The sequence below is a fragment of the Embiotoca jacksoni genome, unplaced genomic scaffold, assembly GCF_022577435.1.
Source record: "Embiotoca jacksoni isolate LCO1_2020_lvr unplaced genomic scaffold, fEmbJac1.0.p SCAF_51, whole genome shotgun sequence".
NCBI lineage: Eukaryota > Metazoa > Chordata > Actinopteri > Embiotocidae > Embiotoca > Embiotoca jacksoni.
In genome coordinates this window covers 855001-972500 of record NW_027185405.1, presented here as the reverse complement: position 1 = coordinate 972500, position 117500 = coordinate 855001, and the positions used below count along the sequence as shown (strand labels likewise).

The 117500-nt window shown below is 43.1% G+C and overlaps 5 protein-coding genes across 6 annotated transcripts in view; 1 reads left to right on the top strand and 4 right to left on the bottom strand.

Annotated features, from left to right (window-relative positions):
* Positions 1-3769: 3769 nt before the first annotated feature.
* On the bottom strand, positions 3770-20130 carry LOC138211944 (insulin receptor substrate 2-B). Its single transcript, XM_069172149.1, has 2 exons — positions 15754-20130; positions 3770-8611 (listed from the first exon to the last, which is right to left on the bottom strand). Exons 1-2 carry the CDS (start codon positions 19973-19975, stop codon positions 8607-8609), a joined length of 4227 nt encoding a protein of 1408 aa, XP_069028250.1. The 5' UTR covers positions 19976-20130; the 3' UTR covers positions 3770-8606.
* Positions 20131-27549: 7419 nt separating this feature from the next.
* On the bottom strand, positions 27550-36418 carry gc2 (guanylyl cyclase 2). Its single transcript, XM_069172115.1, has 23 exons — positions 36077-36418; positions 35722-35850; positions 35432-35611; positions 35203-35320; positions 34786-35087; positions 34532-34663; positions 33883-33986; positions 33650-33768; positions 33287-33371; positions 33054-33150; positions 32762-32884; positions 32301-32381; positions 31706-31882; positions 31420-31576; positions 31133-31282; positions 30519-30667; positions 30190-30353; positions 29891-30083; positions 29624-29798; positions 29376-29474; positions 29193-29287; positions 29030-29109; positions 27550-27682 (listed from the first exon to the last, which is right to left on the bottom strand). Exons 1-23 carry the CDS (start codon positions 36416-36418, stop codon positions 27550-27552), a joined length of 3384 nt encoding a protein of 1127 aa, XP_069028216.1.
* An 11277-nt stretch (positions 36419-47695) lies between these two features.
* Positions 47696-54991, bottom strand: rasl11a (RAS-like, family 11, member A). Its single transcript, XM_069172255.1, has 9 exons — positions 54836-54991; positions 53803-53994; positions 51528-51584; positions 51345-51427; positions 50507-50547; positions 50291-50420; positions 50030-50105; positions 49544-49620; positions 47696-48636 (listed from the first exon to the last, which is right to left on the bottom strand). Exons 2-9 carry the CDS (start codon positions 53957-53959, stop codon positions 48490-48492), a joined length of 768 nt encoding a protein of 255 aa, XP_069028356.1. The 5' UTR covers positions 53960-53994; positions 54836-54991; the 3' UTR covers positions 47696-48489.
* A 1167-nt stretch (positions 54992-56158) lies between these two features.
* On the top strand, positions 56159-69911 carry usp12b (ubiquitin specific peptidase 12b). Its single transcript, XM_069172148.1, has 10 exons — positions 56159-56301; positions 60296-60376; positions 60731-60814; positions 62311-62440; positions 62957-63231; positions 63668-63744; positions 64050-64133; positions 65459-65656; positions 66260-66338; positions 69370-69911. Exons 1-10 carry the CDS (start codon positions 56254-56256, stop codon positions 69469-69471), a joined length of 1158 nt encoding a protein of 385 aa, XP_069028249.1. The 5' UTR covers positions 56159-56253; the 3' UTR covers positions 69472-69911.
* A 6759-nt stretch (positions 69912-76670) lies between these two features.
* arhgap36 (Rho GTPase activating protein 36) overlaps positions 76671-117500 on the bottom strand; it is a 43475-nt gene continuing 2645 nt past the window's right edge. Inside the window, exons 1-12 of one of the 2 annotated variants that reach the window (XM_069172194.1) lie at positions 104153-104306; positions 97939-98095; positions 93217-93285; positions 85540-85850; positions 84010-84202; positions 83691-83746; positions 82932-83082; positions 82199-82347; positions 81633-81803; positions 81067-81155; positions 80702-80928; positions 76671-80078 (exon numbers count right to left, since the gene is read on the bottom strand). In XM_069172194.1, the coding sequence (XP_069028295.1) occupies positions 79723-80078; positions 80702-80928; positions 81067-81155; positions 81633-81803; positions 82199-82347; positions 82932-83082; positions 83691-83746; positions 84010-84202; positions 85540-85850; positions 93217-93285; positions 97939-98074 (1908 nt within the window). In that variant the 5' untranslated portion in view covers positions 98075-98095; positions 104153-104306 and the 3' untranslated portion in view covers positions 76671-79722. Of the gene's footprint in view, positions 80079-80701; positions 80929-81066; positions 81156-81632; positions 81804-82198; positions 82348-82931; positions 83083-83690; positions 83747-84009; positions 84203-85539; positions 85851-93216; positions 93286-97938; positions 98096-104152; positions 104307-117500 lie in introns of those variants that run through there. The other variant, XM_069172193.1, reaches the window with a different exon arrangement.

Below are 117500 nucleotides of genomic sequence, written 5' to 3'. Positions count from 1 at the left end.
AAACCCTCTCACTCCGCTTCCTAAATAGGAAAAACTTCCCAGGATGTGAGGAGGAGGAGGAGGAGGAGGAGGAAGATGGATGTTGTTGTCGAGTGTCAGCGAGGTCAAGCCTCCCCGCTGGGTGACATGGAAACGAGATGCGGTCAGGTGAAACTGTGACGCATCCTCCTCTCATTAGGGAAAGCATGTGTGTGTGTGTGCGTGTGTGTGAGCGTGTGTGTGTGTGTGTGTGTGTGTGTGTGTGAGCGTGTGTGTGTGTGTGTGTGTGTGTGTGTGTTAGCGTGTGGGTTTTCACGGACCTCAGATACTCTCAATGACGAAGATGCCAATAGCTGGAAAGCTACTTGCGTACATCAGATCTGCTCACTGTACACACACACACACACACACACACACACACACACACACACACACACACACACACACACACACACACACACACACACACAGCTTGTTGTTTTGAAACTCTAGCAGCGGTCTACATCCCCAGAGGGTCCACTGTTTCCCCCATCAGTAATGAAACTCTAGCGGGTCACATGCTGGTGTTGAAATGCCCCCTGCTTGGTCCACTGGAACCTCATCATCCACACACACACACACACACACACACACACACACACACACACACACACACACACACACACACACACACACACACAAGGTTAACGGTTTCAAGCCGCTCCATCGGCTCCTGACAGATGTGGATGAGTCGGCCTCCTGAAACCAGGTGATGTCATCAGAGCTCCAAGACACCGAGGCAGCAGTTGAACATGTTTTACCTTTAAGTTGCCTTCAGGAATTAAAAGTTGCAAAATAGCATTGTTCATTGTTGGTTTGACGCCGCTCTTCGTCTGAAGGCGTCTCTGAGCTGGATGTTGTTTCAGGCGCTAGCAGATGAACCGTTACTCTCTACTCTGTTCTTTTCTCTCTCTGCTCTCCTCTCACCTGAAACCAGCCGAGCTGCACTCATGTTTTTTGCGGTCGGGTTCTCCGATGAGAAGAGTTTTAATCAGGCGCAGGAGTGACAACACCTGTGCAGGTGAAGCAGGTGAGCAGAACCTCCATCCAGTAAACATGCAGCTACATCAGTGACGATTAGCCGTCGTGCTTGTATCCTCCTGGTGAACGTAAGTTTAAATTCTCCTTTTAAGCCTTTGAACCTTTTTTTTTTATTATTATTTTGGGCTCCACAAACTTTATCGGAGCTTCTTTTTTTTTTTTAAAGCTCCTGAATACTCTGCTACCGTCAGCAGCCAGAAGCTGATGAGCTTGTGCGACTTGGTATTTGTTAGCCTGTCTGTCGCGTGTCTTATCTCAGTGGAAGTTTTTTCTGACAAAGTGTGTAAAATAAATACCTAAAATGTGAATTTACTGAGAAAGGTTGGATATCTTTTAAAAAGCGGTCTAAACGGCTCCAGACGTCGTCAGAGAAAGTTACTAAATGACTCCAAAAGCAAGCAGCTGATCAAACAGTTGTATATCATAAATAAAATGTCCGCTGGTTCAGATTAGATGAAACATTTTAAACCAACTTCTTCAGGGTGTCCAAACTTGTTTTCAGAGGGTCAGATTTGATCATGTGAAAATGCCAGCAGTCCCTCCTGACACTTTCTGAACCATAAAAGTTACATACAAACACACTTTTCCATCACAACTGTATTTGCAAATGACACAACAATTGTCATTTCTTCAAATGAAAAAAACAACAAGTCTTGTGCCGTTCTTTCACATCTAGAGAGTCAGATTGACATAAAGAACAAACTGTCTGGAATACCTCAAACATCCATAAATATCTTCACCTCAGGTTCATTTTAAACGGGACTCATTACGGGTGATGAAATGTTGTCTGTTAACATTTAAAGTTCAAAACATATGAAACTTTCACACGAGATCATTCAGAAATTCATCTTTTGTTTGACAGATGCCGGCGGGTCATAAATACTACGTTTGAAGACGGAAGCTGCGGGCCGTTTAAAATCTGACCTCGGGCCGCGATCGGCCCCCGGGCCGGATGTTGGACGTTCCTGAACTACTTAAAGTAAGTCCCTTGAGTTTGACCTTTGAGTCTGTAAATTCGTCAAAGATCATCGTTATCTTTTTTAGTGGTCAGCATCGTGAACCGTAGTAGGGTGTGTGTGTGTGAGTGTGTGTGTGTGTGTGGGGGGGGGGGGGGGGGCAGCACAATTTGCCATTTCAGTGGTTATTTTTGCCACAGTGTAATTCAGCCAAGGTTTGGCAGCATCCTTAAACAACAACAACAGACCCAGAAGCTATCAGAAGCTGGCTGTGATTAGGAGGTGACTCCATCGGCCAGGAGGCTTCGGGCATCACATCAATGTGCCTAAACGGCAGAATTAAAACATCAGAGGCCTATTTATAACCTCTGAAACCGAACTGCCTAATCTGCTCATGAAGTAACTCAGGGCTTCGTCTCATGAGCTGATGACAGACTGTTGTAGTTTCATCTCCGCTGCTTTTAAAGGACCGGAGGTATCTCCTGTCCGTCATCAGCTTCTGTTCATGACCTTCGACTTTCAGAGGAATCTGAAACTGTTTGGTCATTTCATATTTTCATCCGATTAAAGACTTTTCGAAAAAAAATGTGCAGGATGGATCAACTTCAGTGCAAATAACGAGGACGATGTCGTTTCTCGGTTCTCGCCTCTTCTTTTGTGAAAATTTACTTTAAATTGTCCCGAATAAAATGAGACAAAAAGACGATGTCCAATGGACCAAGCAGCTGTCCATCAAAATGGAAGCAGATTTGCCAAAACTTTTTATTTATTTATTTTATCTATTTAATATTATATTGAAATGTCAGTTTTCAGCTGATTGAACTGTGAACTGCTCCCTTTAAAAAAAAAAATTATTAAAAAATCTTGGACTTCCAGTAAAAGGGATGCGGCGTCTTGGGACGTTTACTCATTGACTTCTATTAATAAACCAGAGAAACGAAGCGGGACGCCCGCCTGCTGTGGTCTGTGGATCAAAACTCTCCTCGGCAGTTCAGCTCTCATGACCGAAGTGGACTTCGGATTGTTTTGACAGTTGGACTTTGGGATGTCGTTGGATAAGCAGTGTTTGTCGTCCTCTGGAAAATAAAAAAAAATAACCTCATTTGCAAAAAGGGCTTCAGGAATGAGGAAGCAGACATTTGTTTTTTTTGTCAACAATCAGCTTCTTAACGGGTTTCAGGGGCCAAAAGGTCGAAGAAAACACACCAATAATTATGGGAGCTTTGTATTCGGGACAACGGTCCCTTCAGAATAAAAGCCAACAAGTGTTCTAAAGATCTGCAGATAAAATGAATATAATTGGGTGGATCGATCTGCAAATTATCAACAGGACCAACATGGGGGGGCTTCAATATCCTACATACATCTTTTATTTGGATATTTCCTGTGAATAAACGTGGCCTTATGGTGCTGTGGAGGTCAGTGTATTAACTTATCGGTACCCTGCTTACGGACATCAGCAGGGATTTCTTTTTTTCACATTATCAGTGAAATATTGGAAGTTTTTATCAGAATAAAAATGATCAGGGAAATTTCTCAAACTTTAGCGGAACCACATCCTCTTGTGACGACAGCAACTGTTATAATGTCGTGTTTCGGCTTTCATAAAAGAATCGGTGTGGTGAAATATATTCCAGAGTCACATGCATTAAAGCAAACACCCGAACAAAGATGAACTTTTCTGGATTTTTTTTTTTTTGTCTTCGTAAAACGAAGGTGACGTAAAAAACAAAAAAAAGACAGCCGAGACCACGGCGGTTACATGAACACATTTTTATTGCAATAGCTCTATCGAAAGCAAAAAAGTTTTGATAAATATAAACACTATGCCGATGCTCAAATCGCCTCTGAGTACCCCTCCTACCCCCCTTTTCGCTCCACGAGGAAAAAAATCAAATAAAAGAAATAGAGAAGACATAAAACAAACAAAAAAAAACAAACAAAAAACAAAACAAAAAAAGGGGGCGGGGCACCTGCCAAGGTGCCGATCATAACATGAAAAAAGCGACAACTTGATTTTTCCTTATTTACACAAGGAGGATTTCCATTTCCAACAGTTTTCTCTTCTTCTTTCTTTTTTTTTTAGCTCTTTTTTTCTTCTTTTTCATATAGAGGACGTACGTCGCTGAAAAATAATGCACATACGAAGGATACACACCTCCACAGTATTTTTTTTTTTTTTTTTTTTTTAACTCTTTCTCTTTCCTGTAAAGCTAATAAACAACAGCATTCAACTCAGAAAATAAGAACACAGGTAGCAGGGTAGAGTGGGATTGGCTTTTTTTTTCTCCCCCTCCGAAGTTTCAGAAAAGAGTTCGGGAGGGAAAAAAAGAAATTCTGACCCGCGCCTGATAGCAGGGCAACGATCACCATCTTCATCCTCACGTTTGCCATCGACAGCATTTCCAACTGTTAACTGTACTACACAGCAGCAAATAAACTGTAATATAGTTACAAAAAAATAAACATTAGGCAGGTTGTAACCCATTTCTTTATACAAATAACTGCAAAATGCCTATGTACTCTTAAAAAAAACTACCCTTGTGTCGCTTTGTATTCAGAGAAGCCCCGATACAGCAAAACAACCAAGAATAAGATGATTTTTTTTTTTTTATTTCCCTCTGTAAACTAGAATACAAAATAAATCAAAAGATTAGAGGAAAAAAAAAAGGAAACAAAAGTTTGCATAATGATGCAGTACCCTAAGTCTTCTCTGCGAGGATTATATATATTTATATAGATATATATATATATATATTACGTAGGTCTCCTTTCTTTCTCATTTCTCCACCCCTAACAAGAAAAACATCGAGGACAGTTTTGAGGTTGAATTGTTGCCAAAATAAACACAGATTCTGTGTAAATTAATTCAGTTATGACAAAATAATTACACACCAAAAAAAAAAAAAAAAAGGGGGTAAAGTTCAACATGAAGGCAATCCGACATGAACGACATTTTTGAATAACGCTTCAAATAAATTAGGGGGATTATTAACAAAAAAACAAAAAAAATTCCCCTCAAAGTTCTCTAACTACCGTTTTTTTTGCCATAGCAGTAAAAACCCAAAAGCAACGCGTTGCTGTAGCATAGTAAGTACACCAAAACATTTTGCAAACATAAAGAAACTCCTCGTTTCTTTCAGGCCGCTGCAGCCCGAATACTCTCATATCCAATTATTATTATTTGTTCGTTCAAACAGGTCGGAGGGAGGCGGGGCAAATGACAATATCGCAAATTGTCCATAATGTACATATAAGACACATCACTGGCTTAAAATCTTTTATTTGGATATTCAGGCTTAGTTTAAATATCCCGGCCCTCCAGAGGGCGACGAAGGGGCTTCCTCCAATTCTTCTGTTTCCCTACAGACGTTTTAATATTGACCTCCACGGACACAGAAAAAAAACAAAAAAACGCTTTAAAACCCTCCTGACGCGACGACCATCTCTCCTGAAGATACCGTTGTTGTTCTTTTTTCAAATCATAAGAGCGATTTGATGAGAAGGTAGCCGGGACGGCGGAAAGGAGGGAACGCGTTTGGAAATAATCAGTTTTAATGGGAGCAGCTGATGGATGAGAATCTGTGTCGGATTAAGACGTAGATTACAGTAAAGAGTTGGTTTATGAGCGAGTCTGACCGTCCGGTTCAAACAAACTCAGCTGTCAACAATTTGGATTATTCAAAACTGTAAATTGGACGTCCTTCGGGTGGCGGAAGGACATTTTTCTAGATTTAACCGGTAAAACAAAAAAGCTCAACGATAATTAAAATAATAAATTGATGCAGCCACCTTTAACCGACATGTAAACGGAGACGTGACGCTAAAATCAAACCGTTGAATCATCACGAGCTAAAAAACTAAGAAAAAAACAAAAGCTGTTTTTTTTCCATTGATTTTGCAACAGATTGGAAAATCTGTTTCTGTATGTTTAGATTTTTTTTTTTTTAACCATTTAAAATGCTTTAACGTCACCGTGACTCCGACTTCCACACAGTGACTGGAAACCTGAATGAACCAGATGTGCAGAGTTCGCTGCATCTGTGCTGTTCGGCTGTCAATCACAGCAAACCGCCCTTCACTTTGAGATCAGCCGCACCGACCTCGAACGGCGTGACGGAAACCCACCCACGCTGCTCTCCACCCGGGTTCACCATTCGTTTGTATGTTGTTGTTGTTGTTTGGTGGAGATGCCTCTGTCCATCCCGGCTACGCGGCCCTCGTGGGCGGAGCTCTGCTGCCCTCGTGGGCGGAGCTCTGCGAGGACGACGAGTCCCCGACACAAAAGGCGCAGCGAGAGTGACGGGACTTCATCTGTCCGAGCAAATTTAAAACAACACGCACAAAAAAAAGAAAAGAAAGAGAGGGCTGACGAAAAGGGAACGAGACGGGAGGAGAGAGAAAGTTAGACGAGTGAATTCTGAACAAAAAGACAACTTGAAACTCTGCTGGCTGTCAGTCGGCGTGGCGACACATGAAAACAAGGCGTGGGAGAGTGGCGCGATTAGAAATGCTAAATAAGGGCGTATCGGTGTGTGAGAAGCTTCAGCTGAGGTTGTGATTGGTGTGTGTGTGTGTGTGTGTGTGTGTGTGTGTGTGTGTGTGTGTGTGTGTGTGTGTGTGGTTGTCATGGGGTAAGTATGTCCAGTACGCTGCACCTGGAGCCGCGGCTCAGGTTACTGGAAACCTCTTTACTCCCCCGACGTGTGTGTATACGTGTTTGTTGTGTGTGTGTGTGTGTGTGTTTGTTATGTGTGTGTCTGTGTGAAAAATCCCGGACGTCATCAAGAGACGCTGACAAAGAGCCGAAGCGGCGCCATGCAGGAGTTACCCTCGCCTAAATAGGGCTGCAGGACTGATGCGTTTGCGTATGAGGGAGACGCCACATGTCTTCATGACGTACAGGGGTGTGTGTGTGTGTGTGTGTGTGTGTGTGTGTGTGTGTGTGTGTGTGTTTGCATGCCTACAAAGTACAGTATACAGTTCACTTACATGCTCTTGCATTTCATGTGTTTGCATCCAGTCTGTACTTTGTGCTTCTACCTTTCACAGTGTGCTTTGTTTGTTTGTGTGTGTGTGTGTGTGTGTGTGTGTGTGTCACTCTCCCTGAACTGTGCTACGGACCGTTCGAGGTAAAACTGAATACGTAGAAGAAGAAGAAGAAGTGCTTGTATCTGCTGCAGCGTTCAGCGAGCAGCCGGGCGGGAAAACAACCGAATCACTCCGTTAGCGCGGAAGTTGAATAATTAGCCTTTTTGTTGTTGTTGTTGTTGTTTTGTTCAATCCATACGAAGCATAAACATTTCCCTGGGTGTTACGTGAAGGATTATTTCATCAGGAAGTAGTCCCACACGTTAACACCTTCTAAAAAGGACAAATAGTTGTTGGGTGTAACGTGTTAATTTGCGACCTTTCGCTGGCGGATTGTGTTACCGTCGGCAACTAAGCTAAGCTAACCAGCTGCTGGCTAAGCGCTTCATATTTAACATAACGATTCAAGAGTGCAATCAATCGTCTTCTTTTAGCCCTCGAAAAATCAGGACTTTTTTATTCTTGTTTTTTTCCTTTTCCAGCATTTGGGACGTCGTAGCCGGCGTTATTTCCCCGCTCCGCCGCGCGCCATCAGTCAAGGAAGTAAACACAGAAATGTAGCGCAACATTTGTACCTGTCGTAACACATAAATAAGATGCACGAAACATAAACACGAGGAGAGTTTCCCATACTGGCGCAGTATTTGGCCGCCGAGGTGCGAGAGGCGTGCATAAAGAAAAAAAGGGTGATATCCAAAGAGTACCGGTTCTGGAGTCGTACCTGGGGACGAGCGCGCTGCTCGTACGATGCCGCTCACAAGCTCAAAATGGACCCAGCCACAAGCTCGCACCGATTCAGAGAACAAAAACAGAAAAAGAAAAAACAAGAATCCGGGAAAGGAATTTAAGAAAAAAAATAGAACATTTTCAACACGACGTCGTTCAAAATGTAAAAAAGTGTACGGTGTTCGGGAAGGATTACACGTGGGGGTAAAAAAAAAGAGAATTAGAAATGATTATTATTTGAAAGTTCAATGCAACAAAAAGTTCGTACCGTAATGCCTTTGCTTAGATTTCAAACTTCCCTTTTTTTTCTTTCTTTCTTTAATACCATGTGGAGAAGCAGGAACGTCGAATAAAACAAAAATAAAAAGACGATCTGCGGATGTCAAAGTTCACCGTCTGTTGGATCGGGAGAGAGGGGGGGGGGGCAGCGTACACTGGCAGCATTGAAGGTGAAGGAGGGGTGGTGGTGGTGGGGGTGGTGGGGGTTATTATTTAAAAAATAAATAAAAACAGGACAAGAAATGCATATAAAACACAAGAAAAATAAAAGATGAAAAAAACAAATCTGCGAGCGTTTTTGTCGCGTGATGATGTCGTCGTTGTCGTCTGCATCCAGGGAGGGAGCGAAGTGAAGGTCAGAGGTCACCGGTGTGGGGTGGGGGGGTTGGGTGGGGGGGGGTTGGAGGCCAAAGGTCACAGGCAGAGTCGAGCATTCCGAGCCGACAGATGAGGAGGAGGAGGAGGAAGAGGCGGGACGTGGCGGACCTCCATCGCTCAGTCTGAAGGAGAAAGAAGGAATGAAAACACGATTATTCAATAATGGAAATAATCAGACGTTCGTTCATTAAAGAAACAGTGAAGCAGGAATGCAGTGTTTGATTATCAGTTATTTTTGGACTTTTTGTGAAGACATTTTGGAGATGTGAGGTTTCCTGCGTTTGTTGCCACGCAGACACCAACAATCCCCGTTCCTTCGAGGTCCCTGAACACAGCGGTGACATCAAACGGCCGAGCGCGTTCGTCCTCCCCGTCCCCGTCCCCGGCCTCGGAGACGCGGCCCAGATGTTCGGGCGTCTCGGCTCCTACCGCCCGTCGTATAAAGACACGTGTTCGTCTGCTGAATGAGAGCGTGGCCGGCGAACTTTGGATCGCGCTTCGCTGCCAGCAGACACACAAACACACATAAAGTTTGTTTCCTGCTCTCGTGGCCGGCGCTGCGGCTCGGCCCCGGTTGACCCGAGCGATGGCCGCCGTCCAGCTGGGTTATTCCACTGAGAGCGAGGCTTTTGTCCGACACAACAATGTGAGCGGCACGCCACAATACGGATGCTTTGACAGAGGGCACTGCTGGAATGCTGCGCCGCTGTTCGGTCGCCACGGGGACGGACGGACGGACGGGAGGACAGACGGGAGGACACGGAGTCAGCATGGCTTGAAAACAATCTGATCCGACTAAATTCAGACCAAAGAAACAACACGGACATTCAGACATACAGACGAAAATCGGATATTTTCCCTCTTAAATATCTCCATTGATAATTCAGAGGACGTCCTTGAACGCAACACATAACGTACTTCGAACGCATCCCAGACCTCCAAACGTGCTCCAAGCTGATCCGGTCTCACACCGCTGCTCATCGGATCGCCCGGGAAACATGCAACTTATTTATGATCAGCGGATGTAACGTGTTGATATTCATCCCGTTAAAAGGATAAAAAAAAAAAAAGAAAAAGGATTTGATACAAACTATAAAAGCAGAAAGTTCAGCTTTCAGTCGAGCGGCTGAATAATTCAGTAGTTTTTTTTTTCAGTGTGGCTTGAACTTTTCTGAATCATCATTCTTACATTGTAAACAACAAGCTCTGGCAGCACTGTACTTAATTATGGTCGTGGGAGGGATGTGGGTGAGAGAGAGAGAGAGAGAGAGACAGAGAGAGACAGACAGAGAGAGAGACAGAGAGAGACAGACAGAGAGAGAGACTCTGAGGTCTCTGGGTTTCTCTGCCGTCCAGCCGTGGATCAAAACAACGCTCTGGAGGACACGAGCCGGACTGACCTGAGCTGACCTCTCTCTCTCACACACACACACACACACACACACACACACACACACACACACACACACACACACACACACACACACAATCGGGTTATAAAAACACCTGCATTAGCCAACAGCTTGTCGTTGCAACACATGCAGGTGTCTCTCTGTCTCCCCCCCTCTCTGTCCTCGCCGACCCTCTCCCTCTCCCTCTCTCTCTCCCAGCTGGGACAACAGATGAAAGGCATCATGGGAGTGAGCGGCGAGCGTAGGGTGTTGACCGTGACAGCTGGAGCGACAGCCTTTTAAGTGCAGATCGAGGAGCAAAAGGAGGACGGGAATTTGATCCGGGGGGGGGGCGCTCGATTCCCTCCCTGCATGTCGGGTCAGAGTTTGGATTCTGGAGCTGGTCGAGGCTCCAGAGGCTCATTTTGTGTCTTTGTGCTCTAAAAGCAGCAAAGGTTGTCAAAAATCTTGTAAATAATGAAACGAAACCTCCTGATGAATCATGAATTTATGTTAATATCTTTGATGATTTGCCCGTTTATGTGATGCTGCGTGCAACAATTCTGTCATTCTGGCCTGAAGGTGGCGCTACACCAGGGAGCTCATCAAGTGTTCAAACTGTAAAGAGTTAATCCTGCAAGCGTCATGAATTGCTGTTGATTTATTAACGGAGTAACCGTGACGTGACCGAAGGCGCTACGAGGAAGTTTCAGGATGCTGATAACCTCCGACGATGATCTACAAAAAGCTTCAACCGTTAAAATCAAATCAGATCCCAACAAATTCCTCCAAACCTCCACGTTCTGATAAAGTAACTTCTTCTAAACATCTTAAGAGAGACAGAAAAAAAATTAATTCTTCACATTGTTCAAAGTTTTCTGATCAACTGCAGTACGGAAACTTTTATATATATATACATATTTTTTAGATGTCAAAAAGTCACCAGAAAAAGGTGTGTTAAAATGTCCAACACACACACACACACACACACACACACACACACACACACACACACACACACACACACACACACACACACACACTCTAGTAAAGTTATCCAACGCCACATTCCAGTCAGCGGAGAGCGTCTCCATCGTTACCGCGTCTGCAGGAGGCAGCGAGACAAAAGCTTCCGGAGACGGCGGGAGCTTCGCTGATGAAGACCGCCGCTGAAACTCCACGCAGCTCCGTGTTTAGCTCCATTTATTACCGACCACACGCGCACCGAAGCTCTTTTACAGTTTAATCAGCGCCCGTGACTTTTATTTAAACTGCATGACTTAAAAACTTACAATAATCGCATTAATACATTAAACTCAAGTTTCCAGCTGCATAGAATTTGCAGCAGATGAAAAAAAAAGTTACATTTATTCGAAGACTTTCCTGCAAAATGGAGCTGCTTTTATCGTAGATTCATCTTTTCTTTATTTTTTGGGGGTTAATTGTTAATAAGGTGTCAAAAAAACTGCGCATTAAATGCCAAAGTGTTTGAAAGGGTTTATTTCCTCCAACCAACTGTTGAAAAGATCATAAGAGGCAGCAAACTTTCAAAATCCACAGGCTCAAACTGGAGAATATTTACTAGTAAATATTTCAGCAGTACTGAAAACTGAACAAACAGCAGCTTTTAACCTCAAATGTATAATTTCGGAAACCCCCTCCTTAGATTGTGCAACACTCCAGGAATGTATTGACCAATGGGAACCCTGCTGGCGCCAACATGCTCAGAGTTACAGGTTCAATTCCCTGTTTAGCTCAACGGACAGGCCACGGCCGGGTTTATAGACTCCCGTGCTCCTCGGCGCGGGCCGCCCGAGCTAAAAGCACTTCTACGGTGTCGGTCCTGTGAATTAAAGTGCTCATTAAACAGCCCGGGAAGTTTTAAGATTGGAGACTAAAACCGAGCAAAACTCGAACCTCCAACGGGCCGCGAACGCCCGGCCCAAAATCTAAATTGCTTTGTGTGCACGCCTGATGGTTAATAATTCTAACATCTGTGGGCGTACATATCTGGATATTTAAGAGGAGGCCGCTGCACGTAACACACAGTGAAAAAAAAAGAGAAAGGTGAGGGAGGCGGGAGGGGGGGGGGGGGGTCCTGTTACGAGCAGCGCATGCCTCCGACCGGCCCATAAATTCATGTCAGTCTGGAAATAGACCTGTAAATATAGACGGGCCTGGAGGTGGAAATGAGAGAGGGAAAGGGCAGCTTCGTACAGCCTCCCCCCCACGTCTTACTCCCAGATAACCCCCCTCCCCCCGCATCCCTCACACTCCGCCACCTCATCGCCGCCCGGCCCGGGACTCCAGGGAGAAAAGGGCAGGTTCCCACCGCAGTCACCGAAAACCGCCTCTCCGTAACGTTTTAACGACACATCTCTGTCCTGACCCGACTTTAACCTTCTGCCACCTGACAAATGAGACTGTGTGTGTGTGTGTGTGTGTGTGTGTGTGTGTGTGTGTGTGTGTGTGGGGGGGGGGGGGGGGGGGGGGGGGGGGGGGGGGGAACGGTACGAGGCTAACGACCTTAAACACATGACAGAGTCCTCAGTGGGGGAAATATTCACCGTCTGCACCCAGAAGAAGTCTAAAATATTTACATTTATTTACACTGAAGGGATGCCGAGAGGAAATTCAAGCATGATTATTGACAAATCATTTTAAACCGTGTTCAACAGGTCGGACCTGACAAGAAAACAACAACATGCACAATCCACAGTGTGAATGTTACGAATAGGTCGGGATTCTTAAATTCATGCAACTTTCATGTTATTTCTCTTGATTGTATTGTCACTCGTTAGTAATGAGTTACAAATGCACCTAAAAGCTGTTTGCAAACCGCCATTAAAACGGTGAAATGTGGAGAAGAAGAACTTTGCTCCGGTAAAACGTGCGTGGCTTTCCAATAATAGTTATTACAAAATGCCATGAAAGAATCACCAAACAAAAAGTAGCCGAGTTTGAGACTCTTTCTGTGGAAAGACGTGACGTGCCTTTTTCACCGTTTTCTGACATTTTGTCGGCAAACTGACAGAAGCGATCAGTGGAGTAAATAATCAGCGGATAACTGAAGCTGCCTCAGCTGCCGTCTGCAGCCTGAAGCTGCCTCGGCTGCCGTCTGCAGCCTGAAGCTGCCTCGGCTGCCGTCTGCAGCCTGAAGCTGCCTCGGCTGCCGTCTGCAGCCTGAAGCTGCCTCGGCTGCCGTCTGCAGCCTGAAGCTGCAGCGGATTCAAAGCTGAACAAAGCTGTTCAGGTCGCTGTTTTTTCCTTCTGCGGCTGATGTAAACACAAACCTTTCTCGTCTTTTAATATTTATAGCAACATTTCACTGGCTCGCACAAAATCTCCTCACCAGCTGGATGAACCCTCCCACCCCTCCTCCTCCTCCTCCCTCCCTCCATCCCTCCCTCTCTCCCCCCAGGGTCAAGGATCCAGGTGTGCCTCCATCAGCTCAACAGCGCAGCTGAGAGGAAGTGCATTCCTGAGTGATGATGATGCGTTTCCTCTCGGCCCCGCTGTGTGCCTTGACACGCCCGCCGTTGCAATTACGGTGCCACATCAAAGGCTGCCTGCCATGACTCAGCGGGTACAAACACACACACACACACACACACACACACACACACACACACACACACAGATCGCAGACTGTAAACACGCCCCAACACACGAGACCATTCGTACACCGTGAATGTGGATTAATGATTAATGTTACTTTGAACTGCACGAATCGACACACGTGCACACACACACACACACATACACACACACACACATACATACACACGTACACACATACACACACACACATACATACACACGTACACACATATACATACACACGTACACACATACACACACACACACATACACACACACACACACATACATACACACGTACACACATACACACACACACATACATACACACGTACACACATATACATACACACGTACACACATACACACACACACACACATACATACATACACACGTACACACATACACACACACACACACATACATACACACGTACACACATACACACAGGCTTACAGCTTAATGAACCTGCTGGCAGCGCCTGAAAAAACTAAAGTACACAGACAGACAAACAATAGGATTTGTTTGAGCGCTTTGACAGTCAGTTGATCTCCTGCGTTAGCGAGCACAGATTCAGCACTGATTTACCACAGACACGCACACACGCACACGCACACACGCACACACACACACACAGCGCGGCGATAAACAAATGAGTCAATCGGCGCTCTCAGAGAATCCTGACTCACGCTCACACAGCAAGAGAGAAAGAGCGACGAGTCGGGGAGGAAGCGAAGAGGAGAAAATGAGGCAGGAAGTGAGACGATCAGAGAGGAAGTGAAAGCCAGAAAACAGAGTCCAAACATCCGATTGGTCCTCAAACACACCGTCTGCGAGGGTCAACACAGCGTTCGTTCTCTCTCTCACTCACACACACACACACACACACACACACACACACACACACACACACACACACACACACACGTCGTCCACAAACCGCCGACGACACCGACTCGGTTCTCCTTCTCAAGCTGCTTACAGGAAAAACAAAAGTGATGGAGGCGGGAAACATCTGGAATTAAGAAAAGAGCCACAGGCCTCAACTCTAATTGACTTTAAACTGGAACCACAACATAAATGATGGATGTCGTTCTTCTACAGATGAAAAAAAAGAACTGCAGTGATTTGTTTAGATTTTTTAAAAACATTACACAACTTTCCAGTGTGTCAAACTGGAGCACCACAAGTTCAGGCAGCGGTGACTGTAGATCACATCGACCAAAACAAAAAGGCAGCTTTAAGAGTGAGTCAACTTTCAGCACTGCATAAGACGTAAAACTGTATGAAGACGACATAAAAGTGTAGAAAAGTAGTCAGTTACTGAAGTTTTGGTGCATCTGAGCCGAAAAATGTAAAACAATGTTGTTAATGTGGCGACGGATTAAAAAAAAAGGAAGAAAAAAAGGACTAACCAAGAAAATGACCTGCAGGTTCCTCGATACTGAAAATACTCACTGGTAGCACCCGACAAACTAACGCTAAGGGAACACCTCTAATAATCAGGACCGTCGCTGAACGACTGCCAGGCTCCTGCACGTCGACGTGTTTCATGTGTTTTGCCGTCACACCAACTCTTCCCGCTGGCAGCGGATTCTTTCATGTTTGGTTATAAATAAATATATTTAGCTCAAAGACGTAAAAAAAGCGTCTCAAGTGACAGACAAAAGGGTTTTAGACACACAAACACTCTGCATGCATGCTGACACAAAGAAAACAGCAGCACGTGCACCGACAGGCACGCAGAGACACGGCCTGCTGCAAAGACAGGAAGTTAGGGACGTTTTCTTTGTTGTTGTTTTTTTTCGGCATGGGGGAGGAGGGGGGGGCATTCTGTCCACACTTGACCTCTGATGAACCTCGGGTTCATCCAGCGAGCTGATGCGCGTCGGCTCCGAGACATCGGCTCCCCGGGACGGACGTCTTCAGAAAGACGCCGCCTGAACGCAGCCTCGTCGAGATCACAGAGACCCGACTCAAAATAGATTCACTAGAGGAGCTGCAAATTGATATAATGTGACTAATAATAGCACGCGGCACTCAGGGTTATTTTAGATTTCAGTGAGAAAAAAAGAAAAAACCCTCAACACGTATTCTCTTTTACTCACACATGAAAAGCTCGATCTCACACACAAAGCAGGAAACTGCTTTTTTTTTTTTCTGGCTGGCTGCTGTGTTAAACTCCAGGAAAGCAACTAAAGGTCAATCAAACAGTCTCTAAGAGCTGCAAGTGGTGATTTCTAATACAGATGGTCGGCTGCATGTAACTCACCCTTGGTTGTCGTGGTGACTCCATCTGATTTGGTGAAGTCTATACTGGCGTAGGCTCCGTTCTCCGGAAGAGGCACCGTCCCCACCGCGCTCCCGTTGCTGCTACCGCCTCCTGACGTCATGGCTCCCGAGTTGCTCCCGTCCTCCCGCAGCTCCAAGGCAATGTAGTTGAGGCCGTTCTGGTAGCCGACAGACATGTTCCTGCACATTCTGCTGGCCCCGGGCCCCGAGGAGGAGGAGGAGGAGGAGGATGCTGAGGCCCCGGAGGCCGAGCCCATTTCCGTGGATCTCGTCGAGGCGTGGTGAGCCGACGAGTCCTCCACGCCCTCCACGGACATCCACACGCTGTCGAAAGATGCTGAACTGGCCCACCTGGAAGCCGGACCCTCCGTCAGGTAAGATCCGTTGGGGGCTGCGGGGTTGGCCAGAGTGGGGTGGGTGGCTGAGGACGAGGGGCCCAGTCCTCCTCCTCCGGGGGGAGTTGAATTGGAGGAGGAGGTGGAGGAGAACGTCTCCGAGCTGTGCCTCCTCCTGCCTTGGGGGTCGGCTCGAACCACCTTGGGCTCCAGCTGGTGCGCTGGCGCCCTGCTGGGGCTCGACGGAAGGAGAGGAGGGGAAATGGATGAAGAGGAGGAGGGGGCGTGGCCATAGTGTCCCTCTATCACACAGAGATGCTGCAGCATGGCCGTGGGGCTCGTTTGCGTCCGCTCACCTCTGCTGAGGTTAAATGTCATGTCCGTGTAGTCGTCCCCTATCGACCTCCAGTGACCTCCGGCCTGGACGCCAGGGGAGGCCAGAGCCCCGGGGTTGCTAGCCAGGGGTCGGATGTAGCTGGGCGGGTTCCAGGGGGCGACGAGGCTGGGCCTGGGTGACTGGTTCTTACCCAGACACCCGGCGCTGTCCTGCTGGTCCGCCCCCACCTCCACGCTCATGTAGTCCTGGTGAGTTTGGGGCTGGGGAGGGGAGCAGCGGTGGTCGCCGGATCCCAGGGAAGGCGCTTCGTCTTGGGCAGAGAGAGGGTAGGCGGGGGGCTGCTGTTGGTGAGGGTAGTGATCACCGAACTCGATGTTGATATACTCTCCTGGACTGGAGGGCCGTTCGGACGAGCTGCCGGTGGCGGGGACTGAAGTCGAGGTGCCTGCAGACGACGTGGAGGGCTCACTAACCCGCAGCGGACCGTGGAAACTCCTTCTGCCTAAAGGGAGGCGGTTGGGCCTCACAACACGTCTGTCAGCCATCGCTGCAGTCGTATGGTGAGCTCCGTAAGGCGGAGGTGGGTGAGAGGGAGTGGAGGCGCTACCGCCTCCCCCACCCCTCTTCTCTGGTGTTGATAGTGAAGCTGTGGCAACTGATGAATACACGGGCTTGGCAGGAGAACTCATAGGAACGTACTCCCCGTACTCCTTCTCGTCCCGCTCTCTGGTGGGGGCCTTGTAGGAGCGAGGGAGAGAGAAATAAGGGCTATAAGACTTGGGGGTGCCCTCAGGTGTGCCGGGTGTGTAATACCCGCCGCTCCCTTCATTTGAGAGCTTGCGCCCTCCACTGCTGCTGCTGTACGACATGTCCATGTACTCCCCGTTCTCGGGTCTCTCTGCTATGCTGTCGCTCCCACTAGCAGCGGCCATGCTGGAGCTACTGTGAGGGCTGGGAGAGGCCTGCACCGGGGACGGGGAGCTGCCGCTGCCCCCCGGGAGCATCATCATGTAGCCCAGGGAGTCTGTGGAGGCCTGGGACTGGAGGTGGTGGTGGGCCGAGCGAGTTGCTAAAGCTGGACTGTGGAACTGAGGGGAGTGGGAGACGTGATGGGAATAAGAACTGGGTTGCATAGGCATGTAGTCGGGGGGAGTGTCCCGTGGCGACGCGGCCACGCCGCACATCATCGGCATGTAGCCGCTGTCTTCCTTGGCAGATGAGGAGGAGGCGAGGGGGGGGCGCTCGGCACCGGCCTCCGTCCGGGAGAGCGTGGAGGGACGGCTCTGCTGGCTGTGCTCCGAGCAGGAGCTGTAGTCGGAGCGGAGCGAGGACGAGGAGGAGGACGGGCCGCCGCGGAGCAGCCCGATGCCGAATGGTAACACCACGTCTGCCCCCTCGTCCAGGGAGAAGTTGGTCTGGGTCATTTTCTGATAAACGGCCACTCCGAAGCCGCCAGTTGCACCTCCCGCAGGCCTGGAGAAAGAGTGGGTCCTCCTCCTCAGCGACGACGAAGAGAAACGCTCGTCCTCCGTCGTGGACGTGCTCTCGTCGCGCGGCGTGTCGCCTCCGCTGTTGTTGCCGGAGCCCCCGCCGGTGCCAAACACCTCCCGGTTCCAGCCCATGGCCATGTAGTCATTTAGACAGTTCTCCTCTCTGATTGGCGGGGTGTTGCCCAGAGAGTCGGGCGTGTTGCTGCGCACCCTGAAGTACCGGAAGTCACCGGGGCTGGAGCCGTACTCGTCTGAAGAGTTGAAGCCGCCGTCGGACGGGGAGCCGCATATGGAGGCGCTCGACGGGCGGGTGAGGGTGTCGGACACGGAGCCGTGGCCGCTGCTGGAGGAGACGCTCACGGGGCTGGTGGTGGAGGGGAAGTGGGAGACCGGCAGCGAGGCGGAGCGGGCGTGATAGGTGGACGACGACCCCGGGACGGCTCGGACGTAGCGCCCGCCGCCGGTGTTGGTGCCGGCGTTTCCTGTGGCCACACCGCTCCCGCTGCTGCCGCCGCCTTCCTGTCGGCCGTGATGGGCTCGCGCCGAGTTCAGGTGAACCAGACTTCCGGTGGCGGAGCGGAACGGCCGGTTCATCGTCCCCTCGCCCTCGCTGGATGTACGGAAGCGGTAGCCACTGGCCCCGGAGCTTTTACTCGACGGCGGCGTGCCGACCACAGACTCCGTCCTGGACCGGCGCTGCAGCCCGGTCTGGCTCGGTGGCAGGTTGCCCAGGTGGCGCCGCGTCGTGATAAACGACATGGGATTGGAGCCCGACGACTGGCTCTTGCTCCTCGGCCGAAACTCAGCGAAAGCTTTGAGGGCTTTCATGGTCTCCAGGATGGTCTCGTGCATGTTTTGGGCCACCACAGAGTCGTCCACCTGCATCCATATCTCCCCGGGCCCGATAGAGGAGGAGCGGCCCACCTCGATGAAGAAGAAGCTCTCCGAGTGTCCGCAGCGCCGGATGTTCATCAGCTGGAGGTTCACACACGGGGTTTCAGAGTTCAATTTAACGAGGTGAATGGTTTTAGTTGAGAGGCAGAGCCGGTACACACCTGTGAGGTTTTTAGTTTGACCCAGTCCTTTCGGTTTCACATTCACCTGCCACACCTCTTTAAACACAGTACCGGGGGTGACCGTACCGTACCCGTCATCTAAATCATCCGAATCCAAGTGCCCTTTTTTGCCCTCGCTCATCAGCTCGCTCACGGCCACGTACCAATCCTCCTGCTCCTGCTCGTTCTCGGCCACAATGGCAAAGTACTCGTCCTTAGTGTAAAGGGCAATGAGGTGTTTGTTTTTAGAATCCGCCCTTTTGTTCACCGTGAAGCACTGGTAGAGGTAAATAACCCTTTTCGGGGGAGAAGGGGCGACCGCGCCGCCGCTGGCGGCGGCCGCGGCGGCAGAGCGCAGGCTGCTCCTGAATTTCTTCTCGCTGTCGTAGTACTCCAGGCGGCTCGGCCCGAGGTGGCTGGCAGCCCGCAGCACGAAAAACCTCTTATGTCCATGTTTTTGCTTTCTTAAATAGCCACATTTCCGAATATCGTCCACAACGTCCGAGGTGTTCGCGACGTTCACAGCCGCGTATACATGGCCGCCGCTGCTGCCGCCGCCGCCGCTGCCGCCGCCGCCGCCGCCACTGCCGCTGCCGCTAGCGGCAGAGGAGGCGGCGGGGTCCTCGGCGGTGTGTACCTGGCTGAGAGACGAAGCTTTCCTGCCCGGGGACTCTGCGATGTTTTCCCCGGAAAGATGCTGCTGCGGAGCCAGCTGGTAGTGATGGTGCTGCTGCTGATCCTTTGGCGGGTGGTGGTGGCCGAGGTGGGGATGGTGGAGGTGGTTGGAGGGCGGTAAATGTTGATGGAAACGAGAGCCGCCGCCGCCGCCTCCTCCTCCGCCGCCGATATTAATTAACGGGGAAGGGGGTTCCCCGACCGAGCCGTCTCCGTTTGCGGCCGCGGATTTCGTACCCACGTCCCTCTGCTGCGTCTCCACCATCAACATCGCTGCCTTACCTTCCTGGTAATTCGTGAAATTTGCCATCAGAGAACACAATCAAAGGTCACTTTACCAGCGAGCTGATCCGAGCGGACCGAGACCCCATTCTTGTTCCGGGAGACGAGCTCCCGAGTCCGGCTAGGCCAGCTAACGTTGACTCGGCTCAGATTTGCAATCTTCCGAGACCGGCTTTGTTATTCCGTCCTCCCCCCCTCCGTCCCCCCCCCCCCCCAAAAAAAAAGAAAGAAAAAAAAAAAAAAAAAGCCAGTCCCTTTGCCCTTTTAGCAGCGAGGCAGGTATTCCGATGCGGGCTTCTTTTTTTTTTTTCACGAAATAAAGCCCTCCGTGAACAACATGACCACGTTCACCCGGGCTTCTGGTCGGGAGGGTTCGGCTAGCTCGGTTAGCTCCGTTCCCTTCTCCTCCTGTACACAACTCTGCCACAGCACAAACAACACATGACCCTCTGCGTCACCGAGCAAACGGGAGGAACAAAGACTCGTCCGCGGGCTCTGATTGGTCCGTCACTTTGACTGGCATCCGTCGACAGGGGTCGGGACCAATCGCTTGTGAGATATTAGTGCTTTGCGTCAATGGCTCTAACCAATCGTGTTGCACGGTTGTAGACTCCTTTTTATTTTTGTGTTTTTAATGTAAATGTAACGAATATACAAACAAAGCAAGAAATAGAGAAGCAAAGATAAGACAAAAAAAAAAAAAAAAAAGGTGGAGATGTTATGGTGCAATCTAAAACAGCCATTAAGCAATAAACGTATCATAATACTGAAACGAAAAATAGGGAAGTTTAAGAAATATCAATCAAACAACACAAAAAGGCAACAACTAAAAAAGGAACCGTCAAGTAAACAAACAAGGAGAACAAAAACCAAGTCAAAAAACTTTTAAAAGTGCCAGATATAGTTGCATATGTTTATCTTTGGGCTTTTCTATTCATTTTTATCCATTAACTTTTATTGTAGATGCTTTTATTAAACCTTATTCAAATCCAAAAACAGCCAATTATTATTCTGGCATTAAATGTTTTCTCCAAAAATAAAAAGTACTTCAAAATATTCAGAAACACTTTTAGGTATTTACCGGTGGTGCAAGTAGAAGAACAACTTTAATGAATTACATTAAAATGATTTCAAATGTGTGCTAACCGGCAGAAAGCAATCAACGTTACACCGGCCCCTCGGCCTCCCGTTGACCTCTGAGAGTGATATGAAGTTGTTTTGTTTGTATAGGGCAGCTACGGGGCGCTAAACATTTCGTAAGAAAGCGTGCATGAGTGACAGCCGAGATGAAGACCTTTCTATCGTGAGTAATCAAGGAGGACTCCCCGCTGTGCCCCGGGGGAGGTATCCATGTTCTTCTACACCGCGAACAACGTCACGCTCGGCTTTCCGAGCCTCTACTACACGTTGCGTGCAACAATCCGCTGGCAACCCACTTTGATCCCAAACACCTTTCAGCATCATGAGTGGGATCGTGTGCGGTGCAGCTGGCCCCGGAGGGAATCATACCCTCGACTCTATGCAGGGCCACCTGTCGGTCCCTGAATGTGTCCCCTGGAAGTGACAAAGACCCTAAAAAGTCATTTCGGGGCAGTACACCTCTGTGTGTGACTACAACGTTTTAGAAAATCATACAACCTTAAAAGAAATATGGAGGATGTTTTCTCCCTGTGAACAAGAAGAGAAGGTCAAAATCAGTTCAGCTGGTAAAACAGTTAGGAACCTGTCCTTTCAGTCGCATCACATGACCTTCCTCAAATCATTGAACTGTCCTCGTTGCCTTAAAAGTCTTATAATTCGTTTTTTCTCAAAGAGTGTCTCCAAGGTTATGAATTGACTTTGAGTGTCAGTCCTCCGGAGCCCCTAAAGGGTCACGAGGGGGGAGGATTTTTTTTTTTTCAGGACTACTTTTGCGTTCCCTCGTGATACTTTTCTTCTACCGTTGGCTCTGAGCCTGAATGTGTCCAGCTGCTCTGGTCCTCATGAACAGTGTGTTGGTCCACGTCAGCTGTAACACTCAGATGCTACGGGAATTAGAGACGACGTGACCAGTTCATGCATTTAGTACTCATCGGTGTTAAAAGGCCGATCCCCTTCTTGTTGTGAGCAGAGCTGCAGCTGCTCTGTCTGCCGTGGATGAAGCTGAGGTTATGTTGGTGATTGTTTGGACTTTAACTGCTGCTGTGGTTCAGGCTGTAGTGTTTTGGATATTTCTAGATGTTACTATTTGAATGTGCGATGCTTCTGCGACAGTATGTGTTTACAACCAGTAAAAACGAATGTGTCCAAAACCAAGGACTGAAATCAGCTTTCTCATTCGTAGCTTTGAAATCAGCGTTTAGGAGAGGCAGGTTGAAAGGAAATGACTTTGAGCTCTGAGCTACACGGTTTATGAATATCTAGTCCAGGTTTGACCCGTCTAAGTATAGTCATTTTAGATCCGGACCAGGACGGACGTGGTCCACCATCACAGCTGCAGTATCTGAGTGTTAAAATCCTCTTTCAGTTGCAGCGTTTGCACACTTTCAGACTTCTGTGCAAAACTCTGCAGCTATTTAACACATTAGATCAGATATGTCCTGTAACCAATGAAGATCCGGACCAGGTAAAGGGATCAACTTCTGTTTTGATGGAGGCTCTCTGTTTTCCAATGCTCCAAGCTTGGCTATAATTTGCAGTATTCACCTGGAAATGAGGCTAAATGATGGAAAACTGGATATATGAAGGTTAACGTTGATGTAGTGAGCAAAGGATTGTCCCATAATTTAATCAGGCAGTGTTACTGGATCATTGTCTTGTGTAAGCCTGTTTCTCTCTCTCTCTCTCTCTCTCTCTCACTGTTTCACCTCTTTAACCTTTTGTTCCGGAAAAACTGGACGAGTATTATGACAGCCAAAATATCAGCCTCCCAAATCTCTCTCTCCCACAATGACGGCGAGCTACCAGGCGAGCCGACGGGCAACCCAACTCTTCCCGGGGGGGAGATATCAGCTGCTTTTCAAAGGAAGGCCGGTTCCCGCTAACTTCTGTCTGGCGTGAGACCAGTGAACCCCCCCCCCCCTCTCAACCTTTCATCCTTTCATCTGCTCACTCCGCTGCCGGGAGAGATCAGGTGAACTCATGTGGCCCTTCGCTTCAAGTCTCACGTTTAACACTCGCGGTGGAGCATGCAGCGACTCCGAAATGATCCCAAACCGCTGTCAGAAACACGCAACGCTCCCTCGGTTCAGGTTAAAGTATGAACATTGTGTTTTTGCAGTGACTCCACCGTGAACTACCGCTGAGTGATGTTCCACATAAAAGGTTCCCCCCCCCCCCCCCCCCCCCCCCCACACACACACACACTCTTGTGCAAAACAGGCCGCTTTGACATGTTTCTGAGAGCGTTTGCAGGCATTTATCTGCTGGCCGGAGTCGTGTGAGATGACAGAGACGTTTACAGGTGTTTGTTTGCATGTGTTTCAGTGTCAGTGAAGCCAGGAGCCGTCGTGTGGCCTTAATGATGCAGATTTGTCCGGTGTCAGTGTGCTGACATCTGTTGTTTTGGGGGGTTTGCAGACGCATTGGAGGAAGCTTGGAAACTCTTTATTTTATTCTCAAACTTCTTTGACCTGAAAAATAGTTTCATGTAATAAGGAGGGAGGAAAATGTGTCACCAACACTCTTCATTAAAGAAATAAAAGACACAATGTGAGCTGTTTTTTGAATGTAAATAAAGTAAGTTTAAGCTGCAGTTACAAGTAGAGGAAGATAACCTTAAAATGGATTCATTAAAAATTGTGTTTTTGAAGTTTGTTTTTTTACTCCAAAATGAGTCATCTAATCCAGGTAATGTTAACTTTTCTATTCCTCAGTGTTTACTTAAAGTTAAAATAAAACAGATTATAAAAACACACAATGTGTTTAATTCAAATTTCAAACACAATATCATCCTCTTTTCTCTAATTTAATTTCTTTTTTCAAGTTTAGTTGTATGCTGTTAAAGCTTTCGGCTCGATGTGCGTGTTCGACAAGTTTGTGTTAATTCAACTGAAAGTCTGCTTGTGAATATTCGCCATGAAACCACATAATCGTTGGTTGATCTGCTTGAAAACCAGACCTTCAAGTCCTCCCCTTTCCCTTTCTTATTTTACTTGTAGGCTGAAATGCTACATTTACAGACCTGCAATCTGGAACCAGGTGATTTTGAAACATAGAAAAACTTTAGGTAGGGGCAGATTATGACAATCTCCCCCCCCCCCCCCCCCCCCCCCCCCCAAGGGGTTCAAATAAATAATATTTCTGTAAAAAACAACAACAACGTGTTGAAATTGTCATTCACTTACATCATTTTATAATTATTTAGCATCTATGTTGCTGATTTAGTGTTAAATCAGTTTACTGCTTCTGTTCCTACCATCTTTACCGACAGCTGAGGCTTGAACTAGACCTTTAATTTATTCTCCTCTCCTCCCTTGCTTGACAGTTAACGTGACACAGCGCCCTCTGCTGGTCAGACCTGTGCCCTGCAGCCGGTCCACTGTTGCTATTGTACTTGCAACAAAGGAGCGGAGCCAACAAAGCTGGAACACACACACAGGAAACACAAAGGAAAGCATGCTTCCCTTTGTTACAGACCGACCTGTTATTTCAGAAGTAGCACAGTTGCGACATTGCTGCTGTTGCTGTTGACATCGCATTTTAAACAGACACACACACACACACACACACACACACACACACACACACACACACACACACACACACATGCACCACACACAGTTTATCAACTGAACTGGGAGGAAATTGTTGAAATCTTCACATGTTCAAAAATTAGTAACATTCAAACTTCCACACCTTTTATGTATCTCGAAGTACTCGTGTTGAAGTGGTTGGAACTAATTAGTGAATTAGCCTTTTGCAGTAATTTCAACTTTATATCTATTGTGGGGTTCTTTAGAGATGGTGCATTAAGTTTCCAGGTGAATGAACGATACCGTGTAAGCGAATCCACATAAGAGAGTCTCAAGTCTCTGTGACACTCTTCTGCACAATAAAAGATATATAAAAGACACAAAATGTATTATTAAAACTGAAAAACGCAATATAGAGAAATTCCACCGATGACTCATGATGGATGTTCAGAAAAAGCAACAACTTTGTTGATAAATTCTCATCATGTTTTGAGTCTTGAATATGTTCACGTGGATAAAAATGATCTGATTATCCTCTATTTGAGATGAGAAATCCGAAAAACGAAGCAGATTTTGAGGGTTTGTGGACTCGAATCTTTCAATATAAAACATTTAATGAACAACATTTTGAAATATTAACTAAACTTGATCTACTTTTACTCATTTAAAGTTCACACCAATGACAAATTTAGCAGCTGTGGCTTATTATCTGCACTGATGTATTTAATCCTTCATCACCAATATTGCTGCTGCATATTTCCTATGGATCAGAACAAATCCTTAAACAAGAGCTTGGTTTCTGTAGAATTCACTGTATTTACTGTACGATGGTAAAACATCCCTGTTGGTCTGACGGGGCTCTGGAGGTCTTTCACGACAGCCCGATGACGTGCACATGAATAATCCAATCTAATCTGACATCTCCTTTTCCTCCATATCCTCTAATCTCTTCAATCCATATTCCTCCTTCCTCTATCTCACTATAATGTAATCTATACAAACCCACTTCTTTCCCCCAAACAATAAATATTGTTGCATATTTTGGTAAATTCATGGCACGAGGAGTTTTGCGTTTGACTTTTAAATACATACTAAAAGCACGTGGTATTTTAAAAGCTTATTTTGATATTATTTTAATATTATATTAGGGTGGCATCTGCTCTGTAAATCCACCACTTTGCTCAAGACTCAAACGTCTCATCAACTATGATGAATTGAAGTTAAATCATAGTATTTTGTACAGGGCCATTTGTTTTCTCCTCCTCGGAGGAACTAATTACTGCCGCATTGTTGTTCCGCACGTAATTAAATAGATAAACACCTCTGAGGTGAAGAGCCGAGGAAGTTCATCCTTCTGTAAGTTCAAAGCGTTCAGAAACCAAATATAAAACCTGAAAACGTTTGACCTAATGAAAGTGATAAACTCCCCACGACCCGAATACAATGATAACAAATATAACTTTCTTTGAGATTTTTCAAGTGCATTACTTCAATATGCGCTGTAAATGTATGAAGTGTGTAAGTGCGCTTTTATAAGTGAACAAATTTAAGTTTTTACGACGCTGCGTGCTACATGTCACCTGACGTATCCGACCGGAAACAGCATGCACATGCGTGTGTGTGTGTGTGTGTGTGTGTGTGTGTGTGTGAGTACAGTAAAGAGTGCTTTAAGATGCCTCTATGGACACACACACACACACACACACACACACACACACGGTGAGGATGAGCAGGGATAATCCCCCAGAGCACCCAGGACGCCATCTGTGGCCTGAAGAAGAGTTTATTCTCCGTGTGACCACCAGGGGGCGCCGTGGGCCTCTTTAGAAACATCTCAGGGTGAAGACGAGAATATTTACAAGCACCAAAACGACTTTATTGCGGTTGTTTTATCAGGCAGGTTTGGTTAGAACATTAATTATAAGATAAATCAGAGTGTCTCGCATGCTGTACTTTCAGGATTATTTTCAACTACGAGTACAAAATAAAACTTCACTTGTATATGGATGATATTTACATCAGTACAAGTCAGGTCAACAAAAAAACAACACCACAGCTACAAGATGGGAAAACGTTGAAGAAAAAAAAAATCAACATGATGAGCCCTCAGATTCAGATTCAAACTTCAATAATTGAATTAAAGCTAAAGATTACAGCTGCACTGCACTGGAACTTAATGTACAAGTTGCACAGAACCAACCTACATTTGCAACTGATGCTTATTTCTGGGCTTTTTTTTTGGGTGCTGATATCGTTTAATCAAGTGTTTATTAGTAGAAGTAGAAGATGTAACTTTTCTCTATTTTTTGACCAAATATGTGATCAATCTACAGATAAAAACGACCACCAGATTAATCAATACTGACAAAATATTGCCGTGTTTGAGGTGATTTTTTTTGAATGACGTCATTTCCTGTCACCTCTCTACTCTTCATTGTCCAAAGAAGGCCAAAATTGGCCACCAATACGACCTACCTAAACATAGTTTATATTACTGGGGGTGTCTTTTCTAATATCCTCTCCTCCATCCTCCATCCTCCTCCTCCTCCTCCTCCTCAGGTCTCCTCTTCCTCGAAACGAAGGAGGAGGAAATGAAGGGAGATTAGCTGCGTTCTTCTGCTGCTGACTGGCCGTTTCTGCAGATCCCCGCTTTGCTGAGTCACCAGCCGTCGGCCACCAAACACACTTCCACGTCGGGCTTCATCTCCACAGCTCGTGCAGCTAATACACACAGACCAGACAGGCATGGCGACACGAGCCTCGTCCTCCTGCTGCTAACTCGGTGGGCGGCGAGATGTGGGGATGATTTCCCAGTGAGGAGTTTCAGGCGTTGTGCTCTCGGAGGTCCGTGACGGCGCTCTGGCTCACGGCTTCACAGATAAATCCGACCAGAGCGCCACTTCAGGAAAAGTTGTGAATTACAGCTCGGTCAGTGATGCGTCATCATGACGTTGCCTTCGTCCTCCTGCAAGAAGAGCTGAGTCAGGACGCGGACGTGAGCGATCTTCTTCACCGCCTTGTGAAAAGCCTGCTTCACGTTCTTCGACTTGCTCGGGGCGACGCTGATGCGGAGGAGAGAGTCAGGAGGCAAGACGGAGAGACAATTAATGCAAAATAGGAAAGGAAATATTTTATTCTCGAGAAGTAAAATCTCGTGACATAACTTTGAACACTTAAGAAGGTTATTGTGTCCCGCAGCTCCAAGCACGCTGCGTTCATTAGCAACCGGAACGCTTTCTGAACATTTTGATCACACCGCGTATATTTGGGACAGAAGTCCGATCGTAACCGTCTATTCAGTCTGATAACAGTCAGATTAGGTGGTTTTGGAAAGATTTTCCCCCTCAGCTGGTTTTCCACTGAAGGTGTGAAGACCTGAAGTTGATAAGAGGTTTTCGAGCGCCAGCAGCCGTGACAATTTCTTTAAAAAAAAAAAACACAAAAAAAACTTGTGAAGTAGAAGAACTGAGTTTTGTCAGTGACAAAAAAAGGTTTCTTTTTCATTTTCTGGACAAAATCCCCACATCCGCCCCTCCAACCGACTTTAGATGTTGCTGCTTTTGTTTGCATTCGCTTGTATCTTGACTGCAAACACGACCCATTTCAAAACCTCACAAGAAATCTGCTGTTGAAAACCTTCAGCAGGAAACTGTAAGAAAAGAGCCAACAGCAAAACGGAAGAAATGTACACTCAGATGTTACATTTCTTTCCCACTTGGACAGTTTTCTATATCTCCAATAATTCTGAAGAATAACGAGGGATGAGAGCCGTTGCACCAGAACTCTTTTTTATGACCAGCTGCTTCTTGTTGCCAGGATTTCTTCCTAAACTTTGAACGGGTCCAGTTTTTAAGATGCAACAAAATGCTAACAAACCGCAGCAACACCTGCAGACGGTTCGTCGCCAAACTATATTTGCACAAAGGACGTTGCCGACCAAGCCAATAATGTTATACATTTTTTTTTCATAATGCATAACATTACCTCAGTTTTTCTTCTTTGCAAGTAGTTCCTGTTGTTGTTTCTCGGCTTTCAGTTTCTTGTACTGGGCTATCTCGGCCATCTGCAGCCCGTGGGCCATTTGCCTGTTGAGACGAAGCGGAACAGCATGATCACAGCACACACACACACACACACACACACACACACACACACACACACACACACACACACACACACACACACACACACACACACACACACACGTATACTGTAGTATATGTGCATTACAGTACTATGACCTACAGCCTTTTGAATGTAGTCAGTACTGGGACATCTATCCTAATTTGGTGGGCAGACCAGTGCAGGACTTGGTGCTGGTTGGGAGGAAATGAGGACGTGGGGGGGGGTAAAAAGAGGAAAAAGGGGAACTCAGAAGGAGGTGAAAGGACATTTGTTGTTACCTGGACTTCAGTTCTGGAGGAACAGGCAGAGGTTTGGTGAATCCTTCTCTCCCTACCAGCCAGTACGTCTCCTCTATTCCTTTCCCCTGAGAAAGAGACGGTGAGACAATGAGCGACTGCGTCGTCTCTTCATCTCATCATGTTGTAATAATCATTTGAAGGCTTGTACCCGGACTTCCGTCCTGCCTCTCAGCTCCACCTTGTAGCCGAGATTTAGCTCCCGCAGGACCTTCACCGTACTCTGGTGGACGTGGATCCTGTAGGCTGCAGAAAAAAACAAAGCGGACATGATCATTTCCATATTCAGGTAATCTCCCACTCCTACTTTTTCGACTGGATGTCTGTAGCTTACGCATCCCGCTGGACTCCATCCGAGAGGCGGTGGTCACCGTGTCTCCAAACAGGCAGTAGCGAGGCATCGTGAGACCCACCACTCCAGCTACACATGGACCTACCACACACAGAAAGTCGTGTTTCAGTCGCTTTTTATCATCCGTGTGACCGCCGGCAGCAGCAGAAGCAACCTTTGGCGGACACCTTCACGTCGTTCGAATGTCGTGTCAGTAGCAAAATGCCGTGAAACTTCCCTTGGTTCCTCACCTGTGTGCAGTCCGATCCGTATCCTGACAGGAACGTCAGGCATGTGCCTCATTTTAAAGGTTCCCACAGCGCTCAGGATGTCAAGAGCCATGTTGGCTATTTCTGCGGCGTGGCGGTTGCCGTTGGAGACGGGAAGACCCGACGCCACCATGTAAGCATCACCTATCGTCTCCACCTGGAGCAGAACGGAAGACAATAAGCGACAACGTCGTGAAATGAGATTTATTGCCTGAAAACACCACAGAAATGGACAAAAAAAAAAGTCACCTTGTAGACATCGTGGTTTCCTATGATGGCGTCGAAGATCGTGTAGAGGTCGTTGAGGAGGTCGACCACCTCTATGGGTTCGCTGTTGGCCGAGATGGTGGTGAAGCCGACGATGTCGCTGAAATAAAGCGTGACGTGGTCGAAATATTCTGGTTCAACCGTCCCGCCCACCTTTAAAGCCTCAGCCACAGACCTGGAGTCAAAAAAAACAACACAAATTTGAAATGTACGCCCAGCCAAAGTAATAATTTATTATTTTTTGCAGGCTTTGCATTCGCTGCACGTTTTAATTTACTTACGGAGGCAGCATTTGGGTCAGCAGCTTCTCCGTCTTCTGTTTCTCGATCTCCAGCTCCTCAGTTCGCTCTCTGATCAGCTCCTCCAGATTAGACGAGTACTGCTCTAACATCCTCAGCATGGAGTCGATGATGTTGGTCTTCTTGCCCTTGTTGATGTTCTTAAACTTAAAGGAAAAAAGAACGTGACAAGAAACACCCTAAAAACCACCAGTTACCCGAAAAACGTCTCAAACTTTGTCAAAACAAAAACGATGCTTTGTAGTCCAAAACAATAGAAACATTTCAGCGTCTGAATCAGAAACCATAAATTAACGTCCGATTCAATGTACCTGGTCGAAGATTTCTTCAAAGGCCGGCCTTTTTTCTGGCTGTTCGTTCCAGCACTGTTTCATCAGCTGGATGCACTCTGGCGGAGCGTAGTCCGGACTGACCACCGGACGACACAGAGGAGGAGGCTTGCGGAGCTTCTCTATTATTTCTAAAAACACAAAGACACACCAACTGTCGTGTTCGAGATGCTAATATTGATCATTCAGTCAGACGCTTTGATCCAGTGAAACTTCTTGACAACTATTTCAGTGATAGAAAGTATTAACTTCAGACATTCATGGTCTCCAGAAGTTGAATATCATATCCACGTAGAGATTACATAGATGTACATGGATGCCTTTACAAGACTGAAGGCAAACAATACATTATTTTAGTGTGCAACCCTGAAGCTCCAAATACGATGAAGAGCTTGTAGCCATGCTTGCAGCAAAGCTATTGCTCATCCTAGGAAACTGAATGCACGTCAGCTGAAAGCTTAAAATCGTAAAAATTTTAATAAATGTAATAATCGTAAACTTCACAAAAACAACATTTGGAGGGTTGATAAAAATGCCAAGAATGAACGTCTACGGCGCTGAAGTCTCCGGTTTGCGGGAGTTTGTCGGTGTCTTGCCTGCATCGGAGAGTTCCAGCATGCAGAAGGGAGGTCCTCTGATCACCACCTCCTGCATGATGATGGCGAAGCTGTACACGTCGCCGTGTAGAGTCCCGTGGAAGCCCGGCTGCCCGCTCCTCAGGATCTCTGGAGCCGTCCACAGCATCTCTGGAACACGCAGAAGTGCATGAGCTCTCTTCTGCAGTGACAACTCGTGCAAAAGATCTGCAGCACGACGTCCAATGCACCACTTTAGGTTGCAAAACTCTCTGCAGAGCTGGACCTCGGTACACAACGCGCCTCACCGTCTGGACTTGGTTCGATGTAGGGGAACCTCTGAGCCTCCAGGACCTCGTTGTAGCTGTAGTCTGTGACTTTGAGGACGAAACGTCCGTCCACCACACAGTTACGGGACTTCAGACGGGTGTGCGACACTCCACGGTGGTGGAGGTACTTCATACCCTGAAAGAGAAAACACATTTCTGCTTTTTTTTTTTTTTTTTTTATCTTATCTTGAGGGGCCCGGTAATTTGCTGCCCTACAAATATCACACGCCACGTTCCTCCCATCTACTCCTGCTCCGACATTCACCTTAATTAGATCCAGCAACAGGGACGACTTGAACATCCAGTCCAGCTTGACGTCGTCGTTCAGCAGCAGGTCCTCCAGGCTGCCTCTGGAGCAGAACTCGGTCACGGTGGCGAACACGCCGCAGTCATGAAAGAAGCCCAGGAAAGGGTTGATGTTCTCGTGACGCATGTCCTTCATCTGCAGATAGAAACAGTTGGATTTGACTTTTCATTTTTTTGTGTTGCCCAGCCAATATGGGCTCACAAGACTTGAGACAGCGACAACAACTGGATGACAAGGAAAATCTTAATATACAACTCCATAAATGGATCTTTAGTAGTATTTACAATATAGCTCAGAAAGAGAAAATATGGCAGCAGCCTCTCTTGGCCAATAATAATTGTGAACTCTAAATCTAACTCAAGCCTTTAACATATTTTATAAATCAATCTGCATCTTTGCAACCAACACAGTGTCATCAGTATATAACTACATTCTGATTTTTTTGGGGTGCTTTGGGCAAAACAATAAAGTAAATTAAAAATCATGCTTGGGTGTAAATGTAATATTCTTTAAACTAAATATGTTTGTTTTTTGTCTCAGCAATGTCACGTACCAGTTCGAACAGATTGCTGGTTTTGGGGTTGATTCTGCTAAAGGACCCGTCAGGAAGTCTCTTCAGCCACGCCCAGTCCCCCTGGTGGAGAGAAACCACATTACGCATCTTTTTCAAGCTACTAAACTCAGCTGACGCTGCCACATACAGTAAGTGTACCCTTTTCACTTTTAGGGTTGTTGTTTCTTTGCACTGGAATTGAAGAATTAAGGTTGATAAAATATAACAAAACAGTCAAAAGTTTGAGTCAGTTGCAGACTGGAGTTCAGAGTGTGCACCAAGGAGGAATCTTGAATCAATGGGGGCCATATTTGAATGCCTCCATGCTGAACCATTGGTGTGCGTGTTTTGTGACTGTCTCAGACTGTTGACCACTTTTCTTTTCTTTTTTTTCACATCTTTGACTGTTTCTTTAAAATGTGTAAAGCATTCTACTTTAAATCTCAAACTGACTGTTTCACCTCAAATATGACGACATTGGAGTTTTCGTAGGTGGCCGGGGATTGGGTGGAGACTGGTGAAACGACACTGTGTTCAGACACACTCTTCACACCGCTGGCCTTGCTGCCGTCCATACTCAGCTTCTGCAGAGAGCAAAGTGTTTCTAGTTTTCAAGTTTGAACCAGTTTTAACCTCCGTAACACCAAAAACAACCAGACTGTGGATTTAATTAATACATCTAAAATGACCAAAACAACTTGCATAGTGTTACTTTTAGAACAAAGAAAAGCAGGGTGCCAGAGAAAGGCTGACCTTGTTGCTAAGCGACGGGTTTATGAATGTGACATCAGCCAGAGTCAGCAAGATCTTGTTGGGACCTCTGACCAGTCGGATCTGATTGACGCGTCGCCTAGGCAACATGAGACAAGAAAGGTTGTCAGTGCTGCAGTACCAACCTCATAACTTCTTCACTTTCAACCTGGAAATATTTGTAATCTTTAGACCTTTAGACCAACAGGCTTTAAGTTATCCTGCTGACTTCGTACCTGATGCAGTAAATGAAAGCCACACAGGAAAAGGAGGCGAAGATCGCCCCAAGGAACATGCTGATGGTCGAGTACAGATCTATACCTGCAAAAGAGAAAGAGGAGTTCCTTCGTCAGCAAAGGAGCTGCTGTCGAAAGAGCTCACGAGAACTTGAATAACTAACCACTAAAATCCAATAGCTGCGTTGTGAAAGCGAGTGTGCATCTAAAACTGACACGAAAGTCTTCTACTGAAATGAATTAACTCGAACAAATTTTTGGGGGATTGCACAGACAGGAAAGTTTGTTCATAGAGATCTTTGTTAAAGATCCGCTCGATAAATGAAAACATCCAGAACTCCTGGATGTGTGTTCGCTCCTCACCCCCTGAGCAGATGACTCCGGGTGTAAACCAGCAGGAGGCGTCTCTCCTGGGTCCGGAACCTCGAGGGAAGTGGATCTCTCGACCCAGGAAGCGAACCATCCCGCCCTCCGTGTTGATCCTGTCAAGCAGTTTGATCAGTGGTTCATTTCTGAGCTCCATCTGCACGGGTTCAAGCTTTCTCCCGCCAGGCGTCACTCTCATGTCTGAACACCTGATCTCAGCCGTTTCATACCTGTATGTTGGCCTCAGCTCCCAGGAGAATCCGTCCGTGTCCAGTATGAGGTAGTCGAGCAGAGCTGCTCCGGAGCTGTTGGTTTTCATTGGATGGCTGAAGCCCTGCAACGGAAACCAGCTGGGTGTCTACAAGGGTCCATTTTATTGGGCTTTTGTCATTTTATCGCGCCAGGAAAGTTAAACCAAACAGAAAAGGAGTTTTACACAATTATTTAGGAGTACCATCTAAACAGAGCTGGAGAGGAATGTTATGAAATAACTTAAGAAAATCCAACAAGGGGATGTATCACGGAAAAAACAAGATGCAGAAATAATTTAACGTGGAACACTTTTACGTACAATTCAGACACCAAATTACTTTTGACTTTGTCATTTGGCTTCCACCTTCTTAGTACGTTGTCGAGGCTATTTCATATTTTGTATTTGCCTTCAAACAATGCAATATTTACCAAATTATCCTTCACACACTTTTACCTTTGTATGGAAGACTCAGTACCCTGAAAAACAGCACTTTTCTACTGTTTGGACGTTCGTCTAGAGACTGAACACAAATCTATTTTCCCCACGTTGTACTGGAGGATATCCTTCTCCAATTTTTCTAAGTCCTGAACACTCAGTATGATTTGATTTCCCGGAGCTCTCTGTACCTGGAAGTCCAGGTTGTTGGTGTATCGTGCCAGGTTTCCTCCGGACATCCACTCCCTGGACTCCCGAACACGATGCACTGCGTGAGCCATGAACAGGATTGAGTTGTAGATGGTACCAAAGAGAGGAGACACCTGCAGCACACACAAACACACACACACACACACACACACACACACACACACACACACATCTCAGCTTCAGCTGCAAAAAACAAAAACCCATCGTTTCCGACATCGTTGCTTCCGTGGCTCACCTGCTGTGGTTTTAGCGTCCTCGCCACCTCTCCGCTCTCCATGGCCTCCGTGTAGGCCTCGTAGAAGGACGCCTCGGGCGAGTCGATGGTGACGGTCAGCACGGCGTCGTAGGCCCGCAGAAATTTGCTGTTGCTCTTCAGAACCGGGAAGGTCACGTTGCGGTAGGGCAGGCTGTAGAGCAGCGCGTCGTAGGGCACGAACACCAGCGAGCCGTCGATCATCTGCATGTCGTAGGCGGTCTCCAGGAGGAGCTTCTGGACCGTGCCGCCAATCAGCGCCGAGTGCATGCAGAGGATCACAACTGGGAGAAGACACGACACTCAGCTTCAGCATTTTATGTCTAATAACTACCTGAAAAGATTACATCCACATTATACATGGTGAGTTAATTCCACCGTGGTCAAACCGGCGCTGACCTCGTATTTCTCTCATCTTGCGGAGCTTGGCCAGAGTTCGTCTGATGCCGTGAGGTGTGTTCTCCATAAAACTGACCAGTCTGACCGCCATGCCATGGCTCCTCAGGGAGTCAGCCACCTGGACAAGACGGAGAAACGCAAGCCAAAAGGAAACGTATGAACTCACAGATGTACAATATCTGCCCTGCAACTCAAAACCAAAAGCTGGAGGAAATAAGGAAATTCAAACCTTGGTAGCTGTGTCCACCCAGATGTCCTCTGAGGAAGAAATGATGGCAACGTGGGCCCACCTGAAGTAGCTCAGGATGCTGAGTAGCACCCAGGTGGGCCTCGCCATGGAGCGAGCAAAGGTCGGGTGGCTTCGAACATCGTCCAATTCGTAGCCGACACAACCCCAAGGAAACAATGCCTGGAAGAGGAAATGAAGATGTCTCTCCAGGAAAACATTCAGTTTCTTCACATTTCTAATGTGCACACAGACGCACCTAAAAATACACTTCCCCCAAAGTGCCAACCTACTTTGTTCCAGCCTTTGCTCAGCATTGAAGCAGCATCACAGTAGCCTGGGTTGACGGGTCCAATGTACCCGGAGGCTTTTGTGTGGAAACCCACAAACCCCTTCAGTGCCCTCGACGTCTCACACGGCTCCTGAAGAAAGATATCCAATCAGGCGGTCAATCATCCGCACACCGATTAAAGCCCATCAGAAAAACACAGGTCAAAGTTCTACGTCAGATACTTCGCTTTGTTTTTTGTTTTTTTGTACACAGATGTTAAACTGTGTGAATTAAAGGATTTATAGATCGCAGCGCACATGAAGCTGATGGATCTACTGGACTTAAGGAGGATGAAGTTGAGGTTAGTTGCGCGCTACCTGCAGCACCACATAGTCGAAGGTCACAGCGTAGGCCAGCGACGGGTCCCTGTTGATGCGGTTGACGGCGAGCTGAGCCGCCACGCTGGGACGGGCCTTGGCAAAGAGAGGGTCACACCCCCACGGTCCCACCACCCCAACCCGGAACCAGGCTGCCCCTGCTGGGACGGGTAGGAAACACAGGCAGGCCAGCAGAACCAGGAGGAACCTCAGGAGGCCACGGTAGGAGGGAGGAAGAGGAGAGGAGGGAGGACGATGAGGGAAGGAGAAACGGTAGACGTCAGGAGATGTCTGCTTCCATATTCGAGGCAAGGAGACGAAGGCACGGCGTTGTTGTCGCATCTCGAGGCTCGCCACCTCCGGAGCTCACAGGACGATGGGTGAAGACGGTCTGAAGGTGAAGGTGCTGCTCCCCTGAAATGAAACATTTAAATAAGTAACGAAATATTGGATTATAATATTGGTTTTATCTACTTCCCCTAAACCTTCCTGTCATGTGACGTCCTACGTTTTCTAGGAAGACCAATCTTGTTCTCGACCTGACGATATTTGAGTTTCCTTAAAATCGAAGTCACCATTGTAATTTAAAAATCAATCAAACTAAGCTCCGATTCAGAACTTCTTTTCTCCTTTTTCTCTCTAAGAGAAAATCGAGCTCAGTATCATGCAGGAGTAGTTTTAGTTACTTTAAACGGTGAGACTGTTCCTGGCTCAGTCAGCTACAACAGGATTATCTGGTGTGACCCTCTCATACCTGTACTGGATCATAATCCTCATGTCCAAGACTATGCAGAAGAAAAGTTGTCATTTCATGGCATTAAAACAGCCTGAAAACATTTGGACTCTTAGATTCTGCAGTTTTTAGAGGATTTATGAACCTCGGGGATCCTGCTGTATAGATTTTTTTATTTAATGTCTCTAACTTCAGTCCCAGTTTTGTTTGCTGACTGACGTACGTGGACTTTATATTTTCTCCTCTCTCTGTATCTAGGGTTAGGGTTAAGGTCATAATTAGTTTTATTTAAGGGTTCCTACCGTGCATTGATGAGATGGACGGGTGTTTCGTCCCTCCAGGGCAAATCTTCTGCACCAAAGATCCACAGTAACGACTCGTTTCATCACTTCTCCTTTTAGTTTAGGTCCCAAAACGATGTCCTGTAATCACTTCTTCGTCGTCACTGAACAAACGCTGTCACTGCATTATGAGAATACAGACGTGGAAGTCAGTTGGTGTGTCTGCAGGAGGTTCAGTGTGTCAGAGACGACCTGGAACGAGTGTGTGACCTGTCCTGTCAGATTATATCAAATCCAATCAGGACCTTTGTAGCTGTAAACTGCACTGACTGAGTAGTGGAGGAGAAAGTGATGCTCGTTATCATCATCATTGAAATGTTATATTTTCATACATATTAGCTGCAGTCTGTGATTCATTTTAAAAAATGTCCTTTTTTATGGACTTTTGTGAGGAGTATTTGTGTGAAAAAAACTTTTCCTTTCCTATTATTTTAATACAAGTTTCCTCAACATGTGATGCCATTATTAGTTTTGATTTAACTATGACAACTTTAACTTAAAAACTTTAAAACCAAAAAATGTAAACTTTTATAGATTAAATATTGAACAATGAATTACTTACATTTGTTACATTTAAGAATACAGCTATTGAGTTTCATTTTGTTAAATGTTCAAACTAGTAGGCTATTTGAACATTTAAAAATAATTCGATTACATACATTTTTATGCTATTTATAAGTATTTATTTGACAACAATTTCTGAAAGTGTGAGGTAAAAAAAACAACTGCCAGCACTCCTGTTATAAACAACAAATAAACAAATTACATGGACGATCGGCACTTTAAACTTCTATAAGATTATAATTCGGTATATTTTGTATTTTTTTATTGATGTTTACATTCATATCCACCCGTTCTGTTAAATTTAAACAAACCTTGTTCGACAAAACTTCATTTTTCAGTTAATAAATAGAAGTATATATGTACTGTATTTCCACGCACAGTGCGGAGCTCCTCTGAAAGCTAGAGGGCAGCACGATACAGAAACAACAGCCGATCGCCCCAGTCCGTCCTCTGTTGGAGTTTTCAGTTAAAAAACAAAACAACAGTGGTACTTCTTCAAACCCAGACTGGAGCCAACATGAAGCAGATTCTGCCAGGTTTTTTTTTTTTGGCTCCACTGAGTCTCCCCCATTCAGTGTGCGAGGGTGATAAAAGTTATTGCACAATGTGGCGCCTGCACATTTCTACAGGCAAAATGTCATTGCTTTGGCCTTTTTTTATTGAGTTGACAGATTTAAGTAGATTATCTCACTCACCATATTGCTGTGTTTCTTTGCCAGGTTCACCGTCACGTTTGGATTCAAATACACATGGAAAAACTTTCCTCGAAATATCAAAAGCAAATTAAGCTAAAAGCAACATCAAGGCAAATTAAAATACGTTTCTGTTTAAAGGTTTGTAGCTTTATAAACAGATATCTGCCGTGTGCTTTATCTTAGAGGGGATTTAAGCCAAAGGCATCTTTCCAACGTGTTTACATAATAAAGTTACACCGCGTTATTATAATTTCTTTCTCTAAACTCAACTCTTGCAAAACCCAAAACAAATCAGTCCAGATGTGAAGTCCTGACCAGCCAGCGCACATGCTAATAGAGTCATGCTGATGAAAGACATGCTGATTCAACACACTTTCAAAAACTCCTTTCACATGATTGATGGTACACAAATGAAACATAATAGGCTATGAGAGCAATTTACATCCTTTATGGTCGGCTCCATCACCTTGGAGACGGTTTAGTTGTCATTATAAGACCTCCGTTTGGAATCAGTGGCTGATGAAGACTGACGCAAGTCTACAGCAGAGTTCAACCCGAGGTCACTATGCCATTCAAACGGTCCCCTTATATCCAGGTGTTGACAGTCTCTGCCATAAGTAACTCTTTGAATCGATCACGACCTCCCTCTTTTCTGAATGGCACTTATCTTAATGAAACGGCCACTTGGCGGGCGCTGACGGAGGGCCCCTCGTTCTCAAGACTGACCGGCACCGCGGCGTGCAGAGGTGGACAGGTCGGAGGGGGGTTTGGAGGGGGGTTGGAGGAGGGTTGGAGGGGGTTTGGAGGGGGGTTGGAGGAGGGTTGGAGGGGGGTTGGAGGGGGGTTGCAGGGGCCGCGGCGGACGTAGATGGGACGAAACTAGTTTTTTACATTCCATCAGTGGCGACAGCAGCTGCATACATACAGGCCTTCAAGCTGACACAACGCTGCCTCTGGAGGCCTTGTTGGATATAAGTGGCTTTTAAAGGACGAAAAGCCCCCAAACCAAACAAACTATGTGAGAATTTCTAAGTGAGTTTTTTTGTGATAAAAATTAGCAAAGATTTGACAAAAAAAATTGTATTTAAAAAAACAAAACACTTACTGATAATGACTAATATGTATCGCTTCCTATGATAATAAGCATGCTGCATATCACATAAATATAGATCGTGGGCAACATCTGTTAGTGGAAAAAGAAAGAAAGAGCTTTTGTTGTCACTTAATGGGCCCATTCATCCACAATATCAACCTTATTTAAGACGGTTACATTTACTTTATGTAAATATTTACTATGACGTCCTCCTTGCAAAATTTATTGTGCAAACAATTTCAGGGAATTTATTTAGGGAATCTTTATGTGAATATTTATGTTATTAACGAACAAGCGGTAGTACGGGGGACAGGATTCATTCCCCAGTATAAATGCTTCTTGTACATTAGTATATTTAAATTTCACATTGGCTCGTGTTGAAACATCCATTCAGTGCCTTTCTTTTCTCTCAGTGGGCCTCAGTCAGTCTAAAACTCTGACTTATCTGATGGTGGCTGTAATTTGAAGCCACATCAAGGCAGCGATGATGAAAAGTCAGAAAAGAAGAGTGACATGAATGAGAAATGAGAATGAATAGGAAAAAAGAACAAGCCCTACCACCCAATGGAAACCACACGCAGGTTTAAAAAGAACATTTCAAAGTGTTGGAGGTCACAACACGACGCTCCGCAGCTCAAAAAACTTCACCAAGGAAATTTACTTTTACTGTGTCAGTGAAGTGAACTTCAGAGACAACCTCACTCAAAGAATTTCCTCTTCCCTGAAGGATATGTTTGATAAATCAGCGAGCGTGACTCATCCTCCCATGTCGGCATGTTTATCTTGGAGAGATGGAAAGTTAGAGGCGTGATGACGTAATGATTTGGCCGGAAAAGGCCAAATTCAAAAGTTTGTTTCTCACAGAAGCACACAAGAACATGATTCCTGTATTTCTCTTTCTCCTGTCTGTGATGGTTGAATTTCTTCGGCTTCATTTCACTCCACCAGATAGCGAGGAGGCTGCCAGTACAAGTGGCTGTCTAGCACACAAAAACACTCACACAAAGTTGTCGTGGTTGCTGTTTATTTGTTATGGCAACTAGAGGATCTCTAAAACTTCTTTCTAATCTCCCTCTTAACTTATGGAAAACACAGAGACAGCACTCATCTACAATATATCATGAAAACCTTTTTGTTCACCTTGAGAATTCACATTTTCTAAAGAATTTCCTGCAATGATTCCATTTTTTTTTGTATTTTTTTTGGGTATAATATCCACTGAGGAATAAAGCAAACAGACTGTCCAGGAGGGACTGAGATCAGACATGAGAGTTATATCACAGTGGTTTTATGACTTCAGGTGATCTATTGTAGGTAAAAGAAAAATAATTTTTTAAACTCCTTAAATCTTCTCAACGTTTCAATGTAGACACATGCTTATTAAATATATGCAACCAGGTGGAAAACTCTTTGAACGACAGTATATGTTGAGAAATACCTCCGAAAAGTGATGTGCTTCTTATAGCTGTGCAGAGACATGTTCATTTTGGCACCTGATGTTGATTTCATTTTAGTATTTTGTTGATAATTATAATATAATTTTTGTCATTTAATTTGATTTGATAAAAACCAAAATATTACATTTTAGCCTGTCTAAACCGAACCAAACTGAATTTCCTGCATTACGTTACCCGCCTGCTAGTTTGCTAAGTCGTTAGCCGCTGTGGCCTCGAGACGCCGCCCATGTAGCCGTTGCATAGCAACAAATCTGAGGTCTGTTGTCTCTATTTTTGGCCGCAAAGCTCCCAGTGGGAAACCCATTCAGCCTCCCATTTCCTCTCTCCCCGCCTCGCCGTGTCTCTCAGCCATCCTGACCTCACGCAGCGTTTCTGGAGACGAAGCGGGACATTCAGGGACCAACAGTGGCTGAAGGGACAGTTTGTCCACACAGATCTTTGTTTCTACGTTTGCAAAGGATTCCTGCTGTGGTCCTCATATCCAAACATATATCAACAGCTTCTTTTCCAGATTTCTCTCTGTCATCTTGGCTCGCATCATTGTTTTCCAGATAAGTTCATGATTTTTGATTCATCAGCATAAATCCCGTGTTGCTCTGTGCTGGATCGCTCTCAAGGAAAGCAGCTTAATTGATGAATCATGAGAAGTAGCTGGTGGGTAACGATGTACTTTAACAAGGCCATTAAGAAACTTTACCTCTTCTCCAGATGATTTGTTTAACCTTTGCTCCCTTACGTCAAGGAGTCTTTAGCCTCTTTTCCACCGCTGCTACCGGCTCCACTTGCTCTCTTTTGGTTTTCCAAAGGTGACATGAAAACACTGCAGATCCATGAACTCTGTGGTATTTCCCAAAACTCCCTATTCTAAAAATACATTTTGCTTATCGTAGTGGCAAACAGCCAAATACAGAGAATCAATGCGACCACGATGCCACTACAAGGGGGAACAGTGGAAAACCCAAATAAAGAAAAGTCGCAGCAGTGGAAATTTGGCCTTTGTGTTTTTATGTAGGTCCGATCTTTTGTGAAAAAAAAAAGAATTCAATTTGACCCTTTGAGTCGATGTAAGAGCTGCTTTACTGACTGAGGAGGACCTCAAAGGTGAAGGTAGCGTCACAAAACATCTGACCGAAACTGGTCAACCAAACCCTGAACTTACAAATTGCAGATCAGAACTTCTTTTGCAGCAGTCAACATGTTGGAGGGCGTCGTCAGGGTGTTGTTGATGAAAAGAGGGCCGTAAAGATGATGCATCATTTTGCTCGAGTGGTCTTGGTGGTTTCAGGATTATTCTAATTTAGTTCAACCTGACACATCCCATGATAATATGCCCGTTGTGGCTCTACGGGTTGGTGCTACTTTCCACCTCTGTTGTCGAGACTCAGGATAAAAACGAGGTCACACAAAATGACGGGGCAGAAAGTGCAACCCTGCAGCTTTTCAGGAAACGCTATTTATGCATGAATCATTTTTTTGTTGTGGAGTTCGACTGAAAGTAAACAAGATATTTTCAACCTGGGACGGCCATTTTGCTAACTACTGGAATTATCCTCCAGTCATGAAAGATAGAAAGCCCAGTTTCCGTCCTTTATGGTCCCATTTTGTGTCATTTTTCCACTGTCATTGTTGATTTACAGCATAAAAGTTATAAAAGTCTACGGTTACACGTGTTTAAATCCTTTTTAGGATATCATTTTTACTACAGATTATAAAAACTGTTTTTTTTTGTTCCTCTTTTGACTTTTTGGCTCCTTTTATGGCCACCTCTTTCCTTTGTTCTAGATATAACTCTCCCTCTTAGGGACTGATTTAGGAAAATGTGCGGTGTTCTTGATTTTTATCATCTAAAAGCAGCGCTGGCCTTTCTCGCTGGCATTTGGCTGCCACTCATAATGTTACTGTTGTCGGGCAGCTAAATATTTCCTATCTTGTCTTGTGGTGAAAGCAGACGTGTTCGTTTGTTTTACTGTCTGGACAAACAACTGATAATCTTCCTGTTTCTATGTCTTAGTTTTATCTGCCTGACTTTGTCTCCCTTCAGCGCCTGTTATCTTCCACCTCTCCTCTTCCTCCCCGTTTTCTGGCAACGCTCTCCGTCACTTTAATGCTTATTTTTTTCGCCTTTACAGTCGGCCATTTTCACCGTATTGATCGCTCTCTGTTTGTCTCTCTACCTCCTTTGTTTTCTTGCTCCCTTTCTGGTTCGAGGGTCTCGACTTCATTCCAGACACGACCTTAACTTCCTGCCGCCTCCTTACAGATAACCGAACAAGCCAACACACACACACACGCACACACGCACACGCACGCACGCACGCACGCACGCACACACACACACACACACACACGCGTGCATGCACACACAGCTGGTTTATGTCCTCCACGCTGCTGCTGATGAAGTGCTTTCCCATAGTGGTCACCAGAAGAGTACTCTGGGAGGGGGGTTAGCGGCTGATAAGATGACATCATTCATCTCAGTCTGGGTTTTTCTCTTCCTCTCTATTTTCTTTCTACTTGCACATTTGGTTAAGTGTCATGTTTTGTGGCTCTGAAGCTAAAAACCCACTTGGCGGGGGTTATAGGGAGAGATAAAAAAATTTTTTTTATCTGTTTGGCGCGTTAAAAGTCAAGACTTCTTTAAAGTTATGCAACTGTTGTTGTCATGGCAACAGTAAGCGTGGTTTTTAAAAAGCTGTTCCACGAGTCTCCTGCGCTCGTGTCTGCTGTTGTATCAAAACCATCCGCTCAACATCTCCTCTGATGAAGTACAAAACTCACAATAGATAGACGTCATCTGAACCGGGTCACCAGATGGTCGTTACTTATACAACAGTCACATACTTCAGCAACACGATGCCAAAGGTCAGATTGGGTGTTGGCCTTTGCTCTCGCTTTCCCGGCACCAGTCTTTCCACATTTAAACGTCTTGTGTCTTTGTCGCCAAAAGTCAACAAAAAAAAAAAAAGAACATTTGTTACATGTCACCCCGGATCTGAGTAAAGGTGTCCCTTTGTTAGCCCGTACAGCTGTCAGCATTGGGACATGATTTTCCTGTTTTTACCAGCACCTGGTTTTAATGCGTTACTCCCGTCACAAGTTGGTGGTAATCCACCTAAAAGCTGTCTGCAAACCCACGTTAAACAACATAAAGAAGAAGGCAAATAGTTGATAAATAATCGAATAGTTCTGAGCAAATTTTGAATAGTATTTTTGCTTGAAATGTCCATCCCCAGTATTTTGTTTCTCCCCTCATGCTTGTGTAGTCATGAAACCGACTTTAATGCACCAGAATCCTGGAATTACTATTACTATTACTATTTCTGTCAGAAAGCTTTCTTTTTGGGGCAGTAAAGGTTTGTGCCGAGCAAGCTCATGAGTGAACCGAATGTTCAGCAACAGATGAGTTGAGGTTTTCATTCAACAGTGAGAGCCAACAGCTGCCAGTGAAGCGCTTTAAGTCAAACACTAAACGCTGTAAAGGAGACTTTAGGGAACTGGAGGAAGGTTTTCTGTTCTCTGTCTTACCTGGAAAGATGAATGACTTCCATATGCCACCGGTTGACCAACTGGCATGAGCTGCATGAGCGTGCGTGTCCATAGACTTAGACATGTGTAACTCCCTCTTAAATCCTCCCCCTGTGTTCTCTGCTCACATTTCTGTACAAGCAGCGCCGTCTGCCAACTCCAACTAATATTAAATCACACTTCAAACGTACGCACGTGTGGTCAAATCCCAGCAAAGTCTGGTATGCGGCGATGTTTTCTTGTCCCAAAGGGATTTTCATTTCTTCAGTGCACAGAAAAAAAACAAGACTCAAGAGTCACACACACACACTACCGGTCAATGCTTTGTTCATTTTTCCTGGATTATAATCATGAATAAAAACTATGAATGGATATGAATTTTACTCGAAGGTCTTCGGACCCAAAAGTTGCTAGTAAAGAGAGTAAAGTGGAAAATTTTGTTAAATTTAGACTTGACAGAAATATAAGTTTAGTCCGTTTAAAGAGGTTTTTCCCAACGTGTAATATTCGCGTCAGACATGTGTTATTATGATTTGCAATATGTTTTATCTGTGGACGAGGCTGGATTCACCGAGCAAGGAGGGCAACTCTCCAAGCTTCCTTCATAGCCTATTAACTTGATATTCATTTATATTGATATCCGTATTAACCCCAAAATGCCACTATTTGAGGCCCATAATATAAATATTGATTAATTTTTTTATTTCGTATTCCATGCAATAAGAGGACGCTTTTTGAACGGGAGTCTATTGAGGCCGGAGGTTTTTTTGGAGCCAGCCCCTAGTGGCCATCTGTGGTATTGCACTTTAAGGTACTTCAAGTTTTTCTATATTGCTTGTAAGTGTTGCCAGGTGATTGTTTATTAATCTAATTATTTCCTCTCTAGAGTACTTGCTGTTTTCTGCGTACTTGGGGAAATGATTATACGGTCATAAAGGCCGGCAGGGGCCGGTGGCGGCTCCTCAGGAGCTTAATCCGGTTATTTCTGCAGGGCTCCCTGTGTATGTGGCTACGGTTTTGAATTCTATCTCCCATGTGCATTTGGACGGATTAGCAAGGATGCTCTGTTTGACACCATTATAAGCTCAGAGATTTGCTTTGGCTCTTTTAATAAGACAAACAGCTGCGTTTATGTGATGCATTACTATGGATTGTAAGAGCCGTTCATTTAGTAAGAATGCCGATGTAATTTTAGATTTTTCTTCCTGTTGAAACGGAACCCAGACGTTCACCTCGGCTCTCCGTGTCCTTACCCAAAAAGGGAGCAGCTAGCGGAGGTTCCGTTTTTCTAAATGCAGCCTCCTAAATGTCCCATTAACTCTTCATTCATCAAATAAACTCACATTAAGTCCATTACGGAGCAGATCACTGGCAGCGAGGGGAAGAAGGAAGGAATTCCTCATTTATTCATCTGAGAACGGAGGCACACTTGCTCCAGTGGCACACAGGAAGAAGGTCTTTAAGACGGACTCGGTGTGTGTGTGTGTGTGTGTCTGTGTGTCTGTGCGCGTGTGTGTGTGTGTGCGTGTGTGTGTGTGTGTGTGTGTGTGCATGTGTGTATCTTTGTGAGGACCAGATTGTGATGAGTTTGGGAGGGAGGGTGAATTTGGAAAGTGAGGACAGACTTTCGAAAGGGTCTTTGAGTCTTAATGTTAGACAGCTGGTTTTGATGGTTAAGTTTATAGTACAAGGCTGTCAGTGAGTGTCCCCACAAAGATAGAAAGACAAATGTGTGTGTGTGTGTGTGTGTGTGTGTGTGTGAGAGAGAGAGACAGAAAATGAGATTTTCTCCTACTTTTCTGCTACTTTAAGTATACTTTCCATGTGTTTTCATTCTCACACGCACACACACACACACACACACACACACACACACACACACACACACACACACACACACACCTTTGTCTTGGCATCTCAGGATCCTCAGGAGTGCGGCTTCATCTTCATCTCAGCTTTCTCCGAGACTCTGATGAAGCCCCGCTGCTTTTAAAAGGTCAGAGGGCAAAAGGTCACTAGTTGGGGTCAGCAGACAATTTCTAAAGTGTGTGCTTCTCTGTGTGTGTGTGCGTGTGTGTGTGTGTGTGTGTGTGCGTGTGCGTGTGCGTGTACTGCCGAAGGGTTTAGAGTGGCGGTTCATTGACCAAGAAAGAAATTCCAGATGCGAAGGAATTTGTCTTTTACTGGGAATTTTGTGTGTGTTTCAGTGAGTGGAGAGGTCATGAGAACAGCAGAAAACACACATACGCACACACACACACACACACACACACACACACACACACACACACACACACAGAATACACATGGTACAAACAACATACACCCCAACTTTTTTCCATACTTGGGCGAGATCCCGACTCCTCACCAACTGATTTTTCCGCACTGATTCCATGAATTCTTTCACACTGTTGGGTTTTGAACCACGAACACGACGGTGAATTCGGGACTCGTGTTTCCTGCCACTTTAAGCTCAACGTGGTGTCTCGTCTTGGTCCCGAGAATCCCGTGACCCGCCCGCAAATTCCTTCTCGTTGGGAAGGAAAAGGCCTCCGGAGCGACATAAACCCCTCACAACACTAAAACCTTCCCTCCCAAAAGCATTAGAGATGAAACGTGTTAAAGGTGCAATCACACCTCCAGTTCGGATCGTTCGGACTGAGCTACGGTGGAAAAGTTTACGTCGTCACAGTTACAATCAAACTAGGACTCGTAAAGGAGTTGCATGGATTCAGAAATGCAGCGTTTACTGGACACAGTTTTGCCAGCCTGTCGTCCTTCTAGATTTGAGAGATTTTAAAGATGAATGTCGGCGGTTTAAAACAAATCTGATCGACGCTTCTGTTTATTGACTCAGCAATTAAACATGAAGAAACAACTGAATTCTCTGGAAATAACTGGCTTGAAATACATCAAATTTAATTCAGTTGAATGATCAAATTCAAATGTTTTTAATCCAATTTAGATTTTCATGTTTGAAAAGGAAATTTATAGCAAAACTAAATGTTCATAATGGAATGACTGAATCCCGGTAAAAGTTAGGTTTCATGTTCAAGTTTAAATCTGCCAATTTAAACATGAAAAGGACATTTTACATTTAAGTTCATGATCTTTAGAGTTTTAGATGCTCTGGAAAACACTGAAAACTTGTTTTACATTTTTAGTTTTTAGGTCATTTTAAGCCTGAACAAAAAAATATTAAGACACTGACTTTGCTTGTATTTTTTTATTGGCAGCCACGGGGTTCTTTATAATTATCAGAAGCTTGTCCTTGGTTTGTTTTGTTATGGCAAGGTTTCCGTCCTGCAGTCAAAGGTCAGCATTTGTCTGTGTGAAGCCTCGAACGCTTTCGTTTTGAGGTAATTTCCTGTTTTTGGTTGAAAACTTCATGCCTGCAAATTCTCATGTGGATCGACCTGAATTTTCAAGAAAAAATATAAAAGACATCTTTTGAGTTTCATTTAATTCCCTCAACAAAAGACAAAAATCTCCATTAAAACCAAAACATAATGAAACCATAACTGGTGAGATGAAATAAAGTTACATAAATGTAAGTCTTTATTGTTTTAAGGTTTTAAATTTCCTTCAGTCATGATGCATTCAGGGATTTTCAACCTCAAAAAAAGGAAAGACATGAACTGCCCCCAAAGTGCCGTAAACTTTTGCTGATAAACATGTGGAGTTTTCTAACACAGCGCGAGCTGTTTGTTTGTCAGTCTTGGAGCGGCGACCTTGTTGTACTTGAAGAGTCCAGAAGAGAAACCTCCTCTCACTTCTCCGTCTTTATCTGTGCATGTGATGAGGACTTCTCGTGCTCTTTGAAACACTTTGAAATCCCTTCAGACGAGTTCAGCCGTGCTCTTCTTCATGCCGTTAAAGGCCTCGGACCTCAAACTTAGAAGTCACAACTCTTCGATACCTCCTCTTGTCATTTTTCCACAGGAGCCCTTCGTTCCGCCTCGTTACCGACTGCGTGTCCTCGTGTTTTTTCTTCCCCTCCTGTCGTCAGATGGTCGTGGCTGATTTGACTTTGGAGGACAGGACCTGCCTGAACCTCCTCTTCAGCTCCTGCATGTTGGGAGACTTGGGTCTGGCCAGGTGGAGGCCTCCCCTCCTTTTCTCCCCATTCCCTCCTCCCAGCGCTCGGATCACCTGGAGGACGGAGCGACCCGCCAAAATAAGAGCACACACACGAACAGGTCAGCTCTGCTCGAGCCACAACGTCAAGTCAGGAGATTTTCATAAGAAAAATTACAAACATGTTGACATTGTCAATCAAATCTACATATTTGTTTGTGTTTATGTCTGTTTATACTCAATTGTCATAACATGTTTCTTATGTTAAAACTAATCAAAAGTATCTGCTGGAGGAGAAGAAGGTCCCGTTTCAGAATTTTTTTTGAAAAAAGAGATGAATTATATTTTTATTTTAATAACAATGTGAAAGAGGATGCTCGTAGTAATACACCTATAGAGGATTATTACCTGAATCTGCTGCTGCCTTTGGATTTACATACTTTTATATGGAATTCCAGTTCATTATTTGACTGTTTTGGATTTGAGTCGCAATATTTCTGGTTCAACAAGTGACCCCTCTCACACTACACAAAGTCTGTAATCCATTGTTGATGTAAAAAATATATTCAAATACCTTAATTTTCCTGGATAAATTAATTCAAAGTTTTGGGAATCTTTTCTCTTCAGCACAGGAAAATGAAAACAGGAAGTTGAAACACAACCAAAAATGCATCGAGCTTCTGGGCAAGAACTCTTATTATTCCACCAGAAAAATAAATATACAGAGCGAATAGTCTATTGTGGGCTGCTGCAGTGCCCTTTTCCGACCAGAGACAAACATGTGGTATTTCTGTATTCTCCGGGCATCAGTGGGAAATGGTCTGTTCAGTATGAGCTCCCCACCGAACGTGAAAACCCGTAAAGGTTTGGTGCACAACGTCCGGATACATAGATGAGGAATGATACCCGTCGTCGTTCGTCAGTCCTCATCAATCCAACATTTCAGGACTAACAAACTAAAACACAACCAAAATGTTCTCACCTCCTGACAGAGATGCAGGAAGGCGGCGTGGACGCCCTCGTGGTTCTCTCTGGCCGAGGCCTCGAAGTAAACACCTCCTGTGAACAGAGGCAGCGTTCAGATCTCATCATCCTGATGACACTCAGCGTTCCTTGTTCATTAGACAACACGGTAAAATTATAAGGAAACAAATCAGTAAAATTCTGCCCTGTATTTTATCTTAATTTCTCGAGTTCACGTTCATCTCGCTAACTCCTTCCTGATGACATCGTGCAGGATCGTGAGCTGTGATTGCTCGGTGACTAACGAGTAGTCTCGCAGATCAACGTATAATATTTATAACTCCATGACTCGACCCGGTGAACCATCTGTCATACTCTACAATCAACATCAACATCTTCGTCTGTCAGAGTTAAACTCTCAAACATTATGATCACGTCTTCCTGTTTTTTGTGTTTGGTTCAGAATTTGAAACGTGATTGGATGAGCATCCAGAGGACGTCCCACCTAGTGAAGCCGCCAGCGTCTCGCCTTCGTCTGCGGGCACTTGTCGGGCTCGGAGCAGGTCGCTCTTGTTTCCAACCTGCAGCAGATTACAGATTACAAAACGGATTAGACTGTAGGATTATGGTTAGTCCGTATTGGCTGCTCCGTGTTGGGCTAAAAGACTTTTGTACTGCTAAATGAAAGAATAAGCACGCCGTTTAAAAGGAGACAACACGATGACACATTATTTTACATCAGGAAGTCTGGACTTCAAACACCGACCAGTATGACCGGTATGTTCCCGGAGGGGTGTATGCGTCTGACGTGCTGGTACAGCGGCTGAATGGTTCTGTAGCTGTTGTGGTCGGTGATGGAGAAGACCAGCACGTAACCGTCCGCCCAGTAGATCGACCTGGAAGTTTAGTCACGACGAGGAAAAAGTTTAGGTGATGTCATCGAGTTTAAAAATCAAAAAATTCCCTGTGATTTGAGTCTGACCTGTTGATCTGCTCCTGGCAGTACAGGCCTTCAGCATCGTCCTGCAGAAACACAGACACGTACCATAATAAGCAATGGGAAAATCTCCTCAGTCGTTTTAATGACACGTTTGAAGCAGTTTAAAGTGAGCAAGGAGGAGGAGATTTTACTGAGAAAAGGCTCATTTACAAGACACGTGTATTTATGGCCAAACACCAGCTGTTTCCAACTTCAGACTCTCGACCCTCTGGACTACCCAGTTGTCAAGTTCAAACATTTGAAGATGAAGCCCTGCGTTTTTTAACACGGGAACCTTCTCGACCTCCCGGCTCTCTCGCCACACCAATTACTCCCGTCTTAATCTCCGAGAGTCGGCCCGGACCTCCTCGCCCGCCCGTTATCTCCCGACAGTGAAGGAAACGAGCGGCTCGGAGGCCCGGTTTTGTAAACAGACTGCAGGTTGTCGAGCAGGACGGGCCGCGTGGCACGTTGCGCTCATTAAACTCATCATCGGCGAAGAGATTGTCCGAAGGGTCACTTCCTCTTACTTCAAATACATTCCTGAAATCGCTTTGAGATTAGAGCCTTTTTTGATTTTCCAAATTTGGGGGCTTTAGAGGAAGTTGGACTTTTAGATGGTGAATTCGACACTGATGCAAAGGAAGAGATATTTAACCAACTCACCAATTCAAAATACTTTAATACTTTATTAATTTAAGCCCGAAAAGACCTATTTCTATGGGAAAGTCATTTTCAATAGCCAGCCTTGTAAAAGAGTGCGTCACACCCTCCGAGCTAGCTGTCCCGCTAACTGTCTCTATGCAAGCTTTTCTATTTATGATGCAAGAGAAAACTCCACCTGCAGAGCAACGCAGGGTGTATCCTGGATCTGAAGCGACACTTCCTCCCCATCCAGCGTGACCTTTCTGGAGTAGAGCGCTCCTGCCGACAGAGAAATTCAGGCGGACGGATGAACGGATCAATAGGGCTCTTTCGCTGCAACGCTGGAATTTTGCAGAAGGGAACTCGGACGGAAACTCACCTGTGTTCGCTTCATAATCGCCAATAAACCTCTTTGTCAGAAACCGGACGATCAAAGCTGAAAGGAGACAAAAAAGTCTGAATCAGGAATGCAAACAAAGTGAAGGAATAACATGTTTACGGATTCCAGAATATCTTGTTTTTAAGTGACTCCTACAGCATCAGAGAAACCAGCTGATCTGCTGCAACCTACTGACCTACATAACACTCTCCCTCTCACAACACACTGCTGGAATTTTCCTTTTCCCCGACACATGTTTTGGATTTTCAGGACTCCATTATCGGTGAGATGAGCTGAACAAACTCGAGCCAAATTGTGAGCACAGAAAATTATTCACCAATTCTCAGAATCTAAAGTTGCATCATGTCGTATTGGTAAATAATTGCGTAATCCACCTCTTGGTGTTTGGATTGTGGACACGGATTTGCAGACTTTGCACCTTTTGAGCGAAAAGGCCTCAATTTTATAAGGTTGTGGGACTCACTGAAAGATATATGCAAATTAAAGATGATCTTAATGCCTCAATAAATAACTCAAAACTTCAGAATAGCAACATATTTTTGGATTTTTTTTTTTTTTTTTTTTGAGAGGAAGGCGTCAATTAAAAATACTGCAGAATGCAGAAGGCTGTGAATTTTAGGATCTAATGAGATAAATATGAGACTGAAAAGAAGATGAAGAAGCTGAAGTTAAAGGGGTGTAGTTAAAGGGTTTCGTTATGTTTGGGTATCAAAAAACAACACTGAGACTCATCCTGAGGGCGTGTGAATATCCACTTTTACACAATAGATGAATATGAAATATGCAAATTTTCTTGTTTTTAAGCTTGAAATTTAGTTTTTTTTGTTATGGATAATAGTTTATAATAAATACTACTGATTATAAAACTTCCAATCAAAATCAGAGCAGCAACAGTGAAGATATTCTCACTTTTGGTCCCTGTAATAAGAGCCGGGCTCTCAAACTCCTTGACTTCTTACATTTCCCACAATGCATCTTTCATTAAACTTTCCCTGTCAGGTAAAAAGCTCTTTTAGTTCCAACGCCATGCAGGCTGTCCGCTATAGTGCCCGATCACAAGTCGAGACCACCCTGATGACATCACGGTGACATCATCGGGGTCCATCAGGTCACACAGTCCAGACCTCTGCTTTAAACACAAGTTACTTCTGATTTAGTGACCACAGACAGAATGCAGTCGGACTGTTTCGGTCCTCAAATGTTCCACACAGACTTTAAAAATTCCTCCCGAGGTTTATTACAAATTGTAAAACCTTCACGTTCCTACAGTCAGACAAATGAATCAGCTGCTTGTAGTCAGGCTTCCTCTGCTGCTCTCATCTCTTATGTGTTTACTCTAAACTGCAGATCGGCCTCTCTCATGCTTTCTGACCCCTGGACCTCTCATGTAGTCGGAAAACGCGAAACATGATTCAATTCATTCTAAAATGTAACAAAAAATAAGCTGAGACCCTCTGAAAGCTGAACTTTCTTTGCATATATTGTAATTCATATACATTTTTGCCTGTTAATCAGTCTTCCTTCTTTTATTTGTATTAGTTTAAATGTGGTAGAAAGTGACTTACTATTTTAATTATAGCTAATCTTAATATTAGAGGGATTTATACTGTAGGTTACTTGAAAATCTCAACTGTTGCACTTATTACTCCACTGCATTTCTCTGACTGAAAAAAACATCTCCTTTAACATCACAAATGCATGCATCATTCATAATAACCTACAAATATAACACATAATATCATAACACCCTGAAAGGGGACGTTTTGCATTTCATGAACTTTAACTTTCAAAACTTTGAATACATTTTGTTGAAGTAAAAGCATCAATGCAAGGATTTTACTTGTGATTAAATATGTTGACATTGTTGTGTTTCAACTGTTACTTCAGTCAATTGCTAAACTGCTTCCTCCACTTCTGGTTATATTGATTAAACACTTTAAAAAAATAGATGAAAATATATATATTTTTTTAAATGACTATAAAAAAAAGGGCGAATTGTCGCACCCTGCTGTCCAGGATTGGTTATGCATTTTAAACATTTTCTACTGTTTAATTTCAAGCACTCTATGAAAATAAACCATAAAGATATTCTTAACCATAACAGACTGCGTTTAATCGGTGGTCATTATCACGTTTAGATGGAGGAATTCCCGGCCACCATTCTCCTATTTTAAATCCATACATCAGCAACAAGTCAGCTTCATCTCCTGGGGAAAAAAAACTTCATGGTTTCATGGTTTTCAGTGTGTAGTACCGGTTTTGCCGACGTTGCTCGCCCCCAGCACCACAATCTTCACCGTCTTGTTGGGCACACAGTCCAGCAGGGGATACTCCGGTATGGGGACCAGCAGGAAGCTACCAGACCCGCCGCTGTTCATGGTTCCCGGTGCAGGGTCGCCAGTCAGCCGCATTTAGCTTCCCTTCTGCCCTCGGACCAGCTCCGCTCCTGTGTGGGAAAACCACAACCAAAAACCCCCGTGCGCCCCGAGCAGAAAGTCACACCGACGCGCCCATAATGTTCCTGGAGGGACGCCGCGGGGAGCTTGAATGACCTCCAGAGGTATCCTGTTTAATCTATTTATTGCAAAATCACTGAGGAAAAAGAAAAAAAAATGGTCCTGAGTTCTCAATTATCTTCCCAGCATCCAAGTTCCAGTCCAAACTTTGGTTCCACTGAGTGAAAAACCTGTGGATCTTAAATAATCTAATATATATTCTTTCACGGCTATTTTAACGCCTAAATGATGAATAAAAACAAAAAGTGTTGCGCTCTGCAGCGATCTGACGCCTCTGACCGCGGACAGAGAGCAGAGAGAGGCGGAGGAAGAGGAGGAGGGATGAAGACTTTGAACCGTCCCCTAATATCCCCATGAGACCTGTAGTCTGAACCGGGCTCCACTTTCCAGCCTGGTCTCAGACATCATTACGCTTCTCGGGTCCATAAACAACGAAATTAAGATAAATAATCTTAAAACAACTCGGTCACATTAAACCAAGAGGAGGTTAAATGTGCAAAAACAGCTTTGAAAAACATTATTCTTGTGCTTTAAAGACCTTTGTATGTTTTGTAAATATTTCTCACTCCGATAGCTAAAAAATATTTGTTTGTTTAATTGAAATTTAAAAAAAAATTATATAATTGAACCTTTAAAAAAAAAAAAAATATATATATATACAATGTAAACTAACAACGGGACATGCATTGAGTCAACGCCAAATATTTAGTGATGCTGATTACTTCAAGTTATGTGCAGTAAAATGTAGGCTCACATAAATAAAATACTCACACGGATCAGTTGTTGTTGTTTTTTCCCCCACTGCGATAAACACAGAAGAGGAGGTTCTGTAGTCTCCGCGCCATGAAGCACCGCCCGCCAAATCTCACTCCGGGTGAAGAATCAAACTTACTTCAGTGCATCCGAGTTGTGCGTCGGCGACACTCCCTCACAGCTTCCAGGCTGGACGGCAGGAAGCCATAAAGTTAGACAGAGAAACGGACAACAATACCGGAAACCACATGATTTCACCTTCAAAATAAGACGAGTCACAACAATTAACAACTTCAATATAAAAACAACAATTAATATTCATAAATTGCTTTGTTGTTGACTTCTTTTCTGTTACTGAAATGCAACAATATAACTACACTATACATTAAAGCCTAATAGAAACTTCACAGTTTTCATGTGTAATTTCATTCATATTCACAATAATATCAGAGAATTTGAAAATCTGGAAAGTTTGGAAACATTATTGTTTTAATATTTTTTTTGGGGGGGGGGGGGGCAGCATTGGAGCCGGTGACACCAACAGACTTAACAAACTGATGAAGAAGGCCGGCTCCATCATCGGCTACAAACTGGACAGTCTGGAAAAGGTGGTGGAGAGGAGGACGCTGAACAAACTATTATCCATATTGGATAATCCTGACCATCCTCTCCACCTGCTGCAGGGACAGAGGAGGACGTTCTCCAAAAGACTCCTCCAGCTCCGCTGTCACAAGGACAGATACAGGAGATCATTCCTGATACAGGAGATCATTCCTGATACAGGAGATCATTCCAGATACAGGAGATCATTCCTGATACAGGAGTCATTCCTGATGCAGGAGATCATTCCTGATACAGGAGATCATTCCAGATACAGGAGATCATTCCAGATACAGGAGATCATTCCTGATACAGGAGATCATTCCAGATACAGAAGATCATTCCAGATACAGGAGATCATTCCTGATACAGGAGATCATTCCTGCCGACCGCAATAAGACTGTACAATAACTCACCTCTGGCAAAATCCATCACATAACAATAACACTGTTGTCTGTGTTTCTTGGTTGTTTGTATATAATATATATAGATATATACTGTACTGTATATACTGTTTATACTGTGCATTTTATATTTAATATTTTTTACTGCTATTTTATTGCTTTTTATTATTCTACTATTATCTTATTGCTTCCTGTATGCTGCTGTAGCGAAAACATTTCCCCTCGGGGATGAATAAAGTAACTACCTAACCTAAGCGCGGAGAAGGGAGAAGCGAGCGCATCGTTTTAATTTGAAAAGCCAGACCGGAAGTGCTCGTCGTCACTCCGTGACGCCGGACACTACAGGGGCAGAAGGCTCTGCCGGAACTCTGCAGCCGCAATCGGCTCTGATTATTTCAACATCGGGGTTCGGACCAACATGGCTGCTTACGGATGGAAATACTGATGACAGTCCGAAAGATCGCCTCGATTTGTACGATGGTAAGCAGCCGGGACATCGAGCTTTTCTCTGCGGGCTCTCGGTCCGGTCCCCTCCGGGCTCGTGAGCTAAGCTAGCTGCGCTGATAGCCAGCCTGCTAACCTCTCGAGGGGCAACATGATCACAACACACGGGGGGAAGAAAGTTGTCCAGCTCGGCCCGGTGCGAGCAGCTCTCCGGCTGCACCGATACCGTGGTTTGGGTTTATAAAAAAAAAAGCTGTTTCAGCCCCGAACCGGGGCGTGTTTGGACAGTTGATCAGCCCGCTGGTGGTTTGTTTACGTGAGAAGGGTTCGACCAACGGGCGGAAACCAGCGAGCTCAGCCCGCTAGCCCAACGGCAGCTTGTTTGGCTGTTTTAGGTGAAGTTGGTTGAAAATATCAAGTCTGGGCTCCTTTTAAAAAATAAATAAATCTTTTTTTTATCACAGCTGTTTCATTACGTAGAAACTACCAAAGCCCATTTAAACACTCCGGCAGCTGACCTCGGTTCCTTTGAGCCTGTGACCGATGGGTAAACCCGTCCCGTCCCGTCCCGTCCCGGGATCCTCCGGACGGTCACATCCAGCTGTCCCTTCACTGAACCCACCAACACACCGTTTTAACCTCCTCTCCTGCTGCAGAGTATTAAACACGTGAATCAACAGGAAACCTCTTACAGCTGTGACTCTGCATTTTTTTTTTTAATCCCAAAAAATTAAACACGAATAGAGTTAAAATATAAAATAAGCAATGATGCTTTTACGGAATTCAATGTAGGAAGTTGAATAAATATTTGTGCCCTCCGCTGTCCACATAAATTGGATGCATTTATAATATTTACAGAAGTGTAATTAGTGCAGAAAAGTGCTGTTTTCAATGTGAAATGAGCCCAGATTAAAATCTATGCAGCGATAATCAACAACAGTGATGAAGAAAAGTGTGCAGTCATATTTATGTGTAGAAAACCACCTGTGTGTGAGGAAACAGCAGGAGATAACGCTCACGATAAACACTTTAAATTAGCTGCTCATAACCATAAATGTATAATTACAGAAGTGAAAAGGTAAAACTTCGTCACTGCAGGTGCACAATTATCTCGTCTTTGCCCGATATCGCAAAAGAGTTACGTTCGTACAACATACGTCAAGCTGATTTAATATTGTACCTTTCACCTTAGACTTCTTAAAAATAAGTAAACCGGATTGATGAATCATTTGTGGACGACTCGCTGAGGCAGGTGAAGAGACCGACTGAATGATCGGTCCTCGACCAGGTTGTGATGTGATCGACTAGTTTGGAAAGGTTGCTGAAAGGTGGATCGGGACACCGGCCTAATTTTTCACAATCTTTGAGTCAGTTTTTGCAACTCGATTGCAGTTTTTTTTTTGGGGGGGGGGGGGACTTGATTTCTTTCAGTGGTTAGATGATAGGATTCAGCCTCTGAAGTGGAATTTATTATTATTTTTTTTTTATAGAAGAAGGTCCTTTTACAGAGATTTCAGGGAGTTCAGAGGTCACCGGAGTAAATGTTTGCCAGCATGGACTCTGCTCGGCTGACAGACAGCGACCTGTGTGGCAGGTTGTCCCGGATAGATCAGGGGTCGAAAAGGTCAGACTCTGTGACTGCTTCATTTTGCTGTGAATGCGACGGCTCCGTCTTCGTGTGTGTTGCAGCGAAGTCACTCAGGCAGCTTAAAGCCGGAAGATTAACTTCCGACTGTAACTTATCCCATTTCTGCCCGCTGCACCTCTCAGAGCTGACGGACGGCTCGGCCGATGCCTCGTACAAAGCTGCTGCCGTCTTTCCTATTTGTTGGCTGCTGCTGCTGTTGTGTGTGTGTGTGTGTGTGTGTGTGTATTGAAAGCAGTGAGCTCTTCCTTTGTGATTGTGGCTGGTACATTCACAGTGTTTTGTGGACCACACACAGCCTGGTGTGTGTTACCCACTTAAGTGTGAAAGGCCGGCATCGTTTACCAGCACCTACTAGATAAACAACAAGCGGGGCTAAATATTAGCCGCCGCTGGCACGTCAGCTCGGCGTGTTTGGCTCTCTGGCATCGCACCAGTCGCTGCCCAGAACCTGTTTTTTTTTTTTTTTTTCACAAAATCAATTTGGCTGGCGAAACTGTGAAAGTCACAAGCAGAGCTGGTCAATGCTGAAATCAAACGTTTCTAATTTTTCATTTAGCAATAATGTGCCAACGTTTTTCTGGGATTTTGTTTTGTTTTGTTTTGTTTTTGCAGAAAACAGTCAGCAGTAATGTGAGCGTGATGAACAAACTGGAAGAGAAATGTTCATGCAGAGCAGTCCCTTAACTTCTCATTATACCAGTACAAAACAAACAAACACGCCAAAACGACACCATTTATCTGCCAGAAACTGTGGAAATAGAAATTATCATCAAATTATCATAAATATATCCAAATCTTGGCTTAATAAAAATGATATGTCATCAAAGAGCCTTTATTCAACATGCCTCGTTTAACAATGTTGACAAAAATGACTCGATCCAGATTCTGTAAAAACAAAAAACAATCGTAGAGTGGGAAGCTTAAAAAAACAAAACAATCTCACCACAAACTGTTGAGCTGTGGAGATGTTCAGTTGATGTACTTTAAGTATGTGCTGTCCAGGTTTGGTTTAAAGTTGAGACTGAAACTTCATCTTTTACTCTGCAAACTTCAGTTGACACTAAAATCTCGACCTCCAACTGAGTCGCTGCTGCGGACCTTCAGATCGCTGATTTTCCACTGTTGTTTTTTTTTTTGTATTCCCGAATGCCCGATGCATGAAAAACATTTTATTGAAGATCCTAGTTGACATTCTTCCAGTCGAATTGCATTCATTTGATGTTTGTACTTAGTTTGAGAGTCAACATGCAGCTGCAAGACAGAAAAACATCCTGCAGACTGCTTGTCATGATTAATAAAAGTGATCACAGTGTCTAATCAAAGTCACTTAGCCCCGCTGTGTGGAATCTACTCTCCACTGTCGTCTTTAAAGAGCTCGCTGCCCTGAACAGGAGTCAGAGTTCACTTCACTTTTATTTCCATCAGATCAGGAAACAGTCGTCACTTCAAACCGCCGCCGAGACGTCAGAAACGCATTAATAATGTGTGTTTTCAGAGCCTGTTGATCAGACCCCCCCCCCACACCCCAACCCCATCCACCCACCCACCAACCCACACACACACACACACGCACACACACGCGCGCACACAGATATTTGCCTCCCTGACATCAGAATCCTCTTTGTGCTCTGGTTTTGTTTACAGCTCTGTGCTCTGTGTTTGTTAGATAAATAACTCAGCCAGGCGTTTCTCTGCTTGTTGACTTTACGTGGGCTGCATCGTATTTATATCATCATCATCATCCTCGTTTGTAATCTTGTTTTTCACATCATTTCTGCTCGATGTTTTGTTTTATTAAGACGTTCTCATTATTTAATGTCTTATTATGTAACAGAATGAAAAGTTTGTACGTTTTATCGATTAAAAGTGCAAAAATCTTTGACGCGTGACGATAGAAACGTGAACTCGGAGCAGTTTAAAGACGAAGTGCATCAACAGGGTCAGTCGATTCAGGGAACACCAAACAATAATAAACGTCATCTTAAATCATTTTTGGGAAACATTTAGAGGAGATCAAATGTTTTCAAATTGTGTAAAATAAAATACAATATAAATATGAGCGGTTGATAAAGACGCAACACGGCGGAGAGAAAATCTGTGTAGAAACAGAGGAGACGACGCAGGAAACACAGCTGCAGCAAACAGATGGTTGACAGAGAGGAAAAACAAAACAATGAGCAGGAAACCAAGGACAAAGGAGCTTTTCTGTTCCATGAGTTCACTGGTGTTTGACAAATCCACGTGGGTGTGTGTGTGTGTGTGTGTGTGTGGGGGGGGGATGGGGGGGGGTGGGGGTGGGGGGGTGTGTGTGTGTGTCTCTTTCTGAATGATGTGCAAACGTTCCAGTAAAACGTGCATTTTTTCTTGTTTTCTTCCGTTTAGGGCGCCAATGCCTCTGCCTTGGAAAAGGAGATTGGACCGGAACAGTTTCCCGTGAATGAACACTACTTCGGATTGGTCAACGTAAGTGTCCGTCGTTACACGGAGGTTCTGGGGAAACGTCGTACGCAGCTCCAAATACGACTAAAGTTCCAGTAAACAGCTGTGAACAACCACAGATCTTAATTCTCTCTGAATCATCAAAGAATCAGATTTTTTTTGTGTGTATATAGTTTGTGTGTATTTGTAATTTTTTCTTATTGTGTTCACCTTTTTTTTTTTCTAACTGTTTCTATGCTGCTGTGACGACTGAATTTCCCCCGTGGGATTAATAAAGTCTAAATCTTTTTTAATCTAATTGTTTGATGTGAACTGAAACCAAAACGAGCACAAAAACCGCAAATTGTTTTTCTACTCTGTCTTTCTTTCTGTTTCTAGTTTGGCAACACCTGCTACTGTAACTCGGTGCTGCAGGCTCTGTACTTCTGTCGACCGTTCAGGGAGAAGGTGCTGGCGTACAAGGTGAGCGATGAGAGAAACTGCAGCAGCTGTGTTCCCGTGCACACGTCTGCAGGCTGCTCACGCTTAAAGAATGCACTCAGACACACAAAAGCACCAGAACGAGCTGACGGCAAAATGATATTTAATCTGGATTTTATTGTGAAGGATTAGGGTACAGCGGCTGGATGTTTTGATTAATTGGGCGGGGAGTGGTGCTTGTGTTACAGAATGAGTGTCTTGAATAATATACTTTATATGTTGTGGTAAATTATGCTTAAATTGTGGTGGATTATGCTTATGCTATGCCCATTTTTATATATATATATATATATATATATATATGTTTAATCCAGTCTTTAATCAAATGCTATTATGATACTATATGCAACCCTGTCGACTCAGCATTAAGATATACTGCACACAGCTGTGTGCCCAAGGTCATGAAAACACGAAGTAAGTTTCGGTACGTGATAACTCACACGCGAGCTGAACTCAGATTCAGGAGGTCATGGTACCAACTCTCTATAATGAGTTGGTACTCCTCTTGTGGAACATCCGAGACTAAAGTCCCGCCCTACTGTGTATAAAGTATGTAATATCAAGTGCTCAGATCAGACTCCAACAGAGAGACCTCTGGTTGATGTTGGGCTCTCCGTGATATCATGTATGCTGAAGTTGCTGAATAAATCAACTTGCTGATTGAATCTGCCTATTGGTGTCTCTGATCAAAACAACTCGGTGGAATCAATTGGTGAATTCCAACAATGTACAGCAACTTTTGTACAAGAAATGCAGCTCAAAGTGCTTTAGAGCAATAAAATGACACGTACTGAGTGGTTGACATAAAGGAATTTAAAAACATGTTAAAATCTCATTTGAAAACTCAAATCGTGAATTTGCAGTTGAAGCTGAAGTGTCCTAGGGCAAGACACTTCACCCCAAGTTGCTCCTTATTCAATGCAAAAATTGTAAAGCACTCGCTATATACAGTAAGTGCTAATTATTTACCAAAAGTGGGATGTACAGTATGTTGGCCTTTAATTTAAGTATTTTACTTTTGACTTCAGGAATGTTTCTTATGATCGAAAATTCATTTTCCAAAGATTATTGTTGGTAAACATCCTCCTCTTTCCTTCAGGCCAATACAGTAAAAAATGATCCATCAATCTGTTGTTAAAGTTTCCTCAGACGCACTCAGTGTTTGTACGCCTCCGCTAAGTTGCTGTTTACATGTATATCTGTCCAAACCCATACAGATATTGAACTCGCAGTGACTTTGACCTTTGATCGCCAAAATCTTACCAGGTCACTGTTGGTACGAAGTAAATGTTTTTTTTCCAAATGTGAACAAATTCCATGAAGGCGTTCTGGAGATATTTGGGTTCACAAGAACCGGACGGACAGACGACGGGAACGTGAGGTCACAGTTCAGCCTTCCCTTCACTCTGTTATTGTATATCATATGAAGGCCTTGTTAAGTCTTAGTGGCTCGTCTTCCTCGCTCTTCCTCTCTGCAGGTGCAGCCTCGTCGTAAGGAGTCCCTCCTCACCTGTCTGGCCGACCTGTTCAACAGCATCGCCACGCAGAAGAAGAAAGTCGGCGTCATCCCTCCCAAGAAGTTCATCTCCCGGCTGAGGAAAGAAAATGGTATTTGTCCAGAACGATGTGCTGCTGCTGCTGCTGCTGCTGCTGTCAGAACGCACGCAACTTCCTGTAATTTCTCTGGAAAAAAAACAAAAAAACATCCATCCATCGCCAGATGTTTAGAAATCTGAGATGCTCTTTCGTTAATTGCTCGTTTAGACCAACTTCCTATCAGACACAGCTGAGGCTGGAGAGGCAGAAAGGGATGCGATGGAGGAAAAAGGGAGGCAGGGGTTAATCTCACAGCTGAGGATGTAAAATTGTCAGCCAAAATCATGCTGCGGAAAGCAGATGAGAGGAAAAAAGGAAGAGATGCTCTTAATTGGTCGTGTTTCTCACTGCCAAGACACGCTGATGTTTAGTTTCTGTTCCCTCTTTCCTCAACGCTTCTTTTTTTTCCACATCTGTTCCCGTCTGTATTCTGCTTTCCACTTCTCTGAATCATCCTACCGCTACATGTCCTTGTGTTTTCTGTCGTCCTCATTATCTTTGTGTGTTTTTTTTTTTTTTCCCTCTCAGAGCTGTTTGACAACTACATGCAGCAGGACGCCCACGAGTTCCTCAACTACCTCCTCAACACCATCGCAGACCTGCTCCAGGAGGAGAAGAGCCAGGAGCGGCAGCAGAACGGAAAGCTGGTCCAGAACGGAGGCGGAGGAGGGGGAGGGGGAGGGAGTGAAGGAGGAGGAGGAGGAGGAGAAGGGGAAGGAGGAAAGGAGACGCAGCAGACTTGGGTCCACGAGATCTTCCAGGGAACGCTCACCAACGAGACGCGCTGCCTCAACTGTGAAGCTGTAAGTGAGCTGTTTCTGCTGTGATGTCACGTCCTGTTTGACACCCGACTAAATGCTGGAAACATGTAAATATTCGAATGATACGATTTATCGTAGAAAACATCAAACGTCAGTGGGTAAAGATGGAGAGCATGTCGATCTACAACGGACTAGAATTAGCGCTCAGCGGTTGTCACATCTGTATATTGGTCCAAACTCAGTGACCTTGACCTACAAAATCTAAACAACAGTGTCTGACTTCCTCATTAATAACCTTCACTATAAAGTAGACGCTATGAAACCCACAGGATCGTTCAGTAACAGGAGAGTTATTTTAATCATAATTCTCCTCTTTTTGTCCTCCATCGTCTGTTCATAAAGCAGCGTTGCAGAATATGTTTTTGCCCTCTCAACAGGATGATCTGTGTGACCTTGTGCTGCGTTGTTTGTGCTGCAGGTGAGCAGTAAAGACGAGGACTTCCTGGATCTGTCGGTGGATGTCGAGCAGAACACGTCGATCACGCACTGCCTCAGGTACACGGAGTTATGGATCAAGAAATTCACTTCAATTCTGTTAACCGTGAAACATTTTACATGCGAATACGCAATTTCAGCCAACTCTAACTGAGCTTTATCAAAAAGGGAAATATTTGAAAGTTTTGAAATTATGCCTCGTCTCAGTCTTAAAAATAGAGAGTCCTATTTATTATAGAATATCATTTTAAACTCTATTCTCTCTGAGTTTTCACCTGATGAGAAAAGCCTTTTGAAGAAGAAACCTGAATTTGCCCGACGGACTCCTTCACATGATGCTGATTGTGCGTGTTTCTGCTCAACAGGGGCTTCAGCAACACGGAGACGTTATGTAGTGAATACAAGTATTACTGTGAGCAGTGTCGCAGCAAACAGGAAGCCCAGAAAAGGTCAGTGACGTTGTCTTCTTAGAGCCTGCAGATTTCAAATGTGATCCACTTTTTTTTTATTTTGCCCTCAGATGATACGTTATTATTTGGTGCTATATACATAAAATGGAATCAAGTTTTTCTTCTTAATTGTTCAGATTTGGTTGGAGGGAAATAGGTTGCAGTTTCTTTATCTCATGTAACTGTAAATTATCTTAAATATCCTTAATAGGATAGAAATGATGCAGTTAGAGTAGCTACAAGTTGAATTATTTCTCCTCCATCCTCATTTACACAAAAGATCTCACGGACGGTGTCGCTTTAACCGTTTAGTAACGTCAGCAGATATTTGTGGACTCCTTTATCTGTGCTGATCTGTGATCTGCAGCGTCGATGTGGTTATCAGGTCTGTAGTTGTCACGCATCTGAAAGCGTCGCTCCGCCGCCTCAAAGTTCATCTGAGCAGACAGACGCGCTCGCAGTTTTTTCCATCAGAATCAAACCCACCGAACCACATCTGACGTTACCGTGGCAACCAGTTCCTGTCAGATTCTGAGAAGATTATTAACTCCTGCGTGGCGGCTCAGAGCGGCCGGACTTCAGTTTTACATGAACAGCTCTGCTGCGTTTTCACGATCAGCGCTCGGCGGATGTGTAGAAAGCGTCCGTCCTCTGAGTCTCCTCACGTCATTCACACCCGCCGCCGTTTCTAAGTAATGTCCAGCAGCCTGAAAGGATCACCATGACAACAACGACGCCAGCGACAGCTGCTCGCCTTTACACCGAGGAGACACGGTTCGGCCAAACTAGGAGGAACACGCGCTTCTTTCCCTGGCAGGAGGTTCGTCTGGAACAATACTGGAGTCCACTTGGGGAGCTTTTCGTCCTCTGGGTTTTTGTCGAGGAAGGTCTCTCTTACTGTCCGTCTTTTTGTGTTTCTGTTTTTACGTCTACATTTTATTAGGTACATTTTTATGCTTCTAGTTGTAATGTCCTGTTCTTGTAAATGCGATATCTCAGGAATTTCTTTCAACTTGGCAAAAACATTCATTTGGTACTAACGGTGATCTGATGAACTGATAGGATCACATTGGCCTACACTCGGGAATTTTAAGAATGGCTGCAGGGAATTTCCAAAAAGTTGTCACAAATGTTCAATTTAACTACAGGGTCTATTTTGTCTTTATACATTTTAAACATTTTGCCTCCAGACCAAACCTACAGTTCAGTTTCAGTCATGTTCTGTCTTTTTATTTTATCGCTCTGAGAGGAAACTAAAAGAATCAACGCCCCAATTATAACATCGTCGTAGCGTTAAAACTCCTCTCTGTTGGTGTCTCTCTCAGGATGAGGGTGAAGAAGCTGCCGATGATCCTCGCCCTCCACCTGAAGCGCTTTAAATACATGGACCAGCTACACCGCTACACCAAACTGTCCTATCGCGTCGTCTTCCCTCTGGAGCTCCGCCTCTTCAACACGTCCGGGGACGCCACCAACCCCGACCGCATGTACGACCTGGTGGCCGTCGTCGTGCACTGTGGCAGGTGGGTTTCTATCAGAGCAGGAATTTTTGGATTTAGAATATAAATTTGATGTAAAATATATTACATATATTACACATTGATTTATATGATATAAACATTTATTTTTGGCCCTCCATCCAGATCCCTTTTTTGGGGGGTTTCATAGGAAAGAATTTGAAGGAATGTGTTTAAAATAATGAAGTTATACGGATTGATTTTTAAATCATCCGTTAACTACTTATCGGATAAAAACTTTCGGCAGAAAAAAAGTGAAAAAAAGAGTAAATAAATCACGTATCCTGCACACATGGCTCGCCGATGTTTTTTTCATTGAAGGTTGTTTGAGTTATTTTCCAGCACACTGAAATGCCGCGATGAGTTCAGGTGATTCAGGGATCCGGAGCGTCCTCTGATCATCTGACGTAAAGGAGCAGATGTACTTCTGAGTCACTCGTCGGCTCCACCTGCAGCTGAATTCTTTCCTCAGGAAGTTGGACTTCATATATAAACAGCAGAGCTAACAGGCTGCAGCCTGTCGACGGCAGCATCTCCCCGAACACGCGCTCCAAAAGCACATGTCGGGTCTTATTGAAATAACGTGATCTTCCTCTTCTGTCTCCGCAGCGGTCCGAACCGCGGACACTACATCACCATCGTCAAGAGCCACGGCTTCTGGCTGCTGTTCGATGACGACATCGTAGAGGTGAGAGAGCGTCTTCTCCATCTCCACGTTCGGTTCGAGCAGACTCGGACTGTTTTCTACTTCAACGAGTCATCGGTTTGGTTTCGCAGTGAATCACTGGTGTTTCTGTGGGTGTGGCGGGAAGTCATCACACTGAAAACCACACATTTTTATCTCACGTTTGTTCTATTACCATGAGAATGTTTATTTTAAAGATAGTAATCGTAAAAACAAAGCTTCTGGTGAACGTACTAAAACTCAGATTTTTACACTTCGGCTTCGCTGCCGTGGAAAAACATTTGTTTTCTGCGTCTGAGCTTTATCAAAGTCGGGAAAACGCTGAGTCAGAAGGCTTTTAATTTACAAATACTGTCAGTAAAACCAAAACTTCAGTATCCTGTTAGGTACAATTATAAACATGTTTTAGTTTTTTTCTTCCACTATACAAAGATAAATGGCTTTTTATTTCGCTGCACGTCATTTCATGCTAGTATAGAAAAGACTCTAAACTTTCATGGCGTCACCCTTCAGTGTCACAACTCACGCTGCTGATTAGTTTAAACATCAGTTTGATTCGTGGTTCGTTTAAAACAGCTGGAAAATTAATAGAAAAAATACCAACCAGACCTGTTTTTCTTAAATTGTATTATTTTTGTTCTTAAAAAGTTTCAACACAATTACGAGCAATACAATTCAGGCTTTTAAACAGTGATTAAAAATGATGTGAAAATGAAAGGAATAAGGGAGCAAAATATAAAACTGAATTCTGAACGTAAAAGAATTCCAAAACAAACCAACTAAGGAAGTGCAACTCGTAAAAATCTCTGAAATCAGACTGCAGGTTTGAAATCCCCTTCAGCCCTCGAACCCTCCGCTCGGCCTCGTTTCCCATCTCACCTCAACCAGACAGGAATTTAAACACGGCCGTGACTCCAGACTTCCACGGTGGATCCTGGCGCTGCTGAATGTTGTGTCTGGAAACCTCAGAAACCTCAAACTCTGCAGCGTAACGAGAAGTTCAGGAATCAGGATACAAAGAGATGAAGAGAAAACGGAAACGAGAAACCACCTGCTTCATATCTTTTTAAAATTAAAATAATGTTTATCTGAAACTTTAAACGTCTCAGTTCTACTGTTGGAAACCGAACGAGGCTCTTTGGATGTGGAGAATTCAAACCTCAGTCGTGTCTTAATATTTACTCTCTCCAGGCAGGTGATGCTGACACGAAGCTTCTGGCCGACTTTCAGTCATTTTTAACTTTTATAAATCAGCTAACGCTTCCATTTATTTCTCTGGGTTATCATGAAGTCGCTGCTCCTGTTCTAAAAGCCATCTGCTGTCCTCTGATGTGGAGACGGGCGTCCCACATAGGAAGCTGCAGCCCGACGTCCATCCAGCATGCGTGACGGCGCTCGTCTCCGGCTGAACGCTTTCCCGGCTGCGCTCTCGGCACGCTGCCGTCCCCGCAAACACGCAGCAGGGATGATTTATCGATCCACAGGAGGACGTCTGCCAGCGTCTCCGTCTCGGAGACGTATTAAAAGTCCAGATTTGACTCGACTGTCGCTGGCAGGCGACGTTTAGCCCGTCGTTTTTCTGTCTTCGTGTCAGAGACCATCAAACTATCAGCTGGCGGATGAAGCCGAGCGGATTTGCTTGAAGTTCAGTCTGGATTCATTGAAATGAGTCCTTTAGTTTCACATCTCTTCCGTACGTGGAACTTTTTGAAAGTCCGCTGTCTGCAGACGACGACACAGAAAACGAATCATCGACTGAGGAAAATATATAAAAGTAGTCGTTGATACTCTCCAGTTAAAGTCCACATGTTTCTGCACTAATTACAATAACAAAATGCCTCATTTGAGTCCAAACAGATATTCATTATTCATTTATTATTTTAAACTTTGCCTTGCATACAGCACACTGCAGGTTGAAGTAGACTAATTGCATATTTTTGCGTGCTGACTAAAAACAACAACACAATTAGAAACAGTTTTAAATAAACCAACTGGACAAAGTCTTTTTTTAAGAGCTTTGACTTCCATACAAGGCCCTGAATGATGTTTCAAATATTTCACATTTTCTCTTATTGGCTTCCTTCAACTTCCATCTGAGAGAAAATGAGTCAGCAGAATCCGACTGGCGTAGAACCCTCTAAATCATTAGAAGACGGAGGCGCAGCACTGAAGCTGAATGGATGTGAAATCATTGTGCAGAGCATCAAAAAAAGAAAATGACTTCTCCGATTTTATGTTGACGCTGTTCATTTATCATCTGGTCCAGCTTTTCTACATTTTTGAAAAGTATTACACATATACGGTAATAATGGGGAAAACAAAATATATGACATTTTATATCTCTGATTGTAAGACGTGACCTTTTCTTTTGCGCAAGTCTTCCACAAACTTGGAGAAAACGCTGTAAAGTGAACATTTAGTCCGAACTATGTTGTGAAAATTGTCATTGACAAATTGTTATTTTCACTCTCTGCTGATCCAGCGGCCCGATGCGTTACGCAATGAAACGACACCAGTCCTCCTCTCTGATCTGAGTTCGGAGGATTTTCCCTGTCCGGCTTTTAGGAACATTTTCCCAATTAAAATAGTTTATTTTACTTTGAATGTGGGCGGCGGTGGGAGACGTCGCCCCGCTGTGTGAATGCAGCTCGGCCTCGGCCGTCAGGGACTGGTGTTCAAAACTGATCCCACCGCCGCCGTGTTTTTCCACTACAGCAGGAAGGAGGCCAAACATCTGGTCCAAAAGATTCTGCTGAGTGTGCAGAGCAGAAACTCTAACTTATCATTTTTTTATGGTTAGTGGGGATTTACTCGCCCTGCCAGCCTCCCTGTTTTTATTCCAGCTTAACCTTCTTCTTCATCTATATTGTATATTGTTATTTTGATTTCTTTTTGGGTCTTTTTGTGGTTAGTTTCCGTTGGAGTTTTTCAGTTTGTTTTCAGGCCCACTGTGTCGCCTTTCAGGCAGAAAACTGCAGCCTCGAGCAAAGATGAACTCTCATGATATTTACCTCTCCGTCTTCCTCTCTCGCAGAAAATCGACGCGCAGGCGATCGAGGAGTTCTACGGTCTGACGTCGGACATTTCCAAGAACTCCGAGTCGGGATACATCCTGTTCTACCAGTCCAGAGACTGAACCAGCCTGCGGTAAATCCCCAACAGACTGTCACTTAAACAGAGGGGGAGGGGCTTACGGCGGCCACCGGCTCCGCCCAGTACGCTCACATAAGTATCCAGGCTTTATTCCCAGTAGGCGGAGCTTTGCACTGGATCGCCAACTCGGATCGGTTGAGACGTGCGCAGGTCGCATGGCAGCCTCCTGGATTCCCACCGTCGAAATCCTCTGAGTCCACACTGCAACAAGCACCTTAACGTACAAACAAAATTTAACAAAATTAGTAAAAAAAAAAAAAAGTCCGACACGCTCGCTTTGCACTGTGGCATCAGCTGGGAGGACCGCCAATCCAAGAGGCTGACATCGCCGTGTGCACAGAGGTGCGTTTCGGAGGTAAAAGAAGTTTGGGACTGTCGAGACGACGCAGAGTAACCAATCGGCTCTTTTTTTTTTTTTTTTTTTTTTTTTTTTTTTTTTTTTTTTTTTTTTTTTGGGATGAGACGCCTGAGGATGGCAGACCTCGTCGTCACGGTCACCACTGGTGTCATCACAGTCTTCTTTAGCTTTTACATTTTTTTTTGTGTGTGTGTGTGCGCGCACCACATGACGTGCTAAATTATCTTTTCCACGGTTTCACACTAACATACAGGTATAATGGAGAAAAAATAAATAAAAGAAACTCCTCGCTGTGAGGAATTCCACCAGTCACAAGAAAAAGCCACGGATACGAACGTGTAGCGATGGAACGGCTTGGACGTGTCGCGCAGCGCGGAGACGCAGTTTCTAGTTTGCAGTGTTCGTATCAGGAAGTGATGCTATTAACGTAAAGTGTTAAAGGCACAGCGTAAAAGGAAAACCAGCCACCAGGGCGGCGCTACAGAGTCAGGAAACTCATGAGTGGGACTTGTTGTTTTTACTTAATTCAACTAATACACTTTATTTTGAAAAGTTTAAAAAGGAAGTGAAACCAACTGACCAAAAGTGTAATTTACAGTATCTATAATTTAACCTTCAGTGTTTTATCTGCAGTTCATTTGTGATAAAAAAAAAAAGAAAAACCTCACATAATAAGAGATTTTTTATAAGCGAGTTTTACAAGAATCAGAAACTTTTGGACGAGCAGGAACATAAAATCAGTTAAAACTCAAAGTATGTTTTGTTTTTTTCTTAAGGTGAAAAATGGTAAAAACATTTGAAGGCTAGCGGAGGTTTGACATTTAGATTTAAAGTTACTGGTGTGTTAGTTGTGCCATTACGAGCAATGTTTGGTGCCACATTGGGAAAAACATTCAACAGCATAAACGAACTGTTTTATTTTATTTTTATTTATTTATTTTTTTTAGCTTTGTGTTGTTATAACACATCTGACTTTTTTTTTTGTAAATGCCACAATATGCACATTTTTAAAGGGACACACAGAGGAAGACTTTTATTTTCCTTCTGACATCCAAACTGTCACACTACGTCCAGGTCAAATGTTCGCTCGGTGTGTTTTGTGGTCTCACACACACACACACACACACACACACACACACACACACACACACACCCCGCTTCAGTACGCCTCATCGTTTCATTTCAGCCTCACTCTGGTGACTCTGGACTCTGGCTTAAGTTTTTCTCCTGCAGCTGCAGCTCTGGCAGGCAGTCGGAGGTTTTCCATAACGTGTGTTTCACTCCACAATCATAAATTGATGCTAAAGCTCGACCACATCTGTCTTTGAAATGGCTTCCTCTCCTCAGTGTCTCCTAAAATCTAATTTACCACCAGATTCAAGGATTCAGCTTCTGAGTTGATGATTTATCTCATCCTGTTAGTGGAGTTATTAAATACTGGACAGGACTGTTGGTTGAGGGATCCTTATTCATCCTTCACCTGCACCTCGTTACATCCCTGAAATGATCCAATAATTTGTCGAATATCAATCAATTTGCAGTTAATTGGATGAATAATAAATTGATTAACCCTAACCCGACATTGATTCATATCTATCTCGTATTTAACGGACAAAGATTCTGCCGATCGTTCATTCAGGACATCAGCTGCATCAAAAACAAGCGCTCCCTCTTTCTCCCACGATGCAGAGCAGCAGAAACAAGTTCTCATTTGATCTTAACGAAAAGAAAGTCTCCTGCTTCCTCTTCTATGATGAAGAGCACATATTAAAAAAAAAAAAAATCACATTTTTCTGGCAGCAGACACTGTTGAGGTGTAAATAAACGCTCACCAACGGGTTTTAATTGTGCTGAGTTTCAGAGAAACGGGAGCCATTTTAAAGCCTTCACACTTCCTCTCTCACTTCAAGCCTGCTGATTGACATCGACCTCCTTTGTCGCCTTCGTTATTATTTTTTTCTTTTTAAGCGCACAAACAAACCAAATGTAGTTCTTTTTTTTCTCAGTTTAGTATGTTTGACACTGCCGAGCTGGCGAGACTCCACCCAACCGGGCCGTCTCGGATTTAACAAACAAAGAAGTAAACTCGGGCTTCGTGACGGAGCTGCAGCGGGTGGGAGGTGATTCTCTGGGTTTTTATGTAACGGAGCAGTCGGCCGGCCGGGTGGAGTTTTATCTGAATGTTTTATATGTACAGTAACGTGGAAGGAGGGCTGCTGCTCGACCGGCGACACGCCGCCTGGATTTTGGAGGCATCTCGATACTCTGAAGTCACACGCTCTTCCTCCTGAGACGAGACGAGATTGTAAACACGCCATAAAAAATGTGTTTCTTTTTAAACCTTTTTAAACCACCGCCGGAGTGACGAGCTTCAGGACGATTCTGAGCTCCGATCCGGCTCGAATGTGGCGGAGTTTGCTGACTTTGTTTTTACTTCACCTGTCGGATGGTCGCGGTGCACATCACCGTCCTGCATCAGCGTTCTGACACTACCTTCCTGATCGTGGACATCTTAGTTGCTTTGTGGCTCCTAAAATTCAATACAGGAAAAAAAAAACAACAACAACGTTAAGCAGGTGAAAAGTAACAAAAATGACTGACCAGGAAAAGTCTTGATGCTTTCCAGTATTAAAAGAAATACCTTTTTCATTCAGAAGCAAATTTCATCATCCATGCTAAAGCCACATTGACATGTTTAAAATGCAGTAAATGGTGACATTTATCCAGCAGTAAATCTCTTCAGCATCAGCGAGCCACAATGTTTCACAGGTGGATAAAATCACCTGATTTAAAGTTCAGTATTTTTACACAAGAACATTTTATTTCACTCTTTTTTTTTTTTTTCAACTCATTTTTGGCCACATGATGCACGTCGGCTCTAGGTCATCCAAAGTCGTGTAAAACTACTGTCAGCAAATCCGACCACATCCAAACTCAATATCTGTCCTATTTTTTTTATTGGAAAAAAAAAATCCCCGAACAAACAACAACATAAAAAAAATCAACCACAGAAAGAAAAGATCACGAACGTCTCGTTTGGCTTGAAGTTTGTAAAATGGCTGAAAACAGCAGGAGGAGAGCGACTTCAGATGACGTGTCCAAAAGTCAACACTATTTCCGTCTCATGTCTGTGCTGCTCTTAAACTAACTAATCGACTTCAGGCGACTCCTCCGCATCAGCGTGTTGCGTGATGTTCGGGGTCGTTGCTCCACTTTGTTTCCAACAGTTCTGCAACTTTTTCAATAACCTGAAACGCAGGCCATCGACCGGATCAGTGGACTCGCAAACGAGTTGTTTTCATACCAAATGATGTTTATATTTTACGCTTTTTAAAAACAAACATTTTCACGATGTATAAATGAACACAAACAAGCACAACAGGAGATTATCTGGGAGGTGAAAGTCCACAGATTCAGTTCGGAGCTCAAAATGGATTGAAATTTTTTCACTGGTGTTGGAAACAAGGCTCTTATGTTTTTAATTTAAATCCTATTCAAATTATTATTATGAATGTTCATGTTAACTTTTTTTCTTAGATGTTTCACTTGTTTTTGATATATTTTACTAATTTTACTAGTCTACCATTTGTGTGTAGGCAGCTCTGGATATTTGAGAATTTATTTTGGGAGTTTGTGACGAGAGATGTTGATGTGTACATAAATACAGATGTTATTATTGGAATATAAATAATTGCTTGCTTGAAATAATCAGCAGACCTAGATAAGAAAAAAAAACAAAAAAAATGTTGGTGGGCATCATGACTCAAAAGTACCTTTTTATTCTGGAAGAGAATTTTCGCCTGGTGCTTAAAAAGGTAACTCGTCCCACCCATCTGGCATGCCAGGCTGCCCAAAACCAAACGGCCCCAAGTGAATGAGCTCACGTGTAATCTGACCGGTCCACTTAAATACACAAAAACCATCTGAAACCATTAAGATGCACTTGTTTTTAAGATTAGAAGTTCTCCTTTTAAGAAAACTGCTGTGCAGAAACTGTCCTGCGATCGCTGCGTTAACGAACAAATCCACCTCAGAACGCATGAAGGATTTTTCTAAAAGAATCAACAGTCAGTGTTCCTCTTTTCCTACTTTTTAGTTTTCACCTGACAGTGATATAATGTTGATCATCAAAGTGTTAAACAACTTTGCAGAACTGTTAACGGCCGCTGGCTGACGGTAACGCCACCTCCTGACGGAAGTAACGCATTACAACCAAGCGCTTGTAAAAACAGAACGATAGCTGCATATACTAATCGAGTTTTGTATATTTTAACAAATGTTCTAAAATCATGACGGATCCCGAATTAAGAAACAAGAGACGTCGTTACACAATTTGTCTGACAGGTTTATGTTTCGATTGTAAAAAATGTGCTTCCAGTACAAATGCTCGCTCACGATTTTGTCAAAACAAAATGATGTGATTGTTTTCAACAACGTTGTTTGTCTCAAAGAAAATGAATCCAGCCAATTCTTGTCAGATTTTTAAAACTCTAAAAATTGATATCGTTATTGAACATAAATACCAGGTGTTTCAATTTGATCCCCAAAAATATCACAAGAAGAAATCTTTGTGGATTTTTCATGTTATTAGAGAAGAGGCAGAGAGACCAGTTTTTTCACCAGCTGGTTTCACAACTAAAAGCTAAATGTTTATTCTAGTAACTCATCTCTGCCAGAAAGCAGCAAACTCAAGCCTCTTCTCCTGTGTTCTTTTTTTTGGTTTTTTTTAAAGCATTATGGGAAATGTGGTAAATACACTCCCTAAAGGAGATAAGTTGTCTTTTGGGTGAAATCAGAAGCACTGGCATCATGTCACAAAATATTTGGTTAAACAACAAAAAGCTGACTTGAACAGGTGGATTTTTTTTTTCTTTAAAGAATCGGTCATCCACGTCACTTCCCCTTTTTCAGACTCACCACGATTGTAAATGTCTCGAACACGACGTGTGACGGGCGAAAAAGTGACTGAATGTGTCATGAACACTCCGATATTTGTACGTCGCATCACGTGTGCAAAGCGACAGCAGCCTTACACATATTAACAGCAGACAAACTTAAGGATTGAAACAGCTTCAGTGCCTTCGGAAAATATTCTTTTACAAATTCGTCACTCTGAAATTAAACCTTACGAAAAGCTAAATTATGTTTTTGCATTGATTTACATAAAAACGTGTTTAGGTTCTTATCCAGCTCCTTGACACCGGCAGTTTTCTGCCCAGGCTTTTGTGTCAGACTTTTAATTTGTCTTAAATTGTACGAAGCTGCACGGACCGAGAATCCGTCTGCTGTGTTGTTGGTGTTTGTGGGGCTGCTGCACTGCTGCTGCAGCAGCCTGCACATCCTGCTGTCTGAAGTTCATTCTGAATACATGTAGATGCAGTGAAGTTTGGGAACGACGGCTGGTTCTGATGGTGTCCGAACTGTTTGAAATTAAACACAAACTGGTTTTGAAGATGGAATTTTCTCAAGTGTCTTCTGTCATTTGTCCGATTGAATTTGTGTCAACTTATTTTGCAGTGTATGGACCAATTGGAATTATATAATAATAATAATAATAATACCGCTAATACTTTTCTTTATTCAAAGGTGATTTCCAGATAAGAAGATTTGACCTTGATCACTAAACAGATGCTGGAAATCTCTACATACAAGGTTCTCTGACTTTCACTGACCAAAAAGTGAACTTTTGGGGCTTTGATGTCGACTGTAATGTTTTTAGATAACAATTTTATCTATATTCTGATTTACTGGTGACAACGTGCATTTATAAAAAAAAAAAAAAAAAGACTACATTTGAAAGGTTATTTATTATCCTCTTGTTTTTTTATGAGTTAAAGTAAATGTAGTTGTCAGAAGTGAATTCATTTTGAAATTATTTTTTTTTTAGCATCTAATGATGTAGTTAATTTTTTGTGTTTTTTATGGGGATCTAGATGTAGAAACCAAATCTTGATCCCAGTGCAGTGTTTAAAAATAGGATAAAAAGACGTTTGTGTTTGCAGGGGAAAGCAATGGTGAAGTTGGACTCACGTCTGTCGGCTCACGCCCGTCTTCATTATTTCTGTCAGGATAAAGCAGTCATCATCGGAGCAAACTTTAGGCTAAATTAGGTACTTTAAAACATACAAATTAGCTAAATTTACTCTGTCATTTTGTAAAAATTCTACGGCATAAAATGTGGTTCACTTATAATTTTTATTTTAAGTAGCAAGAACATTTTAATCCGACCGGAGTGTAAAGATTGACCTTTGTTGTTAAGCACTTTAAGCCTTTTTGGGCCTTTAAAAGTTCTTAAAATGTCCAAACTGAATCTCCATCAAATAGTGCTTCTCTCTAAAGCCTCAATTGTGCTTCATTTTCATGGGTTACAGGCCAACAATGTTGGCAACGCTAATAAAGTAGTATTTACCTTCCTGCTGGATGATTCTGGACTCGTACTGACTGAGTTTCCCATCCTGACAGTTTCCTGCTTAAAGGTGGATAAAATGAACACGTGTCATAAAAGAAAAGCTTTTATCAAAGTGTGAGAATGACTGTGTTAAAAGCAGGATCGTAGGTGACTTTCAGCATCTGCAGTTCAGTCGAGCAGAGAAAGTAAAAAATAAAACTAAAAAAACCTCTCCAGTATTTAAACGGGAGCAGTTGAAGTAGAAAAAGCAGCGTGTTGGAGGATTTTTCGTCCTCTGACTCAAATCATTGTTTTTTAGATGCTTCTTTCTCTGCCAAAAGTTTGACTGTTACTCAGAGAAACCCTTAAAAACAAATACAATGACTCAGTCCAATTCATCCCTCCTCTCCTTCAACAAATAAGCAACGACACAAAAGGCAGTTTGACATTTAATTCTTTGCAGGTTGGCGGTACATTCTCCAACAGCGGTTCAGCACACCTCCATGGATTTTACAACGGTATAGAAAAGGACAAAACTAAAAAAAAAAAATATATATATATATATATATTTTTTTTTTTTTTTTTTTTTTGTTGCCCCAAAACAACATGGCGCCTGATATGACCTATAACCCCAAGAATGTAGTTCTTGCACTGCTTTTACACAAAATGTTTTTTTCGTTCATCTTTTATTTTGTGTTTTTAGTGAAGAAAAACAGTTTTGACTTAGTTAGAATTGCATTTAACGGCTCTACTTATGGTGCTGTTTCATAATGTTTGGACAAATTGAGGATTTTAGACTTGATATTTTAAGTTTAGTCTCTGGTCTGCTGTGGTTTGGAGTCAGATTTTGTAGTTACTGTCTTTTATACTTTTATACTATATTGTTATTATATTACACGTAACAACATTTTAATTTGTCAAAGAATGAAAACAAAAAGAATTTCAATTGTCCTTGCAACTACGTTGTATTTCAAATCAAAAACCGCAGTTGCAGCATTCAGCCTGTGGAGGGCAGTATACTGCTATTAAATCTGGACGTCAGCTGCTATGCTATGTAGAAAAATATAAATTTAGCAATGGTATTTACCGCTTTGATATTGACATGAATGGTATTTAAAAGTGGGAAACTGGTAATTACAGTGACTACAGTATGATGTGAACAAAACACATGACCTCGAAGACAAAAATTAAATCTGAGTTTAGAACAGACAAATTACTTTCAAAAAAATACATTTATTAACCACCTTAGGCCCCATTTTAGTGTTTTAAATAGTAAATCACCAAATCAGTGTGAACTGGGATGAGCTGTTGTTTTGTATTTACAACCAAAGGGAAAGAAACACAATCTGAGTTCCTTAAAATACAGAAGTCAGGCCTCTTTTGTTTGATTTTGGATGACGCAAGTGATGACTGTGAAATCGGACATCATGTTATCATGATGATCAACAATAGTTAAAATTTAGTTGTGGCTCATGTTCCTGAATTTATTAGGAGATCTGGTCCGTGTTGTTTCAAACTGAGTAAACGCCCTCGAGGAAGTACAAAAATCTGGCCATGGTACCCAGGTCTGAAAAAAGTCCGACGATAGCATGTCCTACAAAATCTATAAAAAAAGAAAAAAAAGTAGGTGTGGTAAGATGGTGCAGTGGTTAGCACTGTTGCCTCACAGTCAAAAGGTTCTGGGTTTGATACCGAGGCAGACTGATTTTGTGTGTTGTGTAAAAATAAGTCATACTATATGTCCCACAAAATGCAAAAAAACCATTAGTGTCTGTGTGGTGAGATGGTGCAGTGGTTAGCAGTGTTACCTCACAGTCAAAAGGTTCTTGGTTCAATACCAGGGCAGGATGATTTTGTGTGTTATTGCCTGCTCGTCCTACTTCTATGACTTTTAAACTTCTTATTGAAGACAGATCAACGGTGCACTGGTTAGCATCGTTGACTCCCACTCAGAAAGTTCCAGGTTCAATACTGGCCCTGGAAGGATGACAGTAACATCTCAGATGAAAAGCCCTCTCAACGGCAAGAATCGAACCTGGGACCTTCTGTCTAGGAGGCAACAACACTAACCACTGCACCACGGTGTTATTTTCAATGATGTGTTTAAAAGTCATATAAATCATATAAGTCAGACAAGCAAGCACTAAAGTCAGCACATTGATACAGTTGTAAGGCAGCGTTGTGGTCTCACTATCTGGAGGTTCTGGGTTCGATGGGGCTCTGGAACTTTGTTTGTGGTGGATTGCATGTTCTTGCTTATAGTGTGACTCTTTGTCACAATTACGACTACATGCATGATTACATTGCATGACATTGATTTTAGATTATAGACATTACAACATGCATAACTTAGTCATCCATATTAAGGACGACATATTTTACTTTTAGGTTATTATTTACTCAGGAACATTCAAATTCCACATCGAAAGTCCCAGGCTGGAATTGAACCTGGGACCTTTAGACTGCGAGACGACAACGCTGACAACTGCACCAACGGACTGGCTTACATAAAAATGAACGAAAGTCATACTTATAGCATGTCGTACAAAATATGAAAAAAAAAGTCATACTATGGCGGTTAGGATTGTTGCTTCATAGTCAAACGGTTCTTGGTTCGATACCAGGGCAGGGCATTATTCATGCAGGAACATGCAAATTCCATGTTGAAAGTCCCTGGATGTCAATTACAGACCCATAGTCCCACTTACTTACTGTCTGAAAAAAGACTGGCATGTCCAGTTCCTTTGCAGCTTTCTCTGAATTCTCTTGAGTAGTTTTTTTCTTGACAATGGGAAATAAATTGAAAATAAACAGCAAATAAAATAACAAAAGACAGAAGCGTTGATGGTGTTCATAAAAGGAGAATATATTTAACATATTTACTACGATATATTGGGATACATATTGTTATTTTCTCAGTATTGAAAAGGCGGTGGTGTCCATGCAGCTACAGTTAGTTACGCGGTCTAGGCAGTAAAGACGAGGGTCGTCGTGTGTGTAAAATTCTGAATACATAATGTACAAATTATGTACAATTATTACTGCATCTTCTTCCAGGTAATCTCTTTGATTTCTTTAAGTTTTTCATTTGTCCATGTCCGAGTGGATTGTGCTTTTCATCTTCAAGGTTTTCGTGTTTTAAAAGATGTTTTGCTGTCATTTCTTTCTGCAATTGAATGCTGCGTTCAAGAGGCACCAAATACGTGGGAAACTCCAACCTCCGGCAGGGAAAACCTGCGACAGGATGATTATGAATTCAAGCAGGAAAGTCGGGGAGAAACTCGAGACAAAAGATCTCGGAGGTTGAACAACACATTTCCACGTTCCTCAGAAATACACTTGATTTGTTCCTTTAAAACGCCAGTAAATGTCTCTTTAAACGTAACTTTGACAGGTTCAGGAAATTTTCAGACCCCCAACAGCAACAATGCACACTGTTTTCCCTTTCGTGCTCCTCCTCCTCCTCCTCCTCGTCCTCTCGCCCTTCATCATACCATTGTCTCCGAGCTCGAGCCTTTCCCGGTGAAGAAGTCCCAGAAATTGGCGGCCGGCGAGGGTTTGCTCTCCTCCTGCGGCGTCTGTCTCACCCAGATGCTGCTGTCCGTCGACCCGCTCAGACTGCAGCGGCTTCCTCCTCCTCCTCCTCCTCCTCCTCCGACGCCGCCCAGCGTGAAGGTCAGCGCTGAACCCAGCGGGCCCCGGCGGTCCTGGGCGTCGAGGTCCTGAGCATGGAGCCTGGAGGTGGAGGAGGAGGAGGAAGAGGAGGGCTGGGCCAGGCTGAGAAGGTTGTGGTGGGAGTGGAACTGACGCATGTGGTGGATGGATTTACCCGGAGGGACGTCACCTGGAGGACACAGAGAAAACAGACTTCTTAGATACTTTAAACCATCACTTTTACGTCTTTTATCCTTTTAGTTCAAATGAGACACGAAAAGATTAAAAGAAAGATGTATTTATATCGCACTGGGATTGTAGAAAACAACAAAAAAGGACCTTTAATTAAGATTAAAGGGAACCTCTTGGTCTCAGAGAGATATAAATTTGATTCCCTAAAAAGAAAAAAGTTTTACAAGGTGGTAAAATTTAAATTGTATTGAATGTTTTTCTTTCTCAGATTTTAGCAAATAACTTTTAACTGTTATTTATTCATTTTAGGTCCATCCATTAATTTTCCGCCTCTGATGTGAGTCTAGGAATGAGCGGTTCAGGTCCCGGTGCCCCAAAAACTACAAATGAAACAATCTTTTCGGTCCGTTTGCGTCTCTTTGGAGGTAATGTTGCAGAATTAATTTCTTAAATTAATTAGTATTTCTGTGTCTCTGGTTATTTTTATTTCTCTTGGGCTTAAAATTGTCACATATAAGGGCACAAAGTCTAAAATAAATATAGTTTTCAGCCTTCAAAAACGTCACCAACAAACACATAACTAACTTCTTGCTACCAAAGAGAACACAACGGAGCAGGTACCGTATCGCACGTCCTGCCGCTTCCTGTTCTGGTTCAGTTTGAGCACGTTGAGGAAGACCTCGCTGGTCAGGCTGCCCTCGCCACTGCTGCCGTCGGGGGGGAAAAGCGGTGACGGAGGCTCGAGCGGGGACAGACTCCCGCTAGAGGCCCCCACAGAGTCCAGAGACACCCCCGTGTCCCGCCGGCCGCCCGGCTCGCTGCTGCCCTCCACTGTCAGGTGGCTGCCGCTGCGACGAAGCACAAACACACAAACACTCCGAATTATTCATTTTATCGATGCTTTCGAAAGAACAGCTGATCAGCCGCGATTTAACAAAACAGTACATCCGATAGGACTTCACTGACAGGCTGGTTGCCATAGTTACCCGAGTTTCCTGCGCAGCAGATAGTCGATGATGTCCGGGTCGGTCTGGATCAGACTCATCAGGACCTCCTGCTGCAGCTCTGCAGAAACCTGCGGCAACACATCACGTTCATTAGATCAAACATCACGAAAGAAAATGTTTTTTTACGGTTTCCAGGATGGACGACGCACCAAAGCCAACATATAGTAATCTGGACCAGGAATTTAAGGCTTACGTGGGGAGAGAAAGTCTGGAATAAACTACTTAAAAGCTACTAAAGTGAAAACTGAAACCGTGCACACAATAATTCCTACATTCAGTCAGTAAATTAAAGCTACAAATAGGTCTCTTCACTCAAATTAGAAAAAAAGCACTTTTGGAAACCACCTCTTGAAGTCTCAAATTAAATTCACACCTTTGTACTGAGGGAGGAAGCAGAAGTTTTAACAAACGTAAATCTGCATGGGTCGATACCACACGACTTAAAGTGAGAAAACATGTTTTCTCGCCACACGGTCACGTCCACAAATGACTGAAACGGGTTTTACAGCTGGAGGCCGGTGATGAAGCTGAAGGTCGTCTCGTACCGTGAAGAGTCTCCTGTAGTTCTGGATGAGCACCAGCGTGACGTTGATGATCGCCGTGCTGTCCTCGATGCCCATCGTTTGAAGACTCACGTCGCCCCCTCGCTCCCTCTGCAGCAGGTTCGGCCCGAAGATCACCGCCAGGTTAGCGGCCGTCATCTTGTTGCCGGTGATCTGGACGGAGGGGCGAGGAAGAGGAGGAGGTGGAGAAAGAGAAGGAGAGAGGAAGTATGAGAAATGACCTGCTCAAGTGCAAGAAGTAAAAGATGTGACGTGAAGCTTGCGTCATTTAAATTATGTTTAATGAACATAAATCTGGGAGGGCTTTAACTGAATATTTCTGCTACATGATGTTTCTGACTTTTCACAAAACATAAAATAAAGAATTAGGCAGTTTTTCCCCACTGGAACTTTATAGAAAGATACAATCATAAAATAAATAAATAAAAAAAGGCATTTAAAAAATTGACCTTGGCACATTTGCATTTTATTTTGTAAAACCAACAAAACTGTCTCCTCAAAAATGACTAAAATCCTAATTAATGAGGTTGTAGCCCTGGTTCCGGTACCTCCTCGTCGTTGGTGCCGATGCTGTCCTGAGCGTAGCTCTGCACGGTGTGCAACAAGGTGAGGAGGCGCAGCAGCGTGTCACAGTTACAGGGAGAGAGCAAGTAGAGGAGGTGCTGCAGGTACTGCAGCTGGTCCGCTCCTTTTAGGACTACAGGGAGAGGAGGAGGAGGAGGAGGAGGAGGAGGAGGAGGTTAGTTTGATACTGTGTCACATCAGATTATATCAACAAGCTGGAAACTTCAACCATCAGTTAGTTTACACAGCTCTAATAAACAATACATTAAAGCTTAATCAATTGTCTGTTTATCGATTAACTGGATCTCCCTGCAGTCATAATACAACAAATATTTAACCTCCCTATTATTTATTTTCTTTAATTATTTCTCTTTTTGTATTTATGTTTTCATTTTCATTTTATTTATCATTTTCTGTTTATCTAATCTTATTTATTTAAAAATTATTATAATAAAAAAAAGAACGAAAAAAGAAGTGTTTCTCGAGTGCACAAGTCTCAAATCTGAATCGTCTTATTAAAAAGGTGATTTATTTTCCAAACCTGCAGCTCTGAGAGTACCGGGTTTTCGTTTTACAGCACATTTATCAGTCAGTGAATGCAGCTTTAAATTACAGTTCTTTTCTCTGTTCTCTGTCTGTGTGTATGTGTGTGTGTGTGTGTGTGTGTGTGTGTGTGTGTGTGTGTGTGTGTGTGTGTGTGTGTGTGTGTGCGCGTACGGTTGGAGTGCAGGAAGGCGGGGTAGAGCTCTCTGGGCAGCAGTGGATCCGGCATGTCCCTCAGGAACTCTTTGAGCAGCGCCGCCACGTCATGGACGCTGTGTTCCTCGTCCAGCTGGACGTCCACCCCCATGTCGAAGTCCTCCAGCAGCTGGGGAGAGAGCAGAGAAACACACACACACACACACACACACACACAACATCAATAAATGAAGAAATACACAGGAAAAACAGAACCACACATCCATTCCCAGACAGAAACATGAAGGTGCACACTAACTCCCGTTGCGGTCACTCAGTGGCCACTTTCCCCCCGATGGACACGATTTCTCAAAAACAGGATATCGCACATCATCAGCTTTTCACTCAAAAGATTATTTTTATATTCCAGCATCCAGCAGAGAGTGACAGGAAACACGGGGCAGTGAGTCAGCGGACAGTTCACGTCCAGTTCCACCGGTCTTATGACCGCTGGCAATGAAGCTCGTATGTTTTTAGAGAAAGTGCACATGAAAAAAATTGCACTCAGGAGTCCTAAAATCTTCAAATAAAACATTGTTTGTAGGAGAGAGTGTGCATAAATCAAACCTGGTATTTAAAAAATGTCTCAGAGCTGATTAACACCAGTATGTAACTTAAAATTGACAAAACTATGATCAAAACTGGTAAAAACTGAATACAACCAGAAACCAACAACAAAAACCTACTTAGCTCAAGTCTATTTACTTCCAAATGCCAAAGTAAAGGAAGTTTTCTCACCTGTCGCACTCTCTTCTTCGAGCTGCCGACTCGAAAAATGCCGACAGTCTGAAGACCTGGGGACACGAAATAAGAGACGTTTAACTTCCATGAACGTACGTTGGCGTGGACGACGGCCGTCACGATACCTTCCACTGAAAAACTCACAACAACGACGTTATCGTACGTTGTAAACAACACTATATCAGTATCTAATCTTTTTTAATGTCACGGTTACCATCAATACCGTGACGCAGTGAGGACGTTGTGAATTTAGTCTGAAAAGAAATCAAATAGGTGTCGCTTAAATTTGACTCCAAATGGTGAAACCAAGTCTCACCGTGGTTCTCGATGTGACTGCAGCACCTCTCCAGCACCCGAGGCACCTGTCGGTAGATGGGGTTGAGGCTGAGCTTGGTCCTCCCGTCTGACTTCTTCAGCTCCAGCTCGGCCGGATGGGAGAGCTGCAGCGCCTCCAGCAGGCGGGACTGACTCTCGACGAGGTCGGAGATGGAGTCCACCGACAGACCGCCCTGCGGGGCGGAGACGAAGGGCGGACGTGACTGATGAGACTCACTTTTTATCTGCACATTCCAGCATTTGCCGTATTACACAAGCAGCCGTTGATGAACGAAATTGGCACTCGGTGGGAGTCACGTTTTATTCACGCTCTTCCATCTCCGTTTTTGGTCTCTACCAACTTCTGAGCAAAATATCTGCCTCTTTAGCTGCTAAATGCTCCAGAATATTCACCAGCTTGTTGCTAACCTCGACTGTGAGCCGTTTGTTGGTGGGGTACGAAGCAACCAAAACAAAGTGCTCAAAGACGCCTTTGTGTCCATAAAGCTGAAGGAACCTACAGTCGGCGATAACCCTCAGAAAGTTTGTCGTTATGAGCCATTACTTTCAAACTGATAGTAATTTCAGTATGAAAATAACGTTCAGGCCTCGCGGGAAAATGAAGGTAAAAATAATCACAATGCTTGAGGCAGATGTTTGAATCATGCGGTGCAGCGCGAGTTAAACTTCTCATGATAGGAGGAAAATTAAGATGCTAAAGTCGCATTAAAGTAGACACAGAGAAGACAATGAAGAGGAGGAAAAGGGAGGAAGGTCGTAAAGAGTTGAGAGCAGATGACTGTGTGGGTTTGAGAGGAGAAGAACAAGACAGATTGACAGCAGACAAATAGAAAAGCCCATTTTCAGATGGATGGCAGCAGGAGAGTCCAACTTGAATCACTCATGTTGACGTTTCCGTCCAATAAATATCAGAGCTGCTGAAAACGAACGCCACAGGAATATTAATCACTTGTCTGTGGCCTGCAAATAGTTTCTGGAGGAACATCAAGTGTCTGAGGAATTTCCAACCGCAGTGCAGAACAGAAAGAAAAAAAAAAGACACCAAATTAAAGAACATTTTGTCCCTCTGGAGATGTGTGAAGTGCACCAACGTGCAGTTTTGTCTCTAATCTCAGTGGAAGCACATAAACAACATGTTTATTAAATGTATATTGTTGTGCTGTTTTTATTTATAGCTGAAACAATTTATTGGAAACCTGTCAATCAATCAGACACACCCCCAAAAACAAGTCTTTTTGAAGCTTTATTTTCTAATGAATGAGGGATTATTTTCAGATGGACCTCCAGAAAACTAATAAGAAGGAGTGACTTTAGTGAGTGACACCGGAATTTAAACATTTATTGACTTTGTAATTCATGAGAGAAGTTGTCCGAGAGTCTATGGAGCCGGAGAGTTTTTGGAGCCAACCCCCTAGTGACCCCTCGGTGGTATTGCAGTTTAAGGGTTGAAATAGAATTCTAATGTTCCTCAACACGCATAAAACAAATGAAATTGTGTGCCCTCTCTCACCCTCCTCTGCCCTCCTCTGTTATCCAGAAACGTAGGAGACAGCGGTTTGCTCTGGGAGTCACAAATCGGCGCCGGCGCCACCGAGTTGGCGGACGGCGAGCCCGGCCCTCCTCCGGTGATCGACGAGGAGCCGACCAGAGGTATGTTGCCATTGAAGAACACCCGTTTCTCGGCCCTGAAGCGCAGGATGCTGGCCTCCAGGTCCAGGCAGTCGCGCCGGCTCTCCTTCAGGGCGTCCTGCCGCAGCTTGTAGGCGCGGTCGTTGGCGATGACCTGGGAGAGCGGGATGCCGAACGCCTTCGGAGCCGATTCTGAGGAACAAGAAAAGTTGTTTACCTGTTAGCAACAATGAACAGAGAAGATGATAAATACAAGTAATACGGGCGATACCGGAGTTGCACTGATTCATATCGAATTAATTCATATTTAATCAAAGTTTCATTAAATGTGGTAGAAAGACTTTAAATCTCTCAAAGAATGATTCATCCTGGGAAAAGTTCACATATTTGGGGTTATGAAAACTGTGATGTTTTGTACTCATACAGTCAGCATGAAGTACTTATCAGTGTTTCTGTGCTTGAATCATTCAGAAACTCAAATAAATGAGAAGAAATATATTGGAATAATGTCAGTTTTATTAACTTTAAATCATTTTTTTGAAGTGTTAAATATTGCAAATTTGTCACGTTCACACCAACTTCTCCTCAGTTGAACTAAACCGTCGTGGATATTTAAAAGCTGAGCAAAGCTTTTATAATTCGTAAGTAATGTACTAATAACTCTCATCAGAATGATTCCCTATAAAGACTGCAGGTGAACTAATGGTCGCCTGAAGGCGCTGATGTTGTAAAGTCAGAACTGCAGCCTGAAGTGTTTCTCCTGGTATTTACATTCCTCTCTGCTGATACCATCTGAACTCCAAACAGGAAGACGATCTGACTTCCATCTTCAGGCCGAGACGCTTTTTTTTCTCCACGGAGAGATAATGGATGAAGTGGAACCACCACAAGTTGTTGTTTTATTTTCGTACCATTTGATGGTGTTGGACGATGTTGATCATCTCCAGAACAGCCAGACCCTCACCTTTCCCACCCCTCTTGTATTCAATGAAACGAACTTGTTTACTTGCAGGTAGTGACGCAGCTCGTCTCGCAGGAGATTAGAGGTTGAAGTAGACGAGGGGGATAAGAATAGACAAGAGTTGGACGGAGAGCTAGAGGAGAGGGTTAAACTGGTAATCCTGGTTAGCAGCCGCAGCCACAAACCAGACATCACACTGGGACTGATACAGGCTTACTGCAGCACCGGCGTTACGGCCCGCAAGTAAACGCAACGCCGGTGAGGTCACTGTCGGAGCGGGAGTTTCACGGTCACCAGCTCAGATAAAACTCCAGCAAATACTCCGACTGCTCACACAACCCTGATCCGGCACACAAGAGTGACAAATCAAAAGTTCAGCTTCAGCGTTTTGAAGATTTTTTTTTTTAAGATTTGAAGGCAAAAAGACACCGAATCTATGTTGGTATGTAGTTTAGATGTTTTTGTGAAAGAGAAAACAATGTATTTTTGAAATAACAAAAATGTTTTACTTTTTTTTTTGTCCAACAAACCAAAACGGGCGGAGCTTACTGTACTTTTTACGATGAATTTGAATCCGTTGATAGAAGTTTTCTTACAGTCTCCACCTCACTAAAAGGTAGACTGAAGCAGTCATGTTGACAGAATGCAAAACTAATACAGGGATGAAATTTGAACATGTCCTTCAGACCAGAAAGTCAAATGATGGCTTTCATTTGTTATTCTGAAGCATCCTCGATAACGAGGACAAAAAAAAAAAAATCCCCCTGCTGAGCAGATTTTGCTTATTTTTTGTAACTAACTAAACTCTTTGTTGTGTCGCCCATAAGCCTCTTGCACTGTGTGGGTTTAAAGACTTGAGCTGAGCTCATCTCTAAGAAGGAAATTATCTTTAATTGTCCTGTGAATCGCAGGAGCTTAAACCGTTTATACACCCAATGAAAGACCAAGACATTAATTAATCTGACAAAAGTCACTTTGCTTTTCATTTCCTTCTATTTTTCATAGTTGTTAGTATTTATCCTTGTTTGTGATCATTCAGGTAAATATTTGTTCCTTCTTTGATAATCCATTTTGTACGCAGTGTGCGATGAGACAAATCATTTCCCTGAGTTAAACATATTTTCCCTGTGACTGTACATACTGAAGACAGAAGCCATGTTGAACTGTTAGAGGAATGTAAATTTAGTGTACAGTTGTCTTTAATGTTATATTGTTTTATTAAAACAACTGCTTAAATCAAAACGGATCAGATAAACTTGGTGCAAAATTTAAGACAGATTGCTGCACTACAATTAAGAAAAATCTCCTTGATAGAAAATGTATGATTTTATTTTATGATTATTATTGGAAACTGGATATAATAAGTTCAGTGTAGATTACTGGCATTTCTTGTACGCAAGTCATATTTTATTTATATTTTTGAAGAAAAAAAACCTCCTGACAGCTGATTATTTCCTTATGGAGGTCAGAAGTCAACGACAGAAAACATCCGGAGGTGGGAACTTGTCGGGTGACATTTAATCAGGAAGTGTCTGCAGGGAGTTTGTGGTCTTGAACCCCGATTGTAGAGTTGAAGGACTCGACATGCCCTAAAATAAACACAAACAAACTGCACACTTACAACACGCTGCAATGACTCGGCATGTCATTCACACGCACCAAACAGGAAACGCCGAGCCGATTAATGGGATTTGCATCTATATTTACATGCTCACATACAGTACTTCAACACGCGCATGTTAGTTTGGATGAAAACACACGCCCGGCTCAAGCGCACAGACGTGCACGGTCACGCCCGGCGAAGAGGAGTCCCAAGCAGGTCAGCCAGCCGAGGTGGACTGGCAGGATGCCCCGGTGAAGCTTTAAGGACACGGGATTGACTGGAGCTCCAAATAACTCCACGTAGATGTGTGAGGAGTTTATTCAGTGACTACGCAGCAGCAGGGACACGTCACTTATAAAATAATAATGACAGGAAAAATTCACTTTTTTAATAATTAAAAAAAAAGATGCACGTGAACACCACAAATGTCAACCAAATCTAGTTGGATTATTTGACTTTGTAATATTTTCCTTTTTTTTGTTTTTTTTTGTTAAGAAAGCGGTTTCACTGCATCTAAATATCACAAGATAATAAATAAATTTAAAAAAATAATAAATAATGTTCCAACAAATATTTGGTCTTTCTATTAACAATGCAAATCACAGTCAAAACTTCATATGTACTTGTGTAAAAGCTCTCTGAGATTAAATTTCTTTCTAAAAGCCAGAAAAGAAAACTTTTATCCGAGTTTTCAGTTGAATTTTTCTCCCTCTAACTCAGATTTACAACTTCTTTTGTTGATTTGAGGCCGATCTGACACTTGGACACTATAGCTGGCGAGGATGGTTGAGCTACAGCTGGGTGGCCATAGTGGTCCAGCTGGCTACCATCACAGCTGGCCGGACCAGTACGGTGAGTAGGATGGCCGGTTGGAAACTTCCACAGGTCTGAGGAAATCTGTGATCTGTGAAGACCTCTACTATCTAGCCCATGGAAAGAAACTCTGGATTCAAATTAGTAACTTTAATTCCTGCTTTTGGATTTCTGTTTTCACTGCGTATGAACATAAATGTATCAAAAAAGGATGAACTCTAAGATTCACCCCTTTTTAACTAAAAAGACTGAAAACTTGGGAGCATTTTGTTCATCGGACTCTTTGAGTGTAAATTGTTCATTCCAGTCGTTTTTCGTACATTCCTGCTCAACAACTCCTGCAACAGGACGGACGCGCACTTCATCTTAACACAGATTTAGAACACAATGTCCTGAGACGAGCTCGAGCCATTGAATAGATGTCACGTGTTAATGTGTCTTACGCACTACACTTATTGGCCCGCGGGGCCAGTAAGCCCAGTGAGGGCTAATTCCTCGGTCTTGACGTCAGTTGGCAGGAACAGCCACTTCACGCCGCTGCTTCCTGACATTTGACCACATCTGCTGCCCATCGAAAGCCAACAAGCTTCTTATGCTGGAGGTGTTTGCTTGTTTAAAGTTAGCAGTTGAGGATTTAAGTTGACGCAGCCAAGCCAATGGGACATTTGGATAGCGAAGAGGTTTGATGTACAGGGTTTATAAAAAGTAGAACAAAAGGTCAGCAGGTTGTTGTTGTTGTTGTTTTTACAGTTTGACAAAACTGTAAAAAAAAAATAAAAAAAATTAAAAAAAAGTGTAGCTACCTTTGATGACAAGTTTTCGGTGCCTTTTCTTGGACTTTTGTAGTTTATGTTCCAAATTCTACACAAAATACACTTAATGACTGTTTTAAAGCTGATTGTGATCAGAATTGTTTTTTTGTTTTTTCATAAGCAGTAATTCCAGAATTTTATAGTTACTGCTTCTCAATTGTAAAATCTTGCTGCTTTTTGTTTTTGTCCTACATGATTTTGTCTCTTTTAGTTTTGATCCAAAGAGATGATGAAATGAAAGACGTAGTTTGGGGACTTGATTTTTTTTGTTTTCTGACATTTATGATACATTTCTTTTTGACTCCATCGCCTCCCTGATGGCAATAAATTTAACTAGAAAGTGTGAAAACTGCCCACATTTACCTCCTACATTGATGACATAAGTGATTAGTCTACTACTTTGTTACTTCTAACCCTTTTCTAATCTATATTGTTTATTATATATTTATTCGTATTTAATTCTTTTTCTCATGCAATTTGCTTTCTTTTGACTCCTTTTCCTTAACATCTACTAGTGCATGTATAAAAGTTGTGTATCTTTGCATCTTTGTTCTGTACAATCTTCAAGAAATGTATGAAAAAAAACCTTGAATGAAATAGACTCAACTAGAATTATATTCCTGGTAGAATGAAGAGGTTTTACAAATGTCATTTTGACATGTATTTAGGGGGATTAAATAAAACATATTTTCACTTTTAAATGACACAAAATTAAAATGACATAAAATTAGGTAAAAAGTTTGGTCGTTGGTTAAATATTCTCTTGGGTGGGTAGCCTAGAAATGGAAAAAAAAAATTAAGGTTTTAATCACAAATTTGTATCTTGTCTGATTATTGTTGTGTAGTGTTACACGGGAGATTCTGTCTCTGGTCCTGAATGGCAAACATCTGTAAAACATCTTGTGGAACGGTTTGATTTTCTAACGGTGAACCAGCCAACATGCATTAACTTTCTCAAACCTTCCCATTTCATTTTCGACGGCCCTCGTTGGCATGACGAGCGAATACCTACAGTTATTACTTCACTGACACTCTGTGACTGATGAGCCCCCTTGGACACGTCCTGAATTAACAGAAAAACAAACATGAGACCCAGACAAGAAAACAGCTGTGCTATTGTTCAGGAAGTTAACTGCATTCCATCTCGAGTATTTCTGCTCCGCAGGTCACAGTTTGTTACCAGAAGGAGATATATTTAGTTATTAAGCACTCAAGTCTATTATTTTTTTCACAAGGCCAGCAGCTGGGAGATAATATTGGTCCTCCGGGGGAATTATTGTTTATTTAACATATGCAGTCCTCTGTGTAAACCCTGCTCCTTACAGCTATTATGAAATTACTGGCAAACTGCTGACTCGATTATCACTTCCCTCACAGCGGCTGCGAACAGACCACAGTTACTAGCAAACCTTCGACTCCTGCAGGCCGCACCGGCACACGCCTGCAGTAGCCGAGGAGCAGTAGCCGAGGAGCAGAGCCACCGGGAGCGCTGCCAGGTCCCGATGTTCTGCGTTTTGATTAGCAGGGTTAGCTGCAGCTAAGTCCCTGTGTGTAAGAGGCTGGAGGCAGGATTTAAAGGACTGCACAGACACCCTCGCAATCTGTGTGTGTGTGTGTGTGTGTGTGTGTGTGTGTGTGTGTGTGTGTGTGGTGTGTTTTGGCCCGTATCATGCCCTATTGCGATAATCAGCTGAGAATAGAGAACATCTCTTTATGAGAGGTTGGGCTCAGATTGGCAGATGATCGGACACAAGACTTACAGCGGGGAAGATGAAGATGAAGATGAAGATGAAGATGAAGATGAAGAGGGAGGTAAAAGGAGGAGAGAAAAAAAAGCTGAGGAGGCAGTTTTTAACAGAGACCAATTAAAACTGGTCAGTGCAAACAGTTTCTGTTTACATACCAACAATAATACAACTAATCCCATGACTACCGCAGCAGGAAATGAAAACTGGTATTTGATGCACTGTGATCAAAGCACGAGCCTCCCAGTGTATTTTACTCCCTTTAATAAAGTGGCAGATTGTTGGGCAACTTTGTGAGAAGCAGAGACAAAATTCCTTTGAACTTTTCAGTTGGATGTCAGTAACAAAACATGAGGCTTGAAAAAAGGAAAAGTCAAAAGTCACATATGAAAACTTTCTCTGTGTTTGGTGAGAAAATAAATTGTGTTTAGCATCAAGGAATGTCGGAGATTTACCCACAAATCAGATTTCATGGTGTCAGAGACTGAAGGCCTATTCACAGTTTACGCATCTGGAATCAGCGGCCAGATGTGAACTCGAACTCAAAACAACAGATATGGATGTGCTTCCATGCATTATACAATCAGGGGTATGAAGACACGTTCAACACATGTGCAACAGTAGAAGAAGAGCTGCTTTGTTTAACGTGTTTGGCTGCAAAAAAAAAATAAAAAAATGAAAAGGTCAAAAAGGGAGAAGAAGAGCAGGGAGGGGAGATGTGGAATCTCAACGAATCTTTCTAGATTTTCAACATCGTCATCGTCCTTCGGCACGAAGATTATAAACCAGGTCTGGATATTATTTGCGGTAACCTCACACACAGGATTTGTTTCATTGGTTTGTTTGTTCAGACCAACGGAGAGCCAAAAACCAAACATTTATTTTTACTATCAAATAAAAAGACCAGTAAGAGGTTGAAAATGGTTAAATTTTTTTGGTAGAAACAGTTTAGATCCACAAAAACCTGAACGGAAACATTTTCATGAACCTGCTCCTGCGGTGACTGCGAGACCTTTCGGGCTCTGAGGCAACAAGCCAGTTCCCCAGTTTATTTGATTTGTGACCAAAAATGGTTGGAAGCACTAAAACTGAACCGAACCATTTAGCTGATAAACAACTTTGATTACTTTAATCAATCAGATAAATGCATTTCTCGAGAACAAGTTCTCGGTAATCAAACTGTTGATGTGAGATTGTCATTTAACAACAAACATTTTAAACAATGTGAATGTTACGGGTAAAGTATTATTTCCAGTAATGAGGATATTGCTGTGAAAATAAACATACTGTGGGTTGATAGTCTGACGCGGCATGAAGGTCGCAGAGCCCAGTGGGCGTTCATTCACGATTCAGTTTTTCGTTACAGCAACGCAGGACAGCAGCAGAAAGCCGGACTCGGCGAGGCCTCCATGATTCAGCCTGCAGCGCCGAGCCTCTTTATAAACACCGAGTTTCGAGTATGTAAAGCCATTAGCGGTTAGTGCGGTGGTGATGCTGCCTCAGCGGACAGAAGGGACATTGTGCTTCATAATATTGACTGAAACAAACACTGTTGGTTTCTCCGTATCTCAGGAGACAATCTGCTGCGGCCGCAGACAGCTTCAAGTTTTAACCGTGAACTCACCTCGGTCTTTCTTTTCCTTTGAGAAGGAGTCAAACTTCCTGCGCAGAGATTTTCTCCTTTTGTGAGTTTCTGTGAAAAAAATAAAATAAAAAAAGAAGTCATCACAATACATCAGTGTCAGATCTGCCCGAGCCTCAACAATGAGGAGTATGCGTCATTTTTTTTATTTAGAAGTTACACGTATTTCCACGATAGACTCGTCTCGCTTGTCCTTTTATCTCTAAATTAACAAAATAACCTCAATCATGTCTTCGTCTTTGTACATTCAGACATTTCAAACCCCCCCTCGATACGACCTCATTCCCGTCCCTCTCCCCTTCACTTATTATCTGATGCTTGCGCCTTTTCCTCGTCTCCAAGAACAGAGCGGACCTTTTCAACAGACGAGTCCTTGTTTGTTTGAATAGCCCGCTCTGCGTAATGGCTGTGCTGCGCTCCACAGAAAGGACAAAGGGAGACGTATGTAAGTGTGCATACGAGGAAAAACAGGAGGAAGGTAAATAAATAGTGAAAAAGTATGTTTAAAAGGTATCAAACACACACAAAATCATCAAAACAGAAAATTCAAACAACTCGTGATGTATTCTTAATATATTTTAGTACAAAAAGTTGTAAAAATAATGCAGATCTCTGTTCAAAAACGCATTTCTGCTTCCTTTTGTTGATTTTTAACTTCCTGTGGGCCATTAACAAAAAACAGAGATCCACATCACAAATGTCATTTCAGAGGATTTTTTTTTTTCATCAGAAAACAGTGATGTGAAACATCAGCAGTAAATCCATACCTGCTGGTTAATACTGTGTCTGTTTTTACAGTGTGTGTTTTTACGAGCTCTACATCTTCCCGCTCTGACCCGGTTTATTTGGAAGAAGCCACTGTTTGGGTTTGGAAAGCTGGTGTTTAGAAATCTTTAATTCAAGATCGAATCTTTTCCCTATTAAGGAACGACTGGAGTTACCCACGTTGTAAAATGTCCTGTGTGGAATATTTGTGACACTAAAACATGAGAATGCTTTTATTTTTCCCACTTAATCCAAAGAAGAACAAAAAGAAAATCACAGGGGAAAGAAGATGACAACGGCATGTGTGATTGTGTGTGTGTGTGTGTGTGTGTGTGTGTGTGTGTGTGTGTGTGTGTGTGTGCTGTTGGGATAAAAAGGTCAAAATCCCATGACTCCAGGAAATTAAAGTTTATTTCCAAAGCGCACGGCCCCTCCCACCACACACATGCCACCTCCAGCCAAGGCTGATCTCTCACTGATGAGTGAGTGAGTGAGTGAGTGAGTGAGTGTGTGTGTGTGTGTGTGTGTGTGTGTGTGTGTGTGTGTGTGTGTGTGTGTGTGTGTGTGTGTGATTACATAAGGCACACAGAAAGCGAAGGCGACAGGCCAAAGACAAATACGAAGATAGAAAACAGCCCCCGGCTTCCATGTATAAAAGACTGGAAGCTATTTTGCTGCACTTTCTGCATCATTAATTTATGTTGGTTTTGGTTAAAATGCACCTCGTACATAACGGGTAATTAGACCAACACTTTCCATCTGCTGAATAACTGAATTTAAAAAAACTGATTAGATGAGAGGTAAACTATGCAAGGTTGGTGTTTAAAGACTAATGGTAACAAAATGGCTGTTCAAGAAGTGCAACTATATGCAGGTGTTTTTAACAGCATTAAACTTGTAACATGAATGTTAAACGGCAAAAATACCTTTAATGAACTTACAGAAATGACGTTGTCTGCGTAAAAAAAAAGCAGCTCAATATTTTAGACCGTTCTGCTTTCTTTAAAATGAGCTTTACAGCCCCACAAAGCTGTCGATAGTCTCGTGAACACTCATGATGCTCACAAGGTTTTAAAAGCTAGGAAGCAGGATTAATGGGAGAATAACAGAGCGAGGAGACAGTGATTAAAAACAGAAGACGACCAAAACAGAAGGAAGATTACAGGAAAAACAGAGCGAGTTAGTTTGGAGTCCCTGAAGAGCAGCGGCTCAGACAACAGGGCATGAGAACCAACTCCACAACACCAAATCTGTCACACAACTGGAGGAAAAAAGTGAGATGAAATCCAAGGAATAAAGATCTGGACCAGAAACCTGAAGAAGAACAACAGGGAGGGACGTGATGCTGAGACCGGGACGGACCGGAGAGATCTCAGCCTCGGGGGACAAACCGAGGAGGAATATTTGTTCCCACACTTCCTCACAGAGCGCTTCGTCGTTTGTTTCCTCAGTCGATGTGAGATGTCCGTTACACAGAAAAGAGGTCCGTTAAGTTCCTGGAAAGTACGAGTGCGTCTGTTGTTTTACAAGCTTCACATCCTCTGACGGGTTTTCAGAGTTGAAGGAGATGTTCTGGTCAGTAAAGCTGTTTTTTTTGTTGTTTTTGTTTTTGTGGTTTTGTTTTAACAAATCACGAATTCAAGGCCGGGAATGTTAGGGAGTACTTGGCATTCACGTCCGAATACAAAATAATTTCACTAAACACGGTTTGTGAAAATGTTTTAGCGTTTTGTTAAATATTTTTGCGTTTGACCCTCAGAGCCACCGTACATTTGGCATTTATCGATTCATCAATTCAGCCAAGGGTAAAAACTAATTGACAACTTTTTTCCCCCCCAAAATTTTGCTTCCAACAAACTTTAAGATGGCTTCTGGTTGAAAAGCGAAACACCCACTTGTGCACTGAGGGAAACTCAGTGCACAAGTGGGTGTTTTGCTTTTTGGAAGTTTTGGTCCCGGGAGGGAATAAAAAAACAACAACCTCAGACCACTTAAGCTAGACTGTTTATTGGAAACCATAAGTACGCTGAGCCTCAACCAACAGCACGGTCAAAGTTGAGCAGCTCGGGGGTTAGTAACCCTGAGAGACAACAACAGTATGGGAGAGAGCGTTGAGAAAAGCAGCTCACATCCCGGCCGGTCTCAGGACAAAACACACCACTTCAGCAATCAGCTGTGTTTGTTTCTTCGCCTCAGCCCCACTGACACCCCCCCCCCCCACCCCCCGACCTCGGTGATCTCTCCCCCCAGCCTCGATTAAACCACCCAGTACGCAGTCCACTAGGTGTGTGAAAGGTTTTACATTTTATTAGTGAAACTTTCCCACTTTATTGGCTGGATTTAGAGTTTAGATGGATAAAAACAATTGCACACGCAAAAATATGTCAAAGTGGGAAGAAGTCCGGTGGCAAGCAGAGGAATGCTTGTGCAAGTAAACAAGAGGGGAGGAAAAGTGTTTCCTGATGTTATTGCAGATTAATTAAACACACAGGTCTGATGTTAGAGGACAAAAACCGACCACCACAGCAGCCTGACTCATACTGATGGAGCGGATGGTGTATAATACAAGTCTTAATTAAATAAAAAGTTGAAGTATTATAGGCTCTACAGCTTACACAAAAATCCATTAGGACCAGAAAACATTTCCAATGGACATCAAAAGAAACCTTCTTCCGGCACTCAAACAGTAAAAGCCTTTATTCAATCTGATACATTAAAGGTTTTACAAGAGTGATCAGTTTGTGGGTCTTCGTTAGCTTGCCTTCTGATAATTTAACTTCCTGACAATCACGATCTAGCCAGCCTGAATATCCCATGTTTTCAACCAATCTACAAGATTATGCGCTAATTGATGGCTGGTTTCCAAAACAGTCAGGATGTGGAAATAGGACTCAGAACAATATCACCAGAAAAGTCTGTGACGCCTCCTCAGGAAACCAATCGGTGCTTATTGAGATGTCGAGTGAGACACGAGGAAGTATAAACAAATCAAGCCTTTGACCTTTTCTTATCACGACTGACACCCCGGACTTCCTACTCTGATGTTTTTCTCTGAACGTCTTCCTGCTTCATTCCTCAGATTCACAAACACGCCGTTATGTCTCTCTCGGGGGTCTGCGAGGGAATGCACATCGCCCAATCAGATCGCCTCTACTGGCGCCGGACTGACCGGGTCACCTTGAGCTCACTTTTCAGAGCTGCCACTCCTCCGAGACAAACTATTGAACATCTCTTGTAAAGGAGGCAACAAAAGGTTAAGAAACACGACAAAAAGCAGAGTCGTCATCCATCATCCCGCCGCAATCGGTCGGGCTTAAGTCTGGACCCGGTGCCTCTTAATGGCATTACAGAGATTTTGACACGTTTGAACCCATCACCGACAAACAGTGAGCACCTGTGTGAACTATGCACCGACGTTTTAAGAGTAATTTGACCTCTAAAGTCAATTAATAAAAAACAACAACTGAATTCTTAAATCATAGTTGGATGTTCTGACGTTCTTAATATCATTAATTATCTAGCTGGTTTAACCAAAAAAGCAACACTAATACACATCCAGATCCATTGATTGATATTTTTAGTTGTTTTTTTTATATTGGTAAAACAAACAACATGCAAAGTGTTAATAAATGAGCTTTAGAGCTTCCCATATATCCAATTGTTTAGCTTTGTACAGATCCAGCCTCCCAGTTTCTGCCTGTTGCCAGTTTTTATAATTGATTGCCTTTTTAAGATTATATTTTGGCTTAATATTCCAGTCAGTGAAGACAGAGAGAGACTGGGGCTCCCTGGGGGAGATATAGAGGTATAGAGGTAGAAAAAGTGTGTGGAAACATACAATACACTTTGCAAATGGTGGGGTTTTTTTCTACTCTGAATCACGACCAATTCTTAGTCAGTCAGTATGTTGTCGAAACGCCAACACTGTCATTCTCCCACCTCTGGGGATGCTGATCTTGAAGTCCAGGTCCCTCTCCTCCAGGTGGTACAAGGCGACCTCCTGCAACCTGGCTCGCTCCAACTCCGACAGATTCTGGATGGGAACCGGCTGCAACCGCACGCTCTGCCCCAACATGGTCGCCCACGTGTGATCCTCCTGCCGAGAGGAGAGAGGTTCGCCATGACTGGGAGTTTTTACAAGGGACCGAAGACATGACATCACGGGCCATTAGTCACAATCACCACTTCTTCTTTTATCTGGAGACTTCAAAAAGCAAAACACGAAATGGAAACCTCTTCTGCCTGCAATCAGGGGATTATTATCAACCAACCATCAAGTCCTTAGAGGGGAAAAAAAACAACAGAAATTATTGAGGGGGGAAAAAAAATTGAAAATTCAGTGACTTACAGCAGAAAAAAGCAAGCTGCAAACTTTGTTTCTACTTTTAAAAATGGTCAGATATTGTGTTCAATGTATTATTATTCCTCTCATTGTCTGTTTTCTGAATCATTTTACTCCTTTGTTTATTTTTATCGCACCCATTCTTTGCACTCTTTTGTCTGGTGACCTTGAGATTTCTGCACACTGAAGGCCAACTTCAGCACCGCCCTTTAGACACAACAAGTCTAACACTTGAAAGCACTCGTCATAGCAGTCAACTCAGCTTGCTGTGGGATGTCTTTTGTGGCTCTGGAGGAGCTTTCCAATCTCCTGCTTTGCACATCATCTTGACCGACTGCTAGTCAACCGGATGAAGTTAAATACACAAGTGCACTCATCTAAGCACATTTTATTTGACTTTCTGGTGTGTCTGCAGGAATTGTAAGTCGTTTTCCAGGAAAGGAGGTATCCCACCATCTCCCTCATCAATCCTGAATCCAGATTTCTGCAGCTCAGTTGAAGATAAGCGCCTGCTTCTGGAGCTTAAGTCAGCAGAGTTCAGGTTTAGCGGCATCAAGTATAATTTTTAAAATATTTGTTATTATTCTCTTCAAAATCTTGCAGCTTTGGACGTGAAATATTAAACTGCTGACGTCTCTGTGAGGCAGTGAAGCTTCTTCCTACTTTATAATCTCACACATGAAAGGAAAAACACACACACACACACACACACACACACACACACACACACACACTTTACACTCTCATGCTCACCTGTTTACTTCAAGGCTGTTATGAAATCCATTCATCACTGACAAGTAAACGGACCTATTGTTAAGATGATGGAGGGAAAGAGCGAGGCGGAATAACAGAGTGGGGGGGGGGGTTAAAGACAGCGTGTTTGATGGAGGGATGCAGCGGCCGCAGGTTAACAAGAAGCAGACAAACACACTTCAGATCTGACATCCGTGCTTCACGACCCGTTCGACCTATCCGGCAGATACGTGTTCATGATATACGCGTGTTGTGTGACTGTGCGGAGATCCGTCCAGAGGTCACGAACAAAAGCACAGGAATCAATCGGCTGCTAAATCCACACGACCACAGAAACTCATGTTGACTTCTTGCAGTCTCATGATGCTGTCGTCGGCCAGTGATGCATTTGTTCTGGTTTGTTAACGCTGTTTACTACGTCTTGGGTATGTTTTCATGGCTCTTGCGTAAAAATAGACATGCGACAACGAATAAACACTGAAATATGGGATCATTTCACATCGCTGCGCCTCAAATAGTTGTGGTGTGCAGTTAAATGAAAGCACATGGAGAGTTGAGAGGGGCCACCACTCACAGACGTCAGAAACAAAGATGAGGAGCCCCGGGTACATACTGAATGGGTCGAAAGCCGTGAAGAGTTCAAAGGTTTTAATCCTGAATTATGACATTGTATTTTACAAATTCATCCGGTGTCACTTCAATCTATTCAATAATTGTTGAGAAAATCTCACTTAAAATAAATAATGGAGGAGGTTTCTTCCTGTTAAAAGATAGTTTTATATCATTTATAAATCCAAATCTCATAAACCCGACTTTTAAATGTGTGAAACAAAGATTGTTCTATTTTTTTTTTTTTTTTTTTTTTAAAGTTCCAATCCTACTTTGAAACGAATGGATGAAAGAACCTCATCGAAACGAGACGATTCATCTTTTATAATCATCACTATTGTAAACAACCAGCCTATAAAGCCTTGAGAAACATCGTGGCTGAGTTAGCCATAACCTTTCATAGTTATTTTTATGACTACGTTGCTGCGTGGATGTGGATGTATGAAATGCGTGCGACTGTATATCATGTCGGTAACTTCGCTCACAGCACAGCGGGATCGGAGAAAATAACTTTGACCTTAAACGCAACCAGACAAAAACATTTGAGGTGAAACTGGATTGAAAGTCTCCCACAGAGGTCATCGAGGCCTCGTCCACGTTTTTCTAAAAAGGCTGATGTGCATCGTCTCAAAGCGACGCGGTTCAGTGGAAAACAATACGATGGGAAAGTTGGTTTGCTTTTGGGAAATGTCGACAGTTAGACTTGACATTCAGATCGGTCTGTAAACCTTTACATTAAGTTGTGGTGTATTTTCTCCCATACAGTAACTGATGTTCTCAGTTTACTGCAGCTTCATGTGCTGTGAGAGTACAAACTCCACTACGTAGTAGTAAAGAAAAACTGGACATGTGACACGTCAACAGAAAATAAACAAGAAAGAACACAAATGATAACAGCATTTAGTTCAAGTGTTGATTGGTTCCTCAACAACTTCAACTCCAAATCATAAAAAAGAAAACGTTACACAACCTCAACCAACCAAATATTCCCGTTGACCTGCCGCGACCCAACAGCCCGAACAGCCGCAACCGATCATCAACCGAAAAGTGAGTCATATCCAGTGATGCCTGTGACCAGTGTTTTCCACGTAAGAATATTCAATTGATATGCCGTGATCATAAAACGAGTGTTGGGTCACCATGTCGATACGATGGGTTTGCTTTACTAACATGTGGCTAATGTGCCGTGTCCAGGGATGTTTGGATCCTTTGTTCTGTTTGCTTTTGTGGGGAAAACTTTTCAGAAATGTAAAATAAAATTGGGAAACACCACAACTCTTCTTCAAGACTGTAACCACACTGAAATCCGACTGGTCTCAATATCTTTTGATTTCCATTTTTGACAAAAGAAAAAGACAAGTTCTCTGAACTGTAGGGTCGATCTCACCGTGAGTGAAGAGTAGATTCAACAGACTGCACTGCCTCTGCAGGTTTTATGTGAGCTGTTTGCCAATGCCAGGAACTAAATGAGACAATTCAAGCCAGAAGGAGAGAAAAACCACACAGGGAGACGGAGGAAAGGCGCACAATGACCCCAAACTACACTTCACTGAAACTCCAGATGAACACACAAAAAAAACATGCGACCTTTGATTCTGGTGGCTGATCAGAATCTTTAGCATTTCTTAAATCGTTGTACAACCCAACTAATGTTGGAAGAAATCTGCAGATCAAACAGGACGGAGGTAATAAGGAGGCAATCAAGGACGTAAAGCACGTGCTTAAACTGGTTGCATTTTTCTATTTGCTTTAAAAATAAAATTTAAAAAAAGCCAAGTACCTCTTGACTGATGAGGTGATGAAGTAAAAGAAACATGGTCTGATAGCTACCAGATGCTTTTCACTCACGTTGTACCTCACTCAATCTCGTGTTGCTTTAAAACGTCTCCCTCTGTTTCTACCTCTCCTCGTGCCTCCGTGTGATTGGCTGCATCCGTCTCTCCCGCAGCTGCAGCTCGTCATTAACCTTTCGTTAACCGATACGGCGTCTGAACTGAAATCTGGTTATTATGTTGGATAATGAACGCAAACGTGATTATGTTGATAATAAGTCACAGCTTATGCAAGTATGCAGCTCTTGTGCACACTTTTAAAGTTACAGGCCAAACGGGGTAAAACAGGGGGTTTTAACTGAAACACTAAAAAGCATCAATTTCAATTAGTTTGAAGTCATTTGATCAACAGCAGCTTCTCTTTGGGTGGAATGCACCAATAAAGAAAAAAATAAACTCAAATCTGTTGCTAGACTTTTTATTACTCATCCTGCTGGAACATTTCCACACAGGGAGGCGAGCCCTGCCATTAAAATGGCTCAATACCCACAAAAGAACCAATCGATCCAAATCTTCACCAACACGCATCTTTTTCAGCATTTAGGATGATTAACTCGGGTTGTTGTTGTTGCTTCTTGGATTTAGAGAACCGTAACACACAGATAGCAGAAAAGGAGACAATATATGTCGACTGAAATAATCGACCAATAGCAACATTTACACCCACATTCTGCAGCCAATCAGAGGGCAGCTATCAAGACTAGAGTAGATATGGTTATATTAGCTGAGCACAGTATTCATAACTTGTTAAATTGTATTTTTAAAGATCCACGTAATGTTTTTCCATATTTTCTGGTGATTTTGAAGACGCACAACTTACACAATTTAATATCAGATTTCTATAGTTCCACCCTATAAAGTAAAGTAGTTAATGCTGCTGACATGCATCAAAAGTTCTCAATTTCTAAAACATCCTGGACATTTTGTTTCCTTCAGGAGGACTTGTCTTCGCTGCCCTAATGGCTTTGCTGCTCCATCAGTGAGGGACAATGATTTCACTGTGGGCTCTCTGTGAACTCTACAAGCTACAAATAACCCACTAATGCACAAAGTGTGTCCGTCTCGTGTCCTCAGCTTTATATTTCTTTGCCCCCCCTCAGTACTTGACCTGTTGTGTGCACTTTTATGAAATAGTAGCACAGAGTGGAAGTGAATGAAGTGGCATTAAGAGTTGTTGTTTTTTATCATCCCTAAAAATACAAGCAGGTTTTTTCAGCCTTTTACACAATGAATAATGTAAAAAAAAAGTCACTCGATTCTTGCTGTGGTTCTCTGATACTTTCTAATGAAGGAAGATTATTTTCACATTATTCAGATACAACACTGACGGTTTTCCTTGAATTAATTAGCAGCGGCTCTCATTAGGATGTTCTCATGAACGCATCACAACCAAACCCTCAGATGCATTAGTATGCAAAGGTACTTACTCATTCAGTGACAAGGAGGAACACACACACACACACACACACACACACACACACACACACACACACACACACACACACACACACACACACACACACACACGTACGTACGTAAACAGACAGGCAGCACTAATAGCCCCCTTGGCAGTGCTAAAGACTTGCAGCTCAGCCACAAAAACAGGTCGTACGTCGACACAGCAGCCCAATTGTGTCTTTCCTGACACACATACACACACTTATTTCCGGGAGGTTTAACCGTAATCTTTATCTTAAACTTAAAGTCATTAAATGATTTAGGAGATATTTATAATATGGGGAAGTCGAGGTCCAACAATGCGTCAGTGTGAACAGGTTAATGTCCACACAACTTGACACACACACACACACACACACACACACACACACACACACACACACACACACACACACACACACACACACACACACACACACACACAGCAGCCTGGGATTCAAAGTTAAATCATGAATACTAATAGACATGGATTAACAGGAATACTGACTGTTTTAAGAAGGAAAGGAAGAAAACGTGACCAAAATTTAAACTTTCATTCAAATGTTTTGCTTGTTTTACCTCAAAATACAAATTATCCTCATCTGGAGTCACATTTTTCTGTATTTTTAGCAAGATGTGAGATTGTTTCAAGATTGTTCTTATATTTTTTGGAAGTTTGACCTAATTCATGGAGATTAATTAAGTTATCCTGTTTACCACGTTAAAGGCCGGTGTTTACAAAGTGATGCACCTGCCCAGGTTTAGCTTCAACTGCTCAAAACATGCTTTGGAGACGTTAAAAGTTTTTACGTTAGGCTAGAGATACGACTTTTTGGGGGAAATATTGTACAGATTTTAAGCCCTTCAAATGTCTTACAACTTGAGCTTTTCTCTTCGGTGTTGTTTTGTAATGTAAATATAAGGTTTTGACTGAAAAAGAGCCAGTTGAGGTTTTAAATTCAGAGAATAACATGCAAAAAAAAAAATCCCCGAGCAGAAACCCTCATCAAGTCTTTGGCAGGTAACTAAAGGATGTGAGAACGACAATTACACAGCAGACTGATAAGGTCTGAGATGGCAAAAAGTGCACTTGACACACACACACAAAGACACACAATGACACACACACACACACACACACACACACACACACACACACACACACACACACTCTCTGTACCTTGTTCTGGCCGTCACTTTCTCTGAATTAAAATTCCCTGCAGCTCTCTGAACCTGCGTTATCCAGACTTCAGTGAGACACACGAATGCATCTCAGCTCTGAGCTGAATGAGACTGACTACCAGGCAGTTCAAGTAGAAAGTGGGCGAGTGAGTTAGAGACAGTGTGTAAGAGAGAGAGAGAGAGAGAGAGGGAGAGAGAGAGAGAGAGAGAGAGAGAGAGAGAGAGAGAGAGAATTGAGAAGTGAGTTAGATTAAGAGGAGGAGGAGGAGGAGGAGCGGCAGCACATACTGACTCAACATCCAAGAGCTGGGAACATAAACACAAGAGAGAGTCAAGAGAGAAAGGAGGGAGGTAGGGATGGAGGGGGAGTCTAATAGAGGGAGGAAGACGAGGAAGCAGAGAGCAAGAGTAGGAAGTAAGGAAGTGGGAGAGAGGAAGAGGAAGAAGGGATGGAGTCAGGGAGGGAAGAAAGGACACAGGAGATAGGAAGAAAGAAAGGGAGCCTGAAAGGAAACAAGTAGGAAAAGAGAGAAAGTATAAGGAAGGAAGACAGTTAAGGAGGGAGAGAATGAGGTATGAGAGGGAAAGAGAAGGAAAGAAGGAGGCAGAAAAGGAGGTAACAAGAGAGAAGAGAAAAAGAACCAACGAGGGGAGTAAAAGGGAGAGAAGGGAAAAAAGGGGGAAGCAGGGGCAAGAAAGGAGAAGGAGGTATGTGAAGGAAAAGGAGATAAAGACAGAAGGAGGGAAGGAAACAATGAGACAGAAGGGAGGAAAAGTGGAAAAAGGAGGGACGGTTGTAAAAAAAAAAAAGGTAAGAAGAGAAGGAGGAAGGAAGTAAATGAGAGGAAAGGAAGGAGGGAGGGAGGGGAGAGAAAGAGAGAGAGAGACAGAGAGAGAGAGAGAGAGAAGAGGATTAAAACGAAAGGATAAAAGCTCTATAAAAAGGACGGATGGGAGAGTGACGCCGAGAGGGAGAGGGATAGAAAACAGATGAGGTGGAGAGGAAAGGCAGCAAGCAAGATGCATCATGAGGAAAAATAATTTTACAAAAGAATAAATCTACAGAAGTGAGAGTTGATCGACTATTGGGATCTTTGTTGCTTTTAAAGCTGCCTGACTGGATTTCTCTTTTTTCTAAGCATCTTTTCTCAAAACCATGAAGATAAGATAAAAAAGACAGAGAATTATACGATAAAACACCTTTTAAACCCACGAAACATCTATTTTCCAAGTTCTGACATACTTGAGTTAAAATAACAGCGTCCAAATCACTTTCACGACGAGTGTCCTCCTTTCACCAAACACACAAACATCAAGCAGTGGATAAAAATAAAGATTTTATGTGCAACTTTAATATTAATTGATGACGATGACAATTGATTGAAGATTCTGTGATCAAAATATGAGCATCGATCGGACAAATTAATATTCAACGTATGAAGGGCAACATTACGACACGACGTACTTTATTATTAATCAATGTAATAATTTGGAAAAATGACTTTTGATTAATCCGTCTAAAGTTAGGAAGGTGCATGTTTGCCGCTACTTCATATCAATCGATTCAGATTCTCTCTTACAGCTGTGCCGAGGCCCGTCTGTGTGTGTGTGTGTGTGTGTGTGTGTGTGTGTGTGTGTGTGTGTGTGTGTCTGTGTGTGTGTGTGTGTGTGTGTGTGTGTGTGTGTGTGTCTGTCTATTGAGGTAAACGAATTAAAACCCTACGATATTGCATATCACATAAGTCACTGAACCTTTCTGCATCAGTTTAAATTTGATTAAATTCACAACATGCTCTAAGAGGATTCAACTTTTCCGTTTGCTGTCAGCATTCTTCTCTTTTCCCAATGAATGCGAGGAAATTGTCTAAAAATAAAAAAAAAATAAAGCTTTAAAAACATTGTAAAAAACCAACATGAACATCAGGCTCCAGTTCGGGAACATTGCATAATGTAAAAAAAAAATTTGCTTATTACTGTAGAAACCATCTTGACCTTTGACCCCCGGCCTATCCTTTTCCATTGACATCTTACACCGGTCAGTTTATTCTCCGTCCCCTTCTTCCGGCTTCTCTCCATCAGCTTTGATCCCTCTCACTTCCTTCCTGTAACGCTGCCATACATTTCCGGGTTAAAGGTCACAGGTGACATCACACGGTTCAATGTCTCATGTCCTCTCTGTCTCTGTGCTGACTCCTACTGTCCGCTTCAAAACAGGATGGATGACGAACACACACACACACACACACACACACACACACACACACACACACACACACACACACACACAGCAACAGCAACATGTCCTTGTCAAGACACACGGTTGAACTTCTCTGACTACGTCGCCACCTGCAGTCCAAACGATGAACAACAGGGCGAATGAGCTTAAATAGATGAACAGAAAGACAACAAAACAATTGTTTTAGTTTTAGGAATTATACTTTTAGTCTAAAATATTACATTTTCATGAATGAAGGCGCAGCAATCTTGACTTAAAGTCTTTGATAATGATTTTTGTAGATAATACAACTTTTCAAAGACTTTCATAAACCTTAAGGAGTTTTTTTAATTTTCTATTTTAACTATATTTGTGTTTAATTGTATGCATTTTATCTGTTCTATATTTTGAAATGTTCCTGTATCTGAAATAACTGCATGTCATTTTCTTGCTGTAAAACTTTGACCTGCATTTCTTGTATATAAAGCTGTTACACAAATAAAGTTTATTATTATTGTCATTATTATAATCTGAGGTTTTGAAGGACTTTCTCCTGTCCTCTTTCAACAACCAATAAAAACAATACGCTGAAAGACGTTAAAAAGCCCCATAAAAACACTTAGTCATTTCATTCATTGCTATGAAACTGTGGATCTATGCAGCTTAATGTAGTAAAAACATAGACTTGAGCGAAAGTTGAAAGTGCAGTCAAGACTGCAAGAAGACGTCGTAAAAGGGGATTCAACTTTGATATTTGGAGAGAGGACAGAGTTCAATCGAGATTGTTTTGAAGTGGGCCAAAGTAGTCGGGAGGCAGAACAACTTCAGCTAATTACTCCCATCAAGTTACTGACGTAGGCTACATTCACTGGAGTATACGTAATTACTTACACACACACACACACACACACACACACACACACACACACACACACACACACACACATTTAAACTTGAGACGTCTGGAAGTGTGAACCAAACCGTTATTGTTACCCACACTCACAGATAAAGTCGGACTAAATATAGAAGCGAACCCACCCGGAGTGGTAGTTAGTTAATGAACCCTTCTTGGATATAAAGTGACGGTTGCGGAAAGCTTTTCTGCTGCGTGACCGAACATCTGGCCGAGAACCGCACGCAACATGAATCACAAAATAACGCCGAGCACTGAAGAGCCAGAAGTTCAGAACTTGGAAAAGTGTTGATTTTTTTCAAATTAATTTCACATTTCACACTATGATTATTTATTTAGGCAATAAATTAAAAAAAAAAAAAAATCCTGGGATATCATTTCATGGCTTGCAGCAGTCAGCTCCCAGTATCTGATTGCCTGTAATTCATCTGACAGTTAGTTAGAAAAGCGCCCTATAAATGTTCTTTCCCCCTCTGACGGACGTGGATTGGTCGCAGAGCACCTCTTTATCAGCAGAAAGTCGGGAGCATAAAGAGGTTATGAGATAAGGAGTTATTGGCTTATAAACTACGATAAGATAGTGAAAGTCAATGTGACTGCACAACAAGAAAAGGACGGAGCGCCGCGGAGATTCCTGACAAAAACAATGACAGCATAGTTACTGCTGGTCTGTTAAGACAAGATAATTGTCTCTAGCCTAGCTAGTTTAACTGTTTTGTTTGCTTGTTTGTTTGTTTTCCATTATGAGCTTTAGCTAATTCTCAATTGGTTAAGTGGATAACAAATTACCAAAATGTTGACCGAATTTCATATTTTAAGAAATCCCATCTCCATTAGTGGTTTTATCTTTTCCCCGTTAAAGGGGAACAGACATTTGTTTTTTTAAATGGTAAAGCATTTTAAAAAAAAAATCATAGTAATCCAATATTTTCTAATAGAAAATGTTAGAAGTCATTAGCTGAATAAATTAAACCTGTTTTTTGTTTTAAGTGCAATAAAAGAATTGGAAGTGTTTTCGGTTTTGACCAAATTGTCATTGAATTCTGTACACGCTTGATTGCCCAGAGACCCTTTCTTCTTCTTCTTCTACCATCCAGTATCATTGGATCCCTCGAACCAAAACATCCCCATGTTACACGTACCAAATGCCTTTCCGTGGCTGTTTGGTGTCTGCTGGTTTGCACAGAGGATTTGGAGAAAGTAGAAAGAGGAAATGCCAGCACCGACGGAGGAAACCAGATTCCAGTGAGGACATTGATAACAAGTCTTTTTCTCTCTCTTCTCCAAACAGGACATTCACATCCACACCCATCATCACGACCATCAACATCTGACAGCTTCCAATAAACATCCAAACTTCTCCTCGGTTTGTTGTTGCGGCGGCGAGTACGCAGCGGGGACTCAATGACTTCCTGACGAAACAGGAAATTGTACTGCAGTTTAGTCTGCGATGACATTAGCCTCCTCTATCAGATGATCCTGTTACAGCTTGAAGGTTTTACTTTGCAGCGTAAATGTCAACTTACGTCCGCACTCGCTGCTGAACATTTAGCAACTAACAAACCAGATAGGAGTTGGTGGAGACCAGAAACAGAGCTGAAAGCAGAGTGAACGTTCGGCTTATTTTTGCCATATTAACATTCTAAACTGATCATATGTTCATGTTTTGTTTACAAGTTGTTTTGGTGCCCCCGGCTGGCCAAAACGACAATTAATGTTCGGTAGGTTTATCCACAAGATCAGGGTTTAGATTTTTAAAAATAAATAAAGATAAGGCCGACAGGGAGTAGTAAAGAGGAAACAGAGATAGTCACACAGCCATAAGAGATTTCTTGTCATTTACAGATAAACCCATTTCATATTCAGCATTTTGGCCATGCAGTTGAGCTTTTCTATGGATGAAAGTCTCATGCAAACACAAAACACATACAGATGTTTTATCTGTATGTCAGAGCGAATAAAAATCCAGACATGATGCACTCCAATTTACATGCTGTGTTTTATTGAGATGAATTTATCTGCAAGAACATTTATTTAGGAGGCTACATATTTTTGTTATAAAACAAAGACTCTCTGAACGGGATTAAATTCACTCAACACCATAACCGGCTCTCTTTCTATCTGGGAGAACAACACGAGGACGTTATTACTGAAGATATACTCTGATATATCCTTCTCTGAGCCTGATTCCCCAAAGTCAAAGATTTTCTCTTTCTTCTGTCGACTCGCACAGTTGATGTTTTTGGGATAAGGACCTCTGGGAAACAGGATAACTGCCTGTTTTTTTTTTTTTTTATTGTTGGTGGTAGAAAACAAGAAATATCTTTTATTATTTATAAATTTCTTTCTGTCGGACATTACTCACCATGTTTTGTCTTATTTCTTTAAATTTGAATCCTTTTCTTCAAATCTGATTGCTGGACGCATGTTTTGTCTCGCCTCAAAACGGTTACAGAAAAACTAAATGTATAGAACAGATTGCCATAGCTGTGCAGTTTAGAGGACAAACAAGTATTATGTAATGTAAAGAACCAGTCTGGTTTAAGCATCGAGTCCAAAACGCTGTCAGCAGACCAGCGTGGCTTGTTTGACATGAAACTAATCAGCGGCGGGCTCGTTTCTTCTCATATCATTTCAGGGTTGTTTCTTTTCACTCGCGGTGCTGAAGCCCCTCGGAGGACAGAGGAGACAGAGGAGACAGAGGAGACAGAGGAGACAGAAGAATCTGCATTTTTTTCTGGAGATGTGACGTAATCACCATCTGCTTTTGTGGCTGTGCGACATATGTTGGCTGTTGTGGAGATGCACTGTGGCATGAAAACGTACGATGATGCGCTTTATTTCTGTCACACAGCATTTACTCTCTGAAAGATCCTACGAGCCGTTTGTTTCTTTTACCTCTCTTCATCCAGGAAAGCTTTTCCTACTTGATTAATTTTTTTTAAACTGATAGAAACCAGAGCAGTGGAGAAAAGGCAGGAAAAAGCAGAGAAAAGTGGAGCCTATTCTGTATTTCTTTTTGCACATAAAAAGCCATCTAGTCATTGTTAAAACTAAAATCCATGATATTTCAATGCAAAGACTAAAATACTGTTACAAAAAGCTGTTATAAGAACACACAAGACACCTTAAAGCTTTCCCTTTTGGGCCAAATCTTTGAATCTTGCAATTCCCCAAGTCCATGGCTTCATGGGAAGAAAATATATAAAGAAGCTTCAACTTTTAAAACAGACAAAGGAGAGTCTACTGATTGTTTGAGATGCAGCTGTGTCTGACATAAAAACAAGGAATTCAGGAAGCTAACAAGACTTTAAACTCAAATTCCATTCGAATTATTGGACGAAAACACACGGTGAGAACTCACAGATCCGAGCACATAAAGTGGCAGATATAACTGTCATTTTTATCCTTCACGACTTACAACATGCATTAATTAATACACAAACACATGAAGGCCCATGCACACACTCGAATGCCCACTGCAGATAATCAGAAACAAGACACCAGTGAAAAAGAGAGGCGAAGGAAAAACTCAAATCCACTTCATTAAGCTAAAATTAAGCCCAATTCAAATCATACTGAGATATGACTTTCTTCTGTCTGATGGCTGGATTAGACACACAAAACCATAGTGGGTTTATGTAACAGTATTATATAAAAGCATAAAGTATAGTTTACTCATTAGTATTTTTAGCTCACTGAACATTTTGCTTCAAGTCCAGTTGTCGCTGCCCTCTGAAAGCGATCTGGGAAGCTGCGAACGACAGAAACATGTCTTCAACCCGGAGTCAGTGTCATCCAGAGACACAAAATCAGCCAAACCAAGAACATATGACGATAGCTATACTGTGTTTGGCTTTTTCTGAGATCTGGCTGCGGCTGCAAGCAAACGCAGCCGTTAAACAAGCAGGAGGTAAAAGCGTCTTCTGGAAACAGCAAAGTGAGTAAAACCAAAGACAACCAGTTGTGTTTGAAATGTTTCAGAGTAGCTTGGAAGTGAAGCTGCCAAGAAGTTGAAAACAATTCCTCTTTGAAGCAACACAATAAGGACCCAGAAAATACACCAATCAGTCCACCAGGGGAGGAATTGTCCACTGTAACAATCTTTTCCTAATCAAGTAGATTAGTACTACAAAGTGGTACAAAACATGACACCGACGCCGTGTATTACACGTTATGGAGTAATGCTGGGTTGCGCTTTTAAAAAAAAACTCTGGAAAAGTACGAGATCCCCTGTTTTATTCTACGTTGTGTCCTCGACAACAAAAACTTTAAAAGGATGTGTCACCGTGACAACTGCTCTGACCCGGCCCGCTCCGGACCCGACCATCCATCTTAGGATGAAAGCCGTGCTGGGATGTGGGCACCGTTCGGGGACGGGTGGGGATCCTCCACGGGGAATAGACAGGAAATGTGGAAAATGCCAACCGGGGCTTTCATGATGGAGCCCTGCTGTCTATGACATGATGCATCCTGTATCCTCCCTACTGACACCGTCATGTCATGCGATATCACCAACTAATTTGACTTAGAGCCTCCATATTGACTTCTCTATGATCCGATTTCAACGATCCTTTATCCCCTTTCTCCGAATAGATTCCTAAAAAGTTCCACTCATCCCCTCCTCATCTTTGACAAGTTGCCCGCTGCTTGTGTAACAACACTGAGTCCCATTAAGAAGCAGATTTTTGACCAGATAACATCGACTTGGAGAGACTGAGGCTGAGCAAATCTTCTTAAAACCAAGAAAACTGCTCACAGCCGAGTTGAGTGAGCTCAGGATGAGCAAGGATTTAAACACGTCGTCATATAGTGGGATCCAGTAATAACTGCCAAGTCTTCATCTCAGTCTTTCAAGAAACAGCAAAGAGAACATGTTTTAATTAGTTAGTGTCAAAGAAAAACAGGCCTTTAGAAAAAAAACTAAGGAGGACTGAAATTTTTTGTTCAACCTGAAAACACGTTTTTAACTCACAATGAAGACCCACCGCAATGATAATGCAGATTTAGAGGGATAAAATACACGGTATGGATGACGCCACAATTTGTCCAAAGTACACTGCACTGACTCAAATCAAACCCACACCTGGTCCACACTCGGTCCGGGTGCATCGACATCTGCCAACTTTGAGCTCAAACCGGTCCAAATCCACACCTCAGAAATGTTGCCAAATCTGGCAACCATAGTGTGCCAACACAATAAGTACATAATGCTGCATTAGCAGTTTGAGAAGATTTTCCAAATGTTTTGACATGCTGTCTTCAAGTGTTTCTGGGTCTACATTGACTCCAGCTGCCATCTGCCACATTCGTAGTCTTGAAATATTGATTTTTCAGTGGAATTTTCCTGTCATTTTATAGCTCATTTACAAGAGCAACCCAAAACAATAATAATATAAAAAAGAAACTCCCCTCAGCAGCTTTGCTTAACCAGCTGCAGGTATAGAGTCGGCCTTTCTGCGGCATTACAACTCTCCTGGAGAAGCTCGTGACTCAAAGTCATCAAACTACTGTCAACACTCTCTGGGAGTCGGAGACGGCCCGCCGTGTGAGTCGAGGTGCCGAGCGATCCTCCAGCCACGAAAGTCAGTAAATCAGCCAGATGCTGGCGTTTGCAGTCGACCGGCAGGAGATCCATCATGAAATGTGAACGCAGACGTGCACATACGTGAGGACGGACGCAGGTGGACGGACGAAGAAGACCGAGGGGCCACCCGCAGACACCAAGAGTCACCGTTACAGCTTGAAGGTCGATACGAAACGAAGCACACTTCAGGTAAAGATACAGAAAAGACAAGAAAAAAAGATGGAAAGAGTCTCGTCCTCGTTTCCACTTGTTTTTCTTTCCTTTCAGATTCATGTGGAGACGAAACACTCCGACGGTTAAGAAGTGGGAATCCTGTGGTTTTCCTGTCGTAACTCAACCCAGGTCTTCCCGGGACAGCATTAAGCTATTCACTCCCTCACACACACACACACACACACACACACACACACACACACTCACACTCACACTCACACACACACACACACACACACACACTCACACTCACACTCACACACACACACGTGGTTTTATTGCCCGGTTCTAACTGAGCAACTGAGCAACGAACACATACGTGCACATGTTGCACAATGCAGATGTTATCCATGGTTTCCGGAGGGGAGAGTGATTAGCATTTCTTCAGCTACTGATTAACAGCTCTGCTTGGTGGAAACATTCTCGCAACTTAAACTCTTTGTTTTATCGTCAGTTCAATCTATAACATCACAAATTTGCCTCGACAGGTTTCTCGGCTATCGTCAGATCCTTGATTCTGATTGCTTCTCCCCAACAAAAAAAGCGCCACCTGATCTGGAGAACAGGAGTTATTGATCAACCAATGTCGCGATTTATGGCTCTTTAACACTTCCTCACCCTTTTCTACGTATTAGCAGAAAACAAATGGCACAAACACTGAAGAAATCCAGTGAAAAATGATGGACTTATTTTCAGATGTACAGCCAGAAAGCTGAAAGAGTGTCTGTAGTTAACAGCACCATACGAACTTACTTGACTTTATATTACAAGACAGAGCTTGAATGGGAGTCTATGGAGCCGGAGGCTTTTTGGAGCCGACCTCTAGTAGCACTCAGTGGTAAGTTTTTCCTCAAGTGTAAAATGTCCTGCTCAGCTCGACAAAATGTGCCTAAAAAAACAACCATCCACACAGCAACACAAATGTGAAACAGTCACCACCAATTAAAGAACTTTCCAATGAGCCTGAACCAGCGAAGTGTTTACGTAACGCTGTGCAAGAGGACAGATTTCACAATGAAAAGCATCATAAACCAGATTATGAACATCAGCGAAGACTGAAACCTGCAGCGGGAAGTGACAGCGTCTCTGGTTACTTAAATCCGAGCACGGCCGATGAGCGATTACAGACGGTTTGAGAGGACACCCTGAAGGCACACACACACACACACACACACACACACACACACACACACACACACACACACACACACAAACACACACACACACACACACACACACACTGATTAAAATAAAAGGTTAAAACACACGGGCTGTTGTTTTTTATTGAGCTCCATAAAATTATGTCGACACTCAAACACAGTATAAAACAGAGTAAACACGAGAACCGAAGTAACAGCAGAAAAAAAAAAAAAAAAAAAAAAAACATGTACGCAGCCGCTTGTTTTTCATATCCAACAGAAATCCTTTTATTTAATCTTTATATCATAAAACGATTTCTGTCAGCAAACCCACAGAGACGCCTAAAACACATCAGGACCACCGTCATTGCATGAGTCAGTATGACGATGAAACGGGTTCATTCCGGATTAAATTAAGAGTCAAATCTGACATCTCACACACACACACACACACACACATACACACACACACACACACACACACACACACACACACACACACAGAGTTAATCTGCAGCTCTTTTTATCAGAATTCATGACGATGGAATAATGAATAATTGAGATCCTTTCATCATGTCGTCCTTTTTCTGGATTAATTTCTTTTTATATTCTTGTGATGTAAGCTTTGATCTGCTTGTCATTCTATTGGCTTTAATCAACCAAAAATCCCATGAGTCTTTGCAGAGGACACGCTGTCACTTTACAGGATTGACTGCTGCCAGAAAACTCAAGTTTTGTGTATTAATGTGTATTAATCAACAGCTGGAAATATTCCCTCAACAAATACAAACCTTAACGTAGTAACGTTTGTTAAAAACTGTGATGGCCAGCTGTTTCAGAATGTTACTGAGGCCTTTAGGGAAACAATAACTTTGTGGTGTTGATCTATTTTTTACATTTTTTTTTAAAGTGTTGGACTCTGTAGATGACAGAAACGTCTACTTGCTTGCATTATATAAAAAATATAGAATAAAACCAGATTTATCCTTTAATTTAGAGGTCCTATGGATGTAAAAAGTTGTTTTTTTGCAAAGGAAACCTGGGCAACATAAAACAGCTGCAGGTAAAACAACAGTTAAAAGGCAACAAAAATTTTTACAAAAGTCTTTCTTATTATAAACTCCCTCTGCAGACTTTTCCAACTATCTATAGCAGACAACATGAAAGCTTTCCAAACCACCATTTGAGGATTGCAGGGGCCAACAGAAAAACTGCAAAACTAAACCAGCAAGACACAACGACAACTCTGAAGCACGGCTCACAACGATGGTGTAAAACTTTATACTTTATAAAGTTTTACACCATTGTTGTGAGCCGTGCTTTCCAAATCCTCTGGAGGAAAGTCAAAAGTTCTTCTGTCAGACAAAGCTGAAATTGACTGAAGATATTACTGCAGATCAAAATAACGCTCAATATAAACAGTCCTACCATCATATCCACGTCAAAGGAGCTTAAATGTGTCGTTTTCCTGCTGGACTCTGGCTCTGTGTTGTGATACTGAATGCATGTGTATGAACCTGAGACGGGCTGAAGGCGACACCAGAGAGGAGCTTGCAGGTTGTGATGGGACCTGAAACCGATCCAGATTTCTGAACATATTTCATGCACAAGTCAAATAGCAGCCACACAGCACATAACTGAACCAAAAGCAAGTTAAACGCCATCAAGTGTGAAAACACGTGAAGCAAACAGGCATAAAAGAGCAAAGAACATCGTTTTCTTAAATTTTAACTGTTTCTTAACTTGTTTTTGTTTATCTTTTAATATTTTTCTGTTTACTTATTTAATTCTGCACTCTAATATGACATTTTCCCGCTTGTCTTGTTTATTTTAGTCATTTTATTGTTAACTATTTCACTGTTCAGCAACCTGTCGCTTTGTGCATTAGAAATAAAGCTGTTATAATTTCTAACGCGTCTGAACACACTGATGCTAAACGTCAGCTGATATTAGGGTTTTTGTTTTTGTCACCTAAACGAGCAGCACGTGCACATCATATCACCGGAGAAGGTTTCGTTAAAGAATGTATATAAATGTAAAGTGCTTACCAGAGTGACTGCTGCTCAGCCGAGGAGCCCAAACACCAAACCGAGATGTCTTTTCTCACGGTAACGAGAACCGGAAACGGTGAGATTAACGTAATTTTCACAACCTCCCCTCTTATCTCTGCATCTTTTCATCTCTTCCGAAAAACTGGGGGATAAAATCTCTCATCTTTTACACAGTAAATATTCAAAAGTATGCCTACACAGTTTTATTTCGTGGTGCGGTGGTGATAACAGTGGTTTCACTTTTGTTCTGGAAGCAGCTGCGTTCAGGTGAAGCTACCAGTAATATTGAAAACGATGCTGGTTGCTTGGGCGCACCTGATTGGCTGAAGCGACTTAAAGGGTCAATTCACCCAAATTACACTTTTTTTTTTCTTTTTTCTTTTTTTTTCTAAAACCTTGTTGTCTGGACATAAAGCGAGTTTAAAATTTTGAATTTAGGTAAAAAATCAGGACATTTAGAGGCTGTTTTGGGGTTTTTCATTATATCACATGATCCTCATCATCAGAATGCACGTTCGAGTGGGGTTTATTTAATCTGTTCTATTGAAATAGAAAGGCATTGGAACTGCATTGCTCACGAATGCACATTTTAATATTTATTTATTTATTGGAAATCATCTTGTCATTGTAATATAAAAAATATATATAATTGCACATTGCTGGTTTTTCTCATATCGTGCAGGCCTAAAGTTCAATAAGAATAAATGATACAGTAGTGAACAACAAAAACATCAGCATTCACACTCCGGGTCATTTTTCTTGTTAAGACAATCAACAAAAAAGGTTTTTTTATAACACCAACGAGTAAATAGTGAACAAAAAAAGTGAAAACCGAGTGAACCAAGCCCAGAAATCTCAGACAGACACCTCGAAAATCTGCACAAATTAAAGCAAAACTCACATTTTTCACAAAGAATCAATGATTATCTGTTTATTAAGACAACAGTTCACTTCACCGAGAAAAATCAAGCATCCTTCACCTTTAACGCTTTCACTTGACACTTGATTACAAACCGCCACCAGCACACACAAAAAAAAGCTCCTGCTTCCAGTGAAGAGGTCAAAGCCACAGTTGATAAAAAAAAAAAATAATAATAAAAAAAATGTGGCCGAGTCCCCAGATACTTTAATGGGATTTGGCCACGTCACGGAGCCAAATATGTGCCAGAGTCAGAGCCCCGAATCGAAAAGACGAGCACCAAATACGATTGAGCGGCGCGGGCTGCAC

Coding starts and splice junctions, on each gene's coding strand:
- LOC138211944 (XM_069172149.1), bottom strand. CDS start 19,975: ATGGCAAATTTCACGAATTACCAGGAAGGTAAGGCAGCGATGTTGATG.
- gc2 (XM_069172115.1), bottom strand. CDS start 36,418: ATGCGACAACAACGCCGTGCCTTCGTCTCCTTGCCTCGAATATGGAAG. Junction 34,664..34,785: donor GGACGCTAAAACCACAGCAG/GTGAGCCACGGA, acceptor TGTGTGCTGCAG/GTGTCTCCTCTCTTTGGTAC. Junction 33,151..33,286: donor GCTTTCATTTACTGCATCAG/GTACGAAGTCAG, acceptor CATGTTGCCTAG/GCGACGCGTCAATCAGATCC.
- rasl11a (XM_069172255.1), bottom strand. CDS start 53,959: ATGCGGCTGACTGGCGACCCTGCACCGGGAACCATGAACAGCGGCGGG. Junction 51,585..53,802: donor GAGCAACGTCGGCAAAACCG/GTACTACACACT, acceptor GTCTCCTTTCAG/CTTTGATCGTCCGGTTTCTG. Junction 50,421..50,506: donor TGCCAGGAGCAGATCAACAG/GTCAGACTCAAA, acceptor CTAAACTTCCAG/GTCGATCTACTGGGCGGACG.
- usp12b (XM_069172148.1), top strand. CDS start 56,254: ATGGAAATACTGATGACAGTCCGAAAGATCGCCTCGATTTGTACGATG. Junction 60,377..60,730: donor ACTACTTCGGATTGGTCAAC/GTAAGTGTCCGT, acceptor TTCTGTTTCTAG/TTTGGCAACACCTGCTACTG. Junction 66,339..69,369: donor TCGATGACGACATCGTAGAG/GTGAGAGAGCGT, acceptor CCTCTCTCGCAG/AAAATCGACGCGCAGGCGAT.